The sequence below is a fragment of the Chamaea fasciata genome, unplaced genomic scaffold (assembly GCF_029207755.1).
Source record: "Chamaea fasciata isolate MVZ Bird 193981 ecotype frontalis unplaced genomic scaffold, bChaFas1.0.hap1 SCAF_18, whole genome shotgun sequence".
Classification (NCBI taxonomy): Eukaryota; Metazoa; Chordata; class Aves; order Passeriformes; family Sylviidae; genus Chamaea; species Chamaea fasciata.
In genome coordinates this window covers 4,234,135-4,344,150 of record NW_027094103.1, presented here as the reverse complement: position 1 = coordinate 4,344,150, position 110,016 = coordinate 4,234,135, and the positions used below count along the sequence as shown (strand labels likewise).

The window sequence follows — 110,016 nt, the reverse complement described above, 5'->3', positions numbered from 1 at the left end:
TATGACATTTTAATATATAATAATATGTCATCATATATTTTAATATCCTTTAAACAAAATGCTCCAGCGAAATAATGCCCCGAGTGAAATGAAATATTCCAGCAGTGCCTCTGGAAAACTGAGGAAAAGCTTTGTCCCTCTTCAAAAATTTCGGAGAATTGGAGAAGTTCTGGCAAAATATTCTGGTTTAGATCCAAATGTGGGTTTGGAAGGAGCAAGAACTTCACCTCCAGGAACTCTTTGATCAACTCCTTTGGATCCATGGCTCTCTAGCCGCACTTGGAACTCCAAAACGTGCTCTTTTTTTAGTCATTTCCTTAAATCAAATTATCTCATCCCTCCAGAAGGAAAGGCAGGATTGGTCATTATCCTCATTTTACTGCCCAGGAAGCCAAGTTTTAGGGAGGGAACTTGGAGGGAGAGCTGGAGGGGAAGCCAAGATTTATTTAGTGGCCATCTCGGTGCTTTCCACAACATGGATGTTCCTCCAAGCCTAAAGGAGGCACGTTCTGGGTCAGGGGTTGTGGGAAGGACTGTGGGAATCAACCCCCCTGTTAAATCCACTTTGGGGGCTTTTGCTGTGCTGCATCCCAAATAAACTGGGATTTTTACACACTGCAACTGGGCTTGTTACTTCAACTTATTGCCATTTCCCAGTGGAATTTTGCCATTTCTCAGTTTGATCTTGCCATTTCTGGATTTAATTTTGCCATTTCCCAGTTGGATTTTGCCATTTCCCAATTTAATCTTGCCAATTCCCAGTCTAACCTCCCTGGCAAGGAGCTGCCCCCACTGATATTTCCCCGAATATTCCCCAATTTTCTGTTTATTTGCTGCAAAGTGGAAGCGTGGGGAGGCTGCTCAGGGTTGAATGAAGGTTGTATCCCGTTTCCTCAGGCTCTCCTTGATCCTGATTTTAGGAGAAGCTTCCTGAAAACAACATGACAAGTGTCGTTTGTCCCGTCACAGTCAGGCTTTGTCCCATCGAGTCACCCTCAACTGATCTGCAACCAGACTTGAGAGTTAAAACCTGTTTCTTCTTTATTTTTAAAGTGCCTGCTTTACCCTGGAGGGGATCTCTGGAGTCCTTGGGAAGACTCAAGAGTGACTGAATAAACTGGGGTTTTTTTAATATTAAAGTGTTAAAAACTGGTTCAGGCTGTAAGGGAACACTGGGAACATGATTAATTTATTTTTTCCCCCAAATTCCTATGGAAAACAAATAAATGACCTTATGGATTGGCATCCATCAGTGTTTTTTTTTTTAATGGAAACAAGTTTTAATAGCCCAGATATTGATGTGTGGGCTCTCTGCTTGCTAAAGGTCTCTAATGAGCCAGCTTTAGCTTGAAATTGATAATAAATATAATTTCCAAGTTACAGTTAATCACAGCAGCTTTGCCCTTGCTGCACGAGGCCCTTTGACCCAAAACTTTGGCGGAGGTTTGAGATGAGCTGGGGTTAAGGTCCCTGGAGCAGGATAAGGTTCCACCTTCTGGAATCCTCTCCTTGGAGAAGCCCAACAGGAGAAATCTCCACAAGGTCAGGTGAGTTCAAATATTCTGCATTTTTTGTCCTTTTCCAAGCTGGATGTCCGTTTTGTCCATTCCTACTGCTGGACGTGCAGCTGGAGCTGTGTTCCCATTCCTCCCACCAGTGGGGATCTGTCCCTTCCCAAACCCTCAGCATCCCAGCGCTGTCCTTGGGAAAATCTGACTCCAGAAATGGGAATAACCAGGGTTATTCCCAGCTGGAATTACCGCCAAACCCTGGAAAGGTGACCCTCCAAAGGCATCCTGCTCTCCTGTGACAGGGACAACCCTCGTTCCCAACCTGTTTCCAAACGTACTGACAGGGGGGGAGCCGGGAATGAGGGAAGCAATAAAGGGACTCCGAGGCCACAAATGAGGAATTAATTGAACACTCGCTTTTCATTTCCCCCCCCTCCCTGCCCAAGACTAACTCGGATCCCTTTGATAAAGTGCCTCCCACTGGAGGAAAGGGGCGTGGTGGCAATTTTTGCCCTCATGGTTGGGGTTTCCATCATTTTCTGCTTGATGTAAGGCAGGTTTTTTGCCAGTTCTTTTTCCTCTTTTCCCACCAGCTCCTCTCTTTTCCCGAGCATGGTGAGCTGGGAGGAGGATTTGGGACCCTGCCTTTAGCAGCGGTGTCTGTGTCATCAGTGGTATCTGGGAGTGGCAATATTTGGTCAATCCCAGAATTCCAGGATGGAATTTGGGTGGGAAGAGACCTCTAAACTCATCTTGTTCCAACCCCCTGCTGGTTTTCACTATCCCAGGTTGCTCCAAACCCCATCCAGCCTGGCCTTGGACACTCCCAGGGATCCAGGGGCAGCCACAGCTTCCCACAGTTCAGCTCCTTGGTGTCACACCCTGTGCAGCACCCACAGACCCTGGGCTGGATCATGGATTTGGGAGCGTTTCCCATCACATCCCTGCTCGCACCTTTGGGTACTCCAGGTCTGCAGTGACTTCAGAGAGGTCCTGTGACCCCTGAGAACAGCTAAATTGCAAGTGAACCTCCTTTTCCCAGGGGATCTTTCCCAGCTGCAGGAAAATCCCTGCTGCTGTGAAGAAATGAACTTTTTTCCTCACCTTTTGGTGTCCCTGGCACTGGGAATTCCCCAATCCTGTTCCTCCCTGGTTTGCAGCACCTCTGTCACCTGCAAATATGGGAAACCTCCTGAAAATGATGATGAGAATAATATTTCTGTGCCCCAGGAGAATCAGGAACGCTGTGCTCAGTTAGGGGCTGGTTTTCCCTCTGCATTTCTTGGTGGAAAGGACCCATGGACACCTCTGGGCCCCTCCCACGGCTCTCCCCTTCCAGCTCTGATATTTTAAGCTGAATTAATCTCTTAGCCCTCAGGACTGGCCTTTGCTGAGCCCTTCTCCCAGAGCAGTGGCACCATCCCTGCACGGGGCAGGGTCTGAGCTTTCCCAAGGCCATCCACGGTCCCCACATCGCTCCTGATCCTATTCCAGGAGCACATTTAGCCGCGGAAGATGGAATTGCAGAGGAGATCTGGCGCTTTCCTCGCCCCTTTTTTTTTGTCTCTCCTTCTCTTCCCCCAGCGTGGCCCGGCCCCAATTACAGCCCGGGGACATTCAAACCCAACAAAGCCCCGTCCCCCGCCCCACAAAGGCGACATCTCCTGGGCTGGCGCCCTAATGAGAGCAAATTTTTTGTCCAAACATTTGAAGCGAGGAGGTGCCTTCTCCTGCCACCCCCCGCCGGGGTTAATATCATTATCCAGTTGGCTCTGGTCGGGAATTAAAACAAGGGCATTCCCTTCTTTTAATGAGAGCTGACAGTGGCTCCAGCACTTCAGAAGGGAATTAGGGAAGGAGGGATGGCTGCGGGGTCTGTCTCCCGGGAGTCTTATCCACCAGCCCGGCTGCCCCGTGGGATCAAAGGCCACTTACCTGCTGCTGAGCACCAAATCCCTCGGGATGCCACGCTGGAATAACCGCTGGAAATAACCATTTCAGCAGGCAGAGCAATCCAAGGATCCGCTTGGACAGGGCAGGAAGGCAGACAGGAGCCCCCTGAGGTTTTGGGCATCGTGGCCAGATTGAAAAACAGGATTTTGGAGTGTTAAATCTGGCCGGGTTTTGGTTAGGACTTGGTGGAAACAGAAAATTTTTGGTCTAAAATGGGATTTTGGGGTGTTAAATTTGGCCAGGTTTTGGTGAAAATAGAAAATTTTTGGTCTAAAATGGGATTTTGGGGTGTTAAACCTGGCCAGGTTTTGGTGAAAATAGAAAATTTTTGGTCTAAAATGGGATTTTGGGGTGTTAAACCTGGCCAGGTTTTGGTTAGGACATAGTGGAAATAGAAATTTTTTGGTGTAGCCAGTCTGGTGAACATGTAGCAAGCAAAATGTTGTGGAGAAAGCGATGCATATACATCTATCTTTAATTTTTTTTTTTAATTGAAAACTCTTACGTTTTCAACGGCACCTTTTGGACTTCAGGTAAGTGCTTCAGAGAAGGGTTTTTATTTTTAGAAATGGAAAAAAAAAAAAAAAGACTGATTAGAAATACCCACCAAAACCTCCCCGTGTCTTATCGCTGAAAACCAGCGAGTTCAGCCCGTGCTCCTCTCTGTCTCAGGATAGGTTTGATTAGAAACATCAAAAAATGCCGGACAAAAATGTGAATTTTTAATCCCATTTTAAAGGACCTTTACCCATGCGTGAACTCTCCTTTTGAAGTGCTGCGGTGGCTCTTGCCCAGCCCGCTCCGAGGGAGAGACGCCCAAACAAAGGGAACCGTTTGCAGTGATCGTCACTTGTGGCAGGATTCCAGGATTCCAGCGCTGGGACACCACCAGGAAATCCATTCCCTGGGATGCCAGGGGGGAATTGCTGCTGCTCTGGAGGTGGGGAGGAGACGCTGAGCCACACAAAACAGCCCCCAGGGTGTGAAAACGGACTGAACAGGCTGATCGCGGTGGTTGCAGGGAATTCTTTTGGAGTTTTGGGGTTTTTTGGGGGGGGGGGGGGTTGGTGCTGGAAGAGTTTATAGCTGCCCTGTGAGAGGGATTGGGAGGAAAATTAATTCCTCCTTCATGGATCACTGAGAGGATGCTCCTGTGGAGCTTCAGGTGTAGCTGAGTGATTGCAGGAGCTGATACAGGATAACTTCAGCCCAAAGCCCACCGTTTCCATGGAATGGTGTCCTCTTTAGGAGCATCCCAGTTTAAAATCCTGCTCCAACGTCATTTTTTTTTTTTATCTGGGAATTAGTAGCATGGATCTGGGGAGGCAGGATGTTAGCTGGAAGGAAATGGGGGAGTTGATGGCTCTGAGGATATTTCCTGTCTCAAAAGGCCAGGGCAGAGGTGCTGCTGGGGACATGATGGCTCTTGCTGTCCCCTTGGTAGCGCTGGGGGACAAGGGACAGCAAATGGCAGCTTTGGGGCACTCAAAACACCAGGAAAACCTGGACAAAATAACAGTTTTGGGGCACTCACAACACCAGGAAAACTGGACAAATGCGCTGCAGTTACAGCTGTGGTAGGGGGAAAAAAATCCCTTTCCCTGATGTCCATCACAGAGGAAAAACTCTGCTTTCTCCCCTTTAACTGGAAAGCTGAAAATTAATAATTAATCCAAAAACGAATGCACTTTCAGGCTTCTGGATGAGAGGTTTCCAGTTTCCAATGGACAGGTGGTAGAGCTGAGGGAAAACCGATGCTCTTGGGGGGAAATCTGCCTGTTTTGGTGCCCAGCCCTGGAAAGGGGCAGGAGCTGCAGGGAAAGGCAGCATTAATGACCCAAAGCCGCTCATCCGTGCCCAGCAGGGCTGGGGGTACAGAGGGAAGTGGCTGGGGCCATCCCATCCCATTCCCTGCAGGCTGGGAGGGGGAGCCAGGGCAGCAGAACAGCCGCAGTAATGCAGGTAGTGCTCAATAAACGACGAGTGAGAGAGAACCCAGCCGTCTCCGCCAGGAAATCAATTCGATGGGGGGGCCTTTAGGTTGGTTTTTTCCCTGTTTTCCCTCCTCTCTTTTCCATTTTCCAGGCAGGTGTCTGAGGTGAGGCTTGGCTGTTCCCTGTGCTCACAGCTGAAGTGCAGCCCAGCCCGTGGCTCCGGGGGTTTGTGCTTCTCTCCACACACAGGGAAGCCGGGGCTGGAGCTGGGGAGGTCGCCAGGGTCACACGTTTGAGCTGTTTGCATCCCGAAGGAGCTGCATTAGCCTCGGAGTTGGTCCTAACCAGCCAGAGCAGGGCAGGGAGGTTTTCAGGAGAGGAAGGTTTGGAAGGATGTGCTCGCTCTGGGTTTGGCTTCCGAGCCGTGATCAGAGATGAGGCAAGGCTGGGTGAAAGGGGGTGAAATCCAGCTCTGGTCAGGGAAAACCACGGGAAGTGAAGGGGTTTGGCAACAGGAGGGCAGAAAATTGGTGGGTCAGGCCTGATGGGTTCAGCAGGCATCGTGGCCAGATCGAAAATGGGATTTTGGAGTGTTAAACCTGGCCAGGTTTTGGTTAGGACTTGGTGGAAACAGAAAATTTTGGTGTAGCCAGCCTGGTGAAAATGTATTTGGGAGCAGACCTAGCCAGGGGTCTGGATCTGGGTTTTGAGGGTGACCCAGCTTTGAGACCAAATCTCTGACCTTTATCTCCTCTTTGGCACTTGTCCTCAGTGGTTTGGGACCTTGCTTGCCTTGCTCCTCACTTAATCCCCCAAAAAATCAGAACTTCCCAACTCTTTCCACTAGCAAGTCAGAGAAAATGAAGGTAAAATGGAGCACCTCCAACTCTTCTCAAGGTTATTTAAGTATTAATTACCCAATAATGAGGTGACACCTGTATATTTATATTTCTGAGCCAATAATGACCACCCAAGGCCCGCAATGGGGACATTTTTCACCCAGTTACAGAAAACCACCCAAACCCATGAAGAAGAAGAAAGAAGAAGGTGAAGAAGGAGGACTCAGACAATGCCCAAAGTCCTCCATATTGCCTCACATACACTACTATATACTAAAACCCTAAAATCTAACTTTCCAGAATTCCAACCCTTTCCACTGCTGGCTGCACAGAAACCTGAGCGTGGGAGGAAGAGATGGCATTGGCTTCATCAGGAAGGGCCAAACCACATCTTTGCAAAGATGAGTTTAAAGGATTAAACACCACCAAGAAGTTGGATTTCACAAAGCTTTCTGCTTTGAAAAGATCAGAATATCCGGTGGCCTGGGCTATAATGTGACGTTTGCATAAAGCAAAAAGTGTCTGAGCCAAAATATCAGGTCTTAAATGGCTACTTCAGTCTACATTCAGCCCAAATAATGAGGGAGGGAAATGCCACTGTGAGGGCAGGAAGGGGACAGAGCAGGGACTGATGGCCTTGAAGCCAGGTCTGTATCCCTACACAGGTGCTGGCACAGGGAGAGACCTTGATATATCACCTGTCCCTTTGAACAACGCCAGGTCAGCCAGGCAGCTCCATTCATCTTCTCCTCCAGGCAAGGGAAGGAGCAGATCCTCTGCCTGGTCTGGATTCCAGATGTGTGGCAGTACCTGGGATGCTGAGTCCCGGCAGAGCCCTCGGATCTGGAGAGCTCCTGATACCAGCAGCACATCCCTGGGGACTGCCAGAGCTGCTCCATCCTCTGGAGCATCCTGCTGCATCTCCTGGTGGGGTTCCACCCCTCACCAATGATACAACCCTCTGCAAACACAAAGGGTTATTTCAACTCTTTCTCTGACCAAAAGCTGAAGCAGAGAACTTCACACCACGGACATTAAGACCCAGCTACCAAATCTGCCTCAGCTGCTTTTGATCATCTGGACATCCCCTGAGCTCCCAGATGCCAGGCTTGGGTTTATTCCCATGCAGGAGCTTGTTAGGCTGTCAGCCCTAAATGTTCCAATATCCCAGGTGAGGCACCTCCCATCTTCATTTAATTATCTATCTCCACTCCTACATATCTATCCAGCCTCCCAGCTTGTGGGGTAAAATAGATGGCTTGGAAAGGAATGGATTGAGGAGCTTTGCCTTTTGTTCTCCAGCCATCAGGTCTGGATTTGAAAGCACAAGCTGACATAAACGCTCAGTACGGGGGGCTCGTACATCTGCTGCTTGCGTGTCTGATCTGTTCAGGGCTGTGCTGGGCCAGTAAAACCTGTGGTTTTCTGCCCTGTTAACAGGTCTGGTGTTGGGGAAGGAAATGTCATCCTGGTTCATCATTTCAGGGAGGGGATAGAAGGGAATCAGGGCACAGATCATCACCTGCCTTGGACAAAGGGGAAATTTTCTCCCTCTTTTTCTGGACTTCATTTGGATTCTGCAGAAGGAAACTGCAGCTTCGTTCAAGCCAAACCTAAATGGGAATATTATCTATGGAAGGCTTCAGAATGCTGTGGATTGGGCTTGGGGTTTTTTTGTCTATCTGCACATGATGTCATCTTTTAACACTTGTCTGTGTCAGGCACGGTGTCTGCCCTGGGTGAGCCCGGTGTGGCCCCAGCGCTGCTCTGCAGCTCATGTTCAGCTCGTTGTGTCCCCAACTCAGCCCCTGGGAAGGAAAGATAAAGCTCTAAGTTATGTCTTTACCTCTTGGCTGTGTTTCCTGCTCCCCCCAAACTAGCTGGGAACAGGGAGAAAGATTCTCCAGGGGTTTTCCTCCAGTTGCCTGCGAGCGGAGGCTCGGCCAGGCTGGAGCATCCTCGTTCCCTGCTGCAGAGCCCAGGAGGTGCCGCTGGCTCCGACAGGGAGCAGGAGGCTTTGGAAAACGAGCACATTTCTCCCGAGGCCTCTGCTGTGTGTCGCTGCCTGCAGCCCCTCCTGTTCCAGCCCCCAGCCCGTGCTCTTGTTTCAGCAATCAGCTGCAAGACAAACCAGCTGGCCCCCGCCGAGGTGTGGAAAGTCCACCGGGGGATTAGGCCGGTCTTACCATCAGTCCTCACTTGTGAAAATACAACCTACTAAGTTTTCCTAGATGATGCAGTTTTTCAATTGCTTTTGTTTGCTTTTCAGGCAGGTCTTAAATCAGGCTGTCAGTCAGGCTCCCTCCCTCCCCCCGCCGAGCCTCCGAGGCGGCTTCCAGGCGCTGCTGCAGGACCCGCAATCTCTGCCCCATTGCCGTTTATTTATGGGGTTTTCCCTCCCTCCCGCTGGGCAGGGAGGGGCTGTGTCTGGCACAGCTCGTTCTCTGCAGCTCCCAGCGCGGGGTACCGGGCGGTGACACTGTCAGGGGTGCAGCGCAGACACTGTGGGGACACTGTGGTGGCACTTGGTGTCTCTTCATCTCCAGCTTTCTCCTTCACCATCTGCGATGCTACAGCCTCGGAAGGGAGGGTGTGGAGATGGTTATCAGCGTCCTACAAACCTCTCAGGCCTTTCCTCACACCTGCGAGGAGGATCTCCCGTGAAAAGCTGAAGGAGAGGCTTTATCTGCCTTTCCTCTCCGCCCTGGGCTGCTACATCCCTCTCGGCTGCAAAACGCCTTTGTGCCGTGTCCCCCGCACAGGGAAGAGCTGAAGTTTGTTAGAGCTCGTTGCTAGAGTTTCAAGGAAGGGTTTTTTGGAGGATGAAGTGGCTGAGAGGTGCAGGGTGCAGCTCTGGAAGGTGCAAGCTGCGAGTTCAGGAGGAGTCGGCCTGGCGCTCCGTCCCTCCAGGCACATTTTATATATCTGTAGGTGCGTGAGTACAGCCCTGTCAACACACGGGGAAGGAGGAGGTCCTGCCTGAGCCTGTGCAGCAAATCCAACACATCCCGGGCAGGGATTGACTCTGCCTGACATCTGCAGCAGCTTGGTGCCCCCGGGGTGCAGCAGAGCTGCCCCGTGTGTGCTCAGGGAGGATGATCCAGGATTTCTGGCCATCCAGGGCAAGCTCTGACCCAGATCTCTGGTCATGAAGTTCCCTCTCCGTGTCGTGGTGCACAGGTCCCTCTGGCAGAGGTTGCTGATCTCCAAGGACCCCCACGAGTCTGGCCCAAATCTTACAAGCAGCCACATCACTCGCCCCCACCCCGGCCTCCGCGCTCCAGGTGTTTTCTTCCGCCTTTGTCTCGTAACACAATTCACAAAGGACAGAGCTCCTCCAGATATGGGAGTCTGGGCGCCGAGCCCGCTCCCGGCAGCTCTCTAAATCCTGCCCCTCCGTGTGATTTAAACCGCAGGGGCTGTGCCGAGGGGAAGGTGGGGGAGGCTGCTGCATTCGAATGTCACCTGGTTAACGAGCGCACCGCGATCCCTTTTCCTCCTGCACGGACAGGAAAAGGCAGGGGATGGAGGGGGTTGGATCAGCTCTGCTGCCTGGAGAGGCTGATCCCTCTGCTGTGACTGGTATAACACAGAGCCGGTGGCGCTGGGAGCGTGGTTGGGATCAGGGCTCCTGGGGGAGCACCGCGCTGAGCTGCTGGCAACTCTCACCTCTGATAAAGGAGAAGGCAGAGAAAACCCAGGGCCTGTCTCACACTGGAGGAGCTGGCTTTTGGTCTACAAGCAATGCAGAACGGTCCCTTCCTGGCGGAGAGGTGTGTCCTTACATTTAACCGACAGAAAAATGCAAACCCTGCTCTAACAAACCCCATTGTTGCCACAGACAGGGCAAAGAATCGTCCTCAAATATTTTCCTTAGTGAAAAGTGTGGCTAGCTGGGCAGACAAGCAAGGCAAGGTCCCCTAAAGCTGCCTGATGCCAGAGGAAGATCTGGGAGTGCTGATATCCCAGCGAGTGGTGGTTTTCTGGCTGGCTGCAGGATGGGAAAAAGGGCTTCCCAGGCTTTTGTCCTGCCCTTGGCTGATGTGAAAATGGCTTGGGCAGCTGAAGAGCCACCGTGCAGACACGTGGTCCCAGCAACAAGGCTGACAGCGTGGCTGCCCCTGGCTGCAATAGCTAAATCCACAGGAGCTCCTCACTCCAACCCTTGAGCTGGTTCTACAGCTGATTTTAGCCAAGCCTGAACAGTGCCGGCGCTTAGATAAAGCTTTGTTTTCCTTCTCTCCTTTGCATCTCCTCCCAAGCAGCCTGGAGATGACTGGAGAAATCTGCATCGTCCAGTACTCCAGAGAGTCAAGAAGGACCCAAATTCCTGCTCTGAATGTTACCTGGTTTTTGTGTTAGACTGGTTTTGCTCTGTGCAGCAGGAATAAGAAAAATCCTGAGTGAAACATGGAAGCAGCTGTGCTGTTCAAGAGTCCAGCCCACAGAAGGAGGGGAAATACATTTTCCCCTGTGCCAAAGCGAGCTGAAACACCGAAATCTCCTCATCAGGCAGCCCTGATGTGAAAGCCAGGTTGCCTCCCCTGCACACATCTGCAGCTCCTGCTGCCTGCAGGGGATGACAAGGCAGCCACACGCCCTGCCAGCTGTCCCCAGCACAGCCTGGTGCCAGGGGAGCTGGCAGGGGTGCACAGCATGGCTGGGAAGCCTTGGAGGGGTGCTTGAGCAGGGGTTTATCCCATTCCCAAACTCCCCAGGGGTGTGGCTCACTCAGCTGGCTCAGCTCGAGGAAGGAAAAGCATCTGGCTGGTGCCAGAGCTGGTTGTGGCTGAGAGCAGCGAGGCGTCAGCACACTGTGCCTTGAACTGGGATCTGCTCGATCTGGGAGCTCCTGTTTGCTCCCAAGAGATGTCTCAGGCACTGCTGCTCCTTGGAATGCTGCTGGATTCATTGCTGATGTCACTTGGAAAACGCTGCTCAGGAGTCCTCACCTGTGAGCTTGGCCGTGATTAAAATTGGAGCATCTCAAAGATAAGAAAGATTCCTGAAAGAACTCCCAAATACCTGCTGTGGGATGCCAAAGGGTTAATGCTTAACTGAAATCTTCTTTCCATGCACCAGCTTCCCTGGGAATCCGGGTTTTTAACGTGATACAGAAAAATGGGGGAAAGGCAGAGGTTTTATATTTGATGTGGATTAACCAGGAGCCAGCACCGTTCCTCAGGGGGGCTCTGGTGGGGACAGCTGGAGACAAACCAGGCTGTGCTGAGGGACACACATGGCACTGCTGGCCCAGTCACCGGAACAGACCTTGCAGGGGGATTTTGGAGCCACTGGAAGCAGAGCTGCCTGGGAATCTTTTTGATAAAGAATGTGTTGGAGTCACTTGGTCAGATGAAACTTCTCAGAGCGATGTGGGACACCTGCCAGAGCTGAAGCTGGGAATGACTGCCTCCATCAGAAGGGAGAAAAAAGGGGATCCAGGAGGAGCAATGGATTTGTGGAAGCACACCCAGGCTGAGTGTTGGCTCCAGCTCTCTGCAGTGGCCAGAGGCACAAGGGGTGGCTGTCACAGACACCTCCCTGGCCACCCAAGACCCCAGATGTGGTGCCAGGACCCACCAGGGTGTGGATGTCCTCAGTGAGAGCCACATGCCAGAGCCTCTTGCTCTGTGCATGGTGTCTTAGATAAAAGAATTTTGGTTGGAAGGAACTTTTAAAGGTCATTAAGTCCAACCCCTGGCAAAGGCAGGGCCGTCTTCAACCTCAGAGCCCCATCCAGCCTGGCTTGGATATGTCCAGGCATGGGATGAGCTGCAACACTCTTTAATCGCCACCTCAAAGCAAACCCTTGAGCCCAAGCCAAAACCACTTCCAACCCCCTATGATCCCCTCTCCTTCTCTTTGAGGAAAAATTTGGGGGTGGCCACTTCTCTGTGGTGGGAAGCAGGAACATTTTGGGGATTTTTCAGCAGTGCCCTGGGCACAGGGAGGCTGCGCTGAGGGCGAGCTCCTTTCAGCTGCTCCTCGTTGTAAATCTGACCCACGAGCTCACCCAGCTCAGAGACAGTGCCTGTTGAAAAGGCAGTAAATCAGCTAAAACCCTCAGTCAGAGCTGGCTTGGGAATGTTTTATGGTGGAATTAGAATAATGAATGAGGAGCCTGCTGTTTGTGTTAGTTTTGGCTTGCCAGCCGCAGGAAAAGTCTGGTACTCAACTTGGCGATAAACTCTCCTCCATCTGAGGTTGGGAACAACTTTTTAAAGCCTCCAAGACCCAGGAGGGTGAGAGGCTGGCACAGCACGAGCTGAGTGAACATTAGGGCTGAGATAAGAGGCCTGGGTGTGTTTGGGGCAAGATGAGCCCTTGCTGCTGGAGGATGCCAGCTCTCCTCCTTGGGGCCAGCCCACCACATGCTGGAGGAGCAAAGTGAGTTGGCCAAAGCTGTAAGAATCCAGCTATTCCCATGCTCTGAGTGCCAGATCTCTCTGGGAGGCTTTGGGATTGCTCTGCATCTGGTGGCAGGTCACCCATCCCGTGTCCTTGGCAGGTTCCATCCCAGCTTTGCTCTCAGATCCCTGCTGAAGCTCATGGGTATGAAATGAGCTCGGTGCCCTGACTCTGCCAGAGCTGCAGGGGCTGGAGAGAACCTGGCTGTGGTTTTGCCGAGCTTTGACCTGGGTCTGGATGGCTCCTGGGTGGAGCTGGGCCAGTTCTCTTCTGGCTGGGGGAAGACACTCTGGAAAAACCTGAGGAGCTGCTGGTTAGTGAGACAGCTTGGATGGATGGGGAGGGATGGAGGGATAGAGGGATGGAGGGATGGAGGGATGGAGGGATGGATGATGAATGGATGATGGAGGGATGGATGATGGATGGATAGATGGATGGAGGGACGGAGGGATGGAGGGATGGATGGAGGGATGCATGGAGGGATGGATGGATGATGGATGGATGGATGGGGATGTGGAGCATTTCTGTGTTAGTATGAACAATCCAATAATGCAGTTCCAATGCAGGATCCCTAATCCATTCATGCTGCAGCAAATCCCCATTTTTCTGGAGCTCTCTGTGTCCAGGCAGCCCCTCTGATGGCCCTGGCAGGAGTGAGCACCTGGACGTGCTCCGCTCCCTCCACTTCAGAACTCAGCAGGGCTCTCCAAAGAGCTGGAATTTCCTCCCTTCTCTGGATCCAGGTTTTAATTTCCTGGTGGTCCTTTTTTGCCCCCTGACAATTCCTGCTCCTTTGCTCTGAGTGGGACACTCCTTTCACCAAGGTTTGGGATCCTTCTTCTTCAAACCTTTACCCCAGCATGTGGACCCAAATCCTAATTCTTCCACAGTGGTCAAAACCTGGCAACACTCAGTCTCATTTTTGCTTCCATGGTTGATTTTCTACTTTCTGAGGGCTGTAATCAATGTCACCTTTCCGAGAAGAAATCCCGGCTCACCTGGCCTTGCCATTTCCCATCTTTTTGGTGATTTTTTTTTCCTCTGGATTTTTTTGAACTTTGCTTTCTCAAATTCTTTAAAAAGAAACTTTTCATGACAAGAAATGTCTTAGAGCTGCACAAAAACCTCTTCCACCTTGGTGAACTGTGAAATGTAGTTTGCAGGTGGAGCCTTTTTGGCTCATGTTGGATAAGCTGAAGTCTTTGTGCTTAAAGGGTGGAGTTTGAATTTCTAAAATTTGGAAAGGGGAAATATTTGGAAAATCTTCTGCCCTGCTCCATCTCCTGCGAGTGATCACAGGGGAAGAGCCCAGGCTCGGCTCAAGGACATGAGAGTCCTCTCCCAGTCTCTGACACAACCATGGGATTTGCACACCCATTCTGTGCTCAGAATCATGGGACAAGCCCCAGCTCAGCTCACCTGGCCCATCCAAGCCTTGTCCATCCTCCCCAGCCAAGGGAATTCCTGAGGGATGGATCCAGACTCGGGTGGGGAGCAGCGAGGGCAAGCTGTGTCCCTGCAGGCTTTGCCAGTCGGGATTTGTGTTGGATTTTTGAGCTGTCTGGCAGGGCTTGGAGGGAGGAGGACACCACGAGGGCTCCCTGTGTGTCCCCTGCAGCCACCCCAGAGCTCAGGGCTGTCCCCACGGCCACCAGCCAGCCCTGGCCTCACCGTGTCCTCCCGTGCCCCTCCTGCTCCTTCTCCATCACCCCCTGAACCCGACCACACTTGGTTCAAGTTGATCCCAAGTTTATTTTGGAGCTGGATCAGCCTCCCCTGAGGCCGGGCCCGTGGCTGCCTCCTGGCGAAGTGGCTCTCTCTGGGGCAGCCTTTATCTCTTTGAAGATTAGGGGGCTTTAACATGACTTTAAAGTGAATTTCATCCCCCCCCCCCCCCCCGCACCCTCCACTCCTCTGTTTTATTATGATAATTGATGACCAGCAAACTTTTCTTTTTCCTTTATCTCTTAAATATGTTTCTTTACCCTTAAAAATGCAATATTTCTTTTAACTGGGAATATGGATGGGTCTGTGTGGAGCGGGGCTGCCTTGGAATCATCTGTCAATTTGACCGTGTAAAGCCTCTGTTTTCAGCTGGCATCCAGTGCAGATTTCAAAGCTGTGACTCACCCCTTCTTTGCAGAGTTAGGAGTGAGAAAAAAAAGAGGTAATAAAAATAAAAATAAACGTTTTCCGAGTGGTCAGTTACTGAGTTTTATTTTTGAGCCTCTGTATCAGGGAGTTCTGGGTGTGAGAAGGATTAAAAGCACTAAAAAAGATTTCAGTAGCAAGGGCTACAAAATGAATGGTTGGTCCTGGAAAGAGGAGGTTGGAAGAAATAAAATGATTGTAAATGAAGGGCCAAAATTCAAAGTTTCCTTAACAAAGAATAAGGCAGGAAAGGGGAAGCCATGGTAATAATTTAATTTATAGGCAAAACATTGTATTTGAGTATAATGTAGATAAACCCACGTCGCAAATGCTTGGAACTGAAACTGCCTTTTCCTTCCCTTTATAACTCTATAAACAACTAAATAAATCCATATCTAATGGATAGATATATAACTATAAATCTAAATAACTAAAACAAACCCACTCTCAGATGCAAAGGACGTGTTAAACTAAAACCCAGGTATTTACCCTGAAAATGTGAATATGCATTTTTCTTAAAGCAAATTCCCCCCCCCCAGTTTATATGATTTGACCTAAAATGCCATTTTCAGCAGTGTGATCACAGCTGCCCTGGGAACCAGCCTGTGTTTGCTGGGCCTGATACCCCAGCCCGGGGTAGCCCAGGGCTCTGCAGGCTCCCAGGAGGTGACAGTGGCCCTGTGCTCCTGCCACCAGTGGCTTCTGCCCCAGAATCCTGGATTTCCCCAAGTCAAGTCTCCAAAACGTGTCAGGAGAGAGGGTGAGCAGCAGCTCGGGGTTTCCTGACTTGTGCCCAGAAACCGATTGTTGTTTCCTGATTTTTGTGCCACCTCCTGATCCTGGGCATCTTCAAACCACGAGTGGGGAAAGGAGGCATTAAAAATTAATATTTGTAAAGCCTGAGGAGCACCTGTGATGGCTTTGGGGCAGGATGGTCACAGCAACTGGGATGGTCCCAGCAGCAGGGATGGTCCCAGCAGGGATGGTCCCAGCAGCAGGGATGGTCCCAGCTGGGATGGTCCCAGCAGGGATGGTCCCAGCAGCTGGAATGGTCCCAGCAGGGATGGTCCCAGCAGCTGGGATGGTCCCAGCAGGGATGGTCCCAGCAGCTGGGATGGTCCCAGTAGCTGGAATGGTCCCAGCAGGGATGGTCCCAGCAGCTGGGATGGTCCCAGCTGGGATGGTCCCAGCAGGGATGGTCCCAGCAGCTGGGATGGTCCCAGCAGCTGGGATGGTCCCAGCTGGGATGGTCCCAGCTGGGATGGTCCCAGCAGCTGGAATGGTCCCAGCAGGGATGGTCCCAGCAGCTGGGATGGTCCCAGCTGGGATGGTCCCAGCAGCTGGGATGGTCCCAGTAGCTAGAATGGTCCCAGCAGGGATGGTCCCAGCAGCTGGGATGGTCCCAGCTGGGATGGTCCCAGCAGGGATGGTCCCAGCAGCTGGGATGGTCCCAGCAGGGATGGTCCCAGCAGCTGGGATGGTCCCAGCAGCTGGGATGGTCCCAGCAGGGATGGTCCCAGCAGCTGGGATGGTTCCTAAGGGCTCAGGGCTTGGCATGCTGAGGGTGGCAATGCCAGTTTCCAGTGCCTTATTCCAAAATACCCCACTGCAGGATGGGGTGAGCCCAGCTCCCCCAGGCTCTGGGAGGTGGAGATGGGGTGAATCCCATGGATGGTTGTGTTTGGAAGCTCCTGCTGGGATCACCCTGCACTGGGAGCACTTGGGACCCACCAAGGCAGAGTCACCTCATGGTTAAACCACAGAATCAAAGAATTGTTTGGATTTGAAGGGACTCTAAAAACCATCTCATTCCACCCCCTGCCATGGCAGGGACACCTTGACTGCTCCAAGCTCCATCCAGGCTGGCCTTGGACACTTCCAAGGATGGGACAAACCACCTCTAACACCTCCAAAGACCCCAAAAAGGGCAGCAGAGCTGTGGTGGAGCTGGAGGTCAGGGGTTGGGTGGGAGGCAGAAGCTCTCAGAGCACAGATTAGGAATTTTTAACCCCAAATTTGCAGGCAGCTGCTGATGGGAAGCCCTTCATGATGAGAAGAGCTGGGATTTGATGTTTTCTCAACCTCTGCAGTCAAGAGTGAGAGGGATGTGAAATGCAAAGATCCCACGTGTCCACTCTCCTTTACTGAATTTACCTTTCCTTGCACCAGGCAGTGTCTGGAATTATTCCCTCCCTCAAGCACTGATGTTTTCCAAGTGTTTTGCAGGTTGGCACCTCCAGCCTCTCTTCTGGACCCGTGTGGGGAGAGCTCTTGCCCAGCTCTGGCTCTTCAGCCCACTGTGATCACCTGAAATGAGCCACATTCACCTTTCCTTTGCCATTTCACTGCCAAAGGCTGTTTGCTCAAAAATTCACACCAAGCTCAGCTTAGAAGTGGCTTCAATGTTTTCCTGAGCCTCTGAAGACCAAGAGCTGCTCACCAGAAATGTGCCAGGGGTTCTAACACCCTCTGAATGCAGCCTAGACCTGCTGAGAGCTTGAAATTGGGATTTTGCAAAATATGGGTCACCGTGGCTGGCAAACCCAGAGTGAAGTAGAAGATGAGATGGGGGGAGTGAACGTTGGAAGGAGGTGATGGGGTAAAAGAGAGGAAGGAGAGCAGAATTACCAGACTGAGCCCAGAACTAGACTGAGCCCGGAGCACCCCAGAGTTCGGGTCTAAGAACAGGATCAGAGTGGTGGCTCTGCGTTCTCTGACTGCTTCCAACGAGTGAACTGCAGGTACTGACGTGGCTTGATCCTGCACACACCCAAATCCTGCTGGGAAAGGTGATGGGGCTGGAACCAGACAGTTGGGAAAGCAGAGCCTGAGCCAGGCAGAGCTGGGGAGAAGCTCTGCTGAAAACCCCCCTTGCCCAGTGAGGCACCCCCTGCAGTCGGGGGGCTTTGGGGGGCACCTCCAGCAGTAGCGACTGGCTGGGGCTGGATGTGTGGAATTGGGGATGAAAAGCTGCATTACAGGTCCAGGGAGCCCACCCAGGGCCCTGCAGCCGGCAGAGTGCCAGGATGAGGATGGATCCAAGGGCCATTGAAAGCCCTCATCCAGCGTATATTTGGTTTGTCTTGTGTGACACGGAGAACCTGAGTTATTATTTGATCCTGCTCTGAGTAATAACCAGATAAATGGGCCTGCGGATTTCCAAATAAACATTTTAATAAATGAGGGGGGAATTAAAGGAGAGCTGCTCCCCCCCCGCCTCCTTCCCCTGCTGCCAATATTAATGTTCAAATGAAGGCAGGCAGTGTCTAACAGAGCCCCGTGTACTGTAAATACATTTCTTGCACTGTCACATATAAACACAGCAGAGACGGAGATCAAAAGGTCTCGCTGTGCCGAGCAGAGCCGTGTGATGAAGTGAACATGTTGCTTTGTGCCTGGGCTGGGGGTGATGGGACGCCTGAGAATAACAGACTGGCTGGAGACTGAGCGGCCCAGAAGGCCTGGGGGGCCTCAAAGGGGGGAAAAAAAAAATCCCCACTAGCAGCAGGAAAAATAAATAATTCCGTTATCTCTGATGAATTTCTGCCTTTGATCTGGCTTTTCCTCTCCTTTTCGTTCCCTCTTCTCCCCCTTGCTCGCAGCCCCCCCTCTCTCCCCGGACACTTTTTTCCCCCCTTTCCCCTCTCGGTTTGATTTATCCCACGGCCGGCCCGGGGAGCCTGATGGGCGCTGATGGATGGGCAGAGCCCGCCTGCCCAGCCCTGGCCCCGGCGTCTGCCAGGACATCCCCGGCCGCCTTTCATTCCTGCCACAGCCCCGCCGGGCAGCCCCAGCCGCTGCGTTTGCTCCCTGGGTTGTTCTTCCCATGGGGAAGATGCTTTTTGTGCCTTTCCCCTAAAGCCCAGCCTTCCCCAAGGCTGGGGTTATTCAGCTTAACCCTGACAGCTGCTAAATAATTGGGTGTTTCTTCTTCCGCGGCCAGTGCCTTCCTCTCCGAGCCACACGGGTGCCTCTGATGTTTCCCTGCAGCATGGCCAGCAGGGAAAGGAGAAAGGTGGGGTTTGGAAGGAGCAGAGCGGGGCTGGGATGGTGGAAGAGCCTGCTGAGGGGATGGACAGGGAGCAGGGATGGGATGTGGTGGGGTTTATCCTCCTCAGGGCTCTGGGATGGTCCTTGCAAGGAGAGGACAGAGGAGCAGCAGTAAAATACTGCTTGCCTGCACCTTAGGCTCAGCTCAGCTCTGAAATTCAGGTCCTAGGAAGGGCCAAATTGTGGAAAAAGTCAGCAAAAGGGAATGGCTCAGGGAGCTCTCAGTGCCCAGGTGAAGATGTCCCTTAAAAACCTGAATTTTTGTCTCTCCATGGTTGATAATCCATCAAAGCCATTCCATGGGCCTGCTGCAAACCCCCAGCCCTCCTCTGCAGCTACAAAGGCAACAAAATTGTGTGGCTCAGGCTGGAAGAAGCTCTCTGGAGATGTAAGAACCTCCCTGGGCACATTCCTGCTGCCTCACCCACCATCCCACCCCTGCCCTGGCGCTCCACAAACCCCTGGGTTGATGCATCCCCCGTTTCCTACCACTCAGAGCCAAAATTCACACAGCGGCTCGAGCACTGGGTTGATAAAAGGCCCATTAAAAAAAAAGCCTTGCAGCTCTGCCTTGACCTCCCCTGTCTCCCAGCCCGGCTGGTTTAAACTTCTCCTTCTACATCACATTTAATATGAACAGTTTTCCTAAAAATCCCTGTGAAAGACAGGACATTTCTGACTCAAGATCCAGCCCAGCTTGGTCAGATGTTCCCCCCTCTCTATTTCTCCATGCCTGTGGTGCTGTTCTGGTTGATCGTTCCTGATTTTCCAGCCCCTGGAGATGTCTCAGCAATGGCAATCTTTCCCTTTGAGCTCTTTGGCCCTAGATGAACTCATCCTCTTTCCTGAAGAAGACAACTTAAAATTTGATGCTCCAGCTTTGGTGATTTGTATTTTGAGGTGTTTACATCGATACAGAGTTCACTCATCCACTCCCTTTTGCAAAATCCTCTGATCCTTTTATTTATGCAGCTCCCTGTTTTTGCTGCCTATGAAAAGCAGTTTTTACATGGAAGAATTCTGAAGATTTTTGTACAGTCACTGTGCTCATGGAACCTGCTGGCAGTGAAATCCCCCCCAGACTTCTTATCGTCACCAAAAACTACATAACCCTTGAAAATTCCTGCATAACCAAGGTTACAAAACCCTAAAATCAGCCTCACTGATCCTGCTGAGCACCGTGCAGGGCATTCCTGCCCTTTGCACTCCCAGCAAGGGAGAAGAACTGATGGCAAAAATCACAAGGAGAAGAAAGAACTCCGATAAAGACCCAGAGCAGGTTGGAAGCAGAGCTGGGAGGAGAAATTGGGTCTCTCCAAGTATTTTTTGTGGAGCTGCAAGGTGAACAGTAGCAATCCCAGCACCAGGGGAGGTCACACGCAGCCCCTGGAATCATCCAGATGTGCTTTGAAGACATCCAGAGATGGCAAATCCATCACTTCCCATGCAGAGCTGTGCCAGCGTTAATCACCCTCACTTAAATATGCGTGCCTTGGCTTTGCCTGGAATTTGCAGGGCTTCAGCTTTTGATTTCAGTTTTCCTTGCAGAACCACAGAACCTTCCTGGCCTGACACCCTGGGAAAGGCCTTGGACAGCTTTTCTGGGCTGCTTGTCTTGGAGGCTTGATTCATTCACTTTTTCTCCTACAGCTCAATGCCAAACTCTGTCCTCCAAACATGACCTCCTTTTATTAATAAGGAATAAAGAACTGTCATTCTAATTTAAATAGATATATTTCCTTACACATGAAGAGGAATTTTGGCATTAAAAAAAAAAAAAGTTCTGATTTAAATAGATTTTCCCCTGCCCCTGGATTTTCCTAAAATGATCATTTGCAAAAAAAAAATCCACCCAACAATCAGCAATCAGGGGGGTGCCCTCTGTGCTTCTGCGGCATCCTTTGGGTTCTTTGGGTTTCACTTGTCCATGTTCCCACGGTAAATACGACACCATTTAGGGAAAATACTTTTTAAATGTCATTTTATTTCCAGCCATGAAGCACACACCAACTGTAGGGATTCCACACGCTGGAGAGACACAAGGGAGTTCATCTCCACTCCGATTTTAACAAAGAATGGGATGTCCTGATGAGCACAGCTGGGAAAACACCCAGGAGGGCAGGAGAGAGGATTAATTAGCTGGACAAGCTGCCAGTAATTAGAGAAAGGGCAGGACTTCCCCTCCCTGGGGTGGTAAATCCTGTATAAAGCCCTGGGACTGCAGTAGTTGTTGAGGTGTTGTACTGGGTGCTGGTGGGTTGGGTTTTCTGTGGTGGAATTCTTTCCCACAGTGGGAAGGTGTTATTTGCTAGTTTGGGTTATTTTTTGGGGTGGAAATGTCCTGCCCTGGGTGCTGCTGGTGTTTGGGGAGCAGCATTTAGAGGGATGCTCTGCAGGAAATGCTCTGGGGGGACCAAGGGACAGAGTTAAGTCATTCCCTGCCCTGTTTAGTTAAATCCATTGAGTCCCCTCCTCTGGATGCTTTGTGCTTTTCCAAGGTTTCTCTTCCAGATGGGGCAGGAGTTAACACATGGAACCAGCTGGAGAATCCCTAAAAATCCTGAGAGCCCCTGTCTTGGGGCTTGGCTGGCTCCAGAACTCCAAGTAGGAAGCCAACATGGATGTGCTGAGTTCTAGTTTTGGGGTATTCGTTTTCTGGTTCTCCTAAATTAAGGGGGAGAAGCAGGTTCCAGGGGTGAGTGAGGCTTCTGCCCCAGTGGCCTTCACTGAGCAGAGGCTCAGCTGAGTCTGGAGTGTCCCTGAACCCTGCTGGGGACAAAGGGTGACACCACAGTGAAGGTTTGTACCTTCCCTCCCCACCTTCAGAGGCCTCTTGGTTTTGGGAAAAGCCCCCAAACTCTTTGATGAAGCAGCCCGTGGTGAGCAGAGCGCCCAGGGGCAGCAGCAGCAGCAGTGGAAGCCACTGCCTGCGCCATAAAATATACCCTCTAGCACACTTTTATTGGGAGGTGACTTGAAACCTGTGAGGTTTTAACTCTGGAAGGTTTTTTTCTGTGCTTTAACTCCCTGACTCTAACTGAGGCTTTGCTGCCCCTGATTTTCAGGCTCCATGAGGCAGATGGAGGTGAAGCTCTGGGAGGTGCTGGGGACCAGCTGAGCAGGCTGGACTTCCCTCCCAGCTGCTTGGAGCAGCAACCTGAGGAGGAGGAGGAGGCTGCTGATCAAACATCTGGGAAGGACCAGCTTGGTGTGTGCACTTTGCTGAGTGACTCTCAGAAAGAGCCCAGGCCCTCGTGGGCTGTGCTCGGTGCCTTATCTCTCCCCCAGACATCAGAGACCTGATGGTGCTCCTGAGGCCAGGGCCTGACAGCCTTGTACATTAGCACTTTTTTAAAGTCATGTCCACTTTTGAAATAGTACCTGTCCCGAGAGTGGTCACTTCATCTGACAAATGCCAGTGATGACAGCCGGACATTACAAACTCCAGCCCAGCTCACACAGAGCTGAGGGGGGAGAGCCGGGCTCCCCTGGGCTCTGTGGAGTTATCTGGATGTGGTGCCCACCCAGAGCCCACAGCCACGGTCCCAGGCTCGTTTGGACCTTGGATATGGGTCATCCCCATGGGATGGGTGCCTGGATCCCACCAGCAGCACAGTGCATGGAGCATCATCAAACAGGGCAGCTGAAGGCAGGCAGAGAAGGTAAATGGGGATTTTCCGCCCAAAAAAAAAGGGATTTTGCCACCCTCTGTCTGCCCAAGGAGTGAAGCCAGGCAGAAAACCCACTCATCTCCTTACACAGGAAGGTTTGAGCTGAAAGTTTCTGGATGAGGCTCTTGCTCCAAAGCTCCAAAACACATCCCTGGAGAGACCTGGCTGTGGTGGCCAAAGGGACTCTCCTGGCTCCGCGGGGCTGCTGCGGGTAAGAGGAGACCGGGCTGAGAGACCCCACAGCTGAGAATTCCCCCCTGCTCTGCTGAGCCTGCCAGGAGCCCTTGTGCTGTTGCTGGCCCGTCCAAGTCACCGCTAAAAGCTGCACTGGAACAGCGTGGCTGAAGTGACAAATGAAGAAAGCTGGGAAACGCCACCACTTGGGCTGCTTGATTAATTTTCTGCCTTTTATTTAAACAGGGGGTTGAACACATCCCCTCCCTGGGACGGCGGTGCCCTGCTGAGGGTTTCTCCGGCAGATGCCTGGGGGTGCTGCAGCGATGTTTGTGCTGTGTTTGGTGTGAGCAGGCGACTCACAGCCCCCGGCTGAGGGGTGCTGGGAGCAGCTGGGATTTCCTGGCCACTTGCCTGCACTGCGGGATGCCCACCCACTGCTGGAAGAGTGAGCTCTCAGCCCTGGAATTCAGAGGGAACAGGCTGTGGGTAGGAGCGGAGGGAGCACCTGGCTCCCCGACTGGCTGTCAGCAGCGCTCACTGGGCTCTTCACTCTCTTCTGCGGCTACTGAGCCTCTCCCCAAAGTTTCCCATGTTATTCCCATATTCCCAGCAGGATTTCCTAGGGAATGAGACGCGGCTGAGCGTGTGAATTCTGCGCTCTGGGAAACACCAGCTTTGCCCAAAGCCCAACGTGTCTTGCACTCCTCAGTGCCAGCAGTGCCAGCGCCCAGCTGGGCATTGGACACATCAAGGTGGCCAGGGACTCCTCCTAAAACCCCTGAGCATGAAAATATTTTCAGATAGAAGCAGAAAAAAAATTTTTTTGAGAAACTCTGGCAGAGCTGAACTCTCCTCTTGCTGATGGATAGAGGGAAAGGGTTTAAATGCCCCTCAGGCATCTCCTTGGCCACAGTCCCTGCTCTGTGGGTTGATGTTCCTCTCTTCCCTGGCTCTCCACAGTTTGGTCCCACACCCTTTCTCCTCTGCCAGCCTCCTGTCCCCTTAAAAAAATGCTCATAAAGAATTTCACAAGCTGGAAGGGATCCACAAGGATCTTCAAGTCCAGCTCCTGGCCCTGTACAGGACAGCCCCAATAATGTCACCCTGTGCCTGTTGGACAGGGGAGAGCAGCTGCATGGACCGGAGGAACCCTGAGAAAGGATGGGAGTCTCGGGCCCAGGAAAGTGCTCCAGGCTCCTCTGTGCCCCTGGGACTCTCAGCAACTTGTTCCCAACCCATCAGCTTTTGGGCAATTGCGGGTGGGAGTGGAGATTGGATGGATTTTTTCTCCCTTCACAGGCTCTTAGATGTTTTCCCCAAGCAGCAACTGGATGTCTTGTAGCCATCCCTGCATCTCTGGGTGCCCACCTTCCCAAGCAGCTGCCACATCTCCCTCCACCTCCTCACCTCCACCGAGACCCGAGTTATGATGTGAAACTTGAACACTCCTGGACAACTGGCACAGCCCAAGCTGAGCCTGCAATTTCCTGGCTCATAAAAACATGAGCTTCCTTCAGGCCCGGGTCTCTGCCAGGTCACACCGATCCAAGTCCCACACCACCTCCCCAAGGCCTCCCCACCCCCAAAATATTTTGTGACACCAGCTATGGGTTTGATTTTTCTTTTTTTTTTTTTTTAATTGTTCCATATGTTGGAGACACATGGAAAAATGCACAGGGAGAAATCCCCTCAGCCAGAGAGCGAAAAGCCCCCGAGTTTACTGGGTGTTGCAAATAATCCGAGGCAAAACAAATGTTTCAGGCTGCCTCAACTGCCAATTTTGAGTGCATTGTTTTAAATCTGGTGAAACAGGCCAAGGGGCAGTTGTTAATGGGCCAGTAATTTTCTTCCTTTCTAGGCACCCCAGAGCAACGAATATCAAATATTCCTTGGGAAAGGAATCAGATGTGGGGGCCTTTTTATTGAACATCTCCAAAGCCTCCATTGCCTCGCCCCGGGAGCGCTGCAGCTTCCAGCGAGGGGTTTTACGAGCAATAACCCGTTTGGGAAGCAGGGCAGGGAAGCCACACGGCCCAGTTTGCATCTCATTGTTGGGGCTGGCTTTTACAAGCCACAGTGGGGGCTCCCAACAGCCTAGCTTTTTGTAGCCCAGTCCATTAAACACAGCAGGCAGAGCTAAAGAGTGCCAGGGGTCGGAGCCCACGGGGATCCCGCTGAGCCCAGCCCTCTGCTCCTGTAATAAACTCAGCAGCATCCCTCTCAGAATTCCAGCAGCAAACAGCCTGGCCACAGGGGCTAATGTATCGCTGAAGGGAAGGTCAAGTGTGAAAAGAGCCGGGGTTGGGGTTTTTCCACGGGGTTTGGTTGTTGCTACGAGAGCAGTTGGCCAAAATGCTGCTGGTTCTGATGAGCCAAGCCTTGGGTGTGTGACTTGGGGATCACTGTTGGGATGACCTGGAACAAAGACTGGACAGAGCCAGAGAATAAAGTAGATGTTTATTGAAAGGCCTTTAGGACACACCTTGGGCAGGACAGGGGCTTGGCCAGGGCTACACCCAAGGTGGACTAAGAATGGTCACAAAATGAACAAATAGTCACGAGGTCTCACATTTTTATAAGTTTTGGTCCATTTGCATATTGGGGTTTAATTGTCCACTTCCAGCTCCAGGCTGTGAGGTCCCATCCTGCTTGTTCCTCCCTTCAGCCCACCCTTGTTTGTGCTTTTGGGCCTGAAAGTTGTCCTTGGTCTTGAGCAGGAAAAGGATTTGTTTTGTGTCCCTGCTGTGTGCAGAGCTGAGTGACACTGAATGTGAGCTCAGAGCTGCACCCCTGGGCACCACAGAACCTGAAATACATGAAAGCTCAAACTTCAGGCATCAATTGTGGCTTGCCTTTCTGAGATCTTGTGGATGTTACACTGGTGTGCAGTGTAGGAGATGTGACAGGACCCAGGGAATGGCTGCAGCTGTGTCAGAGGAGGCTGAGATTGGATTTTAGGAGAAGGTTCTTCCCCAGAGGGTGCTGGGCACTGCCCAGGCTCCCCAGGGAATGCGCACGGCCCCGAGGCTGAGCTCCAGGAGTGTTTGGACAATTCTCCCAGGGACAGGGTGGGATTGCTGGGGTGTCTGTGCAGGGCCAGGGGCTGGATTTGATGACTTTTGAAAGTCGCTTTGCCCTCGGGATATTCTGTGTGCTGGGCAATGTCCCCAGCTCCCACAGACCCATCTTTTGTGTCTGTGCTGGCTCTGGGCAGCCAAAACCACCAACATTTCCTGGAAAGTGCCTCCAACAAAGCCAACCTGAACTGGGGAGATCTATTATTTCTCTTTTAGGCTGCAGGAGAGGGGAAGGGCTGTCGCCTCCCAGCACCAAGTGAGGGGCTCTGGCTCTGTGGTGCTGTTGGTGCCCTCAGAGGGGTGGTACAGGAAAGAGGGGAGGAAAAGGGATGAAGCATTTGGTTTTAACAACCCCCAGCTGCCCTCCCTGCGTGCCAAGGGTGGCTGGTTTCCCGGCCTGGCTGGATTTGCTGGTGATTCCCCAAGAAACAGCCACCCAGAGCACTGAGATTCTTCCCTCAGCTCCAGCCCTCCCCTCAGGCAGCAGCACAGCAGTCGTGCAGTGCCCACGCTGGGCTTGGGGATCACCTGCCTGGGACAAAACTGGCCTGTCCTTAATGGGGGGTAGAAAAAACCAAACAAACCACTGCTTTTCTCATTAAATTTGGCCTGGCTGAACCCTCTGGTGTCCTTCCTCTGCAGGGGCTGCCCTTGGCTCTCAGCTGCTGTCACTTGAGCTGAACATCTTCATGTCATCTGAAGAGGGCCCTGTGTCTTCTTGTCCTTCCCCCGGTGCTTTCAGTGTTTCCCTTGGAAGCTTTTACCTGTTGGGAGCTCTTTTTCCCCCTGCCAAGGCTGGGGGAGGGAAAGGAGGTGTCAGACAATGCCCAAGGACTGCGGGCTAACACCGAGGCTGGCACCGGTTGCAGTTTTCACCAGAGTTTTTAGTTGGAAAAAAAAAGAGATCTGACAATCTGGGAATGCTGTGGGGGCTTCAGGCTGTAGCATATTGCTGGAGAAAAGTAAATTTCCTCTTGAATCTGAACTGTTCACCTCTGGTGTTTGCAGAATTGTCCTGTCACTTGTCTGCTTTGGAGCAACCTTGTCATTTAATTGTTTTGTTTGGTTTTGTTTTTTTTATCTTTGATTCTGAGGTTTTCATTTAAATCAATTGAATTACTTTGGAGCAAAATATCTTGAGTCTGTGTTTTAAATGAATTTCTGATTTATTTGCTTGCAAGCCCAGGGTGTTCTGGTGGGAATTGGGATCATTCCACTCAAGCCCCTCTGTGATAATTCAGCTGCACATTTTCCTGTACAGGTACCTGCAATTGTCCTATCCCTGGAAGTGTCCAAAGCCAGGCTGGACAGGGCTTGGAGAACCCTGGGATGGTGGAAGGTGTCCCTGTCCATGGCAGGGGTTGGAATGAGATATTTAAGGTCCCTTCCAATCCAAACCGTTCCATGATTCTATTGCACTCCTGAGGTAGAAAGCTTAAAATTATGAGTCTGAAAGCAATTTATTTTTTTATCTAAAAGGTCTGGGTTGCAGTTCTCCGTGCAAATGAAAATCTAAGGAGGAATAATTCCCGTTCATTCAGGACTGGGACAGGGACTTCAGGGCTGGGCTGAGCATCCATCCCACGGCCCGGTGTTGTCACTGAGGGGGTTGCCATGGAGACGGGACAACAGCGACCCCGGGATGCGATTTGGTCCCCAGCGATGCCGCCGGGGAGCCCTCGGGGGGCTCGGGGGAAGGGGGCGGGTGACACCTGCTGGTGGCGGCTCCTGGCCGGGGCTGCGCCAATCCCGCTCTAATCCCCGAGTCTGCCATGGGGACACGTTCCCTGCGAGTTTTCCTGCCCCGAGCGCCCGCACAGCTCGGGCCCAGCCGCGGTGGGAGGATGGAGCTAAGGCAGGAAGCCCCGCAGGAGGTTAAATGCCATTTCCCCCCCCTTGTGCCTATCAGGAGCTGTGGCAGGGAGTGAAAATTTCACTCACAGCTGTGGATGGGTTTTCCTGCGGTCCTGCCTTGCTGGAACACGGGGTGCTCAGTTTGGCCCATCCTGGGATTCAAACCTCGTGGAGGCTCTGGGAGTCAAGGTGAACTCACTGCGGTGTGAAGGCAGAAATATCAGGCTCTGGGAACCCTCCGGGGGCAGACAGAGGGCTGTCTGTCAGGGCATGTTAAACACCAGGGCTTGGAGGTCACTGGGGATGAGGTGTCCCTGGATCACCAGCAGCTGAGGCTGGAATGGCTCCGTGCATGTGTTGTTTCCTTGCCTGAGTGCCTGATGCTGCTGGTGTGAGGAGGATGCTGAGCTCTCTGGGTGTCCAGGCTGCTCCCTTGCTGCTGGTTTTTATGGGCTTTGTGTCTTCTGGGAAACTGCTTCACTCCCAGAGCTGAGATAAAACATTAGAGCTCTGAAAATTCCTCACACTGCAGGCAATTCCCTTCCCTGTGCTCCAGCACGGGGAGGAAGGACAAGCACTCTGCTTTTCTGGGAAATGGGGAGGTTTGGACGTGTCTGGCTCTTTGGGGTGCTTATCCTGTGCAGGAAAAGGTTCAGCCCTGGGCAGGGAGGATGGTTGGGATTTTCTCATTCCCCTTGAGTGAGGTTTGGCTTCTGGCTCCCAGCACCCTCCTGCCACTGTCCTTGTTCCCGTGAGTGACAGGGACCCGCCTCCTCTGGGATGCTGAGGGAGCCACCAGCAATCGCTGGTGTGTCCATCCCTCCAGCTGCAGAGAAGCCCAGCAGCAATCGAGAAATGAAGAGGCCCAGGGGGGGTTGCTACCTGGGGGTCACTGCGCTCCTGCTCTTTGGCTCAGACATCCTTTCCTGGCTGCCAGCAGGTCCCTCCTCCCCTGCTCCCTGTGTGACTTTGGTGGCACAAGGTCCCTGGTTTGAGTCTCTTTTTGGGGTGGGACCTTCTTGGTTCACCCAGCTCCGGGTGGGAGCAGGACTTGGAGTGCAGCTGGGATTTTGTATTCGATGGAGGACTTCAATGCTGAATTATCAAATGGATTTTGTAGTGCTGGAGGGGAGGAGATACAGAGTGAGACCCCACTTTGGGGGTTGTGGTTCTCCTTGCCCTCATGAACCCCTGCTGGGGGGCAGGTTGTCCCCACAGAGGCTTTTGAGAGCTCCTCTCTGGGCAGCTGAGTTGATGGGCAGTTAATGATTCGAGAAGGATGGAAAGGCTTCGCTCTACCCTGCCTCAGCCACCATTTTTCTGGTTGGGTGGGCAGGAGGCTTAAAATGCCACTTTGGCTGGCAGAGAGATGGGGGCCAGAGGAAGGGCAAAGAGAAAAGCTTTTACTTCCAAGAATAACTCTGGAACAAAACGAAGAGGGCGGAGGGCGAGTAGGGAAAGGGAGAAGTGCCTTCTCCAGGGACCAGCCCTGGCGTTCTCATCCTCAGAGCAGGAAAACTTGGCTGTATTAAAGGCAGTCCCCAGCTGCAGAGCTAAAACAGGCACGTGTGAGAGCAGCAGGGGATGGTGGCACAGGGCACCGCCCTGCCCTTCCTCCACTGGATGCTCCAAGCTCAGCATCCTCCCAACAAACTCTTCTCTTCCAGCTGGGCAGGGCTGGGACACACTGGGACATGGCCATGGCACCTCTCCCTGCCTTGTCCCTGGTGATCCCGCAGCTGCTCCCACCCCTGTGACTCTGGCACAGCGCAGGGGAGGGGACTGAGGGGCTCCTGTGGTCCTTTATCCCAGGATGTGCTGCTCCGTGCCCATGGATGTCTGTGCTGGAGAGGAGGGGTGGCATTCCCCGGGGGTGGGAAGGGTTGTGGTGCTCACCGGGCTCTGCCTGCAGGGAGGGGAGCCCAGCAGAGAGGGAGGAAAGGCTGGGCTCTCTGCTGGGCTCAGATCCAAGCAGGGCTGTGGACATCTGAGGACATCTGGGGACACAACTGCAGTCCCCTCACAGAGCAGGGGTTGATTTGGACGGAGGGAGATGCCTGTGGTGGTGGTGGTGGGGAGCTCTGGCTGCAAGTGTTGCAGGTGGGACAGGAGGAACCTGCTGCTTTACTGGCTCTTTTTTTTGGTCTCACCCCACTTGATCCAAACACCCATTTCCCACCCTCAGGAACTCAGGGCTCCTTGAAGAACCTGTTCCCTCCAGCTTGGCACTGATCCTGCCAGATCCCTCCTGTCAGAGGGAGCAATCCCTGACCCATGAGACCCAGCAGCTGGCAGCTTTTGAGCACCAGGACACCGGGGAGAATGGAAAAAACTTCTGTGCCAAAATGGCAAAAAATTCAAGATAACAGCTCAAAGAGGATCTCCTGGCCAAGAGCAGCAACCCTGCAGGGCACTGGGGCCTAGTGAGCACAGAGGCTGTCCGTGCTCCCTGGACCCTGCTCCAGGAGTGTCCTTGCCTGATGTCCCAGTGCCTGATGCTGCAAAAGCCTCTTCCCTGTGTGCAGAGCCCTCCCACCAAAAACGGGATTTTCAAAGGGAGATGCAGGGGGTATTTCTCAGAGCAAGCACTGGTTGGGTATTGAAATGCCAGTGGTGGCCAGGAAATGTTGCTATTCCTTCCCTTCCCTTCCCAGAGCTGGGAGATGATAACCACCGGGGGCTGCCTCCATTCAGCTGTGATCCATCAAGGAGGGGGGGCCTGGCCCCAGAGAGGGGGTGAGGGGAGGTCAGTGATTGTGTAAACAGGCACTTTAGAGTTCACCCCGAGCTGGTATTACTGTAATTCATTAGAGGTGTCAGCCTGCTTTGTAGTTCCTTGCTTGCAGAGCCCCTTGCCTGGCAGCTTCCAGCATCCAGCCTCACCAGCAGAAAAATAAACCTTTGCAGGAGGCAAAGCTGCAGTTGCAGCAACACCCTGAAATAAAATCAAAATTTAAAAAAAAAAAAAAAAAAAAAAAAAAAAAAAAAAAAAAAAAAAAAGTGAGGTTTGGTGTCTCTGCTCATTTCCTGGCCAGGTTTTACTGCAGTCACAGGGGCTCCTCCTGCAGTGGGGAATCTGGGCTCGGAGAAAACTCTTTGCTCCTGCCAAACACATGGAAGTGAGGTGCAACGTGGTGCCTGACCACCACTGCTGGGATTGAGGGATTTGTTCAGGGAAAACAGCATGAGGGCTGTTTTCTGCTCTCCCACAGCCAGCATGTGCTTCGAGGAATTCCAAACCCTTCCTAGGCAGGGCCTCGGGGAGCACGGGAGCTTCTCCCTGTGGGTTGATCCACCTGCGTGGAGCATCCCTTTCCACCTTGGAGCAAACCACCTGCACCAAACCAACACCTCTGTTCTGCCCAGGGCAGCGTGGGGAGCCTCCTGTGCAGCCCCACCTGGATGCTGGGCTTGGCGGGGAGCTTGGTGCCACTTGTCAGCACCTGGGGATGGAGCAGGGCTGTGCAGGGAGCTGCCAAGCCCTGGAGGAGGAGGAGGAGGGCTGGAGCTCTCTCCCCTGCTGGAACAGCTTGTTCTGCTCCCCTCGCCAGCTCGCTCTTCTGCAGAGCTTCACCCACACAAAAGGACATTCAAATTCCCCCTCCCAGCGGTGAGGAACCCAGCACGGGATATCAACTGTCCAGGGAGAGGCTCATGTGGAGGCTACAGACCCCGGGGAGGATGGAACACTGCGGGGGCAGCCCCAGGAGCTCAGGTGGGCGCTCCGGCGTGGGGGCAGTGGTGCTGAAGACAAAGGGAAAGAGAGGGAGAAAACGGGATGTCCCACTCTGCCCAGGGGGTGATAACAGCTCCCCTTCCAACCAAAATACCCCTGCAGGTGTGGCTGGTGCAGCAGAGGAAGGGACTCTGCGGATGGAGGTGTTGGCTGGGTCCTGCATCTGTGCCCAGGGTGTAGCACACACCCCAGGAGGGATGTCAGGAGATGAGCGGAGGACTGGGAGTCCTCCGGGGGTCCTGCTGTGCTCTCCAGCTTGGAGGGTGCCCTGTGTGCATCCTGCTCAAGTCCAAGGCCACCTCCCAGGGCTGGTGCAAAGGTCTGAGAGGAACAGGCAGAGAAATGCAGAGAATTCAGCTGTGTTTGCAAACGTGGGGGGCCTGGTGAATCCCTCTACAGAACTGGACTGCATCATCATCCTCCAGGTGACACGGCAGACTCAGGTCTGCACGTTTTCAGGCACTAATGAGCTGCACTAATGAAGGTTTCTCCTCCCCTGGGGTACCTGCTGCCTCGTCCTGTTTGCTCTCACCAAACCCATGCTAAGGGAGGTGCAATGTGGTGCCCGACCAGGCTGGTCTGGCCAAAGGGAACAGAGCCCACCCACTGCTGAAATTCCAGAATGGGTGTGAAGGCTGGATTTGATGATCTTGGAGGCCCTTTCCCACCTTAATGATTCCATAATTCCCAACAAATGACTATTAACCCAGGTGACAATTTCCACTTCTCCCTTATCTGCCTCCTAAAAGCCACAGTCTGCTCCAATCCCACCTCTCCGCTCACCAAACTCACTGCTGTGGTATCAGAGTGCTGCATTCCCAAATAAACCCAACCTCTCCTGCCCTGCTGCCAGGGAGTGTGTGTGCAACATTCTGAGGTGGACCCATTCCTGATGCCTTGAAGCTGGCAGGAGAAAAGTGGCAGCTCCCAGCTCTGTAATTGCTAATAAACCATCTGGCCTTGCTTGTTTTAATTGCGTGCTGCTCCCACGGAGGGTCACTGAGGAGAGGGGGTGCCCTACATTCCCACACGTGGCATTTCCCCAGGGATAACAGTTGTGCCGTGCAGGGATCCCAGCACCGGGGCCTTTGATTGCCAGCCAAGGCAGGCAGGTGCTTCCAATATTCCCCTGCTCAGCCTCTGAGAGGGAAAAGCGTTCGCAAAACTCATCCGTGGATGAGGGAGGAGGGAGTTCAGCCGGGGTAGGTGGCGAGTCCTTGGTGGGGACTGCCCTGTGGCCTCGTGTCACAGCTGTCCCCTGTCACATCGGGCCCTCCCCGTGCTGCTGTCACCGAGTGTGGCCCTCCCGAGGTGTCAGCACTGGCCTGTCACCCTGCGCTGCCTCAGAGCAGTGCCCAGTGCTGTCCCCTCCCCTGCCACAGCTGTCTGTCCCTCACTGCTGCCCCTCCAAAACTCCCCCTCCCTCCGTGCCTGGGTGTCAGCTCTGCTTTGCCCATTTGGGATGGGATGGGATGGAGCAGTTACATGCCTGTGCCCAGGGTTGATTTTGAAGCTCAGGAAGAGTCTGGACACTTCCATAACCCCCACAAAAGGGACGCTCCTTGGGTTGTCCCTAGTGCTGCAGCACAGATAGTCCAGGTGCGGCACGGGGAGGCTGTGGTGGCACCCTGGCTGTCACCAGGCTTGTCCCTGTGCCTCAGTTTCCTTCCCTGCTCTTTGGTGCAGGACGTGTCTGCAGTGGGGGCTGTGGATCTGGGTTTGTGGGGGATAATTCGGCAGGTGAACCCTTTGGGCTGGGACATGAATGACTGTGTCTGTGGGGACCATCCCTCCTGCCTTACTCACACTTTCTGGGACCTCATTTTTCTGGCAAATCTTTCCAAGGAGTCTCCAGGTTCACTTGCTCCCTGGGAAGACCCAGTACCTCCTCAGCCCCATATTCTGTGGGTCTGGCATTCCCTGCCTGCTGCCCGTCCCGGTCTGGAATGGGCCACCTGCAGCCAGGAGGGCTCAGCCTGGAGAAAAGGAGCCTCAGGAGGAGCTTCCTGCTCTCCACAGCTCCCTGAGCAGAGGCTGGAGCCAGCTGGAGGTTGGTCTTTTCTCCCAGGTAATAACTGACCGAGGGGAAATAGCCTCAAGCTGCACTGGAGGAGATTTAGATTGGATATTAAGGAAAATTTCTCCATGGAAAGAGCTGTCAAGCACTGGCTCAGGGCAGTGGTGGAGTCACCAAAGCTGGAGGAATTTAAAAGATGGGTGAACGTGGCACTGAAGGATGTGGTTGGACCTGATAATCCCGCAGAGTTTTTCCAGTCTCAGCGATCCCATGGGCTCACCATGCCCCAGCAGCCTCTCCAGGTGCCCTCAGCCGGCGGTGGAGGCGCCACCCCGGAGTCCTGCGGGATTCCAACCCTCAGCCCCAGCTCTGTTCCCACCGCTCCCTGCTTTTCCCCCGCCCCTTTCCCCTGTGCCACCCCATCAGCTCTTCAACCCCAAACTCTCCATCCACCCAAAAAAAAAAAAAAAAAAAAAAAAAAAAAAGCCTCATCCCTGCCAGATTCCCAGCCTGGCGCACGAGCATTTCCACGTCTTTATTTTCCCAGGGTTTGCTGATAAATCCTGTCTCTGTCCCCCCGGCCGGGATGGACTCACTATCAGGCACCGCACGGCGAGGAAGCGACCTGTGACCCCGCCCGGGGACAGGGATGACCCCCGGGGAGCCGCCCTTATCGGCCCGGTTTAAAAGCTTCCCTTTCTAACATGACACAGGAGCCTCGGCCCAGCCTGAATGGCCATGGGGAGGAGGAGGAAGGTGTGTCCGGGCAGGACCAGGAGGTGCGGGAAGCATCAGGGACGTGCGGTGGGAATGGAGGGTGTTGCCGGGGTTGGGAAGAGCTGGAGTGAAGCCCATGACGATGGAAGAGGCAAGCGGAGAAGGGCTGTGTGTAGCTCGGGGTGTAGCCTGAGTCCACCTGCTCCTCCAGACAGGATTCCCACCGGGATTATCGGGAGAAAGCTCGCTGGGAGATAACAGCGGCTGCGGGGGAAGGTGACATGCGACATTCTTGGCACCGGGGCCCGGCCCACACATGGGGGCTGTCCTGCACCGCCACCCACACACCTGGGATGGAGCAGGGGCTGTGTCCCCGCTGTCCCCAAACCCCGGCTGTCTGTCAGGAGGGGCCCATTTGTCTTCCCTTTTCCTCCCAGCTGTTTTGAGAGCAGATGACCTTGCCATCCATCTTTTTGGAGGCGATAAAAGTCTCAGGGCATCACTGCCCCTCTTTTCCTTCAGCCCCCTCTCCAGGGAGGAGCTGCAGGGTGGGAGCAGGGATGATGGAGCACCGAGGAGGAGATGGGAATCCCGTGGCTTGTTGCGGAGAGGATAACGCCGTGCTCAGGACACAGCCCTGGGGCAGACGGAGCAGCCCTGCTCCCCTCAGCCTGCCGGCTCACGGATCCCTCCCTCTGAGGGCTCTGCCTGTGTGGGTCCTGGAGCGACCCCCCAGCTCCCCAGCAGGAATTAGCCGCGATGGGTTTTTGCCAAGTCCCGGCTGTCACCGTGCTCCCATCTTTGATCAGGAGTCGGCATTCCTGAAGTGCTCCATCTCCCACATGTTGCGCTGATCAAAGGCAGCTGTTGCCCGGACCCTCCCCTGAGCCCATTTGCACACACACACGCCCAAAAATACAGAAATAAAGGAAACTCGGGGTGATGGATGAAGGAGAGAGCGGGCAAGGGCAGCAGCAGGAAAGTGCCTCTCCCTGGTCTCCTCATGGAGGGTCCCCTCCACACCCCTCAGGAAGGCTGCTGGGGAGTCTGCCAGGCTCTGATGGGAAATGCTGCTTGCAAAATGAGTTGGACCTTATCTGTCACCTGGAGGAAACTGTGCTGGGCGGGTGACAGCAGCGGCCTGGGCCAGCTGCAGCTGTGGCAGAACACAGCCAACATCTCCCCCAGCTTTAGGTGGGGTCAGGAGAGAGCCTGGATCAACCTTTCCTTTAATCCCGCCCCAATCCTGGCAGTTGGTGTGTGCTCAGTGCCAAAGGCCAGCCCGTCACCTCTGGAGACCCACGGAAGGCTCTGCTGGGAGACACTTGGGCTGCGACGGGTAGAAGTGATGCCAGGAGGGATGTGACCTCATGGATCATCTCCTTCAGCTCTGCCAGCCACCACCATCCACTGCTCCAGAGGGACAGGAGGAAGGTCTGAGACCTGCTCTGGTGGTGGCTGCTCTCCCAGGCAGGTGTGGTCCCTTTAACTGTTCTGGCAGATTAATTAATTCTTGCCCATGGACAGGGTTTAACCTCTGCTCCCCAGCTGCTGTAATGCAAAGCACTTGGATTATCTGGATTTCCAAGTCCTTTGTGAATCCTCCCCCATGGCACCTCAAGCTGGCATCAGCAGCTTGTTTGTGCCCGATGTGAGGGGGAAAATCCCTCCTGCCCTTCCTCATCCTCTCCCCCATCTGCTGATACTCAGCACTGCAGTTTAGCTGGAAGGCTTTGAAAAGACACAATCTCCACAAAAAACCTGCAGGTAGAAAGAGGCCAGAGAGCAGGAGCATGAACACACTTCCAGCCTGTCCCCTTAGCTGCAGGTTCAGGTGAGGGTAGGTGTGCTTGGAAGCCAAATTGTGCTGCCCACAGTGACACTGCAGCACTCGCACCCCCAGGCAAGGACAGCATCCTGTCCCTCTAGCAGAGGGTCTGGCAGGCCAGGCTGGGCAGAGTCCCAGGGATGAAGCCCTTCAGAAGGACAATTTCTCCTCCTCCTCCTCCTCCTCCCTTGGCTCCATCCCGTTGTGCAGCACACAGAAGGGACAAGTGTTCCCAGCACTGCCTTTCCAAGCACCAGCTGTATCATTAAAAGCAGCCTTTTATCTCCTTCAGGAGTGTCGGGACAATCTGCTCATACAAGGAGGCTCTGGCCATCTCCCCTCCCAAAATTCAATGACCCAGTAAAACTGAGGAGGTTCAGGCAGAAATTCCTAGGGTGCTGTTACTAATGTTACCCACTGAAGCAGGCCGTGAGTGTTGCTGGGTCCCATTCATCCCCGTCCTTGCTGCTGTCTGTGGATTAATTTAGTCAGTGGAAGGTCCTCAGCCAGGTGACAGCCCTCTGCAGTGACCCCCCGGGGCTGATTTTCCCACATCTAAAAGGAAAGAGAAGGACTCAAGGTCTGGGTGCCGAGGAAACCGAGCAGCTTCCGTGTTTTCTGCCATGGAGGAGTGTGGGTACACTCAGAACTCCTCAGAGCTGCTCAGCAGCATCCTGTGAGCACCAGAGAGGCTGCCTGGCGTGGGGAATCTGTCACAGCCAAGGTGACCCCGGCTCAGAGGGATCTTTTACCTTCCCTGTTCACCTCCAGAAGTGTCCAGCGGCGGCCGAGGCGCTCCCGATCCGACAGGCATGAAGGGCACCCCGGGGCTGTGCTCGTCCTTCTGGGCAGGGCTGGCAGTGCCAGGGCTGTCGGGGCAGGACACCACACCACAGTGTGGCTCTGGCGCGGGATCACGGCTCTGCCTGCCTGCCATGGCATGAGGGGCACCTGGGGAAGTCAGGGGAAACCTCCGGTGCCCCTTTGGACACTGCGGGGCCACGGGGCAGGAGCAGCACCTCTCCGAACACCACAGCAGCCTTTGCATCTGACCTCTGCCTTCTCACACACAGGGGCACACAGACTCTGCAGGACCTTTTCTTGCTCTCCTCCTCAGCAGCACCTTTTCGTCCTGTGCCCTCACACCCCGGAGCACAATGTGGTTTTGTCCCTCTCCCCACAGAGAGCTGGCCCTGACACTGTGGTCCTCTGACACCGTGGTCCCCTGCTTCCCAAAGTTCAGCTCCTTGGCTGCAGGCAGCCCATAACACTACCTCAATACACACAGTGCAGCCAGGTGACCCCTGCTCTTTGGTGCTGTGCTGAGGGGCCGGGAATGTGCTCCAACAGCTTCCCTGGCTGGAGCTCACCCAGGGACCTCGTCCTGTCCCTCCTCCCTGGCTTCTGGGTGTCCCTCTGTGCCCAGCATGGATCTGGAGAGTGAGGGAGAAGGGACAGTTATCACCTGGACCAGGCTGTGGGCACCCCGACAGGGAGTGGGGGGACAGCAGACAAATGTGGGGCTCTCTCCAGACAGCACATGGCTGGGGGGGGAAGTGTCACCTGTGCTGGGCCTGTCACCTCCCAGTCACCCTCTGCCTCTTGCTGCTCTAAGCCAGTTCAGGAAACAAAGCCCTTTTCCTTTCCCTGCCCCACCCAGCTCCCACCTGGCCACCTGCACCCATCCCAGCACTGCTGTGAGGACAGGTGACATACAGCGACGCTGGGACATGGCGTGTCTCGTACTGCCATCATCAAAGACAACAGTCTCCACGGGGAGAAACATCCCAAATAATTTATTTTGACTCTTGGGCTGCCTGTGTTTTAGAGCATGTGCTGGGTGACCTGCCCCCAGTGAACCGTCCCCTGGTCTGTGCCCTGCCCGTGCTCTGTGCCACCAGCAGAAGGGTTAAGGGTGATTTTCAGAGCAGCCATTCAGGCACTGGGAGCTTTCCAAAATGGCCTTTGAGCCTTCTCAGCACAGGGCCTCAGTTTCCATCATCTGCCCAGGGCAGGTGGGAACAGCCTGCCTTGGGGAAGGACCTTCCATGGTGCAGCACAACCGCCTGCTGAAGGGGCAACTCTGATCCCTCTAAAATCCCCAGTTTCCCAGAAAAAGGATGTTCCCAGTCTTACACTTCTAAACTTAAAATCTTGGCCCACCCCGAGGAGCAGAACTCACAAAGGAATTCAAATCTGAAGTCAGTGTGTGCAAATCTTGTGCTTCTGCACTGCAGCTTTGCATCTGGGGAGGGACAAAATCAGTTGTTTTTAATGAAGTGACACCAGCAGAGCTGAACATTTTCACAGACTTTGCCAAGCCCACGTTCCTGCATGGCCACTGGAACCAAGCTGGGCGCCTGGCCCGGTTTCAGTGGAGCACTGCTCCCCCAAACTCCCCTGGAGGAGAGGCTCGCTCTGATCCCAAGCATCCTCAGGGGTCACACCTGTACCAACTGAGCACTGGGGCCAAGCTCCCACCTGGGCAAAATCACCCCAGATTGCAGAAAAGGAAATGAGGAGGCAAACTGCAGCCTCGGGTGCAGCTGAGGACCTGCGCAGGGCAGGACACAGGCAGGATTCATCCCCATCCAGAGAGTCAGCAGCAGGAACAGGAGAGGTCAGCTCTGCCAGCCCAGCGTGGGCAGGAACTGGGCACTGCTGCCAGCTGCACGCAGCAGGTGAGGAGGACATGGGCAGGGAGACAGGGGACAATGTCTCAGAGGGGACAGGAGTGACAAGGGCAAGGTCTGGATGCGTTAGTGATGGCGTGGGTGTCGGTGCCAGCCTTCATCCCAAGTGACAGCCCTGACAGCCCGGCCAAGGACGAGGAGGGCGAGGGGGGGAGGGAGCGGGTCCCTGTGCTGTGACACTCCACAGAGACCCCTCGTGTGAAGGGACAAAGGAGCAGCTGCCCCGGGAGCCCTCAGTCAGGGCTGTGGGGTGACAGGGGGCTGTGCTGTCACCCTTTCCCTCTGAGCAGGGCACCCACGGCACTCCCAGAGCATCCCACTCTGTCCTGCCCTGACCCTGCTCTGCTCTGCCTCCCTGCAAAATGCATTTCCCTTGCTGTTCACCCCGGGGAGAGCAGGGGCTGCGCCCCAGTCCCCCCAGGACACTGGGATGTGGCTGGGTTGGGGCTGTCTCCCCCAGACAGTTCCTGCCCTGTCTCCCTGCTGCCTTCAGCCTTTGGGAAGGGCTCGGGCAGCTGGACCAGCCTCAAAGGGGTGTCAGGAGATGGTGTGAGGGGGGTGGAATTGCTCCAAATTACCCTGGGGTGACTCCAAACTGCGGGGAGAGTGGGTGAGGGCTGGTGCTGAAGCTCAGAGCTGTCCTGAATAAAGGTGTAAAGTTGGATTTCTGACTTGTGTAAGACAAGCAGAGCAGGGCTGAGGGGCTGTGAGCAGGAGCTTGAAGAACAACAGTTCCGCTCAGCCTCCAGCAATGGATCATGGATCATGAAATATCCTGAGCTGGAAGGGACCTACAAGGATCACAGAGTCCAGCTCCTGGTCCCCCTCAGAGCCTTTTCCTGATATCCAACCTAGTTCCCCCTGCACAGCTCCAGCTGTTCCCTCGGGTCTCAGCCCCTCATGGGAAAGCTGTAGGTGGCTGTTCAGGTAGGGAAGGACCTGTAGTGTTTAGTAGCCCTCAAGGGATTTTTTTTATTCCTTGTCTTTTGTTCTCTTTTACCCTTTGGAGCTCTCACAACACAACACCCTCTGGCTGTGGGGTTGTTCAGCGATTCCTGGAAGGGAAGACACTTTTATTCCCAGAATCACAGAATGGTTTGGATTTGAAGGGACCTTTAAAACCATCTCATTGTACCCCCTGCCATGGGCGGGGACACCTCACACTATCCCAGGTTTCTCCAAGCCCCGTCCAACCTGGCACCTTGAATACATCCATGGATCCAGAGTTTCCCTGGGCCAAACCCTCTGTCCCCCTTCCCTCCTCACTCCCGCATGACTTTCAGACGTGACATCGAGGCATCAGCGCCATCCCCCCGCGCAAACCCAGCATCTCTGGAGGCACTCTGGCCCAGGGCCGCCCGGAGCCGGGAGCGGCGGGCGCCGAGCTCCCTCCTGCGGCCCCGCCGAGCAGCGCGGACGGGCCGGGGAACTGCAGCCGCGCTCTGCGGGGAAACCCGGGGGTGATCAGCCGCCCCTCATCCTGCCCCAGCTCCGCTCCCATCTCCGGCGCTCCCCGTCCCGGTGCCCCGGCGATGCCCCCGCAGGCCCCGTTGCTAAGGGGCCGTTGCTAAGGATCAACATCCGGGCGCCGCCCCGCGCATGCGCGGTGCCGCCCGCGCACCACGTGACCCGGGAAATATGGCGGCCCCCGCGGAGCGGCGTGCGCGGTGCTGAGCGCTCCCTCCGTGTCGTCTGTCGCTACCATGTCGCGGCTTATCGTGAAGAATCTCCCCAACGGGGTGAGGCGGCCGGGCGCTGGCAGGGGTGCAGGGGGCGTGCCGGGCCTAGCATGAGTCTGGGGGGACGAGGGATGCCGGGAGGGAAGCGTGTGGCGGAGATGGGGAAGAGCGGGACAGCCCCGGGAGGGACGGCTTGAAATGGTTGGAGGGTGAGGTTTTAGAGAGGGAGCGGCGAGATGTCCCGGGGAAAGAGGCCATGAGGGGATGAGGAGTCGTGGTCAGTGCTGGGGTGGGGAAGGGTCCCGGAGGGGTCAGGAAGGGGCAGGAGGCACCATGAGGGGCATGGGGCAAACAGCCCCTCAGCGGGTCTTGCTGTGGTCACTGCTCCCCCCTGGCTGTCGGGAGTTGTGTGCGGTGCCGTCGGTGCTGCTGTGCCGGCACGATCCCGCCCCGTTCCTCATCCCCCGTGTGGATTCCCGGGGAAGATGGACGCGTTTGGTGGCTGAAGGAGGGGTTTGGTTCACGATGTGGTCCTTGCGGCCTTCCAAAGTCCTCTGAGACAGAACCTGTTGGGTTGGCCTTGTCCTCAGAGCCCCTGTGTGGCTGATTCCCCTCCCTCCTTTCCCAGATGAAGGAGGAGCGCTTCAGGAAGCTCTTTGCTGCCTTTGGCACCCTCACTGACTGCTGCCTGAAGTACACCAAGGATGGAAGGTTCCGGAAATTCGGCTTCATTGGCTACAGGTGTGAGGGTGAGGCTCAGGCAGCCCTGAACCACTTCAACAAAAGCTTCATAGACACCTCCAGGGTCACGGTGAGCTGGAAATATCTCCCTGGGATTCTTAGGGAATGGGATCTCAGGAGGAGATTCTTCCCTGGGAGAGTGGGCAGGCCTGGCACAGGGTGCCTAGAGCAGCTGTGGCTGCCCCTGGATCCCTGGCAGTGTCCCAGGCCAGGCTGGATGGGGCTGGGAGCACTCTGGGACAGTGGAAGGTGTCCCTGCCCATGGCAGGGGTGGCACTTTAAGGCCCCCTGCAGTCCAAGCCATCCTGGGGTTCTGTGCCTGTCCACTCCTGACTTTCCCACAGTGACTGAATGTGGAGCTCTGTGCTTTCAAACTAATCCTGTGTGACAAGCTGTCCCTGCACAGGCCCTGCATGCCAGCAGGGTCCCAGTGATTCCTCAGGGGAGTTACCCAGCAGTCCACCCCAGGCTGTTGAGCACGTGTGTCATTAAAGATCTCACTCGTTCCAGGTGGAGCTGTGCAGGTCCTTTGGTGACCCCACAAAGCCCAAAGCCTGGAGCAAGCACTCTCAGAAGGCCCCTGCCCCAGAGCAGCAGAGCAAGGAGCCCTTGGCCAGTGCAGCTCCTGCAGGCACAAAGAAGGTGAGTCTTGCCTGGTTCCTGGTGTGTGTCAGTGCCAGAGGAGGGTGGCCTGGGCTGTGGGGAAGGGGAGACCACATGCTGGAGCCCTGGGGCTGCTGCTTTCTGCCTCAGGGTCTCTCCTCCCTGTGCTGTTGGGTTACCAGGAATTGCCTGTGCTTCTAATAAACCTTTCTGGATTGTTCTTTTTTTGTTTGTTTGTTTGTTTGTTTGTTTGTTTGTTTGTTTGTTTGTTTTTTCCCAAGCAGAAGAAGAAGAAAGATCCAGTGGATAACTTAAAGGAGGTGAGTTGAGACTGGACTTCTGTCCCTGCATTCTTGCTGCTGAAGAGTTCCTTTCTGTCCTACTTCCCATGCTGTTCATTCATGCTGGGACAGCCCAGTTCTGTGGTAAAAAATCATTTTAACAGCCCGAACATGAGAGTCCAGCTTTTGAATGATCAGCTGCTGCTGTGAGCACACACTGCATCCAGGTCAGTTGTTTCTGCAGTTCTGGGGTTTAACCAGATGTGAGTTTGGTCACGTTGAACTTGTCTTTTTCTTTTTATTGTTTTGTTTTCCTCTTTAAAGTTTTCTAAAGCCAATTACAAAAAAGAGAAAACTTTCTAAACACCAATTATAAAACAAGAGTAGAAATGAGACACCTTGAGAAGACTTCGATCACCTTGTCAGTATAAACTGAGCTCCCCTTAAGGGATTTTTGGTTTTACACTGCTGGAAATGAGGTGATAACTTAGATTTCAAATTCACTACGAGTCTCTCTTCACAACTTATCTATTTTTTCCCCACAGCTGGAGGAGGATAAAACATTCCAGGAGTTCTTGGTGGTTCACCAGAAGAGGTCCCAGGTGGCCACGTGGGCTAATGACACTTTGGCAGAGGAGCCCAAGAAGGGGAAATCAGCAGCAGCTGATTACCTGAACTTTGATTCAGACCAGTCTGAGGAGCTGAGTGAGGCTGGGGATGATGAACCCTCTGAGGATGAGGAGGAGATTAAAGGTACCTGGGGGAGCTTCAGCTTTTGCTTGTCTCGGTCACAGTGACAGGACTGGGCTCAGTGTCACCAGGAGGGTGGGGTCTCACCTCTCTGTGTGCTGGGAATGTCTGGCTGTTTCCCCAGCTTTGGGGAAACGTGGCAAATGCAGTGTCTGATATTCAGGGGTGGCATGAGGGAGGAGGAACAGGGCAGACATCTGCAGCTTTCCTTCATTTCCTGCCTGCAGCCCCTTTCATCTCCAGTATTTCCAGGGTTGGATGTGGATTCTGTTGTTTGGGAACCTGGGGGTGTCTGTGAACTTGTCTGGGCTGCCTTTGATGCACTTTTCTAGAGACTGGGCCAGCCAGGGTTGGTGGGAAGGGACAGGGGTCAGTCTGTTGGCTCCTGAGAGGAAATCTGGGGTAGTGGGTTCACTCTGAATGCTCACAAGTCTGGGCTGCAGTCTGGTGTGTGCGTTTTAGAATCCAGTGGCCCTGCAGCAGGGCTGGGTGTGGGTTTGGAGCTTTTCTCCCTCCCTCCATGGGGTTTCCTTAGGCTGTTCTGGTGAAGTGAGTGGTGTTTTCCCTGCTGCTCCTCGCCTCTCCTTGGTTAACTCAAATGTAGGTGTGGTTGTGTCCTTTTCCCTGCAAAACTAAACACTTGAGACCCTTCTCTGAGGCCTGCTTGGAGTTTACAATTAAAATTGTGACAAAACACTTCATCCTGCAGTACCTCAAACCGCTTCCTAATGTATTTTATACATGGACTGTTGCTTCGAAATCCAGGCTGTCAGTCTGGAAGTGCTGAGGTGAAATTTCTCTGCTGTTCTCCAGCCTTTTCCATGGAATAGGTGGAGGATAAGGAGGTGATGGTCATGATTGTGTCAGTTCTCAGCCTTTTCCTGGCCTGGGGGGAGAGCAGCAGCATGTGTGTGAAAAAACCTTCTGTGCTCTTTCCTCTTTGCCAGGAAAGAAAGAAGGGAAGAAGGCAGCGACCAGCAAAGACCTCTCAGATATGGATTACCTGAAATCTAAAGTGGTGAAGGATTCTTCCTCCTCATCCAGTACAGAGGAAGACACAGACAGTGACGAAGAGGAAAGTGAGACTGGGGAGGATTCAGGCATTGCAGAAACCCACCCAGAGAAAAGGGGGAAGCCCAAAGCCCAACAGGCAGAGAAAAAAACACCAGCGGGGAAGAAGAAAAAAGGATCCACGCTGGAGGTACAGCTGAAGCAGTTCTCTGTCCCCTTTGAAGCAGCAGCTTTAAGGACAGCAGGTGTCTGTCAGTCCCTGCAGGGATGAGCTGGCAGCCTGGGAAGGCTGCAGGCCCCACTGGCTACCAGCTTTCTTGCCATCCTTGGTGTGATCCGTTTACAGATTTTGTTGAATCTCCTCAGGGCTGACTAAATTCCCAAAGATGAGGCTTCCAGATAGATGCTGCTGCTACTGCCCTTTTCAGGGGCTTTTCTTCCCAGGAAATGCTGTCCTGGAAACAGCAGAGCTCAGTTTTTCATGGCAGTGCACCTTCAGCTGGCACCTCCTGCCCCAGGCTGCTGCAGCAGCTGTGGGAATCCCCTGATATCCCCTCCCACTCTTCAGCCTGCTGTTTGCTGGCCCAGCCCAGCTGGTTGTGCTATGATTTTTGTTCTCCCATTCAGCTTTTTCTCCCTTTTCTTGCCTCTCCTCTGTGCAGAGCCAGGGCAGCTCAGGGGAAGGCAGCACTCCGTTCACAGTGAGGCTTCATGGGGCCCCCTCGAACGTCACCGAGGCAAGTTTGGTTTCCTGGCTGGGGAGGGAGCCCAGGGTTGTCTCAGCGTCCCTGTGCAGGGTGTTTGCAGAAACTTCTCACTCTTCTAAGGGTTGTGTGGGTGATCAGGGGCATTTCTGAGCTGTCTTTGCTCAGAGATCCATTTGTTGGGCAGGGTGTTTTATATATAAAATCCTGAGCTGGCAGCTTGCTGCTTCCTGTATCTGAGAGCTTGTTCAAACAATTCTAATTCCTCCCGCAGCAAAAAATCCGGGAGTTTTTCTTCCCTCTGAAGCCAGTGGCAATCCGGATGGGACAAAAGGCCCAGGGCAAGAATTCAGGTAAGACCTGTGTGTGGAAAGGGAGTGGGATCTGTGATTTAGGGGCCTCTTGATCACCCCTCTGCTCTTTTAGTCTGCAGTTCCAAATCCCTGGCTCATGGCCTGATTCTTGGAGACCTTTCTGTGACTTTGCAGCTCTCCTGCCCTACTTGCTGCCCACAGGATGCCGTGGGCAGAGGAATGTTGGCTGTGCTCCCTTAGGAGTACCAGCAGGAGCCTTTTTTTTTTTTTTTTTTTTTTTTTCTTTTTAATTGGGCTGCATCCAGAACTTTATTCTGAACACCCCAAACCATGGCAAGGGAAAGCCTGTTCCTCTGGGATAGCTGCAGCAGCCCAGGGCACTGTGCTGATTTGTGTGAGCAGGTCCTTGGAGCTTTTTTTCCTTTAGTCCAACAACAGATGCACTTTTTATTTGCTCTCAGAGGCACCTGTGAAAGCCTCCTCCAGCTGCTAAGTCAGATTTTTTTTGATTTGTATGTAGAGAATAAGCTTTGAAAAGGCAGCCTTCCAGTCTGACATGGCCATTTCCAGGCTGGATTGAAACTTTTCATGGGAGCTGAATGCTCTGTCTATAGGAATCTATCTTAAAGCAAGCCCAATTCACCCTTAATTACCCAATTAGTGGCTGTGTGTGTTCCCCACATGATGCTCAGCTGAACCTTCCCTTCCTCCAAGGTTACATCTTTGTTGACTTGAAGAGTGAAGCAGAAATGCAGAGGGCCTTGAAGCGGAAGAAAGAATTCCTGGGTAAGGGCTGTTTGTTCCTCCTCGCTCCAGCCACGGGAGCTCAGCTGCTTGAGTGTTCCCTGCACAAGTAGCTGCTGTGATTGGAGTTTTTCCCGGGCAGATGGGGGGATTGTTCCTTGGGATGAACCAGGTGCTGTGACAGCAGTGGGGTTTTGGGGCCCTCATGTTTTGCCGTGTTCTCGTTGGGATAAAAATAACACAGCTGGAGCCCAGCTTTGGACAGACGGTGCTGCAAGGCTGGGTTGGAGCCCTGGGCTTGGCCTCTGACCCTTGGAGTCACTCGTGAAATTCTGTCTGCAGATGTTGTGTGCAGAATGGGAATGGCTGCTTGGACTGGGCTGGCACAGACAGGCTGGGGCTCTGGGAAAGGAACGGGGGCTGGTGTTGATACCCTCATTTTTATGAAGACTGACTCTTAAAGCCCCCATCTCCCTCTTATTTTTGAGTTCTGCTCAGAGCCTGTGGGGCTGCAGTTGTGTCTAACCCTGGACCCTTTGTGATGTTTCAGCTTTCATATTTTCTAGATTCTGTACTGCATTAGTGTATAACTCTGAACTTCATATGAAGTGTTAGAGCAAGTTCTCCTCACAGTTCAGTCAGACAAAACAATCCTTTCCCAGCCCACGGACACCATTGCAACTTCAGGCCCAAAAAAGTGTAAACAACAGCAAATTGAGGGGAGCAAACTGGGAGGATGGGACTGCATAACCTGAAGGTGCAATTGGACAATTAACCCCAATATGGAAATGGACCAAAACTTATAGAAGTGTCAAAACTTGTGCCCCAGAGTCTATCTTGAGTGGAGCCTTGGCTCTTGCCCTGCCCAAGGTGCATCCTTTGAAGGACTTTTAAATAAATCCCTACTTAATTCCTTTACCACTGACAAGCCTCTCTTCTAGGCAGCCTCTCAAGGCATCACTGGCACGTGGGTGTTGTCTTGGGTGGCCTTGGTGGTATCCCACATCCCTGTGTGTTGTTTGGGATCAGGTGGACGCTGTGTGGAGGTCTCCCGCTGCAGCAACACCACCAAAGAAACTGTTCCACCAAAACCTGCTCACCAGCCCTGGCAAAGGAGGCTGAGGGATGATGAGGAGGAAGAGGACTTGTCTGAATCAGGGAGGCTCTTTGTCAGGAATCTGCCTTTCACCAGCACTGAGGAGGACTTGGAGAAGGTCTTCACCAAGTATGGTGAGTGCTTGCCCTGGGACTTGCAGGGCAACATCTTTCCTTTGTCCAGAGGTTTTCCTGCTGGGTGGGAATGGTCAAAGCTCCATGTCCCACATCTCTTGGACACAGCCCAGCTCCCCTCATCAATCATTCTCTGGTGTGATAATGTGAGCCTGCTTGGCGGGAGGCTTCCTGCAGGTTAGGGATGAATCCTTGTGATCCACCTGACGTTCCAAACTTGGGGTATAAGTTTGAAGTTTCCTTCTTCTTCCTCCAAATTAAAGACATTTAAGGTTTTCTTGGCATCCTGGGGCAGAGAGGGGGAGATTGTGGAAGTCTTTGTCCCTGACTGAAGGTGAAGGCAGCTGCTCAGAGCTCGCCTGGTTTGTGTCACCTGTCGGGGCCCATGAGCTGCCACCCCTGGGCTTGGGGTGCTTGTTCTGGGCCTGCCACGTCCCTCTGCAGCTCCTGGCCCAGGCTGGTGGCTCACCACACATCCAGAGCTGCTCCCTCATCCCTGATTGTGTCTGGGAGGCAGTTCAGAGCTGTGCAGGGACATCTGTGACCACCAAGCCTTGCCTCCTGCAGGTCCCCTCTCGGAGATCCACTACCCCATAGACAAATCCACCATGAAACCCAAAGGATTTGCCTTCATCACCTACATGATCCCTGAGCATGCTGTGAAGGCCCTGGCAGAGCTGGATGGGCAGGTGTTCCAGGTACAGCACCTGATGCTTTCCCTGTGCTTTGGACTGCAGCTGGTGGGAATGGTGGTTGGGAACGTGGCTGAGAGTTTCCTCCTGGGCTTTGTTGAAAAGGTTGAGGCTCTCCTGCAGGTTCTTTTGGTAGAGTAGCTTGGTTTGAACAGCTTTGCAGACACTGAGATTCAGGTAGAGGTGGGGAAGGAGCTCTGTCTTATGCTGTGTGGCCACTTTGACTTGCAGTTGTGGCTCCTTTAGGAAGGAAAATTCCCTCCTTCCACCAAGGCTGTCTGATAAGGAAAGGTGCCCGCAAATATCCTCCATGTGGATTATTCCAGAGCTGCTGGACCTCTTCTTCCTGTCTTGCAGGGCAGAATGATGCATCTTTTACCCTCCACAATCAGAAAGGAGAAAACAGAAGATGGAGACGCAGAAGAGTCTTCCTCTTACAAAAAGCACAAAGAGGCCAAGGACAAAGCCAACAGTGCCAGGTACAGCACAAGCTGCCAGATTGCCAGGAAGTGGCAGAAATGCACCTGGGATCTTCACAGGGGCTGTGGAGATTCCCAAAGCTGGTGAAGCATTTGCTGTGCAGCTCTGTTTCCTTTCTCTCTTACCTCCCTGGCTCCTCTGCCCAAGTAGCTGCAGTAGCTCAGTGAGCAGCAGAAATTGAGAGCAAGGGGGTTTGAATGGCTTTGGTATGAGTTAGTCTGATTCTGTGATCCTTCCGGGGGGTGAGGTTTCAGATCAGTTGGGCCTTTCTCCTCTGCTTGGCCCCCTGTAATTCTAAAGCTTGTAGAAGCTTTTTCTTGCTGTGTGACAGATCTGTTTGAAAGAAGTGGTTGCTATTTTCTGACTTGAAGGGAAAAGGGTGTAACCTTGCTTGCGTGGGGTTTGTGGGTTTAGGAGACCAGTTGGGAAGGTGTGATCCTCTGAGCCAGTACCTGAACTTCAGCTGCAGCGCTGTGACCAGTCAGATCTGGGGAAGTAGAGCTCCGCTGCCTGCACTGCTCTCCAGTCACATCTCACTCACCTTGGCCCTTCTCTAGGGGTCTTCCACCCTTCTTTCCCACTCTCTGCACCCTGCCTGCTCATGGTGGTGCCCAGAGCTGCTTTTCCCCAGGACTGACCCTGGCTGTGTTTTCTCTTGCCAGCTCCCACAACTGGAACACGCTATTTGTGGGGACCAGCGCTGTGGCTGATGCCATGGCCCAGAAGTACAATGCTTCCAAAAGCCAAGTGCTGGATGCTGTGAGTTGGGTTGTGATGGGTCAGCTGGGGTGGGACGTCACTTTCCCGCCTGCTTCTTTGTGCCCAGCGCCTTCCTGGTCTCATACAGGAAAAGCCTCAGTGCATCCATGGGTGCCGCACAGGCTGAGGCCTGTGGTGCTGTCCTGAGCCTATTGATCCCTTGGTCCCCAGCCTTTCTTCCCACTCTGCTTTCTTGAGACTGAATTTTGCATTCCTGCGTGACTAGAAGTCGGTGGGAATTTACACCCTAAAGCTCAGATCCTTCCTGGAAATTTCATTTTACTTTGGGATACGTTTGAATTCCAACAGCACAATTCCCAGCAGCTCCAGAGGAGCCTGGAGCATTTTACCCTCAAGCTGCCTGTCACATTCCCTTTGCATGTTCTTCTGGGAGCAGCAGGTGACTGAATTCTTGCCTGCAGGAGAGCAGAGACAGCGTGGCAGTGAGAGTGGCTCTGGGAGAAACAGAGCTGGTGCAGGAGATCCGCCGGTTCCTTGTGGAAAACGGAGTCAGCCTGGATTCCTTCAGCCAGGTGAGAGGCTCCCCAGTGGGCATCCACCTCTTCTAGTCCTGGTGTTCTCAGCTCTCTTGGAAATTGGTAATTAAATCCTCAGCGTGGTGCAGGATTGAACCCTCCCTGCTGAGGTTGGAAATGTATCCATTTGAAAATGCAGCTGCCCTCGGGGTGGGTGAAATCCATAATAAGATGGCTTTAGGGTGGTGGGCAGCTGGCTGTAGGCAGGGAAGGAGCCCTGTGGGTCTGCAGCTGAAACCTCCATCCATGAGATGTGGTTGTAGTGGGCTGTGGATTTTCCAGGCAGTTGGAAAATAACTGTTGGTCCTTTGAGATCTGGGATAGGAGTGACACGGACAGAGGGAGGGCACAGCCTGCCAGATCCGAGCTCTCCAGTTAGAAACTTGCTGGGTTTGCTCTCGTACATCCCACATCCTTCCTTTCCCTGCTGGCTGTGTCAGGCTGCTGGGGAGAGGAGCAAGACAGTGATCCTGGTGAAGAACCTCCCGGCCGGCACGAGCGCCGCGGAGCTGGAGGAGCTCTTTGGCAAACACGGCGACCTGGGCAGGGTGCTGCTGCCAGAGGGAGGCATCACAGCCATCGTGGAGTTCCTGGAGCCCTCTGAGGCCAAGCAAGCCTTCACCAGCCTGGCCTACTCCAAGGTGGGGGCACTGCCTGGGGAGTGGGATCTTGGTGAGTTGGGAAGCTGCAGAAGGGCTTACTCTGAGCGTGAGGGGCACAGGGAGTGTGGGAAGGCCACTGACGCTCCAGCCTGTGTGCTTTGGGTTTAGGGAGGTGCCTGGTACAGCAGAGCAGGGCTGGAGAAGGGGGCTGTGACACAGCTGGAGGGTTTCTTTTCCATTTCACAATGCAGAAGTGACCCATGGCAGGCTGTGGCACTGTAAGGCTGGATCCTTTTGTAGCAGGGCGTTCAGGCTGTGGTCCTGTAAGGATGGATCCTTTTGTGACAGAGTTTAGCCTCTTGAGAAGGTTACTCAGCTTTTCCACTGCTGTTTTCTGTTACAGAGCAAGGTGAAAATGAAGCTGAGAGCAGTTTTTCTCTCAGGCCTTGCCCTTCACTCCTCATTTCTCTCCTGTCTTCTCTCCACAGTTTCATTATGTGCCCTTGTACCTGGAGTGGGCTCCAATGGGAGTTTTCCTCAGCCCAGCCCCTCAGAAAAGAAAAGCTGGGGTTCCAGGGAAGGAGGATGAAGCAGGCCTGGAGCCAGGTAAGAACTTTGGCTGACTTGCTGGGGGTCTCTGTGTTTCTCTGCTGTTGTGTCAAGCCCCAGGATATGTTTTGTCTGGGTGACTTCCCACTGGGAGGGCTGATCTTCCCTCCCTAAATCCACCACCTTTCTCCCCATCCCAGGGGCTCCCCCACAGTTTGAGTGGGCAGCTCCCCCAAAATTTGGCTTTGTTGCATCTTACGAAGTTGGGCTTATTTTTCTTGTGTAGCTGTAAAAGACTCAGAGGAAGCAGCAGCACAGGAAGAAGAGGAGGAGGATGAGGAAGAAGAGGAGGAAGAAGAAAATATTCCTGGGTGTACCTTGTTTGTCAAAAACCTGAACTTTGCCACCACAGAAGACATGCTGAAGGAGGTGAGCAATAAGGACACAGTTGTTTAAAGGATTTCAGCTGCAGCCAGTGTGACCAAGTGGGAGATGAGAGAGCACTGGGCTCTGCTGGGGCTGGGAACATCACTCCAGGTGTCAGTTAAGACAAATGCATCTGAATCTGTCTTGGTGGGGTTTAATTCCACCTAGAGACAGGTGGAGGCAGTAGGAAATCTCTCTAACATTCCTGATTTCCCATGTTTTCTGTAATGCTGCTCCTTGGGACAGGCACTGCTGCAGCTCTGCCACTGCTTCATATGTGAGGGGCAGTGAATAAATAAATGATGATTTCTGAACGTGCTTTTGCTCTCAGCTTCTGCTGACATTGTGCTGCCTTGTGCTGCCTCAGCTCAACAAAGCACATGGGAGAGAGCGTGGCATTCCTGGAGTTGTGTGGGGTGTTAATACCAGAATAAGGAAAAGCAGCTGGAATTTTCCATCTCTGCCACTCCTTGTAGCTATGTAAAATGCCACATTCCATGGCCCAAGAATCCTGGGACTGTGGTGAGACTCTGGTCCAGCTCTGGACAAATAAATGTCCAGAGGAGGGTTAGGACTTGTCCCCTCTTCTTTTTCTGGCTTTACAAGGGAGTCAAATAAATAGTTTGCCCCCCATTTTTGGGAAGAGCTGCGTCTAGGGACGTCACAGGCACCACCACCCTTAAGGCATCTTGTAATCCAAAGTGTTCCTCCAGAGCCAGCTCAGATCACTGTTCCTGAGGGCTGGTGGAGGATTTCTGGGAATGCATGTCTTGATACCTTTAAAACTCTGTGTGTATATTTGTACAGAAATAACTTGATGAGGAGAGGCTCAGCTGCAGTGCCTGGCAGGTGTGTGCTGGGGGAGGAGAGGGCCACGTTGGCAGTTGAGTTGCAAGCCTGTGTCAAAGGGAACTGAATCACGTGTCCAAATTCCTTGCAGACGTTTTCCAAAGCGGGAGCCCTGAAGAGCTGCACAATATCCAAGAAGAAAGACAAAGCAGGTACTCTAGATGTTGCTGTTCAATTCCTTCCCTCAGCTGGTTGCTGAGGGCTCAGGTGTGGCATTGCTTCAGCATTCATCTGGCTGAGCATTTGTGTTCCCGCTGGCAAAATCCTCAGCGCTTCCAGAAGTGTTCCCGTCGAAATGGCTGCGAGCAGCAGCCAAACCTTCCCCCAGGGCTCGGTCAGGAGGTTAAGCTGCATTGTGGGATTTGTGGAGATGTGACCTTCTCTTGAGATGCTGAGATGGGAGAAGCCAAACTCATTCAGGATCACAGAAGAGAGTGGGATGCAGGCTCACAGGAGCTGGTGCCCCATGATGATTAAAGCCTGCATTATCCTGGAAATGGCCAGACCCTCAAGGATGCCTGGCTGAGAGCTGTGCTGAGTGGGCTTGGTTTGCCTTCTCCCTGCCAGCCCTGAGCCCCCCAGGCTGCAGGGATGAGTGGCTGTGCCTGCTGTTGGCTGCTCTCCCTCCTTGAGGAGTTGGATTAAGGCAAGCACTGGCTGGAGGGGCTGTGGCTTCTCTCTGGGAGCTGCAGAGCTTTGTGGGATTTCCCACTGACAGAACTTCCCTATCACGTCACATTTCAAAACTCAGATCCACTGGGAGATAAATGAAGTGAATTCTTCAGTTCTGGTGGGTCTGGCTGTAGGTCTGAGCAGGCAGCACCAAGTGTGGGCTGATCTAGTAGCACCTGATCCCTCCTGGCACTGTGGGCATCTCTACACTCTGCCACTACTGTGGTGCTGAAGTTGAAAAGGGGCTGTTGTTTTCTCCCCTCGTTATTAATTGTCCCTTAATTATGGCTCCTGTGTTAGGGGTGGATACCACCCAGGGCTGTGGTGTCACTGGAGGTCAAACCTTTGCTGTGCAGGGAGGGGAAGAGATGTGTCTCCTTTGTTGTGGAAGTGGCAGCTGCCCGCTCTGGCTCATGGAATGTCTGTCTCCACATCGGGCTCACTTCCCCTGATTGTGACCAGCAGTTGCTTTGCAGTGTTTTAAGGAAGTTGCACTGAGATGGTGCAAAGGAAAATGTCTGTTATCCCCTCTTCACATCAGCACCAAAACCAGCTGGTCCAGAGCAATGCCCTGCTCAAAAAACTCAGCCAGGGGTGCTCATGAGGAGCATCCAAGTCCAGCCATGGGCAGGCTGGCCCTTTTCATGGCATATTAAGCTTTTCCCAACCCAATTTTGGTAATCACTGCTTGCTCCTGGTTTGTTTTTATATCTTGTGTCATCAATGACTTCTAAACAAATCCCCTTTCTCTGCTGACAGGCACTTTGCTGTCCATGGGCTTTGGATTTGTGGAGTACAGGAAGCCAGAGGGTGCCCAGAAAGCGCTGCGCCAGCTCCAGGTGAGCCTGAGCTGCCAGCCTGGAGTTCTGCCCACAGACCTGGGTGAGCCTGGCAGTGCCAAATGGAGCTGAGCACGTCAGTGCTCTGGGCTGCACTGCACAGGTGGAGAAGCCTCTAAACTGGGCCAGGTTTTTGAGGGAAGAGGGTTTGTAAAAGGACAGAAGGGTGGGAAGGCGTGTTTCTTAGTGCTGATCCAACATGGAAATCCCAGAAAATGCACAAGGATTGGATTTCCATGTGTTTTCCTGTCAGGTGCCCCTTGCAGGGGGCAGAGACCCAGAAATCCCCTCACAGAACAAATACTGATTAATATTAATTTAATGCTGCTTTGACTTCTAATTGTTTTATATATTTATTTCTATTAATTAGACCCTTTTTTTCCCTGCTGTTTCTTTGTTTGAACTCCCAGGGCTGCACTGTGGATGGCCATAAGCTGGAAGTGAAGCTCTCAGAGAGGGCTGTCAGGTAAGGTTCACCTCTCACCTCAGTAACATTTCAGCTGCATTAATCCTTGGGAGCTTCTTCCCTTCTTCCCCAGCATCTGCATCCTGAGGGATGTGACCAGGAGTGCTCCAGCTGTTGAACACATCGGCCTTTGCTCTGCTTTACTCAGAGTCAGTTTTGGTTGAAAGGAAAGAAAAAAAATGAGGAATGAGCTGAGTTGAGGCCCCAAAAATGAGTCCAAAGTGAGAACCAGGCAGAATATTCTTCCCTGCTCAAGGAAAAATCCTCTGCTTTGGTGATAGTTCAGGCAGCACGGTGTGTTCCCAGGGGTTTGAAAAGTTCTTGGAGAGAAATCTTCTCTGGGTAATGAAGTCTTTTAGCTGTTCATCTGAGAGAACAGGAGCTTAAGATTAATATTCACATCAAATCAAGACAAAACCAGGTTTCTTGCTTGATAAAAAAGTTTGGATTTACCTCCTTTTGTCTGGGCAGTCAGGCACAGAGGAGTTGGTTACTTGTGAGTGAATTTACTTGGAATTAGCCTCGTTTTTTAGGGATTCCTTCCTAGTTCCTTACTCAGGACAGAATATTCTAACTGCAAAGTTGCAAATTAATCCAGATATTTGAATGTTGACACCTAAACACTGTCCTTCATATGCTCTGGAAACCCTATGGGAAGTGATACCTGTTAAATGTCAAAATTTGTTTGAAAATCTGGTTCCTGGGGACCACAAGCAGTCTGACAGCTCCCTGTGTCTGCACTTTGTATTTCAGTTCTTTCATGAACCATTTTTATCCAGTTTGATTTTGAAAAGCCCTTCAGCAGGTATCCAGGCCACAATGGGAAGTGCTTTTCTTTATGGAATAAGCTGCTGTCTTTCTTTTGTGTTAGGTAAATTCTGACCATGTCTAAATGCAGTACAATTCCAGAGGGAAAAAATTAATACTCTTTTACAAAATTTCATTTGCTGTTTTATAAGCCAGGAAGAAAAAGAATCAAAATTAGCTTACCTTAAGCTAATTTGTAAAAATATATTCATTAATGCATTCTCCTGACAATTAAAGAGCAAGATTTGGTGACAAATGTGAGACGAGGACCTCAACTGGAGCAAGATTTCCTTTTCAGCTGTGGGATTTAAGGGTGTTTGGAATCTGATCCTTCTTGGTGTCCTGTGTCACATTGATGCCAATCTGTGCTGGTGCTTCAATTCTCCACATTCCAAATGCTGAGGGAGCCACAGTTCCAAGGGACTTTGCAGCTCCCTGGTCTTTACCTGCCCTTCCTGTTGGCTTGCAGGCCTGCTGTGAAATCAGCCCGAAAGAAGCAGACTGCCAAGAAGCAGAAAACTTCCAAGATCCTGGTCAGAAACATCCCCTTCCAGGCCACTGTCAGGGAAATCAGGGAACTCTTCAGGTAGGAAAGTGCTTTGTGGGGTCTGTGGGTTACTGTGGGGTGGAGCTGCTGGGATTTTCATACAGGTTCTTTCTCAGATGGTAAATACTGTGAATTTCATGTTGTCTTTGTGGAAGAAAACCGGGATTTTGGGACCACCTCTGTGTTGCCTCGGCCTTTTGTGCTGTGATTTAAGCCTTGTTCCATCCTGAGAAATAAGCAAGACTTTGTAAAAGGAAAACCATCTTCACTGCTCCCAGGACAGGAATGTTTTGCTCACTGCCCCAGGCCGTGGTCCCTGCTCTGCTGTTGGTTTGCAGGAGGGATTCTTCTGCCAGCTCCAGTCCACAGGGTGCTGTGCTGGGAGGTTGTTAATTATAAATGTAGAAAATTAACAGGAGGTGGCCTCTGTGGGCCTGTCCTAGCAGGAGCTGGGTGCTTTAGTCACAGCTGGGGCATTTCTTTCCAAAGGGGAAACTCGAGGTGTTGCTTAACCCTTTAAAACCTCCTCAGACCACACAGGGAAAAGCCCCTGGCAGTGATTTATTTGTGTTTCCCTGTGTTCATGGAATTCCACCTCCTTTATTTGTGTGAAGATGTGCTTCCTGTGTGGCTGGGAGGCTGTTCCCTCACAGGCTGTTAGGAAAGCTCTGTGTTTCAGCACTCATTTGGGATGAATTCCAGGGATTTCACTAAAGACAAAGCACGACTTGGCTTTTGGACAGGGGTGTGATGATGGTCACAACAAGAAGATGAAGTGCAGAAGGTTTTTCTTGTGCTGTGCAGCTGGGATGCTTTTGCTTCCATTCCACCCTGAGGGATTCAGGCAGAAGCCCTGGGCTGCCAGTCCCCATGCTGAGTTTCCTCAGCACGTGGAGCTCTGCTAATTTAAATCCCAACACTCCGAGCTGCAGACGTGACCCTCGTAAAGCGGGAGCCAGCAAAGCCCGGTACTAAGGTGAAGTTCGAGGCGCTGGGAGGGTTTGCACATCACAAGCACAGAGCCTGTGGGGGGCTTTTGGTGTGGGATTTTTCCCTCTGTCTTGTCTGGCACCTCAGAGCTGTGGAGAGGAGGGGCAGGGGAACATCTGAGAATATTGCAGGGAACGTGCAGCTTCCAGCTGGGGACAGAGCTCTTGGAGCATCCCTTTCATTCACCTGGGGGTTTATCCTCAGAACAAAACCCAGCAGCTTGGGGGTCACGTTCCTTTCACTGCTGCCCAAACCAGGCACAGCAGAGCCCTGCCCAACACCTCACTGACCCTCCTGGGTTGCTTTGTTTGGGCATTTTAAAGCAGCCTGCCTTTGCTCTGGAGCTTTGGGCTCGCTCTGCGTTTAGGAACCTGTCTCAGTTTGTCTTTTGTTAGGGATTTGTTGGGAATGGTAGGCAGTCCTTTGGCAGTGGAAGGGCTGGCAGGGCTGCAGGGGGCACTCTTAGCCTGCCCAGGACAGCCAGCTTGGGGACAGCAAGGGACAGCCAGCCTGGGGACCACGAGGCCACTCAGGCAGGCGTCACCACACAAGGGTGACAGCCCCGGGTTTTACAGCGTGAGCATCTTCCCTATTGTTTCACCTGTTCCAGAGGCACCTGCCAGCTGTGCAGCAGGAGAAAAAAATAAATATTAATTTTAAAGTAAACTAATATTAATTTTAAAAAATATTATTTTAGAAATACATAAATATTTGGAAATAAATATTAATTTATATATGTGTGTATTTGTTTTATGTACACACAATTATGTACATCTACAGAGAATATATATATATGTATTACCCCAGAAAAATACAGAGATTATGCCAGTATTGTTCAAATAACATCTATAACACATTATATGTGTGTAGATATATTTATTTTTTTCCCCCCAGACAAATATTTCCCTGTTTTAAGCTTTGTCAAGGAGCTCTGTCCCCTTCTCAAGTGGCCCCACAGAAGGCGTTGATGACCCCGGAACGAAACAAGGGAGCTGGGTGCTCTGAACAGTGGATTTTTCAAGGTGCTGTGCCTGCTCAGCCCTGGCAGTTCAGGGATCCCTGCCCTGGCTGGTTTTCCACTTTGGGATCTTGTTGTTTATGGATCCATCAGTGAAATGCTCAGCCCAGCCCTGCCCTGCCCCACTGCCTGTGCTCCTACAGCAGCCTGGAGGAACTTCTTCCCGTTGGAATCTGGCGATCCCAGGTTCTGTTTCTTGGACTGGAGAAAGGTGATGCTTAATCAGGGTGTTTGAGGGGACTCGGGAATGCTCTGATCAACAGCTCAAGTCCTTTGCCTGCAAAATAATCTTCTTTTAGCCTCAGGTGCTGCCCTCCTACAAGGCCAGCCCCAGTGGCTTTGCTGGGGTGTCACACTGGTCCAGAGCATGTCCTGCCACGTTCTCCTGGAGGTTCTGGCCTCTCTTGCACCCTCAAGAGATTTATTTATCTTTTTTTAAAAAAAATAGGTGTTATCTTCTTCAGAGGGAGAAATGCTGTTCAATTATAGGGGCTGCTTTTGGGCGAGGTGTGAAGATTTAGCTTTTGTGGGCGTGTTTTTTTGCACCCATTTTTGTTCTTGATTAGATCCTACTCTTCTCTTTACTACTTGGAAAAATAACAAAAGGTAAATGGTGCTTAGTTCTTTGCAAAGAGCCACAGTTAGGGGGGGAGAGACAAAGGGATTGCCATCCCATGGAGGCTGCTAATTTTTGCTACCAAATTGTGGGGCTTTTATGGCAAGACTTTTTTTCAAAGGGAACTCTAGACGTGGCAAGCTGAATTGGAGATCTGTGAAAGGCCACATTTTCACAGATTGGAGCCCTGGCAATTTCTGAAAATTGGGCTCCTTTAAGAATCTATCACATGAGATCCATGCGGCCTTCAGTGGGAGTTCCAATTAACTCTTTGTTTCAGAGCATCCCCTTCCATCCTCCTTCCCTCTGGCTGCACCAACTCCGTGAAGATTGAAAATCAGGCTGCTTTGCAAGTGGTTTATAATGTTTTGAGGAGATGGGGGGTTCATTTTCCTCAAAAAGGGCATGATAAAATTTAGAAAAACACTTCTTAAAAGATTCCTGCCCAATCCAAAGCGCCCTAAGGGATGGACACAGTCCAGGGTGTGCTCAGAGCTTGGCAGAGCTGCTGCTTGTCCCACCAAAGGATGCAGTCCTTGGAGTTGTGCGTTTGGGGGATGAAGTTGTTTCTTCTTTCCTTTGCAGAATATATCTGAGGACAAAACTCTGGAGTTGGCAGTTGTTAGTTCCAGCCCTCCCCTGCCAATTCGCTGTGGCAGACAAAATGCAGAGGGAGATCAGGTCTCAGTGTGGAAGGTGTTCTATCATCCCTTTGGCCATCCCTTGCCTTGCACCTGTAGGAACTGCAGACAAAGCTGGTAAATCACAAATTATCAGCTTGGAGACTGGACTTTAGTTTGACTAAAGAAGCAGCAAGCAGAAAAGCAATTGAAAGGTATTGCAGAGCAAAGAACAGGTTATCAGGTGCATTTATCTCCATATTCTGATTTTCCTACAGAGGAAGTAACACTGCTTCTTGCAAAGACCTTTGGGGTGGGTGTCTCTTTTCATTTTAACTTCTTTGCTGACTATTTTCTGTGTCTTGACAAAGACATGGCATTTATTGCATCTGGCAAAGCAAGTGGCTGGGCCTGATTAGGAGGAAAAAGAACTATTCCTTCTGATGGAGGGGAAAAGTAAAGTGGGACAAGACTTGGGAGTCAGCCCCTTCTGGGAGAAGAAAAAAAAAATCTCTGCAGGGAGATGCAGTGGATAAACTGGCAAAGGGATTTTTTTTTTAAGGCAGTCTTTATGAAGTTAATTTTATAAGATGATGCCTTTCACTTCTTCTGACCTATTATAATAAAGTGTAGTTACCAGAATGGGCTTTTCATTTCCCATTATAAAGGACACGGTGGGATAATGAATCCGTCTGCCAGACATGCTTGCTGTTCACACCTTTCTCCCAGTAATGGAGTCTACATGACTGGAGACAATTTCTCCTTCCCCTGTTGAAGATGTGGAAAATCTCTGCCTGGTGAAAGACAGGAGGAGAAGAAAAAAATTGAGGAAAAATATGTGAGTTTGTTAAGCAAGTGCTGGGCAGAGTTAATTAGGGCATTCCATGCAAACAGAATGTCCACTGCTGCCAGGATTGCTGGGGTTTGCTTTTAAAACCTTCAATGTTGGGCTAGGAGTCACCCAAAACCAATTCCTGCTGCTTCTCAGCTGCTTGAATTTTGTCTCTGTGCTGTCCCCTGCAAGCCCAAGGGCTTGGGGACAGCTGCAGCAGTGGCTGGGAGCATTTCCCTGTGGTGTAAGGGGCTGCAGGTGGTTTGGGGAAGCCAGGAGGAGACACCTGAGCCAGGACAGAGCTGCTGCTGTGGTGGGCTGGCAGAAGGAACAGGCAGAGCAGGGGGATCACTGAACTCCCCTGCAGTGCTGGCACCTCTGCTTGTCCCAGGCTGCTCTGCCTGTGAGAAGGGAGTGCCCAGAAATGAGTCTTGGAGAAGCAGAAAGGCCCTGGGGAGGCGGCTGGGCACCCTGGGCTTGGATCCCACCTCCCTGGCCTCCCCTGAGGGCTGCAGGGACTCTGGAATGTGCACCTGGCCTGGAGGCACAGCTCAGGTGGACACCTGTCCCAAACAGCGCTGGGAGCAGGAGCTGTTTCAGGGCTCAGATGTGCAGTGACGGCTGGAGGGAGGGTGCCCCTGAGGTGGATGTGGTGGTGAGTGGGATCACCCCATCGTGTCCTCCAGGAAACAGGGGGGGGCCATGAGCCCTCCAGAGCCCTCCCCAGGCTCCTGCCCCAGGCCTGGGGTTCTCATGTGGTACCTGGCATCCCAGCACAAGTGTGGGTGTGCTCTGGGGTTTCCAGCACATTCCCAAGCCTTGTTTTGGCCTGTCCTTTGGGATAACGACAATTTAAGGCTGCATTCCCAGGGGCGCAGCCCCTGCTGGGAGCTCTGGGCCAGGGCTGCTCCCGAGGCACTGGGGAAGGCACGGAGGATGTGGTGCCTACCTTTAATGCTGGATCCCAGCTCCTCATTGGAATGCAAGGGCTGTGCTGGGCTGCTCAGTGTGCGAGGAGGAGCCTGGCTGGCTCTGGGGGCTGCAGGATGCTCCTCTGGATTGAGGTTTTCCACCCTGGTGTGCCTCTGTCACCATTTGCCGTGGGGTCCCACCCACGCTGTTTGGAGGTTCTCGCAGGATTTGTACCTTTGGATGTGCTGAGTTTGGTTTTTTGGATAAAAAGAAGCTGCCTGCTTGATGGCTCCCTCTGTCCTGGCTGAAGAGCTCAGCCTCACTGTTTGTTTTTAGTGCCTTTGGTTTGCAAGGGGAACACAAGACAGACATGGAGCTGTCAGAGAGAGTCCACAGGAGGCCACAGAGTTGAGGGAAGGGCTGGAGACACAGGAAAGAACCTCCAGGGACACCTCAGAGCCCCTTCCAGGGCTTAAAGGGGCTCCAGGAGAGCTGGAGAGGGACAGGGGATGGAGGGACAGGACACAGGGAATGGCTTCCCAGTGCCAGAGGGCAGGGCTGGATGGGAGATTGGAGAGTGGGGAACCCCTGGCACAGGCTGCCCCCCTGAACCCCCCGTGCCCTCTGCTCTTCCCCACCTTTGGGCTGTGTGCCCTGGAGCTCCTGCACAGCTGATCCAGGTGCAGCCTTTCACCAATCCTGATGTTTCCATGCCCAAGCTGCTGCAGTGCCCATGGGGTGTTGCACGGGAAAACAGAGGGTGCAGGAGGTTTTTGGGAAGCAGCTTGCAGGAAGGTGCACCAGCCTCATGAGCTGCAGGTAGGAATACAGGGATCTGCTGGGCTGCTTTTATTGCTCTTACTAATTCAAACAGCAGAAATTAAACTCATTTTATTCCCCCCCCCCTCGCTTCTTCAAGTCTCCTCCCCGCGTGCTGGAAAGCCAAACACAGCAGAATTGGGTTGATATTCAGAGCCCAGAAATGGAACTGGCCACTTTAATTTGGCCACTCTCCAAAGAGAGCCATGGGGTGGGGGAGAGGAAAATGGGTTTGCAGTGCTGTTTTTCAGTTTGAATCATAAAGGTGTTTAACATAGATAAGGAAATGTTTAACTCCATGTTATCTTAGCAAAGTTGCTTTAAAAGGTGGCTCTTTCCAAGAGCAGAAAGATAATTTTTTTTTTCAGCACATCCGTTTCTTGGTTTTGAATATTCATTACATACTTGATTTTTATATTTTTCCCCCCTTTTCTGCTCTCCACATACTCCAGGTCCCTTTTCTGCCCACCCAAAACCTGGATTTGTCCTGTGCAAATGAAGGGAATTTCTGGGCTGCGGACTCCTGCTACAGCACCTCTCTCCAGGGCATCCAGCTGAGCTTCCCCAGGGAACTTTAATTAGTTTTCCACACAAATTCCGCTGCTCAGCAGCGTGGAGGGGCTCAGGGAGGTGCAGTCAGGTGGAGAAGGGGCTGCTTTTGGAATGTCTTGTTCAAATGCCACTCTGGGGTTCTGCTTTGGGGTTTTTGCCATATTTTCAGGGCCAAAAAAAAATTCAGATGTGGGCAGGTGGTTCTCCATAGAGAGCAAAACCAAAGGCTGCTTGTGCTGTGTGCTGGAAATAACCCACTCAGGGTTCTTAGTGTTATAAGGTCTCTTTTTGTCTGAATTAAGAAGAGCATGTGTGTGTCTAAGAAAGGGAAAAACACAGGAATTTTTTTTTTTTTTTGGCCTTATGTTGTGGCCAGTTCTTGTCTCTTCTCAGAGTTGGCCCTTTGGGGGCTGGCAGCTGGGGCACTGCACAATCTAAAATGTTGAAATTACACTGGGCTAACTTTGGAGCTTGTGTCTCAGCCTTTCACCAAGGTACAGCCGAGATGATTATTTCCTTGCTCTTAAAATTCCTCTGTCTGTTGGATTTCTTAACTCCACTTCTTTCCTAGTGATGTTGATCCATCCACCCCCCATCTTTCACTTGTGTGGGTATTTTTCTGTCTCACTTCACGAGAAGGTCCTGAACAAGCCTCTAATGAATCACAGCTTTCTCCTCACGGTGACATCGTGTCCTTTATTTGCATCTCTGTTTGCATCATTATTTTTTTAACCTCATGCCTGCTGCAGCCTTTCTCCCTCTCCCAATCCAGGAGATTCTCAGCCTTGGGATGTGATGGCAATTAAATCCCTTCCATTCCACAGTCTCTCACCTCTCCTGAGGCAGTCCCTGTGCCCAGGGCCTTTGAACCATGCTGCCTTCTGCAGCTGCTGGCACCAGCAGCATTTCTGTCTGCACGCTGGTTTTCCTGAAGAAATCAAGTTAAGGCAGAGCAGGATGACCATCTGTCTTCTCACCTCTCTTTCCTCCTCCCCCAGCAGCATCCTGAGCACTTCCAGGCATCTGGCAGAGGACAGGAGATCTTAAATTTGCTGCAGTTAAGTACAGGAGGCAGCTCCTGAGCCTTGTCCTCTCAGGACGGTGCTGCTGTGGGACTGACCCATCCAAGGGTTCACCTCATTTCCCCGTGGAGATGGGATGTCTTTTCTGCCCACATTCCCATTTATTAGACACCAGGGAAGTTGGAAAACTGCTTTTTGTTCTGCTGCCCATCAGTGCTCTGTGCACATCAGGCTGTCCCCTCATGGGTGGCCTCTGGGCCTCCTTCAGCCCCTCATCTTCTTTTCTTTCTTTCCTTTTTTTTTTTTTTTTTTGACATCCCTTTGTGAAACCTCACTTGGGAAAGGAGCAACGTTGACTTTTCCAAGCCCAGGAGTGCCAATCTCAGCATCTCAACAGGCTCACAAGCAGCACCACTGAGATCTGTGCCAAAATTCACCCTGTAAATCCCGTTTCAGGTGGGCTGCAGGGCCCTTCTCTGCTTCTCTTTAACCCAGCTCTTGATCCCATGCCCGCAGCTGAGGGGTTAAATAGTCTGGGGGGCGAGGGGGGTGGGGACGAGGTGTTTCAGCTGCTCATTACTCACTGCCAGCTTCCCCCAAAATCATATTAATTTCACGCTGTCACACAGGACTGCGCTGTCTGTGCCGTCAGCAGCCAGGAGGGGGACGGGGCTGGGGGGAGCCTGGCTGCCCCCATCCCCACCCTGGCTGCCAAGCTCTTTGGGGCCTTTTCCTCGCCCAGGGACCCACACAGGTGGGGCTGGGGCCGTTCACCTTGCGGGAGGAGCGCTGTGTGCCGCCTCCCGATGATGGTTTTCCACCCCGCCGCTCGTGCAAAAACCCCATGAAATTGGGTCTGCTGCAGCAGGGAGGTCTGGAGGAGGGAGAGGGAGGGAGGGGAGCTGCCAGCCTGCCCTGCCCTACCTGTGCTCAGCAGGGATGCTGCTTAAAAGTTGCTTTTGTGCCACTCGCCTCCCTTTTTAAAAAATGCCAGCGAGCACAGCCCAGCTCTGCCTGTAAAGATGGAACTGCCTTTGCCTCCTGTCTCATTTCTCCCCTTTTCTGCGGTTTGCTCACTGCATCAGGCTGAGCTGTCACCTCTGCAGGGCCTTTCTGCCATCAGCTGGGGCTCTGACAGCTCCCACGCAGGCTCAGCATTGCTGGGCCCATCCTGGCTCAGCGCACTCTCCGTGGCAGGCATCCTGCTCTGTCCCCTGCCCTTCTGGGTGCTCTTACCCCTAGAGCCCCTCTCACCTTCTTTTCCAGGTGAGTGCTTGCATTTTTTTGTGGGTTGTGGCTGGAAGGATGATCCCTTCCCAGTTTCTGTCATTGTGGCCACACTTCTTGGAGCTCTTGGCAGAGGGGTTGGACTAAATGGTCTCCAACCCAAACCGTTCAGTGATCCTGGGAAATCTCTGTCTTCATCCAGCACCTCCTGAGATGGGTGGAGAGCAGTGAGCTTTCCATGGAATGGAAACATCACCACTGAATCCAGTGAGGGCTCAGGTGGTGCTTGCACCAATTGCTCCCTGTCCTGTCCTTTGGGGCTGTTCCAGGTGACCTGTAAAGACAAATCCCACTGTGCAAAGCAGCCTCTGAGCTTTGCTGTGGTCGTGGCAGGTTGGCAAGGGGTGACCAAAGGCCTGGGAGCAGGAGGGGAGCCACCATCACAGCTTGGGCAGCAGCCACACCTCCAGTTTTGGGCACAGGATGGGCAAATGGGACAGTTAGCAGTGAAAATACCCCTCTGCTCCCAGGGCTTTTCCAGCAGGAGCAGAAAATGGGATGTTCTGCTGTCTCTGGAGCGTGGTGGCTCCCAGCCTGCCTCACCAAGGAGCTGCTCTGTGCCTGCTGTTAATGCTTTGCTGTGTTGTGACCCCTGGCAGGTGTCACATGTGGCCAGGCTGGGCTCTGGGGGACAAGGTTGAGCTCAGGAGAGCTCAGCAGGCTCCTTGCATTTGAGTCACCACCACAGCTGCCACATTTGATCTGCATTTGATCTTCCCTCCGTGTTTCTCTCTTCTCCTGATGAAAATAATTAATCAGGTTATTTTTCTAAGTCATCCTGCACCTTTACAGGGACAAGACTTAAATAAGGATTCTCTTTAAAGCAGAGCTGTGTTAAAATAGCCGTGTGCCTATAAATACCTCATTGCTTCTATATTTATTCTCCAGCTCAGTGCAGGAGGTTCTGCAGTTGAATATGAGATATATTTTTATTTTTTTGGGTTGTTCATGCAGCTGATATCTTAACAGCAAGGCTGCCTTCTCCAGAGAATGCCCTGGGTACAACATTGGGTTCCTTCTGTGTTTCCTAGTTCCTAGTTGCACATATTTCCTCGTGTCTTTGAAAGGAGCTGGCTCCTAAGAATCCTGCAGGAGCAGAGATTTGCACCAGACCCTCCTGTGAGCACTATTTTTAGCAAAACTTTTTTTTCTTTTTTTTTTTTTTGACCAGAGCTGCACTCTGATCAGGATTTTCAAAAGAGCCCAGGAGAGATAAATCCCCAAATCTCAGCGCTGTCGGAGCTGCGGGTCCCTTTGAAATCCTGCCCCTCTGGTGATTAGGGCAGTGACTTGGTGGCTCCTAAGCCCTGGTCCTGCAAGGTGCTTCGTGCTGGGAGAATTGTGGCTTAGGACTGTGAGCTCTGAGAAAGACTTTGCAGGCATTGGGAGGCTCTTGTCAAAGGCTGTGCAGGGATTGAGGTTTCAGGAGGGTTTGGGATATAAGGGGTCGCGGCTGCTGCATTTGTGCAGCTCAGGGACAGCTGCCAGGGGAGCGTGGTGTGGTCCTGGTGTGCTCCAGGGAGGTGATGGGGGGGAAGGTGTCCTGATAGAGCTGGTCCTTTCTCCACCAGACTTGAATGTCTTTTGTCTCCCCCAGAACAAAAACAAAAACAAAAAAAAAAAAAAAAAAAAAAAAAAAAAAAAAAAAAAATTACTATTAGGAATAACTAGTATTACTAGTAGGGTTAAGAAGGAAGATGTTGGATAGGTGAGATGAGGGAATTGAGAGTGGCTGGCCCATGACAGCAGAGAGGATGGGAGCCCTGCTGTGACCAGAGCCAGCTCAGAGCTCTTTAAGATTGCCCAAGAGAAGAGAAGCAGCAACAAAATGTGAATAATATTAAAGTGGGATTTTCCCCCTCCATCCTGGTTTGGGGTGACCTCTTCATCACACATCCACCCGTTATCTTTAAACCCTCTGAGTCACCAGCTCAGACTCTTTTGGAATGGCTTTGAACTCCCAGACTCCTGTCAGCGTTCAAGTTCAGCAGTGCTGCTTAACCCTAGGGCTGCCTAAAGCTTGTGGTGTTCCCTGTGCCAGCTCTGCACCTTCCCCTGGCCCTGAGGAACTGGAAACTGTAAGCGTTGAGGTGTAAAATTTCAGGAGGAAATCTGTTCCTGCATTCATTAAACAGTGAATCATCGTTGTCTTTAAAGCATGGAGATAACTGGAGAACAGGCTGGTGTCTTCCCCAGGAGGTGTCAGTGAGTCCTGGCTGCTTTTCCTTGATGTCACCAGGTCTGAAATAGATTTATGGCAAGAAGTGGATTACAGGAATGCTTCCCACCCCAGTGGTGCAGGCTCTTCCATCAGCCAGGACCAGGAAGCAGAGCAGGGCATGTGCAATAGACATCCTGGGATCTCTCCTTGCAGTCAGACCAGGAGAAAGATGGGAACAAATCAGGAGATGACCACGTCCATCCCTCTGTCCTAAAGGTGTGTCAGGCTGCTGGGTGTGAGGCTCTGCACATCCCATCTCCTGCTGCAGGGACTCCAGGGCTCTCATTCCTTTCTTCCACGCTGAAATTCCAGTGTGGGAGCCGGCTCTGGAGGGAGGGATGACAGTCACACCATAGCAGCTGTACCTGGCTGCCTCCAGGAGCTGGGAAAATCCCTCTTGGATTGGGAGGAGCTGCAAAGGGACACGATGCAAATCCAGGGAAGGGAAAGGCCCCTTTTCCCAACAGCCTTTTAAGCCGATCTCTCCCCATGTTAAAACCTCCCGAAGTGGGATTAAACGTGGCAAAATTAAGAAACCAAACCCAGTTGCAGCACCTGCTTGGAAATGACTTAAGTGGAGGGATATTAAAATTTTAAGACTTGCTGCTGTGCTGCTGATGGAGGATTTAAAAAAATAATAATTACTGTTGTGGGGCTGGGTTTTTTTTTTTTCTTTCTGCTTGGTTTTCAGGATTGGTTTCTGTTTAGCGTGCGGCCTAATTGCGTAATTACACGATAGACTGGAGTAGAATTTAGTGTGTGTAATACCAGTTATAAAGAAGAGCCCTAATTATGTAGATCTTCTCAGGTAAATAATACATCAGGGGCATGGAGTGGCCTAATTACTGTTCTGAAAACCTGCCTAATGACTAATTTACTTGGAATTTCAGAACGCTTTTGATAAGGTCCCTCATAAGCAACTGTTAAGGAAAATAAATCGAGAAGGGATAAAATGTTTTGCTGTGTTTTTAAACAAGCCATTTAAGCCACAGGAAGCAGCCGCTGCCTCCTGCTCCAGCATCTCGAGGAAAGGGAAGATGGCCTGGCTGCCTCCTGCTCTGGGGCCAAAGCTGTCCTATTCCTGATCCTGTTTTGCCACGAGATCCAAGGGAGGCTGCTGCCACTAAAAATGGGAGTTGTGGGTTAATTCCCAGCTCCTTGGAAGAAGCACATCCATGTCCACCCAGTCCCTGGTGCTTGCAGTAGTTGTGGTGTTGGGCATCTAAATAATTTTTTTAAGATCTCTGCCGAAATTTGATAAATCCGGGAAGAACTAAACTTGGAGTTTTCCCCAGGCACTGAGGGAGTGAGGGCAATGCAAAAGCTGGAGCAGCTTCCCCAGGACTGCTCTCCAGTGGATCTCATGGACTTCCTCCATGAGGAGGGAAGTCAGAGCTGGGAGCAGCAGCAGTGTTACTCCAGGGAGTGTGTGCAATGCTGCAGTGAGGGGAAGCCTGGCCTTGGACCTGCCCCAGGAGCCGCTGGCAGCAAGGACAGCTCTGCCCAGAAAACCAGGAAGGGAAGGGATCCATGGCTTGGGGCAGGCAGCAGCACAAGGGAGAAGAGGAATCACACAAAGCAAAGCCCAGCTGTGCTGCTGCAGCAGCAGATCAAGGGGCCTCCAAACAAAGACAGTGCTCCTGGGCAAAGAGGGGAGGAAGCTGGAAAAACTGATGATCCGTGGAGTAAAGAACAAGGTGCAGACGTGGCTGTCCCGTGGCCCGCTGGCTTTTCACGTGGATTTTGCAGGTGCTTTGATTATCCAGCTGGACTGGCCAGCTCAGGGAATGAAGGATCAGCTTTGCCCTGGGGACCTGCTTCCTGGTGTCACTTCATTTGTGGGCCAGGGGACACTGGGACCCCTGCTCTGCTGCCAAATCCCTCCACCCACGGCTCCACCAGAGCTGCAGGGAGCCACAGTTTGACTTGGCTCCGGGATCCAGAGCTTTCCCTCCCACCTTGTCTTTCTGTGCCTTCATTTGCTGATTTTCAGAGGTGAAGGAGACATTTTTGATGCTGCTGCTGATAATGGTAATAGGGGAGATGGGTGCCAGATTAATTCCTGAACCCTCTAACAGGATTTAGGCTAAAAAGAGAGGAAGGCTTTTTTCTTCCCTCCTTCCCTTTCCCTTCCTCCTTTTCAGATATTTCCTGTGCTGGGGATAACAACACCAAGGAGTGTTAAATTGGCTCTGAATGTCCACCCCTGGCTGTCCACATTCTTGTAACGATTTCATTAGCTTGAATTATCCACGTTATTTTCTTGTAATGGGATTAGCCGTCCTGGAGTCAGCTGAAGTCCTGGAGCGGGAGGCGGGAGGGCCCTTCTGCTGCGTATTCCATTAACTCCCTCATGCAGGGGGTGGAACTGGCCATGGCTCAGCCCAGGGGCAAAACCATTTGCCAGGGTCCTGCCTTCCTCAAGGAGGAAGAAAGAAAAAAAAAAAAAAAAAAAGGACCATTATTGTATTTTTTTTTCCCTCCCCCTTTTAATCAGCGAATTAAAAGAAGCAGAGACCGGCAGGGCCATCGTTTTCTCTTTGGGGGCGAGCGGGGGAAAAAAGAATAAAATGAAGAGGAGCATTGCAAAGGGATTGAGTGAATTCTGTGTGGCTGCAGCCTGCTCCTAGGGCTGAGGCTGTGCAGGGAGGGGAGGGGAAGGACTCGTGTGTCTTTTGGACTTGTCATCCCTGCCCAGAGCCGTTTGGGATGAACGGTCACACTGCCTGGCTCATCCGCCTGAGCCCCGGCCCTGGGGCTGCCAGCAGTCACGAGGGGGGATTTGGGCAGGGCTGGGGATGGGAAGGCAGCAAGAGGAGAGGAGGAGGAGATGGTGGCAGTAGATGGCAACCCAGGAGAAGCTTGGCAGCCTTGGTTGAGGTTTTCATAATCGGTTTTTCAACGTGGTTTTGCTGTTTTGTTTTCTTGAAGGAATATGAACCAGAGAGGGGGATTTAGGACTGCTGTGTGCTGTGGGACCTCTGTACGCATCTGCAGAATGCTCAGGGCGGTTTTTGTGGTTGTCTTCCAAGATGTTCTGTGGTTTTGGCAGTGGATGGATTGATGGTGTCAGTTATGCTTTCCTCCTCAGAACGTGGCAAGCCAAGAGTCCTTGGTCAGCTCATGGCTCGGGGTGCACCAGGATCAAGTCAGATGAGCACATCTGTGTGTTTGGGACTTGAAAATACCCGTCGGGGTGGGCAGGTCTGGCCTGTCCCAAGGACTTTGCCGTTTAAATACTGCTCTTTGAGACAAGAAAAGAGTTAAAATGGAGGGAACGCTTCCCAGCTGGAGAGATCATTACAATTTCCTAGGAATAAGTTCTTTGGAAAAAACTGTTCCCTGGGAGGGTGGGCAGGTCCTGGCACAGAGAAGCTGTGGCTGCCCCTGGATCCCTGGAAGTGTCCAAGGCCAGGCTGTACAGGGATTGGAGCAACCTGGGATAGTGGAAGGTGTCCCTGCCCATGGCAGGGGGTGGAACTAGATGGGCTTTAAGGTTTCTTCCAACCAAACCACCGATTCCACGTTTATCCTGATCACCTGTCCCATGAACAAGCAGCCTTCACAGCTGCCCGAAGCTGTGGGGTTCTCTGGAGACCAGGGAGGAGGGAAGGGGAGGGAAGATGTTTTCTGGAGCCCACCTGTATGCCCACTGTCCTCTGGGCTGTGTTTGGTGAAGGATGTGCAGGCTCCTTCTGGTGACCAGGCAAAGCCAAGTGAGCCGTGGGTTGTCTCCCGAGCTGGAATGTGCAGTTTAATAGCAATATAATGTCCTATAATTAGCAGGCAAAGAACTTGCCTCCCAGCTGGCCTGTGCCAGAAGGATATAATTACAATCCCAAGGAGTGATGTTCCTCTGACCTGCAGCCAGCTTGCAGTGAAGAGGAGAAATCTCCTTTTCCTCCCTGCGTTCAGCCAGGGAAGCGGGATGGCAGCTGGCAGAGCTGCCAAAGCAGCGGGAGAGCAGCTGATAGCCAGCACTGCCATGGAGAAATGCTGCAGCTCTTGTGGGTGGGAGGGAGGGGATGTCCCTGCTGGCATCCCTGGGATGCACCCTATGTTCCTGCTGAGCTTGGAATGGGTGACTTGTCAAAGGAGAGCTCGTGGCCGTCTCTGTTCTGCAGCCCTGTGGCTCGTGGCTCAGCCAGAGCCAGCACAGGCTTTTTCTGGTTTCCCAGCAAATCTCGATGGGCACAAAACAAAGGTTCTCATTTAGGAAATAGGAGTTGCAGTGTTTGTGGAGGCTGCTCTCCCTCCCAGCCAACAGCAGGAAGACGCGCCAAGCCTGGGAGAGCGAGGCGTGAGGACAGAGCTGCCAGCCCGGCTGGCAGGGACAGGGGAGCCCAGGCAGAGCCCTCCACACCTCTGCCCTCCCCTCCTGCTCCTGATTCCACTTGGGATTTCAGAGAAGAGCTGTTGGACACTGTTTTCCATGGATCTGTGGGAAGGAAGCTGGGAGGAGCCGTGTGCGTGGCAGGTCACCAGGGGCTTTGCCATCTTGCTGCCTCTGCAGCAGAACACTTTTGGCCCCCCCAAACCTTCCTGTATTAATTGTGAGCTGCTCCATGGGGGTTTCACAAGAGATTTGGGATTGCTGCACACTGAAATCCCATCCCAGGGGGCTCAGCAGGACTGAGGTTTAGGTCTTGTGCAAAATTAAGCCGGGCTGACTGCAAACAAGTCCATGTCTCAAGCCTGAAAGGGCTTTGCTCTCTCACAACCACCAGGTCCTTCAGCCCTGGTGCAGGGGCTCAGGAGCACTTGGAGAAGGCATAGATCGGTGGGTGAGTATAAATCCAGAATCCACTCTGGTTTCGCACTCACTGATGCTGGAAATTTCCCTGTAACCCATCCTGCTTGAGGGAAGGAGCCTGGCCTGGTGCTGTGCTCCGTGCTGGCAGCACGATTGCTGATCTCTGCCCACTTTGAGAGGAGAGAGGCACCAGCACCCAGAGGAACCCCACCCTGGGCTGCCTGTGGGTTTTCTCACTCCATCTGTGCCCATCAGAGCTCTGTGCTGGACGGGGAAGGAGCTGGCAGTGCCACCAGCTCTGACTTGCTGTGACCCCCGTGCCTCCACGGCCATCCCAGCCCCTGGCAGCACATTGTCAAACAGCTCCGTGAGCTCTTATGGAAAAGCTGCTTCCTCCCCTCCCTTGCCATTGTGCTCTGGTGTCACTTGGGTGATGTGCTCCATGCTTTTCCTCCTCCCGTGCCTGTGCCCGTGGCACAATCCATGCATGGCCATCCTGGAGCCTGGATGCAGCTGGAGTGGGAGCAAACGTGTCAGCACCTGGCTTCCCTCTGGCTTCCCTGGCTACGGGAGCCTGGCACTGCAGGGGGTAATTGGGTTTCCTTCTGCCTCTCTCCCCCCCCCCCCCAAATCCAGGAGAAATAATTGGAAAAGAGAGGTGTGAGTCTGTGCCTGGCACCGCAGAGGAGAACATTAAAGGCCGGAGCTCAGCGCTTCATTCGCAGCTCCCGGGCTGGTAATTGCTGTGTTGTGGTTTCTAATTAGCGCCGCAGTGGGGGGGACGCCGTTCCCCTGCATGGCCCCACTGGGGTCAGCCCTGTCCCCTCGGCTTCCCTCACCCCTCCACCTCGCCTGTTCCCCGGATCCATCCCTCTGGAACCCCAGCTGGCTCCCACTGGCCGGGAAAAGCTCATGGCCAGCCCTGCTCTGCTGCTGGGTCAGGGCTCCATCCCTCCACGCCTCTCTCCACGTGTGGGTGCCTTGGGCTGCTCTGAGCCGGGCAGGAAGGGAGAGCCACTTTCTCCCAGCTCTGCCCAGGCTGCTGTGGGTCAGCACAGCTTCTCTGGGACCCCGAATCCAGAGCCTTCCTGCTCCTGTGGGTGCCTCCTGGCCCATGCTGGGCACTGGATCTTGGTGTCAGAAGGACCCGTTGGTGTTTCAGTGCACAGACGGAGCGTTGTCTGAGCGTCCCTTTGGGCAAATACTCTGCTTCTGTTCCTTCAGCAAATATTCTGCAGCCCCCAGGCAATGTCCTTGATATTTTTCATGGAGAGAGAAAGAGACTGGAGCGTGCCCATGGCTCCTACCTCCCATTTTTCCTAGCTAGACAGGCATCCCCATGGCTTGGGAGCTCTCTCCTTGCCTCTCCCTTCACCCAGCTGCAGCATTTGAGGTGCTCCAGGCATTTTGGGAGTCCCTGTCACCCCCACCCCCGTGCAGGAGGACTTCTGGAAACCACAGGCTCCGAGCATTCCCGGCAGCTGAGGCTGCTCCCTCTCCTGTGCCGGGGTTTTGTTTGTTTGTTTGCGTAGCTCCAGCTCGGAGGGGGCAGGAGGGAGAGAGGGAGGGAAAGCACCGGGCGGGAGACGTGCGGATTCATTTTGAGGCTTCATAATGGTGCATTTACACACCACGTTGCCTAAGGAAATTGGGTGGATGAATGCCTGGTCATGCTGCCAGTGCAGCAGGTTAACTCCCAGGATTTAGCTTATATCATTTCACGAGAGCTTTTATGGCCTTTACTGTGTTTATTCCCAGGTGCTCTTTGGCACTGCTGTATCCCAGGTTCCTTTTGTGTATGCACGCCTGTGTGGAGATTTTCAAATAAAATAACACATCTCTTCAGACCTGGGCCACATTAAATATTTATTGCCTGCAGTTTGTGCATATGTGTTTGATAAATGGGTGCGAGGGGAGGGGAGGAGACGGGGAAGCAGGAGCTTGGCAGCAGGGAAAGCGCCGGCTTTGTCCTGGAATTCCTCCAGGGGATGGCACTGGAGAGGGGTGCCCGGCTTGTGCTGCCTTTGGGGCTGTTTTTAGGGGTTTTGGACAAAGTGGGATGGCTGCATGCTTTGGTGCTCAAGCCACAAGTTCCTTCTCTGGGGACAGGAACCCCCTTATCTCCCCATTCTTGGCTTTCCACTGACGCTGCAGAACTTGTCTGAAATGCTGTTGGATATGGAGGTTGTTGTGGTCTGCTGGATTCGCCTGTTTACCTTTCTACATCCAGAAAGCTTAGATAAAACCAGTTTATTCCAGCACAGAAGCTGCAGGATGGGAGAGGCTGAAGGGTTAGAGCGAGGAAATCCAATCATCAAAAATGCCCAGGATCCCTGGAGTTGGAGGGATGACACCTCTGGGGATGGGAGAACTATTCTGGAAACAGAATAATTCCCTGTGGGGCCATGCTCTGTCTCCTGCCTGTATCCTGTGCGCTCCAGCCCCTCTTTAAAGGCGCAAATAAATCCGTTTTGGTGGGATTTGGAGCAGCTCTGGTCACCTGGAAATGCTTTGCTCACCCTGAGCAGGGCATGGCATTCTGGCTGAATCTCCTGAGGGAAGGAGGAGCAAAGCACTTACATTAAAGAAGTTTTTTGTATTAAGTTCTATATCCAGAATGACCCTCGAAATATAAACTGAGATTTTAGCTGGTTGTGTTTGCTTTGGAAATGGGGCTTGCAGGGAGGCAGAGTGACTGCAGGACACCTGGAGCAAGACGCCCCTGATGTGAGTGGCTCTGCTGCTGACACTGCCAAGGTTTGTGGGAACAGGGTGACTCTTCCCTTCATCTCACACTGTCCCTGCTTTTCCTTGGATTCACAGCACCTTTGGAGAGCTCAAGACTGTCCGGCTGCCCAAGAAAATGGCAGGAACGGGATCCCACCGGGGCTTTGGCTTTGTGGATTTCGTCACCAAGCAGGACGCCAAGGTGAGCCGCGCTCCTCCCTGCCCTTGTGGCACTGCCCCAGGTGGGGAGGGGAGCCTGGAGGCTCTGTCCCACCGAGGCTTAGCCCAGGTTTGGGGCAGGCTGGTGGCATTCCCCAGGAAAGCTGCACTCAGGCTGAAACCCCCACGTGGGCAGCAGCCAAACCCACAACCAGAACCCTAATGGGGATGATTTTGGTGCAACTGATAAAATAACTCAAAATTCTTGGTTATACAGAAGGACAGGAGCTGATTTTTCAGGTTTGTCAGCAGCAAGGTGAGACAGGATGGTTTTGACTCAACATTAACACATCAGGAAACCTCTGCACATGTCCCACCTCCACCACCACCTTGATTTTAGGGGAATTTTGGATATTGTGGCTGTTCCCTAATTTATAACCTGTGCAAGGCCTGCGTTCACCAGTTCCTCTGTATGTTTTGAGAGCTCCCTGTGAGCAGCCTTACCCTGCTGCTTTCCCAGTGCCAGAGGATCAGTAGTTATGAATTGGCCTAGTTCATTTATTTTTTGAAAGCTTTCCTACACCTTTAAGTTCCGTGCTTTTAGCAGAAACGAGGGGATTGCAGCCTGCCTGACGGTATCCTGCTCTTATCCTTTGCCAGAGGTTCTGGAGCAGGGTGGATTTCATCCTGCTGCTGATTCCTGGTGATTTGTGCAGAGTCTGGAGGGGAGTGGCTGTAAGCACAACCCACAGGATGTCTTTGCTGGAGGGAAGGGACCACATGAGCCCCCAGAACTCCAGATTTTCCAGACTGTGAGCAGAGGTGGAGGAGAGAGGAGGGGGGAGCCAGCCAGAAGCCTGTGTTTATGTTTTTAGACAGCATTCATTGATCCAGGATCACAAGGGACTATTAGATCATCCCTTCCAGCCTGACCTCCTGTATAACACAGTACATGGAGTTTCTTTGTTAGTCCTGTATTGATCCTAACTCAAACTTCCCTCTGCTCAGCTTCCCTCTTCCCCCTGGGGGTGCAGGGATCCTCCCAGGAGCCTGGTTCCTCTCCCTGCACCTCGAGCTGTGCCTGTGGCTCTGCTCAAAGCAGCTTTGCTTCCACCTCTTCTTCGCTCACAGTCATTCAGGCTTTGTTCCTGGGGTCTGAATTAATCTTTTCCCAAGGAAACTTTGGATGGAAAGGTACATAGAGGGACCTGACTGGTTCTTTACTGCTGCTCAGTTTGGGGGCGGGTGTGAGGCAGCACCTGCTTTTCTGCTGCCCTCTGGGGGAAACAGGCTCAGTGTCTGCCTCCCATCCCTTTTTATCCCCTCAGGGCCTGACTGCAGCTGCGCTGGGCAAATGGGAATCTCAGTGACAGGTAGCCCATCGATGGTGAGGGGAGAGATCCAGGCAGGGCTCTGGCCCAGGGCACTGCTCCCAGGGCTGATGGAGGGGGGAGTGTGCAGGGAGAGAGCTGCCCTGTGGAAGAGCTCTCAGCGGGGTTTTCTTCTTTCCCAGCAAAGCAGCTCTTCTTCCTTCTTCATATTTTTTTTTCCACCCTCGTCTCTTTGAGGGATTTAATTGTCTCACAAGTGGCACATCAAGTACACTCCATTGGCCGTCTGGAAAAGGATGCACGGTGTATTGATGAATAGGATCCTGAATATTGTAAACACGCTCATAATTGGCTTAGAGTTTATTGCTGAGTGAAATGAGAGAGGAGGGGAGTGGGCCTGGAGACCTCTGAGCTGAATAGCTCTGACTGTCAGTGACGCTTTTGCTCAGAGTGGTAATCTGGAAATTGCTTATAAGCATCTTATAAAACATGATGGGTTTGTAATAGAATAGTTAGGCTGCCTTTGTTGGGCATTTAAAGCCTGTGACCTCCCGTGTTTGTCTTTTTCTCTGAACAGCCACGGCTGCTGTGGGAGCGCACATGGAGATTTTCCACAGCCAGCACGGGGATGGGGGCTCCTCCTCCCAACTCCCCGATGCTGTGCCTGCAGATCTGCCCCGTCAGCCCTGGCTTGATCTGCTCAGCCTCCCCTGGAACTCTGATGCACCGGCAATACCAAATTAACTCCGGTTAAGGAAGCACTAACCGTTCCCTGACGTTCCCTGTGCAGAATCGTTGCGGAATTGTTTTTATTTTTGAACTATTAACTGGGAAGCTGAGTTCCCACTTTTCTCCCCTGTTGATATAAAAATACATCTGGTCTCCAAATAGAAATTGCCCATTTGGGAGAGACAGCCAACGTTTTCAAAATGCACATGCACGGAAGGAAAAATCCTTGTGTGCAGCTGGCATCGCGGAGAGCGTCCTCAGCTGGGACCGGCTCTTGCGAGGGAGGGATATTTATCAATCTCCTAATGTTGTTGACCCTTTGTCCCTCTAATGATTCCAGCCTGGAGGCTCTTTGGCTTGAGTATTTAATAGGGCAAGGGGGAATGTGGAGGCAGAGCAGCACTGTCCTCCAAATGAGGGCAGCAGTCAGGGCTGGCGCTGTCACACCCAGGGTGACAGACGCTGCGGTCCGGTCTCTGCTCCCGGCCCTCCCAGCACAGCAGGCTCTGCTCCAGAGCTCTGGCTGCCTCATCCCAGCAGCCTGGCCTTCCTGGGGGCTTATCAGCCACCTCTTCACTTGGAAATTCTCTGTCTGAATCCCACAGACATTTTTAAGCTGCTGTTCCAGCCTCTCCCTTTCCTCTCCCCGCTTTTTCCCACCATGCTGAGTCGTAACGTTAAGCTTGAACCAAACTTTGCAAGAAGTGCTCAGAAATGGCATTTTTAAGCATGTTCACATCCTATTCTCGAGGAGAAGCCCTAAAGCTTCTGGAAAGCAAATGAGGCCCAGGAGAAGGTTTGCCAGGGATCTTCAGGCTTCAGGGTGGCCTGGCAGAGGGTGTGTTACCAAATGCAACAGCTTTATCAGAATCGGGTTTGAGCATTTCAAAAGGAGCTTTCTGTGGCGAAGGCTCTCCTTAAATGTGTAGGAAGATATGAAGCCCTGGAAGTGAGAGGGCTTTTGTGGTGAATCTCTCTCTTGGATGAGCAGACACCACACCTCCCTTTATCCCTCATTTGGACACAACTCCACAAACCTCTGGCCTTTCTTTGTTCCTCCAGAGAGGTGTCCTGGGAAGGGAGATGCTCACACAGAGGAACTGCACCCCAAAAATAGCTCCTGCTTCTATGAAAGCCAGCCTGCTGCTCCTCATTTCATACTTGTCACCTAATTAAAGTGTTTTTTCCCTACCTATCTTTTCATTTGGAATAGCAGCAGTGGCAGATTTCCTCCTCTCCCTGGAAGATTTCCAGCAGTGTGGATGTATGGGGATGGCATTTCTCCCCTTCATCCCTTTGTCTTTTAAATCATCAGTGCTTTCTCTTTTATTTTTCCTCTCCTGAAAAGTCTTAATTCCTCTCAGAGCAATGAACAGCTACATTTCATCTTCTAGCTCAATTCCAAAGAACTGACATCCGTGTGTCACCTGAAATGTGCAGCTTCTGTTCTGCATTCCTAGCTCCTGGAGCCCATCTGGAGGACAGGGAGCAGAGATCCCAGTACAGGCTGGAGCTTTCTTTCATCGTGGGTGCAAACCAACTCATTTTGGGGATGTGTTTGGCCAGGAAGGGCGAATGGCACCAGGCTGGTGGCAGATGTGCCTCACCCAGCGGGTTTCTTGCATATAACACAACTTGATGGCAGCATCTGCCTTCCCTGTTGCTCCATGACCTTTCCCAGGGCTGCCAGCAAAGCCAGAGGATGGCAATCCCGTGAGGAGGAGGAGGAGGAGGAAGTGGCAGAGAAGTGGCTCAGAGGACCAAAGCCCACCAAGTGCCACGTTCATCGTGGTCTGCCCTCCTCCATGACCTGTGGAGCACAGATGGGCTGTGTGCTGTTACCCAACCTTCCTCTTCCTTGTGCTGTGGGAAGGAGAAATCCAAAACCAGGAATTAACAAAGGAAATGCAGTGTTTAGAGCCGTGGGTTGTGTGCCAGGCTTTGCAAGAGGCTCCTTGTGCCAACATAAACAGCCCTCACAACTCCCTCCTGCCGCCTCCCCCCGAGTGTTTGTTTAAGCCAACACATTGCTCTGCTAATTGGGAGATAGGCCTTGAAAACACAGCAGCAGCAAATAAAAACAGCTGGAGCTCGCAGCTCTTCCAGGAGGAATGTGCCCCTGGAAAAGGGGGCACTCTGCCCTGCCAGGATCCCCATGAGGAGCTGGGGGTGCTGGGAATTTCAGCCGTGCCATGGAGCAGGTGGAGCTGGTGCCCCTCATTGCTGTTTTATAGCACATGAGGGTTATATGAGTGAAGGGACTTTGGAAAGAGAGGAAAACTCAGGTTACTGGGTGCTGGTTACTGAAAATGGGGGTTTTTTATGAGTTTCATAACCCAGCAGCTCAAGGAGGGTCCTGAGGAGCAGCTGTGGGCAGCAAAGCAGGACAAGCCCCTCTGCCCAGAGATGTGGCATTTGGGGACAGCTGCAGTGATTCAAAGCTCAGAGTTGTTCATTTTTAGCAGGTGGCTCAGAGGAAAGATGTGTGTCTGATCCTAGAGCTGCCATTTCTGTTCCAGGGACATGAGTTTGCAGAGCTCAAAACCTGAACGAATCTCAACCTTAGCTGGGGTTTTTAAAAAAGCATTTGGGGCATTTTTCTCCCCCCCATGCCCAGCCTTTAGTGTGGAGCACTTTGTGGGCCCTTGGGGATAAAAATATTTGGCCAGTGGGTTTGTGTATTTGTGGGTTTGTGTATTGTGGGCCCAATCCTGCTCAGTCCTGAATTTCCTTGAAATTCTGTGGGAAATAAAGACAAAGTCAAACTTCCCTGCACTGGATCAGTGTTTTCTGAGTGTCTCTGCTGGTTGCCTGCGAACAGAGAAAGCCATCTGAGCTCTGGGCTGGCTGGCACATTTGTATTCAACATCACCAAGAGATTACAGCTGTATGGGTGTTACTAAATGGGATCTAACACCAGGAAACCTCTGGATTTCTGTAGTAGAGCAAACCACCACAGGCAGAAAGAGCAGAGGACTTCTGTGCTGGCTTCTGCTCTGCCACATTTGCTGCCAGCATGGCCAAGTCACCAAATGGTTGGCAGGAGAAAGGCAGTTTTCCAACTTGATTCCAGATCAGAAAGGAACTTCTGTGTCACAGCTGAGCTGTGCTTTGCGTTCCAGCAGAGAACAGGGTGCCAGGGAATCACGAGGTCCCACCCAGTGCTGACCCAAAGCTCCAGAGGTTGCAGCATTCCCTGCTCAGGGTGGTCCCATCCTGTGCTGGATTCCAGCCTGCAGCAGTGGTGATGGGAATTTGCTCTGCTGCAAGTACAGAGAAGATAAATGACCGAGTCAGAGCCTCTGATGGAGATGGATCCGGCCCCATCAGAGCAAAGCACTCCCAGTACGATGTTCTCCGGTGGCCTTTCTGCTCCAGGGCAGAAGGAGGGACATCTTTACCTTCCCTCCTACTTCCTATTTTCTCCTTTAATTTCTTTTTCTCTCTTTTCACCCTGCAGAAAGCCTTCACGGCCCTGTGCCACAGCACTCACCTGTACGGCCGCAGGCTGGTGCTGGAGTGGGCGGACACGGAGGAGACGCTGGAGGCCCTGCGCCGCAAAACCGCCCAGCACTTCCACGGTAACCCCCCCACCTGGCACACACCGGGGCTGGCAGGTAGAGCTGCTGCAGCCTGAGCATGCACCGGGAGGCAGGAGGCAGCCAGGCCAGGGCTTTGTCTGACAGCTCTGCCCGTGAGGCGTTAACTCTGCATGTGCCAGGCACCTGCCAGCCACAGCGCTGCCTCCCCGGGGTGCTGCCGGGCTGTGGACAGGCTCTGTGCACGCAGCACGTGGGTTTGAAAGGGAAAACTGTGTGCTGATGGGTTGGGATGCAGAAAGGGCTGCTTGGCTCAGGCTGCTGGGAGTGACAGCTCCGCAGATGACAGCACTGCAGGCTGCTATTGATGGCCATCGACAGGCACAAATGCATTGCTTGGCAAATATTTATGTAGGAAGGGCTCCCCTGGGCTGCAGGGCTAAGCTGGAGATCAATGCTCCTCCTCCTGCATCCCCCTTCCCCTCTCCATCACCACATGCCCGTGGCCCAGGGGTTTGGCAGCAGTTGTGGGGCTGCACATCCCTGGTGAGGGAAGAGCAGCACATCTCGGTTATTCAGTGATCCCGACTGATGCAGTGCTCCCCGTGTTCTGAAATAGTGCAGGGCTGGTTATTCCAGGCTGGGGAAGCTGTAGATGGTGGTAACAGGGCTGAGGGTGGATGTGCCCACCCAGAACCCAGCAGGGGAGATGTTTCAAGAACTCAGTTTTATCTTCAGGATCTCCTTTCCCCCTTTTCCCCTCTGCTCAGTGTAGGGGGAAATAAACAGTCTTGGCTTTATGGTCCTTGCAGTCTCTCAGCAGATGTGGCTGTGAGCTCTGCCACCTCCCCCAAGCTCTGTTATTCCCGATTTTTGCCTGCCTTTGCCCCAGCCTCCTCATCTGGGCTCTTCCTCACCGAGCTGGGGCCCTGGGGAGGGCAGCAGGAAGAGCATGTTCACATCCCGGCAGGAATGCAGCCTTGGAGCTGAAGTGGTTGAGGGGTCTCAGCTGAGAAACAGGAGCAAGGCTACCACTCCTTGTCTTTAGGGATGGGAAATATGATGGAAACACAATCCCTGCTGTGCTCCAGCCTGTCTCGGGAACATCCAATGACTCCAGCCCTGGCAAAACGGCCAGTGGCTAATGCCGTGGCAGAGCAGGATGTGCCGGGGGGATCTGTGCCAGGCTGGGGCACACCTGTGGGCACCAGGCTCTGGCTGGGGCCTGGGACCAGGTCTCAGCCTCTCTGTGCCACACTGGCAGGCTGCAGGGTGGGATTTTATTCCTTTAGGAAGTGCCTGCTCCTGATTTCAAGGCACCTTGGGGTCCCCAGTGGCTCCGAGGTGAGGCAGGAGCTGCACCCTGTCCCTTCTGTGGGTGTGCAGAGGGTGACAGTGATAAAGAGGGGGAAAAAGGCTGCCAGCACTCTGCCTGCAGCCCCCTGGAAGGGGGATGCTCCTTCAGCTTTCCTCCCTGGCATGGCTAGAGGCTGCTTTTCCCACACGGAGCAGGGATGGAGAGGATCACACACAGCACCCGACAGCCGGGCTGAGACACTGCATCTCTTTTCACAGCCCAGAAACCAGGCTTTTTCCTACTGATCCCCATTTCCCCAGGTCTCCTCCTCTCCCCACAGGGCACAGGAGCAGCTCAGCTATCTCTGTGCTGTTTGTGAATGTCCCATGAGTTCTCCTCTCCCAGCACAGCGTGGGTGAATTGTGAGGGTTTTTCCACAGCTTTGCAGGCTGCAGTGGCCAGGTCCCCGTCCTGAGATGGGAATGGGAAAGAAAAGATAATTTTGGGTCTTCAAGTCTGAGGAAACAATCAAGACCGAGGTCTGTGGTGTCCCCAGCTCTAATGTCAGCCTCATCATCATTGTCTTAGTGTTTCAAAGTCCTGACCTGGCCTGTGACAGACGTGTCCTACCACTGCCTGCTCTCTGCTACAATTACACACCTTATTTCTAGAGACCATTTAGAGAGATTGGGCTTCCAGTTCCAGGTCTCTGCTGTTATTTGTGAAGGAGAGGTCTGGTCTCCCGAATCTTTTCTCCATGCAGGCATTTGTCATGGCAATCAAGCCACTTCTGAGCCGTCTTTTCAATAGGTCTAATAGATGCAATAAAACGGAATAGGCTTCCTTGCCATTTTGTGTAGTTTTCAGGTCATTCTTTATGGCTTGTTCTGAGGCTTTGTAATGTTCCAGGAGAAAGTGAGGAGCCCAGGAGTGGTCACTGACTGCCAGGGGTGGTTTCAATAATCCTGTCAGGAGTGAAGCCACAGCTCAGCCCTGAGGCTTGGGACCTCAGCCCTGCACCCCAGGCTGGCTCCCAGCACAGCCTGGGAGAGGTTTAAGGCTTTTTGCTCATTCCTGAGAGTTTCTGCTCTTCATCCTGGGGCAGGAGACTCTGACATTAGGAGAAAAAATTAAGACACTTTGAGTTTTGTTTGCACCCTACATTTAATGTGGGGGACCCACTGCTGCAAGGTGGCTGCAGAGCCCGAGGGCTTGGCCGGGGACAGGCGAGGGTTTGACACTGCTGTGGATAAACTCGGTGACTCCTAACGTGGGAAGGAGAAGCCAGGGAGAACTTGGCCAGCAGTCATCCCTGGAACCTCTAGTGCAGCCCATAACCTGCAGCAGGGTTGTGACAATGCCACAGCAGGGCAGGGACAGGTGACAAACCCTGCCAGCAGCAGCATCACAGCCCGGCTTGGGCAGGTGGTCCTCCCTTTGGAAAACAAGGATCGCTGATGCTTTGGAAACAGACAGGGTGGCTGTTGTGGCTCTGGGACCAAGGGATCCTGAATTTACCAGCCCTGGGGCAAGGGGCAGCCGCGGATGTGTGCCCTGTGCAGGAGCAGCGCTCCAGGCTCGCCCCTGCACGTCCCCAAATCCCAGAACCACGGCTCCACCCGCCTTTCCTCCCCCAGCTCCATCCTGGAGGAACGGCGAGCTGAGGGAAGCTTTGCCCATCCCCTCGGCATGCCCGGCTCTCTCCCGGGAGCCCGGGGCCGTGAGGGGAAGGCGCCGGCTCCCAATCGCACTAAGTGACACGAGTGACAATTACGGCGTTCCGTGCGCTCGGCGGGGCCCGCCCTCAGCCAACGCCGCCGCTCTCCCGCCAGGCCTAACTTGGGAAACCAGCTGTGCCGGGCCGCTTCTGCTGCTCCTTCCCATCGATCAAAGAATTAAATTGACAGATGGGGAATTTCACCACGCCGTGAGGGGAAGGAATGGCTGGGGGGGGGGGGGGGGGGGGGGGTTGATAGGGAGGGTGAATGAGGGAGGTGTGTGAGGAGGGGGTTCAGCTGTGGGTGGGTGTAAAGCAGCCGAGCCCCGCTGTGGCTCAGCCCTGGTTATTTACAGTTGTTGCTGGAAGCAGGGGGTTGCCAGGGATGGTCCTGATCCTCCGGGCAGGGTGGGAAAGTCCTCCTGCCACCATCGCCTTGCCCGCTTTGCTCCTGCCTCCATCACCTTTGCTCCTCCTCTGGCCTCAGACCCCGAGGTTTCCTTTCCCCTCACCTCCCAACCGCTGGGCTCACTTTTTTTTTTTTTTCCTCCTTTGTCCTTTCCTATTTCTTTTTTTTTTTTTTTTTTTTTTTTTTTTTTTTTTTTTTTTTTTTCCGAGAGCATCTGTAACTAATGCAAACACATGCCGGAGCCCGGAGAGTAAAACCCTGCAGGATTAGCGTGGCATCCGCAACCCTGCCACGTTCTAATCCCGTGGTAATCCCCCTCCCGGCCCACCCCCGCCGGCTTTGCCCATTGTTTAAAGGAAGCAAATGGGATCGTTAGCGGGCAAACCTTAACCAGCTTGGAGCAGCAGAACGGAAGGAAGTCGAAGCAATTCGCTTCCCCACCCTCTCCTGGGTTTTTATTTCCCCCTTGTTAAGACGAGAGGGGGATGCTCCTGGTGCTCCCCCTGGCCCAGCTGGTGAATCTGGGGGATGCGGCGGCGGGAATTGCCCTGCCAGAGCCCTGCCCGTGCCATGGCAGGTCCTGCTCTGCTGAGGGATGCTCCCTGTGCACCCAGCATCCCACATCCAGCTTTTCCTCCGCTCTGCAGCCTCAGCATTGCAGCATCTCCGTGAGGGGCCTGCCAGGCTCTGGTTGGGAAGGGGTGGCAGGTACAGGACACGCTTCCCACAGTGGATTTGGGAGATGGGACCACATTTGTTGCCATTCCAAAGCAGGAGGGCTGGGAGCAGAGTGAAGGAGAGGGAGAACTGCTGAGCTGGCACCTTCCTCCGGCGTTGGTTATCCCTTGTGCCTTTGGGTGATTGAACTGGGAAGAGCTGCTGGAGGGTCTTGGGGTGGCACCTTGTGGCCCCCTGGGCTCCCCTGAGCTCAGTGGGGTGGGTGCTGGGAGGGCAGTGGGGTCCATCAGCACCCTCGTCCCCCTCCCATCCCCAGAGCCCCCAGGGAGAAGGGAGGCAGGTTCTGGCTCTCTGTCAAGGAATTAATTGAAAAATAAAATCATTAGATGGGAACTCCAGAAATGCAAAATTGTTGGGAGTTGGGGGGAGGCGGAGGGGGGGGATGTGAGCTTTTGTCAGGTTAATTTCTTCTGTATTGATGTTTTGTGACATTTACTTGTTGTTTATCTCCCGCAGCAGCTGTAATACTAAAAGAAAATGCACAGCTTGTTCCATTTATTTATTTTACACCTTTTCTTTAGTCCTATGGTATGTTTGTTTGTTTGAGAAACCCAGCGAGGCTTTTGATGTCTGAAAGCAGGATTTAAACAGCTGTTCTCCATGTGCTGCGAGTGAGCTGGAGAGCCAGGGGGGGAGAGGGGGCTGTGCCACTGCTCCTGCCGGGAGGGCACTGCTTGCCCAGCAGAAAGGAGGATGTCAGCCCCACATCAGGGACCAAATGGCTTTGTCACCTCAGTGCCGGGTGCTGCTGCGGGGTTGGGATGTTCCCCCGAGTGCTGGCAGCACCCCCCGGGCTCCCCCGTCTCCTGCATCCTTTGGGGAGGATGTGTGCATGGTGCTGGGTCCCAGGGGAGCTGGGCAGTGCCAGGACAGCGCTGTGGTGTGGGGCAGCAGAGGCAAAGCAGGGCCATGGTCCCACCGAGGTGAGGGATGTGCACTGGGCTGCTGGGATGGAGCGGTTTCAGCAAGGTTGTGTCCTGCCAAGAGCCCTGATGAGCCCCTGGTTAGGCTTACAGCCACTTTTCCACAGGGATTTTGTGAATTCCGCAGTGGATTGGGGTCAGCAGGAAGGGTTGGCACCACCATCACCTGTTTGGATGCTGTTTGCCTCCCAACCTGTGAACTAAAGCACGGGTGGGAGGAATTGGAATCCCAGCTCCTGCCAGGACCTGGCTGGGGAGGAGATGACACTTGATGAGCTTTACCTGGAAGGATATCCTGCTACCTCCAGCCCCCTCAGCCCCTCTCAGGTGTGAGAGTCCAGGTTGTAATTTTCGCTTTTCCTCTTCTCCCCTTCGCTCCCACCCGGGCCTGGACAGACTCCCCGAAGAAGAAAAAACGATCGGAGATTTTGAATGAAATCATGGAGCACCTGGAAGAGGAGGACAATAACAAGGATGAGGACATCTAACAGCTGCCTGGGGTCTGCTGAGGTGGGTACTGAGGCAGTGGGGCCGGGGTGGGCACAGCTGGCCCTGAAGGTCACACTGACCTGGTTTGCTGCAGGGTGGGCAGCACCAGGAGCAGGAGAAGGTGGAATTCCAAAGGCTCAGCAGCCTCCAAGCTGACCCCACCCTTTGCCTCTCCCCTCTGTGACCCCCCAGGCTCCTGGCTGTGCTCCCAGGAGTTACAGCCCAGATTTGGGCTCAGTTTGGGCCCTGTGTTGAAGTGAGTGCACGCCCTGGTGTGTTCTGTGTGCTCCTCTGGCTGTTGGCATCCCCACAGGGGAAGGCAGCAGAATTTCTGCTGCAGCAGGAATCGCTGCCAGGGTGTGAATTGTCCCTCCCTGTGGCTGGGGGAGAACAGATGGGCTGCCAAAAATTGAAGTCCCTGCTTGGACACCAACCTGCAGCTGCCACCATGTCACAGATAGTTTGGCAAAGACCTTTCCTCTGCCAGCACCAGAAACTCCATGGCTTCTCTCCCTCCAAAAGCACCACACCCTGACGTCTGTGAGTCCTGGCTGCCATCACTCCTCCTTGGTGTGTCTTGGGGTAGCATCTCAAGGCTGGAAAACACGGGATGGCAGGAGGGAGCCAGGATAAAGGGGCTCCCTGAGGTCAAACCCTGCAGTCCTGCCAGCCCCTCTCATCTTTTCGAGACCCCTGAGCTCACCCTGTGTGGGTTCAGTAGAGGTGAGATGGGCTCAGGGGGTGTTTGTGTGTGTTTGTGGCCACAGGAAACCCTGGGGATGTGACAGGAGCCCTATTCACATCACCTGAGCTGGGTTAAACCAGCACTGCCTGCTCCGTGCAGGGCCACTGCAGGGAGGGCTTTGGGGTAACATCTGTCCGACTCCAGGTGTGTGTGCTGGGCACACCTTGTCCAGCAGCCAGCCCCAGGGTGGGGCTGGGCAGGGCTGGAGGGACAGGGCACACAGCTCAGCCCTGAGCTTACAGACATGTCCTACCCCAGCTTTTCTGCAGAATTCCCAAAAACAGGGCTCAGCACTGAGGCTGCAGTCCCAGGGACCAGAGGTGGGACACCCCTTGCTGGTCCCCCAAACTCTGCTGCAGCTCCAGAGCCCTGCTGCTGCCACTGAGAGGCTTCCCAATCCCAGCAGCAGCCACTCCTGTCAGGACCTGGGAGTGCTGGCTCAGAGGACACACCAAAATTCAGGAATTCCCCTTTGGGATGTGTCAGGGCTGTGGTGTAAAACCCTCACCCTGCAGAGCAGCACCAGGGGTGCAGCAGGTGGGGAAACTGAGGCACGGGTGTGGAAGCAGCGCTGTCAGAGGGGGTGGCAGTGTCACCTGAAGTGGTGACAAGCTTTATTCCCCCTTTTTTTGCTTGCCATTGATGAGTGGCATTCCTGTCCCTGTTCCCCGCTGCTTTCACAACCTGCCCCAGCTCTGCACCAGGGGGTCACTGCAGGGAAACTGCAGCCTCAGGTAAATCAAATTTCAGCTCAGCAGGGATGTTTGACCATCCTGGCTGTGCAGGACCAGCCCAAGGCCAGCACAGAGGGCAGAGAAGCCGGGCAGGGTCCCCTCCCAGCACATGATTTCAGCAAAGCTCTGCAGCATTGCAGGTTGGGCTTGGATTTTCCTTTGGGGTTTTTTTTCCCTGGGTTGTTTTTTTTTGGTTTGTTGGGGTTTTTTTTCCCTCTTTCCCTTCATTGTCTTTTGTGGCAGGGCAGGTTTCTTGCTGAGTGTCTCTGAGGTCTGCAGCGGCGACGAAAAGGATTAGCACAAGCAGAGCATGTAGGCTTTAGAGAACAGAGCAGAGTTTGGTTTCAACATCTAATTCAATTTGTTCTGCCGAGATTGAAATATGAAATGGTTGCCAGTCAAACGTTCAAAGGGGGAGGAGGGAGGAAAGAAGAGAGGGAGCCTTCTCAAATTTAAATTTTAATGAAAATTAATTTAACCCTTTGATACGTTTTAAAACATGTTCTTTCCCAGGCTGGGAACAGGCTGGAAAACATTCATAAAGGTTTGGGTTTTTTTTCCCCTGTACCTTCAAACATAATGAAGATTTTCTTTTTCCCTTAATGATACTTATCTTGTGGAGCAGTTTGACATTGGTTAATTTTTCAGGCAATTTGGTATCATGGAAATCTGTTTGATGTGAGTTGGGGGGGGGGGGGTGGCTGTGTATGTGTACACAGATATATTTGTGCCTGGACATTAATTATGGAAGTGCTGATCACAGCTCTGGAGAACAGTTGGAGTTAATTCCTGCTCCACTTCTTTGTTACGTATTGAGAGTCCCACACGTCGCACCCCTAAAATTACAGCAGGAATTCTCTAAAAACAAGAACACACCTGAATTAAAAGGATCACTGAAGTAGGTCTGCAGAAATCCAGCACTCCCCACTGGCTGTTTTCTTTTTTTCCCCCTGATCTGAAGCAATCCTAATGATAAAATACTGCAAACTCTCTTAGCTGTCCACGGAGCTGAAGCAGGGAACAGCCTCCCCCTGGTCCTGAACCTTGGCAGTGCTGCTGCAGTGCTCTGGTTTGCTCTGGGAGGGGGGAATAGTTGCTTTTCTGTTATTCAGGAAGGTTTTGTCTGTACCCAATGATCGCACACTGGTGGTTGTAACTGGGCTGGGATGAGCTCTAGCCCTGTCCCCTCGTCCTGCTGTCTCTTGACACCCCGGGGTCGGTGTCACCATGTGTGCCTGTCACCCCTCAGCTGCCCTGCGCTCCCTGGGCAGAGCTGGGCACAGGGAAGGTGTGCTGCTCACCTGGGTGTCCTTTCTGGGGGGCAAGTGCTGTGGCCAGGCTGTGCTGGTGGCAAAGATGAGCAGCTCCAAGCCAGTCATCCATCAGCCCTGGCTCTGCAGGTGGGAGCTGGGGTACAGGCACCCCAGATGGGCTCTCTGGGCTGTGCTCTCCCCAGCAGAGAGCTCACATGAGGGGTTTACCCTCAGTTCTGGCTGCTGGGACACGGTGCAGGCTCCCTGGGGGGTTGAAGCCCACTGCCTGCCTTGGCCAGTGGATTTCTGTCAGGGTGTGACAGCTTCATCCAGGGCGAGACCCGGCGAGCTGGACAGGAGCAGGAGCTGCTGCAGCTGCTCCCCAGGCAGGCTCCAGATCCCCCTCCCCAGGGCCAGCTCTGCAATTGGATTAGGATATTATTCAAATGCAGCTTTTTTACTGAATGAGAGGGTTAAGGGGTTTTAATGTAGAAGCAGCTCTCCCTCTCTGCTGCCTGTTGCCAGAGGCCTCTGTGGGCTTTTATCCCCTTACGGGGACAGCCAGCAAAGCAAGGCAAGGCACAGAGAGAGCCTGGGATTGCTGGGCACTGCCAGCCCCTCTCTGCTGTGCCACGGTGCCCTGTGGGTGCCAAAGTGACCCATTCGCTTTGGAGAACCCCTGACCACCATCTGTGTTTTCCTCTGTGTCCCATAGGAGAAGGCAAGAGAGCTGGCAGGGACAGGCAGGCAGCATCTGTGAGCCCTTGGTGGTTTCTTTTCATCACCACTGCACTGCTCCAGCCTAAATTCAGGAATTCCAGCTCTTCTCATCCCTTCAGTGCCATCTTGCCTGGTCTTCCTCCCAAGTGTTCCCATGGAATGAGATCTGGGAAGCACGTAGGGCCAAGCAAGCCCCGTAAATTCCATTCACCCACCCTTTGTCAGGGCTGCAGGAAGATCTTGCATCCCCTGTGTCCTGCCTGCTGCTTTCCAGCCCAGCTGACTCCTGGGGCTCTGCAGTCTTCTGAGGGAGCTTCAGGTCAGACTTCAGGAAGAATTTGCAAATGCAGACTGAGAGAGTTGACTTGGATGCTGGCTGGGAGGTTTGGGGAGCTTCTCCTTCATCACAGAACCCCAGGAGAAGGGAGTTGGAAGGGACCGATATTCCAACACATCCAGACTTTACCCATGACCAGTGTTTGGGACCACATTCCAGCATCCACCAGCACCTTCCTCAGCAGGAAATGCAGCAGCAGGAGGAGGAGGAGGAGGCAGCTGCAGCTTCCCTGGCTGAGGCACAATGCCTCCTCTTTTCCCTAAATATATGCATTGGAGAGGAAGAGAAATCGCATGGCCGGGCTTGAGATCTCAGCCTTCACCAGCCATGAATAATAATCAGGCTCAGTAATTCACAGTAAATAGGGATCCAAATTGGCTAATCAGGGAGGCTTTCACCCCAAACTGGAGCTGGGAAGGGAGGCAGAGCATGAGGGGGTGTGCACGGTGTGACCTGAATGGTGACAACGGGAAGTGATGCCAGCACAGCAGCAGGGAGGTGGGAAGGATCCTGGAGAAGGGAGTGTCACCTCGCCTGGGAGCTGCAGGATCACAGTCCCTACGTTCCACAGGCCATAATTAGTGCCATGTAATTAGGTTTGTCTCTCTCTTCCAGCCCCAGGACCATGGTGGGCTGCTGGGGATGGGTGTGGACCAGAGGGGTGCAGAGCCAGCGTCACCATGTCCCCACATGTGACATCATCCCCAGCTCAGGGTTTAGCAAAGCTGCTGGGACAGTGGGAGGGCAATAAGGGCTGTGGTGTGTCAGGTGATCTGGGAGGAAAAACGTTTTGTGTTCCCTCAAATAAAATTCGGTGTCTTCTGGCTTCTGGTTAATTTTCTCCTGCAAGAGCGAGTGGGGCAGTGGTAGGAGCTGTGTTCAGGTGCAGTGGGGTGGGGCTGGGAGTCTTCATCTGCCAGCAGCAGGCTCTGACAGGGAGGAAACATCTCATGAACACCCCCTGGGAGCAGGGAATGGCTCCCAAGTGCCCAGCACTGGACAGAGCAGTTACAGGCAGAGTCACTCCCTGCTGCTTCCCAACAAACACTCTTCCAGCAGCATTTGAAAGCACTGTTAGATCAAGTGAAGATAAAACCATGGAAAAACCCCTCAGCTCAGATCCCCTGCAGACCTCAGCCCATGATTTGGGCTCTTTAAATACATGGAGTAGGAGCTGGAAGTGCAGCTGATGGGAAGTTGGAGGAAGGCTGCCCCTGTCAGGTGTATTAAGAACACTCAGGAATTTCAGCCAGGCTGGGCAGGATGAAGCAAACAAAGCTCCTTTAGCTTCCATTCTCTGGGACTTGGCTTCCTGAAGTGGAAGGGAGTTTGGGGTGTGCAGTGCTTTTCCTTGGGGAAAAGCCTCAGCACCTCAGAGCTGATGGCCAGAACCTCCCTGACAGCTTCAGTCATCCCTCTCAGCCCAAAACTGGAGGTGGGGTTTAGCAGGGGTGACAAGGACAGCTTTATGAGCCCTGAGAGATGGAGAGAAGAGCTGGCTCCTGCCTCTCCCACATTGGGTGATCCCAAATCTTTTTGGAGTGAAATCCCTGTTGGCAGCCATCCCCCTGGGGCTGAGAAGTCCAGGGCTTTTCTGCTTCATCAGCTTAGAAACCAGACCACAAAAGGCAAAAATCTGTCCAGGAGAGATCTGGGGCTGGGCAGCCACCCCCTCAGCGCCATCCTCTGCCCCCAAAACCTGGCAGCAAAGCCCTGGCTTAACCTCAGCCTCAACAAGGCTGAGCCCACACTGGAGCCTCACACCTGGCTGAGACAGGGATCTCTCCTGGTGTTTGGGGCAAAACATTGATTTTTGTACTTCATGGTCTGGTTTTAAGCTGATGACGTGAAAAACTTTTAAATTTCTTTTCTCCTGCAGGCTCTGGGTGGGTGTGTGGGATGAGCTGCTGCCGTGGGCTCAGCCTGAGGCAGGACCAGGGCTGGGAGTGTCCTGCTGGATCTGAATTAACCTGGGTTTTTCAACAGAGCCAGCACAGGCAGAGACAACCCGTGGGGTTGCTTTGGTGGCCCCAAACCTCTGTGACACCCAGTGCGGAGGCAGCAACAGGCAGATTGCAGGCAGGAGCTGCTTCGGTTCCATCTTCAGCCCAGCTCAGCGCAGTGTGTCAGCCCCGGGGTGGACTGTCCCAGGAGCAGTTGGCAGGACTGGTGCAGGGCTGCAGAGGCATCAGCCCGGGGGGGTCACAGCCCGTCCTGCCCCCAGCAGGATGAACAGGGCGGGCACATCACCCCAGGCAGCTGCAGAACAGAGCAGGAGCTCCTCCCGCCAGAGGTCGGTGCTGAAAAACAAAACCTGGGAAGTTCCTTATTTTCATTTTAAAAACCAGAACCCAAGTGAGCCCGGTGTGGTCTCAGCTGGGGCCGGCAGGCCTGGGTGGCAGCAGGAGGGGCCACAGCAGGCGGGAGCCTTGGACTTCGTTAGGATTCAGCCCTTGGATCTCTCCTTTCCCTCTGATGGCTGAGTGTGATTGACACTTACAAATTACCCAGCCAAAAGTGTCGAGTCTTTGACCCCTGAGTAACATCTTTGGCAAGCCTGAGATTTGCCAGCATTTTGTCATCTAATTACTACAAATCCCTTGAAAATTCACTGGCTGGTGAATTTTTAATGCGGGACAATTTCAATGTGATGCATCGCCCAGATGGGCACGCGCGGGCTCCTTCCCTCTCCCCCCCGCCGCCGCTGCTTCCCCGCCCTTTCTTCTGCTTCCCTCCTTTCTTTGCTCCCCATCCCGTTCCTTATCTCCCTCCTGCCTCAGTGCATCCCTACCCAGGATCTCAGCCCCTCCTGGGCTCTCCCTCCCAGCTCGGTGTCCCCCCCGCCCTGCTCGTGTCCCTGTCTTGCTGAGGGAGCTGCTACATGGATTTAATTATTTTTTTCCTCATCTTCTCAGGTCTCTGGCTGATGGATGGAGCAGGAGAGGACTCTATGAGGAGCGAGCCCACTTGTTGCCAGTAGAGTCCTCTCATCCTGTGAACCCAAGGGCTGATTTATGCCGTCTGTCCAGGTCCTGGAATTCCCAGCCTTTGAAACAGACTTTAAATTCAGAGGGGAAGGAAAACCCTTGTCTGTTGGCAGCTCCTGAGCATCACTTCTTAAATCCAGGCAGGGAGTGATTCCCTTCATCTCAGCCCAACCTGAGGGAAGAGGAACCTGGCGCAATGGACACTTCCCGGCTGACCTGGGGACTCCGACAGAATCTGCCCCGAATATCTGAATTAAATAATTCCTGTACATTAAAAACCACATTCTGTACATTAAAAGCCGTATTTTTAGTTTCCCAAACTGAGGCACGTCTGGGTTTTGTTTGGCTTTGTTTCTTCTCCGCAGCCAGGTAGTTTTTTGGGGCTGATAGGGAGATAAGAGCATTTTAGGAGGGAGGCCTGGGCTTTGCTGTGCTGGGCTTTGTGCCTGTGTCATTCCTGTCCCCGCTCCCAGGCACTCGCCTCCCATCTCTCCCTTCCCAGCTTTCAAAGGGAAAAGAGGCTTTGCTTTTCAACCAGGGTACTGCTTTACATATGTAGGCAGCTGATAAAGTATTTTCACTTCGCCCCTTTCCCCTCTGGGAATCGCTGTCTTACGGCAAAACTGTTTTGTCTGACAAGGGCTGCAACAGATTACACGTGTTGGCTGCAAACACGGGGCCTTTTTTTACCCCCCTCCCCCCCCTTTTTTTTTCTTAAAAAAAAAAAAGAAAGAAAGAAATCTCTATCTCTGCGGTGCCAGGAGGAGCTCTGCCTTTTGCCTCCAGCCCTCAGGAGCAGCCCCGTGTTTGGATCTGCTGGTGGCATCAGGCCCCCTGGGAGGTGCCTCTGGCCAGATTTGAGTTTCTCTCTGAGGTTAATTTGAGCCTGAATCCATGAAAATGCCACTGATTCCATCAGGGCTGAGCACTTCAGATGGGCTGGCTCAGGGTTTGGGGCGGGAGGTTTTAGGAGCATCCAAAAATGCTGCACCCTCAGCATCCCTGGAGGTCAGGGGCACTCAGAGAATGTCCTCATGCTGCTGAGGGCCAAGCTCCCAGTGTCACACTGACAGCCACAGCAGGAAACCACATTTGATCAACTCAGCAGCTCAGGGACATCCAGGACACCTCAACCCATGGGCCAGGGGTTTCTCCCATCTCTAGCTGGACACGTTTACAATTTGCTTTTCAAATCGTCTGTTCGGGCATTGCAAACCTTCAAACCCTCAGGCGGCACCAGCAGGAGGTGAGCAGAGCTGAGAAACCCCCGCCCAGGTTTGTCCCCTGGCTCCATCTCCTCAGGTGGCCCTTCCAAAAAACATCCCTTGTGCTCCCGGCTGGGAGAAGGTGGGGTTAAACACCAGGAATGATGGGAACACCAGGATTCAGGGGTGCAGGGGATTCAGGGGTGTTTTGCTGCTCAGAAGCTGCACACCAGGGCTGAGACATGCCCAGGTTTCAGAGGGAGAAAAATGAGGACACTGCAGTGCCCTGGAATGGGCACCCAAACCTGGGGGTTTGGGGGACAGGAGCCCTGGGAGGGGGGCAGCTCATCACCAGCTCATCCAGGCACTGCCTCGGCTGCTTTAAAGAGGAAACACAAAAACTTTAGTGATGGGTTTGAAGGATTAGGAGCCCTGGAGTCACCCCAGAGTGCCCGGGAGTATCCAGCAGTGCCAGCAGCTTTGGACACCTGCCTGCTCCCAGAGACTCTGGGGAGCCCAGCCCTGAGCAGACTGGACACATTCCTGAGCTGTGCCACCTCCCAGGATGCTCAGAGCCAGGGAGAAGCCTCAAGCACTGGATCCTGAGGGGATTTCACTGGGATTTCTGTGGGACAAGGACCCTCAGCAGCACAGGCTGGCTCTGGGCACCCAAGGATACCCAGAAGTGATGGGAATCCTTACCTGCTCTTTTCTGAAATTTCCCTTCCACCCCCCACCCCCCCATTTTCACATCTCCACTCATGCAATCCCGTGGAAGCGGTAGGTCTGGGCCCAGGGAACACTTTGCCTGCCCCGAGTTGTTTGTGGAGATAATTAACTGTGTGTTCTCAGCTGGAACCTGCCGCGGCAGCGCTGAGCACAGGCAGCCCGGGGCCGGTGCCATCCGTGGGGGATGGACTGGGAGAACCAGGGGTGGGAAACACAGAGCAACCAGCTGAGAGCCACCCTCCCTCTCTTGGCTGGATGTCCCCAGCCCAGGCCATTCAGTCCTGGGGACATCCTCTGTGCCCTTTTCCAGCTTCTCCTGCTGCACCAGAGCCAGGGGTGGGCACTGCATCCTCCCCAGCCCAGGTGGGTGCAGCTCTGCTCTGTCCTTTTCCCAGCTTTTCCCAAGGATTCCTGACCCTCAGGCTCCCAGGACTTCACCCCACCCCTGTTTCTTGCAGAGCCAGGCCTGGCACTGCTCCTGGGATCTGGGGGAACACGGTGGGTCCATGAGTCCAAGGCACTGCCTCCACTATTAGCAATTCTTAAAAAAAAAAATCATTTGTGGAGGTTAATCCCTCAAAATGTTAAAGAACTCGCGGTTCCCTTAAAGGCAATACTCACCCTATTATCAAAAGCAAAACTCTGGGCTTTTCAAACTTACCTTTCATTAATTTTTTTGGCCTTTCTGCTCTTTCCACCCCTTCTTGCTCTTTTTACTTCACAATGGCAATTTTTCTCTTTTTTTTTTTTTTTTTAATTCCTCGTTTAACATTTGTGTTGTGCCTGATGTTGCACATCTCTCTGTTCAGGAAACACGAAGCAGTCAGTTTTCCACAGCTGCAAAGTTACTGCTGCCTTGAGGCTGACTCAGGCACAGGCACAGAGCTTTAGCCTGTCGAAACAGAGATTCAAATTTTATGGGGTGACCCTGCTGCTCTGCACAAGGGCCACCCGCACCCCAAATCCTCCCCAGGGTGTCCCCAGGGCTGGGAACACCCCGGTGTCCCTGGTGCCCCCCTGCTCCGGTCGTGCCTGGCTGAGGAAGGAGTGATTAGTGCCGCCTGCTCCAGCAGGCAATGCCCAAATGTCAGGGAACAGCAAAGTTATTTAGACCCGGTTTTACTCCGTGTCTGCTCCCGGAGTCTATGTGTGTGTGGGGGTGGGAGGTTTGTGTGAGGAAATTTTGAGGGGCTGAATCCAGCCCCAAAGCACCAGGAAAAGTCCCTTCCCCTGAGTGTGCTGCCCTTCTGCTGCCCGCCTCAGTTTCCCCTCCACCACCTCTGTAAGGGACCCACCCCGTCCTCCGTGGGGAAAATCCCAGGGTTATATGCTGGGGGGCCAGATCCTGCCCCACGGGGTGCAAGGGACCCCCAGGATCCCTGGTTTCACCAGCTGGGGTGGGCCAGGATGGCTCAGCAGGCAGGGAAAACCTGCTGCTGCCATTCAGAGCTTAAAACCAGATCAGCTGCAGTGAGCTGTCCCTGCCTGGGTGCCCATCCACAGCCCAGAGCTGGGTGCCCGAGGCTGTGGCAGGTTTTTGGGGCACAGGCAGGCAGAGCATCCTGCAGCAGGACCGTGCTGCAGCCTGCTTCCCATCCCTGCACCGAGCAGGAGAGGGAGAGAGCGGGAGGAAAGCGGGAGGGAAAGGACGTGTCAAATCAATCATATTTAAACAAAAGCCTCTTCGGCCCAAGGGCCCTTTTAAAAGCTGCTTATTTAATTAAAAGTCCCATTTTCCATATTTATGGCCCTTATTCAGTTAAATATTAACCGCCTGGGCCTGGGCTGGTTTGTTCTTTGGGAAGAGGCAGAGTTGGGAGGTTCATTAGGGGTTTATCAGGCAGATGGATGGACGGAGGGATGTGGGACAGCTCATGCGGGCTCCTGACAGTGCCTGGGGACTGTGGGGACGACACCAGCACTGCCCTGTCACCTTCCAGCAGGACACAGGGTTAAAAACAGGGGAATTGGGGCTGTTGGGATGGTGTGGGAGACAAGCAGGGACAGCTCCTGCAGGAAACCACCTGAAACACAACACCAGGCACAGTTTAGGCACCCAGCTCCCCTAAGATGTGGCAGAATAATCATGAAAACACCTCAGCTTTTCCCTGGGCTCACTGGTTCCTGGCCAGGACTGTTTTCCCCAGGACATTATTCCCAGCAGGGTGTGAGAACCATGGCTGTGCCAGCCCCAGCTCTGCTGGACTTGGACATCTCAGGGCTGGGCAAGACCTCACTGAGGGTTCGTGTGTGGTGTCACTGCTCCAGGCTGGCCTTTGGCACCTGGGAACAGGACCTCTGGGGGGGTCCTTGCAGCCACGGAGGGGGGCCAGAGCAGCTCAGCTGGCTGCAGTGAGCCGGTGGTGGCTCCAGGAGATGTGGGAATGAGGAGAGGCTGGAGTTTGTTTGGATTGGGAGGGACCTTCAAGACCAGGCGGTTCCAGCACTGTGCCATGGGCAGGGACACCCTCCCCTAGAAGCGGGAAAGGGAAAACCACGGAGCAGAGGAGCAGCCGCGCTCCAGAAGGGATCTGTGGGATCAACCCCTCACCTGGCTGGGCCCCGGAGCTCACCCTGCCGTGGGGCAGGAGGAGCTGCAGTGTCCCCTCAGGGCTGGATCCTGCTTGGGATGAGCTGGGAGATGCCCTGTTGTTGTGGTTTTGGTTTGAATTTCTTTGGCTAATGTACTATTTATGTGGTGGTTTTATATTCGCTGAAATTTGTTTATTAATTGGGAGACGGGATTTTTGGGAGAAAAAGGTGAAATAGGCAAAAAAACCCCCCTTTTACATTCATGCTAACCTACCACACCTGTGAAAGCTGCAGGAGAGTGGAGCTCACCTGGACAGACCAAAACTCTGCTCTGAGCTCTGTCCACCCTTCTCCCCTTAATTTTTGAGTGCAGCTCCACTGCCAGCACGGCGGGGAAATGCAGGGGGGCGACACAAAGCCAGCCCCGCTCTTCCCTCCCGTCCCAAATAACGGGACACGGAGCAGGCAGCGGGGACCCTGCCCCGGGAAGGTGGTGCTGGCAGGGCAGGGAATGAAACGGAGCCGGTGATTTCCTCCGGGGAGCGGGGCCGGGAGGAGGGTGGGGGTTGGCTGCCGGGGACCGGGGGGGTGGTGGCAGGAGAGGGAGAGACACCGGGTTATCAGAGAAGTGTGAAGACAATAATGCAATCTGACATTTCTGAAATGAGACCCCCCGGTTGCCCTGGCAACGGCTCACGTGGGACCAGCTCCCGGGAGACGGCTCCGAGATGTGCTATAAATGATGTTTGATTAGAATTTAAATCATTTAGGCGGAGAGAAGATAGGCCTTTTGTCAGCGCGGGGACCCGCGGGGGTCACCCACCCGGCAGCTGCCGGCTCGGGGCGCGGGCCCAGGGGTCACCCCGGGGATGGATCCTGCCCTGCCGGGCTGCTGACCCTTCCAGCCGGGACAAGACGGAGCTCCCGGACACAGCGGGAGGAGGACGGTGCTTCCGAGCCCTGGGAGTGGACCTGCCATCCGGAGCTGGCATCTCGGCAGCGTCACCTGAGCTGTGGTTTCTCTCCAACCCTGGGGCAAAGCCACCAAAACTCTGCCACGGCTTCCTCTGGCTGAGAGCCTTGGCTTTTTCCGGGCTTTGATTGAGATAATGACACTTCAGAATTAATTCTGCCTCCCCTGAAAGTTTCCTTCAGGTGCAGGGAAGGCAGCACGGTGTCACTCCAAGGGGAGCGCCCTTCCCCGGGCTGCCTCGGGGGATGTGCCCAGGTTTTCCCCACCACCTCCAGACCCGGGAAATTCTCCAGCATCCAGAGCAGGAATTTTGCTGGACAACCCTCCCCTGAGCATTCCCTGCTCTTCCCAGCTCCCTGGCGCGCAGTGAAGCCCTTTTTTTTGCTGTACAAAGCCTTCCTCGGGATGAAATAAATTCCCCTGGCTCCGGGGGCTTGGAGGACTTCACGCATGGAGCAGCAGAGCTGGAGCCGGGGTCAGCAGCCGTGGTTTATGTCCCTGCCGTGCCCAAAGTGCGGCTCCTGGGCTCCCGGGCTGAGGGAGGGCTCCAGGGGACCAGGGCAGGGCAGCCCCATCTCGGGACAAGGTCTCTGCCTGGCAAAAAGGGCTCGGGGTCACTGGGTGCTGATGGGGACACCAGCCCAGTCAGTCCAGCTGGCGTCACCCAGCTCAGTCAGGAGATGACCTAAAGGCATCTGGACCTTCTTCTGAGGTCTCAGGGGTGGTGGCATCCTCAGAGCCAGGAGGCCAGCCCATTTTGGGGAGCTTTGAGCAGCTGCTGATTCGCTTTGATATCAACCAGCCTGGGCTGAGACTGAGGGAGGAACAGAAGTGCCTGGTTCCCCAGCTGGTGTTAGAGGCAAACCAGCAACTGGGCACAGGCTCTTTTCCTGGGAAATTTCAAATTTCCTTGCTCTTTAATGCCATGATTTAGATCCAATGAATCTTTACAGCTTGCTTTTCAACTCCCCAAAAATGCCATCTGATCATGAAATTAGAGCTAAACTAATAAGTCTCCACAAATATTAATCTAATGAATTTAGCTTCTTTCTGTTTGTGGACCAGCAAAGAGTGGAATTGCAATGTTCTCATATGTATTAATTATGTGAATGTATTCAACAAACCTTTCCTGACTGCCTTGGGCTGGAGCCTTGCTCGTGAATATTCTGGGGTTTGTTTCGTGCTTGTCACCACCCTGTACATTGAACTGTGGGTTTGGGGGAAGAAGTCAACCAAGAGGAGCCTGGATCTTGAAATCACTAAATGGTTTGTGTTGGGAGGGACCTTGAAGCTCATCCCATCCCAACCCCTGTGGTGGGCAAGGGATGAGAGCAGGTTGCTCCAATCCCACCCTGCCTGGCCTTGTCTTGCAAGCTCTGAACTTTGCTGTAGAATTCCCCACTTCTGATGGTCTTTGATTTCAAATGGACTCTCTGAGTGTCTGTGGGATGAGCTGGGTGGGAGAAGTGATGGGCGTGCACGTGTTTGGGGGTGAGGGATGCACAGGGCTGGGCTTGGGGGCTGGAAGAGACTCCTGGACAGCTCTGGGTTGTTTTGGTGGGAATCTCCACAGCTATAAAATCACTGATGAACATCTGGGGTATCTCCAGCCAGGTCTGGGCTGTTGCACTGGGATTTATTGACAGATGTTGTATTTGGAGTAGTGATGGGCTCTTCCTTCAGGGAGCAGCTCAGCTCTCACCTGGCCAGGGCAGTGTTTGGGCTCCCCAAACCACCCCGGCAACCTCTGCCAGCCCAAAATCTCTGCTCCTGTGCTCCTGTGTGGCTGCAGAGCCAGCCCAGCTCAGGGTGCAGGGGCTCAGACAGGACCACAGGAACCTGCTCAGCTGGAGCCCTCCTTTCACAGCTCTGCTCTGGAAATCCCTGGGCAAGGTCCCTGCCTGCTCCCAGGGCCAGAGCAGGGCATTTGAATTAAAGCTGCTCTGCTCAGCTCTGGAGCCTCTCTTTTGGGAGGAAGCCTGGGCAGTGGGGCCAGAGGGTTGGCACTGGGGTCTGGGGGCTGGATTTCCCTCCTCCAGCCCATCTTTTGGGGTTTGGGCACCCCCTGTTCAGAGAGAGGGGCTGAGAGAGCTCTGCTCTGTGAGGTGTGGGCAGGAGGGACCGGCTCGGGGCCCCACTGCAGCACTGGCAGTGACACCTCGTTAATTGGCAGGGGCTGGGAGTGCAAACCACGGCAGGAACGGGTTTGTCACCGCCTGGGAAGGAGCCCTGCAGCTCGGCAGGGACAGAACGTGTCACTTCTGGGTGGGGCCAGGAGGAAAAAGTAACGGGGTTTGCTCCAGATCAGAAGTGAATTAAACAGGAGCTCCACCTGATTCACCTCCCAGCTCTGTGCCGCCTCCCAGAAATGCAGAGCTGCTCTTTGTTGGTGTTGTTCCCCGGCAGCACTTTGCTTTGGGGGCTCACCCTGCACACATGGGGACACTTTCCCGGGTGCCACCTGCACCAGCTCCTGTGTCCTCCTGGATGCTGATCCCTGGCAGAGCCTTAAGGAGCTGAAGTGGCCCAAGGTAATAAAGGCTGATCCAGAACGGACATAAAACTAAATATATGGCTGTGTCTGATTAAAGACAAATTATTTTTGGCAAATATTAATGTTCCAGCAGGAGTGGCACAGCAGCCACTTCAGCGCTCCTGGGAACAGCTCTTTATTTCCTTCCAGCTTTGCAGTTTGATGTTTGAAGTACCCACCCAGGACTGGTGCGTCCTTCTGTGGGAAAGGCACCTGGGGCTCGGGACAAGGACAGGGAGAGGCAGCCCTTGTCACCTCCCTGGCACCGGCTGCTCCCTTTTCCCTGCCTGGAAGTGTGGGGGAAAGCTGTGTTTGCACCTCAGCTGAGGTCTGCAGCACCTGGCTGGGTGTGCAGAGGGTTTTCCCACTGGGAAAATACCAGTGCGGGGAGCTGGGAAGGGCAGTGCCTTTGTTTTCATCACAAAGCTCCTGGCAGTGGGAAGGGAAGCTTCTGGGTGTGGTGGCCTTGGGAAAAGCTGATCCTTGGGAAGGGTCAGGTTTGGTTCTGGGATGGTGCTGCTACACTGGTTTGCACTGGAGAAACCGGGAGAGGAACTGCTAATAAAGGCCTGGAGTGACAGGACAAAGGGGAATGGCCTTAAATTGACAGAGAACAGGGTTAGGTGGGATATTGGGAAGAAATTCCTCGCTGTGAGGATGGGGAGGCCCTGGCACAGGTGCCCAGAGAAGCTGTGGCTGCCCTTGGATCCCTGGAAATGCCCAAGGCCAGGCTGGACAGGGCTGGGAGCAGCCTGGGACAGTGGAAGGTGTTCCTGCCATGGCAGGGCTGGAATGGGATGAGCTTTAAGGTCCCTTCCAACCCAAAGCATGCTGTGATTTCTGAGCCCCTGAAACCTGCCAGCGTCCCTGGCAGAGATGAGAGGCCCCAGCCCCTGGGAAGGCTCTGAGCAAAGCACAGAGCCCAGAGCTGCTGCTGGGGCTGGTGACCGGCAGCACCTCTGTCTGCCTGCAGCATCTCTGTGACCTCCTTGTGACCTGTGACATCTCCGGAGCAGGAAGGGCCATCGTCCCCCTTTGTCTGTGGCTCTGGCTGATGGCAGCACTGAGGGAGGGGTGACAGGCACCAGCACGGCCGGGACACTCAGGGCAGCAGCTCCTCTCGCTGCCTGAAGCTCTTCTGCTGCCGGCGTCTCCAACCACCGGAGGATCCCCCTCCTGAACTCGCCTGATTTTTACCTTTTTAAAAAAAATATATATATTTCCTTTATCTCTAGACATTTGCTGCTTCCCGTCGCGCTAATGCAGGCATCTTCCATCACCCAAACGCCTCGGGGGCAGAGGCAAACGGCACCGAGAGCTCCGCAGCCTGTCAGGAGCGCCGGGAGCGGGGACAGCGGGGCACGGGGAGCAGATGGGGCCGCTCCTCCTCCGCCGCCCCTCGCCAGCAGCAGCCACAGACACTCGGTGCCTCTCGGTCCACCCCCCCTCTGACCCCCTCGCCGCTGAAATTCCTCCTCTTTTCTCTTTTTTTCTTGGACTATCTCCGCGTCCCGGCGCTGTTTGCTGCCCAGCTGTGCGCGCCTTTTGCTCCGGCCCTTTGGCTCATGAATATTCAGGCGGGGAGCCCAGGCTGGGGCTGGTTGGTGCTGGAAGAGCCTTAGAGCCCATCCCGGTGTCCTGGGGATGCGGCGGGCTGGGGGTGGGAAGGGAGAAGAAAAGTGGGAGTCTGGCAAAGCTAAACCCATTTCTGCGGTTGTCTCGCAGCTCGAGGGCAGAAACCCCTTCATTTCTCCGTGGGAAATCGGGGGATGGATCCGTGTCGGGTCCTGCTGAGGCGGCTGCGCGTGAGAGGAGGAGGATTGGGGGTGGTTTGGGGGGGTCCCACAGCCGGCAGTGCCATGGGGAGGTGGCACCAAGGCCCCCATCCCCTCGGCGGGGTCTGCAGGGAATCCCTGCTGCTGCTGCTGCCGCTGCTGCCGGCGGGGACGGGGACCGGAGGTGGGCACGGGGTGGGGGTTCTGCCTGCTCGGGGTGACAGGAGACATCCCAAAACCCCCCCTTGGAGGCAAGGAGTGCTTGGATGGCCACGCTTTGCCGCTGGGCCGTGCTTCCCAGCCCTTCTGCGGGCGGGGAATGTCCCTCAGGATCCCGCACCCGCCTTTCCCCGTGCACGCCGCCGAGCTGGGGATGCAGCAGCGCCCCAGATAATAAACAACCAGTGCTTAGTGAAGCTGTTCGGCCAAATTTACACCTTTTTCCCGGCGCACGGAGGGGCTGGCGGGTGCCGCGGCCGCTCCCCTTGATGGCCGCATCCATCACGGGGTATAAATGGCCGCGCTCCAGGAGGTATCGAGCGGGGCCGGGGCTGGCTGTGTCAGCTCCCCTCGTCCATCACCGGCCGGGGACAGCGCTGGCAGCCAGCCCCGCCGGCTCGGGGATGCTCTGGGAGATGGAGAAGCGGCAGGATCCACCCCGCAGCCCTCCCTGGCAGCGGGGACCAAGGTGGCACAGTGGCCGTGGCACAGGGAAGGCAGGCGCTGCACCCCACCCAGCCTTCTAAAAAGGGAGTTTTACAGGCATTGCTGCCAACTTTGTGCAGCTCAGGAAGGCGGCTTTGCTCCAGCTCCTCGATTCCCTTGGAAGCCACGGTGCTTCCTTCTGTCTCCCAGCTCTTGTTTTGTCTCAGTTCCCATCTCCTCTCGCAAGCACCGTTCGAGTGCCTCTTACCTATTTATTTCCTCTAATGGCATCAGCCTACAAGTGGCTGAACAGTTAAAATGAACACCATCACGATGGGTTTCTCTTCTTCTCTTTGCCCTTCCATCCACTCCGCAAATGGGAATTTTTTTGCTCTCCTCTAGCTGCATTCCCGAGGGATTTGGCCTGTCCCTTTCCCTCTGTCCCCTTCTGAGAGAATGCCAACAGAGCTGCGGGAATGCAGAGAGGTCTGGAAAATGAGAGGTCTTCAAACATGGTGCCCCTGTGTTTTTGGGGTGCAGGCTGGAGCCTGGGGGGAGCAGATCCTTGGTGTCTTCACCAAATGGAGCTGGAGGAGCAGTGCTGGGTGCCCAGCCCTGCTGCAGGGAGAGGAGTTGTCTGCAGAACAGGGAATCACACAGGGGTTTGAGGGGAGGGATTTCCTCAGAGGGAAGGGGTTGTGTGGACCCCACCTATTGCTTGGTGCTCCCAGTGTTTACCTGTCTTTCCTCTAAATCCCTATTTATATATAAAACTCCTCCTGATGGGATGGAGGTGTTGTGCTCCTGTGATGGTAACCAGGGTGGGATCCTGGTTCTGGGAGCACTGGGTGGCCATGGAAGGCAGCTCCTGGCTGGGCTGTGGGGATGTTTTGGGGGACAAATGATCAGCCTGGAACCACCCCGGGGGTGTGAGGGGTGCTGACACAGCTGCTGTGACCCCGAGCTTTCCCTGCACTGTACAAATCCATATCCACATATTCCAGCTGCCTCAGTGATCAGTGCAGCTCAGCTCCCCCCAAGTTTATTGCTCAGAAGTTCATACCAACTTCAGACCCCCAAAAATGCTGGTTTCCCCTCTCTGAACTATTTTTCTCTGGTGCTAGCCACCAGCAATTTCAACATCCCAAACCTTGTGCGGAGGGTGAGGGATCTTCCTCCTCAAGCCAGGCTGAATGAGGGGAAAACAAACGAGCTTGCAGACAAACCTCTTGTAATTTACGGGGTCAACAGAAACATCTCTGCCGGGTTTGAAGGAAACAGATAACATTGCCAGGCCAAAGCTCTGGGTAATGGAATCCCCTTTCTGCTGTTCCTTCCTTCTCCCCACTGTCCCCAAACAAACCTGGGTGACTCCACATCTGCAGGACTTGAACACACCCAGAATTCAGTGATTCCTGAGCGCAGAGTGTTTGGGGAGGGGTGGGAGTGAGCTGTTGGGGGAGATCCAGCCCCTCCAGCCAGGGCCCAGCTCGGGCTGCAGGGCAGGACCTGGTGCCAGGGTTGGGGCATCATTTCCAATTTCCAAGCTGCTGGCCTTCCCTGGGATCCCAGGCAGGCAGGAGCCTCTCACTGTGACCTCAGGGCTGCCTTGGGAATCGCTGTGGGGCGATGCTGCACAGCCGGGACAGGGAAAATCCCGCTCTGCTGCTGGGATAAACGGCATTTGGGGGAGATCTGGATGGTGCCGGGGGGGGTTCCCCAACAACCTGAGCTCAAGGTCCCCGTGTCCCCCCAGCCCAGACCCTGCACCCCAGCCCTCATCCATCTCCAGCCCTGCAGGACGGGCTGGAGCTCAGGCTGCTCCGCGCTCGTCCTGCCTCGGGCCGCCTCTCCCGCCCTGCCTGGGCTTGCTCCATCCCCATCCTCCCCCACGGCTCTGCTTTCCTGCTTCTTGCCTCACAGCTGCTTTCTCCTTCTGCTCCTGCTCCCCTCTCGCTCCCTCCACTCTGCCTCAGAGACACACATAACTCTCCCGTGAAATATATACAGTGTAAATATATAAAAAGCCGGCGTTTGCCTGCTGCTTATGTATTCATGAAATAGTAAATAAATTTTATGGGATAATGTGAAGGCTGCCAGGGAGCAGGAGGATGAAAACTAACCCCTAATGAGGCTCCGTGTCAGTTTGGCACACTCGGGATCGATCTGCCGCTTCCATTTAGCGCCCGAGCGTGGGGCGGGGGGAGGAGGAGGCGCTTCCCCGGCGTGGCCTCGGCAGCGGCGCCGCGGTGACGGTCACCGGGTCACGGGCTCGGGGACAGGACGGGGCTGGGGCCGGGGCTGCGCTCGGGGGGTGCTGGGCTGGCTCAGGGGGGGCGCTGGGAGGGCGCAAAACGGGGGTAGGGGAGCGCTCCTGGGGAGGGGAGGCTCAGGCTGGCTTGGGGAGGGATGTGGGGGCAGAGACAGGCAGGGAAGCAGGCAGGGATGCATGGAGAGATGCAGGCAGGGATGCAGGCAGAGAGGCAGGCAGGGATGCAGGCAGGGATGCAGGGATACAGGCAGAAATGCATGGAGGGATGCAGGCAGGGATACAGGGGTGCAGGGAGGGAGGCAGGCAGGGATGCAGGGAGGGATTCAGACAGGGATGCAGGCAGGGATGCAGGGTTGCAGGCAGGGATGCAGGCAGGGATGCATGGAGAGATGCAGGCAGGGATGCAGGCGCCTTGCAGAAGAGGTTTCCAGGCCACAGAGAGGACAGCGCCCTCAGCAGGCAGGGAGGGGCTCTGGGGGTCCCGGTGTGGGGAGGGGCTCCAGAGGTGGGGCACAGCCAAGTGAGAGCCAAACTGCAGCTCCTCCTCAAGGCTCCGGCCCTGCTGCTGATTTTGGCCACGCAGGAGGGGCTGGGCCCCATCCTTCCACTGAGACCCTCCCCTGGGAAAAGGAGCTCCTGGGGCTCGCCCAGGGCTGAGCAGAGCTGGGGTTCCCCAGGGAGCAGCTCCAGCAGGGATGGAGGAGAGGGATGGCTGCCCCATCACTGGCACGTGGAGATCCCCTTGCTCCCGTTATCTCCTCCCAGGAGGAACAGTGGGGACACAGAGTGTGGAGAGAGAGAAGGGCTGGGGTTTGGGAGGACCCAGTGAGACCCTGGGCACCCCACAGCCCTGTGGGGCTCAGCCTTCCCACAGGAGCTGCCCTGTGTTTGAGGGGCTGTGGGTGCAGGACAGCAGGGTTTGCCCCAGGGCTGGATGCCCCACCCCTGCCTGCTGCAGGTTGGGGTTATTTGGGGTATGATACAGCTTCTCCTTTAATTCAGTGTCTGTGGAATAGGGTCATATATCACAGGGGAAAAGCAGGAAAAATGAGTGTGTGCTTCCAAACTCCTGGGGATGGGGGAATCATTGGGCACACCTGAGAAGTTCCCTCACCCAGGGAGAGATTTTGGGATTTTTGTAGCTAAAACCCAGCCCGGGTTGGAAAGGAGGCAGAAATGTTGGTCTGGTTGATACTCTGAGTCAGCTGCAGGTCAGCAAAGTGGGAACACCATGCCAGGCACTGGGCTAGGGCTGCATCGTTCCAGACATCCCTGAAAATTTTATGGCTTCATTTAGAGAACAGCCAAAGTGCCTGATGGAATGCCAGAGGGGATGAGAAATGTTTACACACAGAAATACATTGAATTTCATCCTCTTTGGTGCACCTGGTTCGAAGCCACCTTTGGGTGCAGTGCTGGGCAGTCCAGCAGCGCTGTGGGATGCAGGATGCTGCTGCTGCTGCCGCTGGAATTTTGGCTTTGGATGTGTTTTCCATCAAGGCTCTGAGGAAAAAGCAGAGGTTTTGCCAGCATGTGGAAGTGCCGTGCTGGGTGAGGCAGCTGCGTTCCCCCTCCATCCTCACCCCGCCAGCGTCCTCACAAAGAGTTGCCCCGCGCGGGGCACGGGCTTTGAAGAGTCACAATATTTGGGGAATTCACTGCGCTGTTTCATTCCCAATCACCGTCCTCACCCGGAGGAGCGCTGGAGCCCGGATCTCCGATGATTTCTGTGCCTTGTGGGGAGCTGCAGACAGGACCAGGCTCAGCCCCACACGGCCCCAGCCCCTCTCCCGCAGCCCCCGCGACTCCCACGGGGCGGGACGACCTCCGGGTGCCGCTGGCTCGCCTCGGCATCCGCCTCCCAGCCCTTCCTTCCCTCCCTCCCTCCCTCCCTCCCTCCCGCGCCGCCTCCTCCCTCCTTCCCTCCCTCCCCCCTCGTATTTTTTTTTATGGACGGAATGAGATGGAGAAGTAAAAATTATTAACCCCGAGGTCAGCGCTGGCTGCCTCATTCCTCTCTAGCTTCAAGCACTTTCTCCCTCATCTGTTTCACAGACAGCGATGTTCGGCTCAACACATTTGCATATACTTATTGCCTTTTTTTTTTTTTTTTAGTCTTTATCTATTTATTTATTTTTAAAGAGACAGAGCCGCTCCTGCCTCTTTTTTTTTTTTTTTTTTTTTTTTCTTCTTCTCCTCCAGTGAGTTTTCCCCAGCCTCTCTTTGGGATTTGATGCAGGCACAGCTGGCTGAGGGAGGCAGGGGAGTGCAGGACCTGCAGGGATGCCGGGCTTCGCTCTCCTCCTCCCACCTTGATTTCCCCGCTGCTTTTTTTCCACGTTTTCCCTAGAAAATGGCTGAGTTGTCCCTCTTGGCTGCTGAGGGAGCAGGAGCAGGGTGGAGGACGGCCAGAGGGACGGATCCATCTTGTTCTTCACGGCCATACTTCCCCCTGGAGAAGCGATTGGGGAAAGGCCCCAGGAAGCTCCTGGTGGTCCAAAGCAGGGTGGAGATGGAAACTGCTCACCATTCCTGGGCCATTCCTGGGCTTTTCATGGATGTTATGACCAAGCACAGCTGGCTCCTCCAAAAGCCACCAGCACGTGGCAAAACCTGCACCCTCATTGAGGAGGCAGCGCCCTCAGGCTCAGTGTCCTCCTCCTCTTCACCACAGCGAAGCTTCTCCCCTCAACCCCAAGGAACACCAGGGAGAGGGGGGAAGAAAAAAAAATAAATTAAAAAAAATAAAATAAAAAATCGGGATTGTTATATCTTAAGCTCAGCATCTCCCCAAAACCCCCTCACAGATATCCATTATGGTCCGGCAGCTATTAGAGGCACGGGAAGGAGGGAAGGGAAGGAAATGAATGCCGGGGTGAGAAGAGAAAATTCATAGCCCAGCTGATACGCCATGATAAATAATTATGAGTTATTAATTTTAAATTACATCTTTAATGCGTTGCATGATTTTAATTCCCATCACAGTATTAATATAGGGGCTCCGGGTTTGATTAATTTAAAGCGGAACAGAAAGGTGTCGATCCTCAGCGCTGCCGGGGCCCTCTCGGGGCCGCACGAGGATTTATCCCGGGATGAGGGTTGGGGTGGCTGCTCCTGCGCTCTGGGGTGGATGGGAATAGTCCAAATAGGGTGTGACTCGTGGGGTGGACAACAGCAGGGGGTTTAAGAGCCCGCAGCCGCTTTATTTCAGGGGGAATCCATGAGGGAAGAGCATCACAGGAGAGCTGGGAGCACCCAGGTGGGTGAAGGCAGCCAGAAATCCTCCCTCAACCGCTGCATCGCAAATCCACCCCGACAAAAAACAGGGATCATCATCACCAAACCCCACCGGGTGCCTCCACGCTCGGCCCCCACCTCAGGCACCCCCGTGCACCGCTCCACCGGGGCCAGGGAGCTGCTCCAAGTTTCCTCGGCGAGTAAAACTTCCCCTGAGTGTGACAATCGCTTTAACTCCCCAGCGAGGATTTACCGGGCTTCTGTTATCTCTTTGAAAGTCGGAGTTCTCCAAATGGGCATGAGAGAGCAGCCGGAGAGGTCAGAGCCAGTTAGGCTGCACAGCCGTTCAAAGCCCCCTTCCAAGCGGCATTAAAGACGGGATTAAGTCTAAGAGGGTTATGGAGGGAGGAGTAAAACAGCCTTGTCCTGCACACAGCGCCGAGATAAGGCTCTGTTCTCTAGGTGTGAATTCCCGCGTGTGCAAGCCCAGGCACCGCGGGCTTTGCGGCAGAAATTGGAGGGATAATGCCGGAGGCGGCGGGATCAAGCGGCAGCCGAGGCGGCCCCCGGCAGGCGCGGGGCCGGGGTGGGGCCGCCCCGCTCTTTACGGGGTTGTTTAATCCCGGGAGCCGCGGCACAGGCAGCCTCCTCCCCCTGTTGTTGGGCACAGGGGTGTGGGGGCACACCCCGCTCCCATCCTGCCTCCCGAGGGAAGGCTGAGGGTGCCTTTGGAGTCACGGCTGGGCCGGATGTTGTCCGGAAGCATCACGTTGTCCTGAAGGATCTTCTTCTCCCGCAGCATCACGCTGTCCTGCTGCATCCCCATGGCTAACACCTCTGTGGGGTCACACGGTGCTCCCCGAGCCCCACAGCGAGGGGGTTCTCTCCCTTTCCCCTTTCTCAGGACTGGAAATGGGTTTGGAAAGGATTCCCACGTCCTCCTGCATCTTCCCAGGAGGTGGAGCCTGATGGAGCTCCCTGGGCTCTGCCCAAGAGGAGACACAACCCTGGAATCCTCATGGAAGGGAGGGTTTGCTTGGGATGGCGATGGGAATGGGAATGGGAGTGGGAATGGGGATGGGAATGGGGATAGGGATGAGGATGGGAATGGGAATGCGGATGGGATGGGGATGGGGATGGGAATGGGAATGGGAATGGGAATGGGGATGGGGATGGGCTGGGGATGGGAATGGGGATGGGAATGGGATGGGGATGGGGATGGAGCACCAGTTACATTTGCCTTCCCAGCCAGGGAAAGGCCCAGCCTAGGGGATGCTCCTCACCAAGCACCCTCCAAGAACAGTGGAATCTTCCCTGTGGGATCCATCCACGTCTTGCTTCATCACCCTCCGTGTGTTTCCCAGCCCCAGGAGCTGCTGCCGGCAGAGGGAGCAGGAGCTGAGTGGGATTTGAGCCTCTCCCAAGTGCAGTGTTTGCGTTTTCCCTTTTCTTGGCTGGGTCCCGAGGCCGCGCTGGGTAGAGCCAGGTGCCAGAGCTCTGCCTGCACGCTCAGAGCCTGTTCAATTAAACAGTTCAGGGAATTAACTGCGTGCCACGAGCTGCAGCAAACCCGCTCGCAGCCAGGGACGGCTGGATTTGCTTCTCGCCAAAAAAAACCCAGGAAAACAACACTAATAAAGAAGGATAACCGAGTTCCTGCCTGCTGCACGGAGCCTTTGCTTTCTTCTTTTGCCTTTCTTCCTTTTTTTCCCAGCTGGAAGGGCTGTGGGTCAGGATGCTGCTCCCTCAGGAGATGACTGGGATGGGGATGCCCGGAGCTGTGGCTTGGCTGGAGCCTCCCTTTTCCTGGGAGCCCAGGAGGGATTTGCCAGGGCTGGCAGGCGGGAGCGCTCCAGGCTCAGCCAGGAGCTCAGCCCAAGGTCAAAGCCTGGCTGGGCCTGTCCCAAAGCAGGCAGAGCTCAGCTCATCCAGGCCAAGCATTTGGGTTTTGCGTTCCCAAGTGTTCCCTGGTGTTTTGGAACATCTCCTGGGTGGCTTCATGCCCTGTTTGCTCACGCCCCTGTCCCAGCACTTGGCCCTCCCTCTCTCCTCACTGCTGATTTATTGGTCCTGTGTGTCCCATTGCCCTTCCCTGTGCCAGGCAGGGCTGAGTGGTCCTACTGCCCATCCCAAGGGTTTTGGGCACACAGAGCATCCCCACCCTGCCTATCCCCAGGGCAGGGAACAGAACTGGTTTTTTCCAAGGGAGCTCAGAGGCACTTTTCTACTTAGAAAAGTGGTTTCCTCTCCAAAGACAAAAAAAAAAAAAAAAAAAAAAAAAAAAAAAAAAAAAAAAAAAAAAAAATTTTTTTTTTTTTGAGTGAAGAGTGGAAGCATTTCCAGACCCACAAATCTCACCCAGGGGATTTTCCAGGGCAGGTTTTCCTTGGTGCTGCCTTGGGATGCAGGGATGGAGCCCCACTGGCTCCACACCCAGGCTGTGATGCTCTTTTGCTGCATCCAGGGGGTTTTATCCTCCCTCTCCCATCCTGGGAGAAGGATTTTGGGTGAAGGGACTGGTCAAGCTCCCTGCCTGCTTCCAGGGCTCCAAGAGCCCTAGACTTGGGATCTGTCCCCAGTGGCCGGAGCGGGGCTCCCTCCCCACACCACTGTCAGGGAGAAGATGTAGAGCAATCACAGCTCTGTGCTGCAAATATTAATTATCCACTAACTGCTCTCCAGGCAGCCATTAGCTCCCAGCTCTCCGACAGCTGTTCCCAGCCCGAGGGATGCTCCGCA

General features: G+C 53.7%; 1 protein-coding gene and 1 long non-coding RNA gene across 8 annotated transcripts; both read left to right on the top strand.

Moving 5' to 3' along the window:
- The first annotated feature begins 21,098 nt into the window (after positions 1–21,098).
- Positions 21,099–23,924, top strand: LOC136298788 (uncharacterized). The gene is made up of 2 exons (XR_010723367.1): positions 21,099–21,648; positions 21,915–23,924. It is a non-coding gene; the product is annotated as an uncharacterized lncRNA (long non-coding RNA).
- Positions 23,925–38,477: 14,553 nt separating this feature from the next.
- RBM19 (RNA binding motif protein 19) lies at positions 38,478–91,688 on the top strand. Of its 7 annotated transcripts, none has more exons than XM_066199755.1 (25): positions 38,478–38,607; positions 40,927–41,109; positions 41,550–41,681; positions 41,927–41,962; positions 42,469–42,676; positions 43,621–43,874; positions 44,347–44,421; positions 44,663–44,741; positions 45,417–45,488; positions 46,476–46,676; positions 47,244–47,374; positions 47,726–47,847; positions 48,511–48,607; positions 49,030–49,140; positions 49,584–49,784; positions 50,234–50,351; positions 50,581–50,723; positions 51,661–51,721; positions 53,001–53,080; positions 53,491–53,546; positions 54,823–54,939; positions 73,366–73,471; positions 78,949–79,069; positions 84,508–84,621; positions 91,305–91,688. In XM_066199755.1, the coding sequence occupies exons 2-24, from the start codon at positions 40,927–40,929 to the stop codon at positions 84,597–84,599; spliced, it is 2,796 nt and encodes a 931-aa protein (XP_066055852.1). In that variant the 5' UTR covers positions 38,478–38,607; the 3' UTR covers positions 84,600–84,621; positions 91,305–91,688. The 7 variants fall into 7 exon arrangements, with proteins under 7 accessions (XP_066055852.1, XP_066055851.1, XP_066055850.1 ...); XM_066199754.1 differs by lacking the exon at positions 38,478–38,607 and adding an exon at positions 40,257–40,358 and having other exon boundaries at positions 41,930–41,962; XM_066199753.1 differs by lacking the exon at positions 38,478–38,607 and adding an exon at positions 40,257–40,358.
- Positions 91,689–110,016: the final 18,328 nt, after the last annotated feature.

Bases quoted from the DNA above. Each gene is read 5' to 3' on its own strand.
- RBM19 (XM_066199753.1), top strand. From the start codon at position 40,323: ATGTCGCGGCTTATCGTGAAGAATCTCCCCAACGGG. The intron at 47,375-47,725 runs GTACAGCACCTG...CCTGTCTTGCAG, and splicing joins TGGATGGGCAGGTGTTCCAG to GGCAGAATGATGCATCTTTT. The intron at 50,724-51,660 runs GTGAGCAATAAG...AATTCCTTGCAG, and splicing joins CAGAAGACATGCTGAAGGAG to ACGTTTTCCAAAGCGGGAGC.